This window comes from Aquarana catesbeiana, linkage group LG07 (assembly GCF_042186555.1).
Source record: "Aquarana catesbeiana isolate 2022-GZ linkage group LG07, ASM4218655v1, whole genome shotgun sequence".
In the NCBI taxonomy this organism is placed as follows: Eukaryota; Metazoa; Chordata; class Amphibia; order Anura; family Ranidae; genus Aquarana; species Aquarana catesbeiana.
The window spans coordinates 285,323,690-285,445,585 of record NC_133330.1 but is presented as its reverse complement, the minus strand read 5'-3'; the positions used below and the strand labels follow the sequence as shown (position 1 = coordinate 285,445,585).

General features: G+C 43.9%; 1 long non-coding RNA gene across 1 annotated transcript; it reads left to right on the top strand.

The window, feature by feature from the left end:
* The first annotated feature begins 10,484 nt into the window (after window positions 1-10,484).
* Window positions 10,485-54,584, top strand: LOC141103618 (uncharacterized). The gene is made up of 4 exons (XR_012235346.1): window positions 10,485-10,737; window positions 48,043-48,155; window positions 51,559-51,668; window positions 54,487-54,584. It is a non-coding gene; the product is annotated as an uncharacterized lncRNA (long non-coding RNA).
* Window positions 54,585-121,896: the final 67,312 nt, after the last annotated feature.

Here is a 121,896-nt window from a genome sequence, read left to right as displayed (position 1 = left end):
CCAACATTGACTGTAAATTTTATTAAAGTTGAATTTGCTCTGTAAATATAGTTTGTCTTACCGTATTATTTTTCCCATAGACCACTCCTCCTGAAGAAGCGGTTTACACCGCGAAACCGGTAGAGGAAATTTTTATACGCCACTTCAATAGACACTCTACAGGGGGACCCGTTAGTTGCTGGTTTGTTTTGCGGTGTATTATTTTTAATAATGAATCATTTGTATGTTTCATATGTATTAAAATCTTGACTTTTATCATATTTATGTGTTATTGTATCAGTACCAAGATAGTCCACTAAACTACTTTAGGTGGTTTTATATGTTGGTCAGCATCAGCAGCTGCCCACACACTTCCACCTCCCCAACTTCCACATATTAATTTGGATGATGGTACTTCTATATCTTATTTTATTAACCAGTTCAGATCTGTGCTATAGCCAAATGACGGCTTCAGCGTGGATCTACATTGCCAGGACTACGTCCATTGATGTCGTCCCCCTTTCCTTGCTCCCCGCGCGCGCGCATCGGGGAAAATCTGTGTTGGCGGTGTCCCTTGGACACGGCCAATCACAGATCGCTGTAAAGGGCCAATCACAGCGGCCGTTTACGGCGCAATCGCTGTGGCCAATGAGAGATGATCTCAAATGTAAACATATGAGATCATCTCTCATTACCGGCTCTCTCTCCTCACACAGAAACTGAGTGTGAGGAGAGAGAGCTTCTGTGAATAATTGTGAGTGAATTTTACAGTACAAAAAACAAACAGTGTGCCCAAACAGTGCCCAATCAGTGCCCCCAGTGACAATTAGAATCTATAGCTAGTGCCATCTGTGCCCACCTGTGCGCATCAGTGCCCACTTGTGCCATCAGTGCATCATCTTTGCCATCAGTGCCCATCTGTGCCATCAGTGCCCCTCTGTGCACGTCTGTGCCCATCTGTGCAATCAGTGCGCATCTGTGCCACCTCATCAGTGCCCATCTGTGCCACCTCATCAGTGCACATCTGTGCAATCAATCAGTGCACATCTGTGCCGCCTCATCAGTGCCCATCTGTGCCACCTCATCAGTGCCATTTGTGCCACCTCAACAGTGCCCATTTGTGCCACCTCAACAGTGCACATCTGCAATCAACAAGTGCACATCTGTGCAATCAATCAGTGCATATCTGTGCCGACTCATCAGTGCCCATTTGTGCCACCTCAACAATGCCCATTTGTGCCGATTCAACAGTGCCCATCTGTGCCACCTCATCAGTGCCCATCTGTGCCACCTCATCAGTGCATATCCGTGCCCACCTGTGCCGCCTCATTAGTGCACATCTGTGCCGCTTCATCAGTGCACATTTGTGCGATCAGTGCCCATTTGTGTCGCCTCATCAGTGCACATCTGTGCCATCAATCAGTGCACATCAGTGCACATCTGTGCTCATCAGTGCCACCTCATCAGTGCCCATCAGTGCAGGCTAAGCACACACCTGTGCAGTCTCATTACCACCAGCAACCATGTCCAAAAGATGCTTTTCTGCCGAGAAGGCATACCAAATTCTTTCCACGGCCGACGAGAGCAATGGGGAGCTCTCTTTTTCAGATTCCCTTTCAAATTCGGATTCTGAGTCTGACGTAAATTATGAGCCAGTCCTCAGTAGTGGAACACTGACAGACTCAGAGGAGGAAGATATTCGGCCCGCCAAACAAAGGCATTCTGGTGAGGAGGCAGTGGCATCCACCAGCACCGCAGTGGCATCCACCAGCACCACAGTGCCATCCACCAGCACCGCAGTACGTCGGCAAGAAAGGCCAAGTATCAGTGGGGTGTCACCTCAGCCCCAAAGGGTTAGGACCCATGCCAGCCTTCCCTATGCCCTTCAGAACCCCTTGTGGCTTCCTCCTAATTCAGGAGAAGCTAACATTCCCCCTTTGACTGCCCAGCCAGGAGTCCAGGTGGACACGGAGAATTTTACCCCAATTAATTTTTTAATTTAATTTTTACGAAGAACATATTGGCGTCAATTGTGGCCCAGTGCAACCTGTATGCACAGTAATTTATTTTGCAAAATCCAACATCATATTATGCCCATCCCTACGAGTGAAGAGACCTAATGCCGTATACACACGAGCGGACTTTTCGACCGGACTGTTCCGATGGACCGAGTCCGGCAGCCAATTCGACCGTGTGTGGGCTTCATCGGATCTGCAGCAGACTTTTTCGGTCGAAAATCTGATGGACTTTAGATTTGGAAAATGTTTCAAATCTTTACGTTGGAACTCTGCCGGACCCAGTTCTTATCGAAAAGTCAGCTCGTCTGTATGCTAGTCTGACGGATGAAAAACGACGCTAGGGCAGTTCCTTATTTTAGTCTGGTCGTACGTCATCACATACGAATCCGTCAGACTTTGGTGTGATCGTGTGTAGGCAAGTCCGTTTCGTCGGACCAGTCCGGTCGAAAAGTGTACGAGGCATAACAGTGGAGGCGTTCAAGGTTTTTTTGGGCCTCACATTTAATATGGGACTCACCAAAAAAAATCAATTGCATTCCTATTGGTCAACCCACCCCATCCACCACATGCCGCTCTTCTCTGCAGTAATGCCCAGAACCAGGTATCTGATGATCATGAGGTTCCTACAATTTAGTGACAATACTCAGTGCCCTCCCTGAAATGACCCAAATTATGACAGGCTTTACAAAATTCGGCCAATACTAAATTATTTTTCAGAAATATTCCCCCAGTTGTTTACCCCGGACCAACACATATGTGTGAATGAGTCCCTTGTTAAATTTAGTGGCAGGCTTAAAATTAAGCAATTTATCCCCAGCAAAAGGGCCCGCTATGGGGTGAATGTGTACAAATTATGTGACCGAGCCACAGATTACACATATTCCTTCATAGTCTTCGAAGGGAAGAACACCCAGCTGCAGCCACTAATTGCTCGGACGACTTGGGATCCAGCGGGAAAGTTGTTTGGGACCTCATATACCCCCTACTGGAGAAAGGCTACAATTTATACGTAGACAACTTCTACACATCTCTGCCCCTGTTCCACAACCTTCACCGGAGGAAGATGCCAGCCTGTAAAAAAGAACCGGAAGGGCTTTCCTCAAAGTTTTGCCAATAAAAAGTTGAGAAAAGGAGAAACGGAAAGTCTGCGAAACAAGGAGATTCTGGTAGTGAAGTGGAGGGACAGAAGGGATGTCTACATGTTGTCTTCGATCCACAAATAACACCTACGTGGAAATCCCCAGAAGGAATGGCCCCATCCAAAAACCAACATGCATCCATGAATACAATTTGTTTATGGGGGGAGTCCACTTCAACGACCAAATGCTCGAACCATACCTTGCCACAAGACGGACCTACCATTGGTATAAAAAAGTAGCAATTTATTTTTTTCAATTGGCCATATTCAATTCCTATATCATTTACCGCAACTCCACCCAAAACCCCCAACCCTTCCTTGGCTACCAGGAGGAAATTTACACTGCCCTTATATTCCCGAACGGCCCACCAGAAAACATCCGATCAGATGTTCTTAGTCGACTCTCCGAACGCCACTTTCCCGATAAAACCCCTCCCAAACCAACAGGCCAAAGACGTCAAAAAAGATGTAGGGTGTGTACCAGTAGAGGAGTCAGAAGAGACACATCTTATTATTGTTCACAATGTCCTTCCCAACCAGGCCTCTGCATAGGTGAATGTTTTCGCCATTACCATACTTCAATAAATTATTAGTGAAGTATGGTAAACGTAATCCTCAGTTCCTGCCTTCACACACCTTCACACCCCTTATGCCACTGCCTGCTCTGTAACTGACCCTGGCTTGTTATTTGACCACGCTTCTGCCTGCCAATTCTGTACATACCGCTGCCTGATTTGGAACTGACCCTGGACTGTTATTCGACCATGTTTCTGCCTACCGATTCTGTACATACCTCTGCCTGATCTGCAACTGACCCTGGACTGTTATTCGACTATGCTTCTGCCTAACGATTCTGTACATACCTCTGCCTGATCTGGAACTGACCTTGAACTGTTTGACCATGTTATTTGCCTGCCTCTTGGACTGATCTTGTACCCTGCAACTGGACTAGTGGGATTCAACACAGGGGTCTCAAATATGTGAGGGGCTCCAGAATAGTTTTTCTGGATGAAGAAAACAATTTTCTTTGTTTCCTCATTCCTAGATTAGGGTCTGGAGTCTCAGAGGCTTCAAAGAGATTTGGGTGGGAGAAGCCTCTACCCCTGTCCCCATTCTGTCCTGAAAGAGGCCCTACTTCTGCCTGCTGCCTGTAGGACTTACTGCCGTCATGCCTCTGTCAGTCGCACTGACCACAGCACATGGACCATGTTCCTACCAGAACCAATATTTTTGGCACAGCTGACAATATCTCCACCTGCACTGACCCTGGACTGTATATGGACAATATCCCTGCCTGCTGCCTAAAAAATTGTGTTCACTGTTGCTGACCAAGTCCCTGCCTGCTGCCTGGACCAGTGCTATCCTCCTGTGAACAACTGTGCTACTAAAACCACAGGTAATCTTTTGTTTACCCTTTGGTCAGCATAATGTATTTTGGGGTGTAATTCTTGGTATGTGCATGCTATGTGTCCCTGGAACACCTGACGGTGTTCCTTGCATGTTGGGTCTCTGTATGTGGCCAGGCTGTGTAAAGGTCTCACACATGTGGTATTGCCATACTCAGAAGGAGTTGCAGAATGTATTTTGGGGTGTCATTTTTGCTATGTAAATGCTATGTGTTGGAAATATCTTATAAATGGACAACTTTGTGTAAAAAAAAATTTGTTTTCATTTTTTTTCCACATTTTCCAAAAACATCTGGAAGAAAATGAACTGTTCAAAAGACTCATTATGCCTCATATATTATATGTTGGGGTGTTAGCTTTCCAAAATGGGGTCATTTTCTGGGCGTTTTCATTGTCCTGGTGCTCCAGGGCCTTCAAAAGTGTAATAGATGGTTGAGAAATGAAATGTGTAATTTATGCTCGTAGAACACCTGAAGGTGCTACTTCAATGTTAGGCCTCTGTATGTGGTCAGGATGTGTAAAAGTCTCACACATGTGGTATCGTTATTCTCAGGGGGAGTATCAGAATGTATTTTGGGCTGTTATTTTTGCTATGTAAATGCTATGTGTTGGAAATATCTTATAAACGGACAACTCTGTGTAAAAAAAAATGCGAAAATGCGTTTTCATTTTTTTCCACATTTTCCAAAAACTGGAAAAAAATGAACCATTCAAAAGACTAATTATGCCTCATAGATTTTATGTTGGGGTGTTAGCTTTCCAAAATGGGGTCATTTTTATGGGTGTTACCATTGTCCTGATGCTCCAGGCCCTTCAAAAATGTAATAGGTGGGTGAGAAATTAGATGGGTAATTTATGCTTGTAGAACGCCTGAAGGTGCTACTTCAATGTTAGGCCTCTGTATGTGGTCAGGCTGTGTAAAAGTCTCACACATGTGGTATCGTTATACTCAGGAGGAGTAGCAGAATGTATTTTGGGGTGTTATTTTTGCTATGTAAATGCTATGTGTTGGAAATATCTTATAAACGGACAATTCTGTGTAAAAAAAAAATGCGTTTTCATTTTTTTCCATATTGTCCAAAAACTTCTGGAAAAAAATGAACTGTTCAAAAGACTCATTATGCATCAAAGATTATACGTTGGGGTGTTAGCTTTCCAAAATGGGGTTATTTTGTGGGCGTTTCCATTGTCTTGGTGCTCTAGGGCCTTCAAAAGTGTAATAGGTAGTCAACAAGTTAGACAAGGTAATTTATGCTCCTTGAACACCTGATGATGCTCCCTGCATGTTGGGCCTCTTTATGTGGCCAGGTAGTGAAAAAGTCCCACACTTGTGGTATCGTAATACTCAGGAGGAGTAGTAGAATGTATTTTGGGGTGTAATTTGTGGTATGCACATTCCATGTGAGAGAAATAAGCTATTACAATGACAATTTTGTGAAAAAAAATAAAAAATAAAATAAAATCTTAATTTTGCAAAGAAATGTGGGAAAAAATTACAACTTCAAATAACTCACACTGCCTCTTACTAAATGCCCTGGAATTTCTACTTTCCAAAAGGGGTCATTTGGAGGGTATTTGTACTTTCCTGGCTAGTTAGGGTCTCGAGAAATGAGATGAGGTCTCAGTACATCAGATGCAATCATTTTTTATGATTTGCACCATAGCTTGTAGACTCTATAAATTTCACACAGACCACATAATATCCACTAATTTGGGTTATTTTTTACCAAAGATATGTTGCAGTATAAATTGTGGCCAACATTTATGAAGAACAATTGCTAATTTGCAAAATTTTATTACAGAAACTAAGAAAAATGCAGTTTTTTCAAAATTTTTGGTCTTTTTTCATTTATAGCGCAAAAAATAAAAAACCCAGAGGTGATCAAATACCACCAAAAGAAAGCTCTATTTGTATGAAAAACGGACAAAAAAAACATTTGGGTACAGTGTTGCATGACTGAATAATTGTCATTCAAACTGAAAGCTAGGTACTCTTCAACTGTGAGAGACGGAATCTAAAACAAAAATCCAGAAACTCACATTGTATGATTTTAAAAAAAATAATTTGTATTTTATTGCATGACATAAGTATTTGATCACCTACCAACCAGTAAGAATTCCGGCTCTCACAGACCTGTTATTGTTTTCTTTAAGAAGCCCTCCTGTTCTCCACTCATTACCTGTATTAACTGCACCTGTTTGAACTTGTTACCGGTATAAAAGACACCTGTCCACACACTCAATCAAACAGGCTCCAACCTCTCCACAATGGCCAAGACCAGAGAGCTGTGTAAGGACATCAGGGATAAAATTGTAGACCTGCACAAGGCTGGGATGGGCTACAGGACAAAAGGGAAGCAGCTTGGTGAGAAGGCAACAACTGTTGGCGCAATTATTAGAAAATGGAAGAAGTTCAAGATGACAGTCAATCTCCCTCGGTCTGGGGCTATATGCAAGATCTCACCTTGTGGGGCATCAATGATCACGAGGAAGGTGAGGGATCAGCCCAGAACTACATGGCAGGACCTGGTCAATGACCTGAAGCAGGGGCGGACTGGGCCAGGGGACAGGGATGCATTTGCCCCCCAGGCCGCCCGCACCACTTCCGTTGCAGCAGTCATGGAACTATTTTTTTATTTTTTGCTGGGGCGGAGGTGATCGCTGGCACTTTTCCTGTCAGTGTTAATACAGTAGATGCAGTGAAAGCCAGCTTTCCCGGGAGTTGGGCTGTATCTGCTTGTCGCCCGTCCCATCACCACTGTCTTCCTATAGCTCACTCGGCCGCCTGTCCAATCCGACACACCTCCCATTTGTTTCTGCCCAAACCCTCCCTACACTCCAGCCCCCTGCATGCAATGCCTGCACTGTACTCAGCCTACCTGTGGAGACCAGCCTAAGGGGGAAGCTTAATTAATGAGTGAGCTATCTGCACCCTGCACAACCCCCTCTCTACCACCCAACCTCCTTATGCTTTTCCTCTTCTTTTCATTCTCATTACTTACCCTCCCCCCTGCAAACTGGGGGGGGGGGGGGTGTTGTGCAAGCTAGGGGGGAGTTTGCCGACCATGGTTGGGGGGATGTGTAAACTGAGGGGGGATTGTGCAGACTGGGGGGGGGGGATTGTGCAGACTAGGGGGGGGGGGTTGTGTAAACTGAGGGGTCATTGTGCAGACTGGGGGGAGGGGCATTGTGCAAAGTGGGGGGGATTGTGCAGACTAGGGGAGGGGGGGATTGTGCAAACTGGGGGGTGATTGTGGAGACTAAGGGGAGGGGGGAATGTGCAGACTGGGGGGGTGCAGACTGGGGGTAGGAAGGATTGTGCAGACTGGGGGGGAATTGTGCAGACTGGGGGGATGTGCAGACCGGGGGTAGGAGGGATTGGGCAGACTAGGGGGGGGTGCAGACTGGGGTAAGGAGGGATTGGGCAGACTGGAGGCAATTGTGCAGAATGAGAGGGGTGGAGAACTGAGAGCAACGCAGAGAAAACTACAACTCCCAGAGTCTTGGAGGCAGACAGAGGCAGGGTGCACCAGGGAGTTGGGACGCATGTGACTGGCTCAGGCTATGGGGCTGGACGCTGGCTGCAAGAACTTGACCCCAGGAGCATCACCCCCCCAGGAGGTCGTGGAAGGACCTGCTGAGCTGCCATCGCAGAGGTAAGAGAGCCTGACACAGCTGACCCCCACATCAGGCTGCATTGATGGGCACTGGTGAGGTTGCATTGATGGGCACTGGTGAAGCTGCATTCATGGGCACTGGTGAGTGCTACAGAAGCTAATACTCTTGCGCACAGGTGTGTAAGCTAGATGATCCCAAGGGTTCAGAAAGGACAGTGAATTTCGGCCTTGCTGCTCTCCAGGATGGGATTATCCTAGTAGTAAACGATAAGAAAGAAAAAGAGAGTGCACGGCCTAGTGCATTATCCTTGAGAAAAATTTATTAAAAACAAGATTAAAATCTACTCACAAAGGTAGGGAGAAAATGTCGCACTGTATACAGTCACAAGGCGATTAATCCTCTGGTAGCAGTTTCCAAGTGCTAGGAAGAGGACGTACGAACCGCTGCTGGCTAACGCATTTCGAAGGTGTCCCTTCTTCATCAGAGCCTTAGCTGTGTTAGTCTCTTACTACTATTTATACATGTGTCTGTCTGAAATTCTCATCTTAGATTGGTACTGGAACTCCTCCCTTAATTGGTGGGAGGTTCCGAGAGGGGGCTGGGCCTCTGCCACATTGTTATAAAGTGTTCATTTAGTAGGCGGGGGACCCTGCAGGCATGAAAGTCTTTGGCATCGAGTCCATTGGAGGCGAGCTGGATACAGGAAGAAGATACCAGAGGCTATGTAAGCGAGAGGCCTTCTGGATCTTCACCCTTGGCAGTCTCGCCCCTGGTGGCCTAAACGAAGACCCCGAAATACATAAAATAGTTTAACAACACCTTAGAGTCTATCTAGCGGGCCAGTCCCATGTCCATTTACCATTTTTAGTCAGACCATCATTTATTGTGTATTACTACTACCACCTCCCTCTTAACTTTTTTCCTATTAACATCTAGGCCATTAAAAAAGACTTTAGGCTAATTATGAGTATTAGGTCCCAAAGATTGAACCAATTTTAATGACCTATATACAAGTTAGCCCCTAAAAAATATGTAACTATGCACTTTGTATACGACTAGATCAAAGCATACATGGGTTTATGCATATGCTTAATTTTAGTGGCCACATAATTTATCCTATATACCTTTCCCACAAGAAAGCATATAATGCCGCGTACACACGGTCGGACTTTTCGTCTACAAAAGTCCGACAGCCTGTCCGACAGACTTCCTGTGGACTTTCGGCGGACTTGCAGCAGACTTTCTAACGAACGGACTTGCCTACACACGACCACACAAAAGTCCGACGGATTCGTACGTGATGACGTACACCGGACTAAAATAAGGAAGTTCATAGCCAGTAGCCAATAGCTGCCCTAGCATGGGTTTTTGTCCGTCGGACTAGCACACAGACGAGCGGATTTCGGGGTCCGTCGTAGTTACGACGTAAAGATTTGAAGCATGTTTCAAATCTAAAGTCCGTCGGATTTGAGGCTGAAAAAGTCTGCTGAAAGTCCGGAGAAGCCCACACACGATCGGATTACCAGCCAGCTTTAGTCCGTCGGCGTCCGTTGGACTTTTGTAGACGAAAAGTCCGACCGTGTGTACGCGGCATTAGAACCAGCATCTGTAGTTTTATTTCTATGTTTTATCTTTTTCCTTGGAGTGCATATATGTGCATGTATATGTATTGGCCTCCGTATGTTCACATAGATGTACTCCAGCTATAGCAACATCCAAAATAATGTGCATAATTATATATGTGTTCTTCAATAATTGATTTACACACTTTTGCACATGTATACGACCATCTGTATTTATAAGCTTTTACCATCAATTATATTATATTTTACTAATGTGTTGCCTATCTTCTTATACATGTGCATACTAGTCTTTTTAAACTCTCTATTTGTAGTCATTATCAATTACATTCATTCAAACATTGATGTTTGTTCATTGGATTAGTTGTATGTCCATATCCATCAACATGCGCGTGCACACTATGTGTGCTTATATACCTAGTGCCTAAAAAAAAACACAGGTTACAGCTCCTGTGATATAGTGTTAGTTATAAACAACCGCTATAAACCACATTAACTAATGGCACATGATTGTACATACCTATGTTACATGCTCCAGCTATGTATACATATCATTTATATACCAATTTATATACCAGTTTGCCTATACTCTCTCCCTCTCTCCTCCCCCCCTCTTTCAACATTAAGTACGTTTTTAATATTATGTACGGTTATTATCTTGTTTTTGCCCCCTCAGAGGCTCTACTGCGAGCTAAGTGCTCCTCATACTATCCCCCTAATGTATCGCCCTGACGGTTTTGTCTAACTTTGCCCTCTATCTTTTTCCTCGACAACATGGCGGCTATTGTTTACTAATAGAGGTCAATCCCATGCGTCAATGGGCGCACGGAAAGTGACGTCATCACCACACTTCCGCCTTGTGGATCGCAACTAGGTAGTGATGGCCCGGCGTGCGTTCCACTCGCCGAGACAGCGCATCGGGACAAGTGATGAGATGCTAGCTGTCGGCGACGGAAACCGGAGCAGGTACAGCCAACACAGAGGGGTTCCTAGAGAGGGTGAGAGCTATGGCTTTCCCTTTTTTTAACTCATATCACACAATATTTAACTCATATCACTCAATGGATATGCTTCTTAAGATATTTTTTAATCCCCTATTGATATACCCAGGACCACCAAATGTATGATATTTAGCAACAGACCCAGGTTAGCTTACTGCTGGATACATGCACTCCCAGTGTGCATGCACATGCAAAAAGAGACAGAGTCGAATGAACCAAATCAAATAAACAAAATAAAATAAAATATAATGAATTGAAACCTATACCTACTAAATTAACACTTTATAACAATGTGGCAGCCACACCCCTCTCGGAACCTCCCACCAATTAAGGGAGGAGTTCCAGTACCAATCTAAGATGAGAATTTCTGACAGACACATGTATAAATAGTAGTAAGAGACTAACACAGCTAAGGCTCTGATGAAGAAGGGACACCTTCGAAACGCGTTAGTCAGCAGCGGTTCTTACGTCCTCTTCCTTGGACCTGGAAACTGCTACCAGCGGATTAATCGCCTTGTGACTGTATACAGTGCGACATTTTCTCCTTACCTTTGTGAGTAGATTTTAATCTTGTTTTTAATAAATTTTTCTCAAGGATAATGCACTAGGCCGGTGCACTCTCTTTTTCTTTCTTATGGGCACTGATGAAGCTGCATTGATGGGCACTGATGAAGCTGCATTGATGGGCACTGGTGAGGCTGCACTGATGGGCACTGGTGAGGCTGCATTAATGGGCACTCATGAGGCTGCGTTGATGGACACTGATGAGGGTGCATTGATGGGCACTGATGAGGCGGAGCTGATGGGCATTGGTGAGATTGCATTGCTGGGCACTGATGAGGCACTAGTGAGGCTGCATGGATGGGCAGGGGTAAGGCTGCATGGATGGGCACTGGTGAGACTGCACTGATGGGCACTGGTGAGGCTGCATTGATGGGCACTGGTAAGGCTGAATTGATTGGCACTGATCAGGCTGAATTGATGGGCACTGGTGAAGCTGTATTGATGGGCACTGATGAGGCTGCACCTATGCTCTGGTGATGCTGTATTGATGGGCACTGATCAGGTGGAATTGATGGGCACTGATCAGGCTGCACTGGTGAGGCTGCATTGATGGGCACTGGTGAAGCTGCATTGATGGGCACTAGTGAGGCTGCATGGATGGGCAGGGGTAAGGTTGCATGGATGGGCACTGGTGAGGCTGCACTGATGAGCACTGGTGAGGCTGCACTGATGGGCACTGGTAAGGCTGCATTGATGGGCACTGGCAAGGCTGAATTGATGGGCACTGATCAGGCTAAATTGATGGGCACTGGTGACGCTGCATTGATGGGCACTGATGAAGCTGAGCTGATGGGCACTGGTGAGGGTGCCATGATAGGCACTGATTTGGCAGCATTGATGGGCACTAATCAGGCTGCATTGATGGGCACTGATGAGGTTGGGCTGATGGGCACTGGTGAGGCTGCATTGATGGGCACTGATTAGGCTACATTGATGGGTACTGGTGACGCTGAATTGATGGGCACTGGTGACGATGCATTGATGGTCACTAATCGGGCTGCATTGATGGACGCTGGTGAGTCTGCATTGGTGGGCATTGATGGGCACTGGTGAGGCTGAGCTGATGGGCACTGATGCGACTGCATTGATGGGCACTGGTGAGGTTGCACTGATGGGCACTTATGAGGTTGCATTGATGGGCACTGATGAGGCTGCACTGATGAGCACTGATGAGGCTGCACTGATGCATTATTTTTGTTAAACCTCCTTTGTTGCTATTATCATTAAATTATGTTACCACATTGTATCATATTTGCCTTGCCTATATATATATATATATATATATATATATATATATATATATATATATATATATATATATATATATATATATATATATTTAGCAGAGACCCTAGAGAGTAAAATGGCCATTGTTGCAATATTTTATGTCACACTGTATTTGCACAGCGGTCTTTCAAACACATTTTTTTTGGGAAAAAATACACTTTAATGAATTATTAAAATACGAAACAGTAAAGTTAGCCCAATTTTTTTTTTTTTGTTTAATGTGAAAAATGGTGTTACCCCATGAGAATGATGAGAGAATTGAGATCTTTATTCTAAGCAAAAAAAATTGTGATTCTCATTTTGGCCAGAATCGCGCAACTGTACTCTGCAGTAAAACAAACTTACTTATCTGCTCGCAGTCTCCTGCAGGATTGTACACTGAGCTGCACAGCTTAGTGTACATTCTTGGCACAATGAAACAATGAAAGGGAGTTATGTAATTCAAGGCCAGCCAATGAAAAACTGATTGGCCCAAACAGTGCCCAAGATAATCCAGTGCCCAGGCCAAAGATGCCAAATTGCCCCCCCCCCTTTTTATGTGTGAGCTTATGAGGGGTAGGGGGAGAGAGAGCACAGCCCGCACCTCCTCCCGGCTCTCTCCTTGCCGCTTCCATCTCTAGGCTGACAGAAGTAGTGATCCCGCTGTCATTACTGCTGTCAGCCTTATAGTAGAAAGAACTTGCAGTGCCCAAATCCCTACAATATACACTGTGCCCAGGGCAGCCGCCCCTTCTGCCCACCCCTTGTCCTAGCCCTTGGCCCAAACCCGGATGAGGACTGGGTGATCATGATGACACGGAAGAGGGAGCGAGGGGACATGAGTTTAAGCTGGCCATACCTGCAGCAGAGAGCTCTGTGCAGTGGTTTTGCAGAGAGCAGCCCTGATCCTCTTCTTTTTGGGTCCCCTGCCAGTGGTCCTGGCTTCTCCCCCGGCGAGTGCCCCCCATAGCAAGCCATTTCCCAGATAGCAAGTAATTGTGCTGCAAGTTTGAAAATGACTTGCTAAGCTATTGCTAGACTTGCCAGGCTACACATGTTTGTTGCACAATTGCAGCAAGTCCGCATTGGATGACTCCAAATTTCAACTTTCTTTGCAAACATTCTGCAAGTCTGCTGCAAGTTATCCTTGTTATCTGGTTTGCTATGGGTGCACTCGAGCAGGCTTGCTCCTGAGCCGCACTCTATGTGTCCATTCACACACACAGAGTGGTGCAGCCCCACCCCCGCTATCACCTCATTGGCTCACTGGCTGTGATTGACAGCAGCAGGAGGTGTGAGCCAATGAGGAGAAGCTCCCGCTGCTGCCAAAAGTCAATCAGTAGTGCAAGTTGCATGATAGAATCATAGAATGCATGAAGATAAAAAAACCTTGTGCCTTTACAACCACTTTAAGACCTCTCATATTGTGTCTTGTGCCAGATAGCTTGGCCCCCCATCACATGGGCCTCAGGCTTATGGACTAAACTCAGAGCCTTAGCCTGAACCACAGAATATGCAGGACCCTGCAAGAGAATGGGCTCCCAGCATGAAGAGTGGTCAGAGTGGAAGTGGCCCGGAGGAATGTAATGAGGGGGGTTTCAGACCCGCTAGCAGTGGGGTCTGCTCCATTAGGGGTGTAGGGGCGCTGCCCCCCTAACCCATGCACCCGGCCCCTAATCTACATGCCGGGTGCCAGACGCATGGAATTCAAGGAGGTTTTTTTTTAGAACCTGATGCTCTAATTGGCTTAAAAAAGGGTGGGCTTGGGGCGCAAAGCACTGCACCCCAAGCCCACCCAGTTCTGTGACAATAGTGAATTAATATTCGCTATTGTCTTACAGCTTCCCCACCTGGCCAATCAGGAAGCGGGTCTTAAGACATGATTGGCCAATAGAAGAAGCGACTGCATTAGCCAGGAGCAGAAGCAGGAGGGAAGCCACCGAAGCTGCGACCTGGATGGGGTAAGTGCGTGCTAGTGGGCGGTTGAGCGACGGGGGGGTTTGTTCATCAATCGACCGAGCGACAGGGGGGGTTTGTTCGCCGATTGACCGAGCAACGGGGGGGCTTGTCATCGGTCGACCGGATGAATGGGGGGGTCGGGTGGTTTGTTTGCCGCCCCCCCCCTCCCAAAATGGAGCAACAGCCGCTACAGCCCCCTATTTAGCACTGGGAAACACTTTTTGAAACTATATACATCAGACCAAAATGAGGGAAGATGAGGAGGAAAGAGGGACAGAGGGACATTGGTCCAAATCAGGGACAGTCCCTCGAAATCAGGGACATTTGGGAGCTATGCTGTAGACCACTAGTTGGAGGTTCGGCCACCTTGAACCTTTGCTGTAGACCACTAGTTGGAGGTTTGGAAACCTTGAGCAGCTACGAGGTGCCTACAAAATTTAATTCAAGGAGTCCAGACATGTTAGAAATTGAAAGATCTTTCACAGCTCATGTTTGAAGGTTTTAGCACCCTTTGGGTGGATTTAGGTGGACAAAGATCCCGTGTACATAAAGTAATCTCACTGAATGGCGTATAGAATACACAGTATTTAGTCCAGGGGCTGCAGTGAGACACACAACCCTCTGTTCCTCCAGCTGTGGGCAGGGTTTATTCATCTGCTGGCTTCACTAACACACTGACTCATGGAAAGTCTGCCCTGCTTAGACTGACTTTTACATACCCTACTTCTGAGAGCCAGGAGGTTCTTTTTTTATTTCCAAGGCTGAGTGTAATCTAAAAATAGAACCCGTCTCTTTTCTTTTTTTTTCTCTGTAAGGATAACATTGAAGTGGTTGAAGGAGACATGAATGAAAAGCAGGTCTTTGGGGCTGGATTAAGATGCAGCGGAACAACTACAAAAGAGGGTTTTCATTACCGAAATATTACGGAGATATTACAAGGCATTTCATGGCTGCAAAGGTGTAATGAGGGGTCAGGAGAGGAATATTAGCGGCTTTCACGGGTTGCTACAGGTGGAGCTGGGGGTCATAGATATTAAAACAGCTCTGCAAGGTGTAACATAGGCTGTGTGCACTCTATAATACGTTAATATCTTTCCATAGACCGTCTAGTGCTTTTGTGTTTCATCAATGTGCTGAAAACTTTTATATATATATATATATATATATATATATATATATATATATGATTTTTTTTTTCTTTGCTGCATTGTATTCCGATTTTAAAGCTGAAAATAAAGCCTTTGCAAGCACACAGGGAGCACATCCCACTTGCTGAGTCCTTTGGTATTTCATCCAGGTACTGCTGTAGACCTCAAATCCACCCTACTTCTCTTTGTTGTTAAAGCGGAGCTCCAGCCCCCCCCCCAAAAAAAAAATTAAAGTCAGCAGCTGCAAATACTGTAGCTGCTGACTTTTAATATTAGCATATTTACCTGTCCAGGGCTCCCATTATATTGGCACCCCAGCCAATTTTTCAATCGACTCTCGGTTGCTGCCGCTGCCACCGTCGCCATTCCTTGTAGATTCTGATAAGCCTCCTGCCTGCAGACCCACAAAAGCATCACCCAGGGTTGTCGAGAAGAGGCCCTTGTCCCCATCAACATGGGGACAAGGTGCTTTGCCCCCCAAAGCATCCCCCCCATGTTGAGGGCATGTGTCCTGCTAGGCTGCATGCTCGGATAAGGGTTGGCCGGCTTCCTGGCCTGCACCTTAACACCCAGCTATTCATTGTGCCCTGATTGGGCAAAGCTTTGCCCAATCAGGGCTTAGAATGCACTGTGCAGCGCGCAGTGCATCGTGGGGCGCTCGCCGGGCGAACATCTCGCTGAGCGCACAGCAAATTCAGGTGTTTGCCGAATGGGCAAACAGACAATGTTCGGGCTGAACTTTTTTTTCAACTCAAACTGTTTGCCCAACTCTAGTCATAAGCCACCAATCACCTGTAACTCTGCCTTGGAAGTATGAATGTTAGTAGTGATTCCATAAGCAGGAGGAATTTAAGGCTTACATTTAGTTAAAAATTAAAAAAATATCAGAACAAGGGATTGTACTTTCATTTAAAGTGTCCCTTATGCTGCTGGCTGCTCTTAGTTGAAATCCAAAGTCCTCTGACTCCCTCCCTTTCCCAATACCCATATTGTTAATACGATAGTCTGGACCTATCATAGGAATTCGTCAAAAATGTTGACTGTGCACAACCTTTCTGCCCCCCCCCCCCCTCCATTCAAAGAGGCCACACTAAAGCTTCCATCAATGATAAAAACACTCTATAAGTGGGCAGGTGAATGAATGGTCTGCCCCCTCCATTCATAGATCACTTTTTATAATTGAAAGCTTCTATGAATAGAGGAGGGGGTGGAAAGAGCAGACAGAGTAGGTGCTCTTGACTAGTGCATGTGAACAGACCCAGCCGATCATATTGATCCCCACAGCACTGGAAGATTACAGCTTTGAGGGAGAGCAGCACGAAGCACAAAGTCAGCTGAAGTCACTCAGCCAGTCCAGGCTCTGGATCAATCCCAACTTTAATGTTGGGATCCATCCAAATGTTTGATGAGCAGCTGGCTCAGCCTCTCAGCCTGAGCCAGCCACTCCTGCCCCCTCCACAGCCTGCAGCTCAAGTGAACGTTGGAGGGGCAGAGTACAGAGCGATGACTGACAGTCCCTTTCTGCTCATTGAAGACTGAGAACTGAGCCATCATTGGTCTTTGATCGCTCAGTTCTCTGTACAGAGGTGGTGGTGGATAGCTGCAGCTGGTTTCCGTGCTGCAGCCATCTAGGTGAGTATAACTATTTTTCATTTTCAATTCCCTAACTTCTCTTTAAAAAAAAAAATTATCTAAACTTATGCCGCGTACAGACAAGCAGAATGTCCGACAGAAAAAGTCAGACGGAAGCTTTTCATCATATATTCCGATCGTGTTTATGCCTCATCTGACTTTTTTTTTTTTTAAATTCTGACGGACCTAGAAATGGAACATGTTCTAAATATTTCCAACAGAACCAATTCCTATCGCTCGTCTGTATGCTGTTCCGACGGACCAAAAAGGATGCATGCTCTGAAGCAAGTACGAGATGGCAGCGCTCGGTGTGATAAAACTAGCGTTCGTATTCCTCATTCTGTGATCTTTTAATGCAGCGCATTCTTTTCTTCTTTATAATGCTAGAAGAATGAAGTTGTTTTGCTGCTCATATTCACACAGAGTTCTCACAAACTGATTTCTGGATTATTTCTCCTGATCTCATGAATAATATATTTTTTAAAAGCCCGATCTCCATAATAATGTTTCCAATTTTTTTTTTTTATAGTCATCTTCTATTATTTTTTATTTCATCAAGATTTTTTTTAGGATTATTTAAAAATTAATTTCTAGTGATCTCCATATTTTTTTTTTGTGTGCCAAGTTACCACAATAACATTATTATCTTATTTTTGTTTGAACCTCAAGGAGGATGGTTGGTGTCCCTTGTTAATTTGACATTGTCTTTTTGAAATGCACCTGCCTACTCACAAACAAACTGTCCTTTTTGAAGAAAAACACATAGGCAAGTATTTTCTGAAAATAAAATATCCATTTATTCTGGGTAACAAAATAAAGAGGAAGGCAACGCTGGAGAAACTTTTGGAATTTGCAAAGCCTTTTGGCCCCAGGGCACACATCAAGTCTGTGGAAAAAAAATGGGATCTTGAGGAGTCCATATAATAGGGAGCACAATCTGGTCCAGGAATCCCAGAGATCAGGACCAGCAGCAGATGACATATACTGCACCAGCCTGCGTCTTCTGTCAGACCAAACTGAACCCAGGCCATCACTTTCTTCTCTTTGCTGCAGCCTTCCCTCCACGCTGCCCTGCACCCTTCCCTGCGGCCTTCCCTGCAGCCTTCCTTGGAGGCTGTGGCTCTGGTGGTGGACTTTTAGCAGGAGGAGGAGGAGGAGGAAGAGGATGGGTGAGATCATATATGTGGCTGTTCTCAGTCAGCTGGCCCCTCAGCCCCTTCTGAAGGGCCTCACCAAAAATTCCCTCAAAGAGGAGGCATTGGCCCTCCTCCGATTTCATTAATCTTGTGGCTAGATAGCAGCCATAGGCCTCTTCAGCGTCGGGGGGCTTCTGAGGACATCAGTTGCTTCCCTAATGAGGCCCAGTGCTGCCTCCTCTGTCACCGTCCCCTTCCTGGGCCTTTTTGTTGTAAGGCAGAGGGGAGGCACCTGGGATTGGGTGAGGCTCCTACTGGGCCCAGCCACCTCCTGGCTGACACTGGGCCCGCCCACCTCCTAGCTGACACTGGGCCCGGCTCCTCCTGCCTGCCACTTTTCAGACCCTCCTCCTGGCTGAGCTCATCCTGTGTATAAAAAAGGGACATAGTTTTAGTTTTTGGTTCATCAATCACACACAATTTTTATCTTATGACTTGCAAATTGAATGTTAATAAATAGAAAAGACTATCATTCTAACCCCAGCATTTTTCAAGCTGGTCACAAAAATTTTTGCCCACTACTGTCAATTGATATGTATACATAATTTTTTGGATAAAATCATTAATTTGTAATCAATTATCACATATAGTTAACATCATTAATATTAGGACAATAAATATGTAGAAAAATAATATACCTGACTCCAGCTGGGCGCATCCACTTCTTCCAGGGTGGAAGGCCCAGGTTGTTCCTCGTTAGCCTCTGCTGGGGTGGAGGGAAGGGTGGAGGGAAGACTGCAGGGAAGGGTCAAAAGTGATTCCCTGGCTTCGGTCTGGTCGTCCAGAAACCGCAGTTTGTTCCACAAGTACCACAGCCTGGGTACATACACTTCATCTGCTGATGCTCCTGATCTCGGGGAAGCCTGGTTCTTATTATGCTTCTTATACATGTTCCTCAAGATCCCAATTTTCTTTTCCAAGACCTGGATGGTTGCATCTGGGATCCGAGTCTTCACAAATCCCAGAAGTTTCTCCAGCGTTGCCTTCCTTACTTGTTTAATGTAATATAAACTGTGTTTGACCTCCCACAGATTCTTCATCTCCCTGTACTTGTCAATGAAACTGGCTATGAATTCAGGTTCCTTAAAATTCATTTTTTCTGTAAGACAATACACAAAACAAAAACCCTAATGTCAGCCTAAACTCTCATAATCTTATCCCAATACAGGCCTCAATCTTTAAGCAGTATAGGCCACTGATGTTCCAAAGTAAAAAATGTTTACCTTCATTATAGCATGTTCATCCTCAGCACACCCAACATACGTACGACACACGCGTGTACTTTATATACACTGTGCATGCGTCGCCCGCCCCTGACATTCTTTCTAGTGTATTTCCCGCCCCTTCTCTTCGGCGTGCAGTAGGAGCGACATGGCGGGGATAGAGCAGGTGTATGTTATTAGTAATTCCAGTAACGAGGTGGAGAAAAGCCCGGAACCAGAAACATCCCGATCCCGGAGGAGATTTAAGGCCTCAAATATGTCCTTTGGTGAGATGGTGGAGATGGTGGATATCTTGAGGATGACTGACTATGATGGGAAGCATGGACCATACCTAAACCCTAATGTGAGAAAGGCCAAGATCATGACGAAAGTTGTGAAGAGTCTGCACAGAAATTTTGGGGTACGACGATCCAAGGAGCAATTGAGGAAACGCTGGTCAGACCTGAAACTGAGGGAGCAGGATCAGTATAGAAGGATCAAGAAAGTGCTTCGAAAAAGTAAGTACTTGTCGTGTGTTCTTCTTATTATTACTTGCATGCTGCACCATGTGATTTTCTTTACTGTAGGACATTTTAAAATGGCAAGTTTCAGGTTATTGGGCACATTAATCATTCGTAGTAAACATCGTTCGCTCATTAAATACGATGTTTGGGCAGATATAGGTTAAATACATTTGGTCATGCCTAAATATCTTTGTGCTAAAGTATACCTTTTGTTTCCTTCTCATAGGGGAACAAAGACTTGGAGGACAACACTCAACAGAGGACACCAGGAACCCCCCACCTGACAAAGAAGGGGAACGCCAAAAAACAACACACCCTGAGAATCTGGAGGAACTTGGCGAACTTGTCACCACAACAGGTGAGTATCTGACACCCCAGCTTCGGGTAATATATATGTATGCCTGCATATTTATAATACCTGTTTTTGCAAAATCTTGGTGATTTGCTGGTTGTGGAAGAGCAAGCTGAACATTTCACAAGTGACAGTGCACAAAGGCTCATCCACGACATCATGACATGGAATCGTGAAATCGACATCATAAGAAATAAACTACATTTTATGGAGCAACAAATGAAGAACATGATTGATGTGTTGGCGAGAATTTAAAAAATCTTCAAAATGCAACCATTTTAAGAATTGTTTTAAAAAAAATATTTTTTGATAATTATTAAAAGCCAAATTTTGAAGATGCACACAATGTGTCAACATGTGCTATCTGCCATCAGGGGATATCAAGGTACGCGTTTTGTGGGTGCATCCCCTTCCTCATAAATGAAGTAGGTGAGAGGAAGGGGTTGCACCCCCAAAACACGCCCATTGATCCCCCGTGATGGGAGATAGCACATGTTGACATTAGTCATGGGATCAAGAGGGAAATACCCATTTTGAATCCCAATTTGTGTGCATCTTCAAAATTTGGCTTTTACAGGGGTGACATCACCCCATCTGATGAAAGCAATATCAGGACACTTTGGACACTAGAATGTCTGATATTGCCTTCTGTTTTTCTACGTTGAACTTTGTAAGTTCCAGAGTTTTGTATGTTATGTTATTAAACATGCCTATTTAGAACAAAAATAAAAATAAAAAAAATTAGAACAAAAAAACAAACAAAAAAAAATGTCAACCAAAATTTTATAACGCACATGTGTGAATGTGCACACAGTAAAAAATTTGATAATCAACAATGTGTGGCTTCTTATTTCAATGCTCAACACCATTTTTTAAGTAATTTTGTGTTTACAGTGGCAATGGGGCTTATTTACTAATGGAAAAACTTGACACTAGGAGAATCTAGGATACAGATATTACAATAAAGTGCTCCATCAATGCTAAAATCAATGCAAACTAATTAAAGAGGAGTCGCGCCCCCACCCTGTGAAAACATTAAAACTCAGCAGCTACAAATACTGTAGCTGCTGACTTTTAATATCAGGACACTTACCTGTCCAGGGATCCCGCGATGACGACACCTCAGCCGATTTTCGGATTGGCTCTCGGGTTTTGCCAACATCATTCATGGTAAGGGAAACCAGCCGGTTCACTACTGCTCGTGTGCGAAGCGCGTTGCACTTTCTGAATGCCCCAGTGGAGGAAGGAGGAGGGGGGCCGAACTTCAGAGGGGGCAGCGCAGTCTCCAGGGAGTGGGGAAGGGTACCTGTCAAAAACAGGTACCTGTTCCCCCCTCCCCCCTGAAAGGTGCCAAATGAGCCTAAAGAGGAAGGGGATGGTTTACAGATGATAGGGTGGGTCTTAAACAGGGTGTGGCTTTGGCAGCAAGGGGTGGGTCATATTTAAATTAGGGGGGTGCATGAGTTTAGTCAGGCCTAGGGCAGCACAAAACCTAAATACACCACTGGTGCCGACACCACAGACATTAACACTATTAAACCCCTTATAGTTATAATAATAAGACCCCAAATGGGGTGGTGGCACGATGGGGACATGCTTCCCATCTATAGCCCCTCCACAGTTGGGAAAGTCCCAACAGTTGGCAAAATGGGAGGCCACAGTCTGCTATTCCTGTGGCATTGAAGGAAACTGTAGAGTCAAACAAGAAAAAAAAATATAAGTACTTTTGCACATAACGTTGCAAGCAGATTACACAAAAAACATTCTTGCCCAACATCAGTATAACATTTATTTTAAGGAGTCTTTAAAGACAAAACTATAAGGCCCACTTATCAGATTCCTCCCCCCCTGTGATGGCCCATTGATAAAATTATAGGGGGGCTTGTAAATTAATTTAAGGACACACATAACATTTGGACACATTTTAGGGGGTGTTTAGGGTAAAGCACTACAATGGAGCTGACAATATACATTGTTAAGTGACTAGGCGATGTGTATATGGGCCCAGGATAGCATGTTGGGAAGGTTAGTGAAGGAAAATATGTATGAAGGACAAAAAAGGAGCATTAAAAGCTTACAGATGCATGAGGACAGAGGGGACATTCACAGCATTTTACAATCATGATAATAAGGGAATGATGAAAGAAATACAATACATTAGCATACATTAAATACATAGAATGTGATGTTAAAGGAGAAAACTTACCCTAATATAGTCCTTCTGCAGGACCTGTATGATGGCAGAACGGGTCTCTGGGATACTGATCCCCAGAGCCTGAGGGGAGATGACTGTAGAGAACTTGAGGTCCTGCAGGCTTCTCCCAGTCGCCAAGTACCGCAACGTGGTGACTAGCCTCTGCTCCGGAGTGATGGCTTGCCTCATGCAGGTATCCTGCCTGCTGATAAAAGGGGTCAGCAAAGCCAACAAATGGTGAAAAATGGGGTCCGTCATCCTGAGAATGTTCCTGAAATCATCAGGATTATTCTCACGGATCTCACGAAGCAAAGGCATGTGAGAGAATTGGTCACGCTGGAGCAACCAATTCTTGGTCCATGAACTCCTCCCCGCCCTGTTCATGGACTGGGCTTGGGTCAAAGAATGAACCCCAACACCAAGCCCCCACATAGCACGAACTCTACGACAAGTACGTACCCGCAACATGGCTTCAAAACAGTCGGCTGGTCAGAACAAACTTAACAGAACGCACTGAAGAACAGCAAGGCCTGTGAAGAGCGAGCTGAAAATCAGCAACGAGCGGAAAAGAACACACTGAAAAAACAAATACGAACTGACTACACGCACTGAAAAGCAGATACAAACCCACAAGCACAAACTGAACAGCAGTTAAACGATCTGAAAAAGCTGGAGTCTGAAAAGCGCGAATCGTCTCTAACCAAACTTCTACTAATAGCCCTTGCACACTGGGGCGGGGGGGCGGCGTCGGCAGTAAAACGCCGCTATAATTAGCGGCGTTTTACTGTCGGTATTCGGCCGCTAGCGGGGCGGTTTTACCCCCCGCTAGCGGCCGAGAAAGGGTTAAATACCACCGCAAAGCGCCTCTGCAGAGGCACTTTGCTGGCGGTATAGCCGCGCCGTCCCATTGATTTCAATGGGCAGGAGCGGTAAAGGAGCGGTATACACACTGCTCCTTCACCGCTCCGAAGATGCTGCTGGCAGGACTTTTTTTACCTGTCCTGCCAGCGCATCGCTCCAGTGTGCAAGCCCCCTGGGCTTGCACACTGGAATGAAAGCAGCGGCACTTTCGGGGCGGTTTGCAGGCGCTATTATTAGCGCAATAGCGCCTGCAAACCGCCCCAGTGTGCAAGGGCTCTAATACGAGATAAACACGAGATTAGCAGAAGGAGCCCAAAGGGTGGCACACTGGGTATTGAACTTCCGTTTCATTGTCCCGTCGTATGTGGTGTACGTCACCATGTTCTTGACGGTCGGACTTTGGTGTGATCGCGTGTACGCAAGACAGTTTCAGCGGAATTCGGTCTGAACTTTGTCGGAAAATCCTTCAGAGTTTATTCCAATGGTAAAACCGGTCGTGTGTACAGGGCATTTAGGCTTTAAAAGCACATGCTGCTAGCAGTCTAATCCTTCTGTGCCTCCTACTGGCCCGTTAGATATTTTGTAAAATCTGGTTGCAGTGGAGCACAAACTAGGGCAAATCAAGTGCATTTTTATAATATTAGCACTGAACGCATCTTTATTTGACTGTCAGTTGTCACTAATAGCTTTGCTTGCTGCTAACTGCTCTTTTAACACTCTTCATCTTTTAGTAAAGCAGGTGTAATAATTTTGTTTTAGCCCTGGTTCACACTGAATGTGGCTGTTAAATTGTGCAACTTAATTTTAAATTGCTTGATTTTAAAGCTGCATGTCAGTACGACTTAGGTGGGCTTGGCTGACATCTGTACAACTTCATACACAGATGTTTATGAAAGTCGCACCTAAAATTGCCAAAATTAGTGCAGGAACTACTTGTTCATATCAGTGCAGCACCGCACAGTCGGCGTTGCACCGATTTGAATAGTTCCATTGCCGACAGTAGGGTGCGACTTGTCATGTGATTTGGACCTGTCAAATCGCATGACAAGTCGCACTGATGTGAACGGGCTTAAACAGCTAGGTGATATAAAATTATATGTAAAACATAAGTGTAGTCAAAAATAAAAAACACGAAAATCAGAACTAGGGACATGAGCAGCTGAGCAGCTGTCCTGCTGCTTACTGATCACAGAAGGTCAGTTGCTCTGTACAGGCTCCATTCAGAAATTGCTTTGCATTCTATCAATGAATACCAAGTGTTCTCTGATTGGACAAGGTGGGGAGGAGGGGCAGTGACGTCATGCTCTCCACTTTTTCCAAGGTACAGGGGGTTAAGCAAAAATATGGAAACACCAGGTAAAGTAACAAAATCGTTACTGAATATGGTGTTGGACGACCTTTGGCATCCAAAATGGCCTGAATTCTCCTGGGAATTGACAAATATAAATATTGAGTGGTGGATAATGGAGTCTAATGCCCCGTACGCACGATCAGAAATGCCGCCAGCAAAACTCCGATGAGAGCTTTTGGTCGGAAAATGCGACCATGTGTATGCTCCATCGGACTTTTGCTGGCGGAATTCCAGCCAGCAAAAGATTGAGAGCAGGTTCTCAATTTTTCGGTCGGAAAAAGTTCCTAGCTGAAAATACAATCGTCTGTATGCAATTCCGACGTGCCAAAAATCACGCATGCTCAGAATCAAGTACGATACAGAAGCGCTCGGTCTGGTAAAACTAGCGTTCATAATGGAGGTAGCACATTCTTCACGCTGTAAATTTTGGGATTTTTTAATGCAGTGCAATCTTTTGTTTTTTATAATGCTAGAAGAATGAAGTTGTTTTGCTGCTGATATCCACACAGAGTTCTCACAAACGTATTTCTTTATTATTTCTCGTGATCTCCTGAATAATATTTTTTGTTTTTAAAGCCAGATCTCCATAATAATGTTTAGAATTAGTTTTTATAGTCATCTTTTTTTGTTTATTTTTTTAATCAAGAACTCCTTTTTTTTTTTCTTTTTAAATTATTTTCTAGTGATCCCCATAATTTTTTTTTTTTTGTGTGTGTCAAGTTTCCACAACAACATTATTATCTTGTTTTTAAACCTCAAGGAGGTTGGTTGGTGTCCCTTTGTTAATTTAACATTGTATTTTTGAAATGTACATGCCTACTCACAAACAAACTGTCTTATTTGAAGAAAAACACATAGGCAAGTATTTTCATATAAAAAAAATCTCCATTTATTCTGGCTCATAACAAAATAAAGAGGAAGGCAATGCTGGAGAAACTGCTTGAATTTGCAAAGCCTTTGTACCCCAGGGCAGACATCAACTCTTTGTAAATTAAAATTGGTAGCTTGAGAAGTCCATATAGTAGGGAGAACAATCTGGACCAGGACTCCCAGAGATCGCGAACAGCAGCAGATGACATATATGTCCCCAGGCTCTTGTACTACAACAGCCTGCGTCTTCTGTCAGACCAGACTGAACCCAGGCCATCACTTTCTTGTTTTCCTTGCAGCCTTCCCTCCACCCTTCCCTGCAGCCTTCCCTGCAGCCTTCCTTGGAGGCTGTGGCTCTGGAGGTGGAGTTGTGGCAGGAGGAGAAGGATGGGCGAGCGCACATAAGTGTACGTCATCGGTCATTTGGCACCTCAACCCCTTGTAAATGGCCTCAACAAAAAGCGTTTCAAAGCGTTGGCTCTCCTCCATTTGCAGCAGTTTGGAAGCTATATAGTAGCCTCAGGCCTCTTCAGCATTGGGGGGGGGGGGGGGGGGGTTTTCAGGGCCGCATTAGCCTCCTTAATGAGACCCAGTGCTGTCTCCTCCATGTTACTCCCCTTCCTAGCCCTTTTTGTTGGAAGGCAGAGGGGAGGCACCTGGGATTGGGTGAGGCTACAGGGCCCCGCCACCTCCTGGCTGACCCTTACCCCCGCCTCCTCCTGTGTGCCACATTCTAGAGCCTCGTCCTGGCTGAGGTCTTCCTGTGTATGAAAAAGGGACATAGTTTTAGTTTTTGGTTCATCAATCACACACAATTTTCAGCTCATGACTGTTGCAAATTGAATGTTAATAAATAGAAAAGACTATCATTCTGAGCCCAGCATTTTTCATTCTTGTCAAAATCATTTTTGGCCCCTACAGTTGATACGTAAAACACTTTTTGTTCAATCATTCATTTGTTAGCAATAATAACATCTAGTTAACAACAATAATTTTCTTACAATATATATGTTAAAAAATACTATACCTGGCTCCAGCTGGGCTCCTCAACTTCTTCCAGGATGGAAGGCCCAGGTTGGTCCTCGGAAGCCTCAGCTGGGGTTGAGGGAAGGGTGGAAGGAAGACTGGATGGAAGTGTGGAAAGGGATTCCCTGGCTTCCATCTGGTCTTCCAGAAACCGCATCCTGCTGTAGTACCACAGACTGGGTACATACACATCCTCTGCTGCTGCTCCTGACCTCATGGAAGCCTGGATCTTATTAAGCTCCTTCCTATACGTGCTTCTCAAGCTACCAATTTTCCTCTCCACAAACTCGATGTCTGCATTGGGGACCTGCGTCTTCACAAATTGCAGCAGTTTCTCCAGCGATGCCTTCCTTGCTGGTTTGTTGTGATATAGGGGGTTTTTAACCTCCCACAATTTATGCATATCCCTGTATTTTTCAATGAACTGGCACATGAAATCCGGGTCTTTGAATTGTTTCATCTTTGCTGAAAGACCAAAAACAAGACAAAAACACTAAATATCAGGCTAAACTCTCCTATCTTATCCCAATATAGGCCTCAATCTATAATCAGTATAGGCCACTGATGTCCCAAGTTAAAATGTTACCTTCGTTATAACGTTCATAACTTCTGGTTCTCCTTCCTCCGCACACAGAACGTACGTACGACACACGTGTCTTAACCTTATATACACTGCACATGCGTGAAACTCCACCCGTGTCGCCCGCCCCTGATGTTCTTTCTAGAATATTCCCTGCCCCTTCTCTTTCGGCGCAGTGGGAGATGAACATGGTGGAAACACAGCAGGTGCATAATAGCAGTTTCGAGGAGGAGGAAAGCCCGGAGCCCGAAACGTCCCGATCCCGGGGGAGAAGATTTAAGGCCTCAAATATGGCCTTTGTAGAGATGGTGGAGATGGTGGACATCTTGAAGAGAGCCGACTATGATGGGAAGTATGGACAGTACCTAAACCCAAATGTGAGAAAGGCCAAGATCATGACTAAAGTTGTGAAGAGTCTGCACAGGAATTTTGGGGTATGACGATCCAAGGAGCAATTGAGGAAACGCTGGTCAGACCTGAAATTGAGGGAGCAGGATCAGTACTGAAAGTTCTTCTAAAAAGTAAGTAGTTGTTGTGTGTTCCAGGGGCGGATTAATGCACAGGCTGGTCTAGGCTGCAGCCTAGGGCCCCACGTGTGCAAGGGCCCCCGACTGGCCATTATATTTTTATTAATTTATATATATATATGTATATGTAGAATAAAAACCATGACTGCGTGTTATACGAATACGCCGATAAAAAGTTTTTTTACCAACAGGGGGCGGGGATCGTGCGGTCTGCCCCGGGTGCCACCCATTGGGGGGGTGTCAGGCCAGCTGTACCGCCTCTCCTGGCCCTGGGACAGCGCTGCCAGCAGACTTTAAAGTTGAGAAAACATTACTGCCAGCCCTTTCTCATGCACAGCTCCTCGTGTGTCACTCTCAATGTAAATGGAAGTCTCTTAATACCTCAATTAAAGCCGCTCTGTCTGGCCGCTCTCCTCCTCTCGCTCCACCTCCTTGTAGCCTTTGATTGCACGAGGAGAACGGTCATGTGACCATCAATAAAACAGCAGAGGAGAGCAGTCACATGACCTGGTCATGAAGAACGGCGTTAATTGAGGTATTTAGAAGCTTTGATTTACAATGAGTGACACAGGAGGAGCGGTGTATTAGAAAGGGCTGGCAGTGATGTTTTCTCAACTTTAGAGTATTCTTTCCCAGGAGACTGGGGGTCTCCTGGAAGTGCAGGGGGGCTTTAAAATGAAAGAGGCCTGTGATATGCAGGCAAAGGGGTCTGTGTACTATGCAGACGTGAGATGTCTGTGTACTGTGCAGGGAAAGGGGTCTGTGTACTGTGCAGGGAAAGGAGGCTGTGTTATGTGCAGGGGGTCTGTGTACTGTGCAGGGAAAGGGGGCTGTGTTATGTGCAGGGGGTCTGTGTACTGTGCAGAGGGTTGTGTACTGTGCAGGGAAAGGGGTCTGTGTACTGTGCAGGGTGGCTGTGTACTGTGCAGGAGGGCTGTGTACTGTGCAGGGGGGCATTGGGAAGTTTTTTTTCCTGAAACTTCCCTCTTAATGTTAGAGTGTGTGTTATATGCACTCTGAAAATGAAACAAAGGCTCCACTCTAAGTGCAGTAAAAAACATGTAGTTTAATAAAACTGTAAAAAGGTACTCACAAAGGTACATAGTGAACAAGCATGTTGGCAAAAGCTGCCGGATATCCTGGGAGTGAGTCTGGTCCATTTCCTGGATTGCAGTGGTGTCCGATGGACAGGCTGCGGCGATGGATGCTGGCACTTCCTGCCGTTGGAATGCACGGTGGGAACCAGGAGGATGACGTCACTTCCGGAAGCAGGCATGAATAGGCGACACTTTTTTGGAGCTACGCTCCTTCCTTAGGTCTAACGTGGGCTCTGATTGGCAGGGTTTATACAGTCAGTGAGTGACACTGATAGGTTGACAAAACGCTCCGTGCATTGGATAATGCTGCGATCGTTCAGAACTATTCGGGAAACCATGAAACCATCCATCATCATTATTTCTTCAAACCTCTTTTTTCATCTCGCACATTCTTTATCCCCTCCTTTTTTCAGCATTACACGCCATTCCTTGTTTCATGGGCCCACACAGCACTATCAAAAAGGTCTCCCCATTCATTTTTACATTTTTTTATGTTTTTATTCTACATATACATAAATATATATAAATTAATAAAAATATCACTTAGAGTGGCGCCTTTGTTTCATTTTCAGAGTGCTCAGAGGATTGCTTCTTTTTCTTCAACGAGGCTGCCTTCCACAAGTGCTATTATTCCATTAACTTTATGGACATTATTATAGCCCTCATGGACATTATTACATTATCTTATTGGAATATTACACAGCGTTTCGATTGGTCTCTGTCAGGATGTTGTGATTTTGCCTCAGTTAGAAAGGTAAAATTTGTTACCAGCTTGCAGGTGTATTTTGAATGCTTTTTTTCTGTGGCATTGCTGTTTATAGTAGGCTCATGTCTGAATGTGTTTGGGCTGTAGACCTGAGAGTTGCACTTGAGGCGTGTAATATAGGTCTACTCTTTTACACATGGCACTAAATAATTTATTTTCTGGTAAAGCATGCTTAGGAGGGGGCCACTCAAAAAGTAGCCTAGGGGCCCATGACCACCTTAATCCTCCACTGGTGTGTTCCTATTATTATTATTACTTGTGGGCGGCACAGTGGTGTAGTGGGTAGCACTCTCGCCTAGCAGTAAGAAGGGTCGCTGGTTCGAATCCCAACCACGACACTACCTGCCTGGAGTTTGCATGTTCTCCCTGTGCCTGCGTGGGTTTCCTCCGGGTACTCCGGTTTCCTCCCACACTCCAAAGACATGCTTGTAGGTTAATTGAACCCTGTCTATATTGTCCCCAGTATGTATGAATGTGAGTTAGGAACCTTAGATTGTAAGCTCCTTGAGGGTAGGGACTGATGTGAATGTACAATGTATATGTAAAGCGCTGTGTAAATTGACGGCGCTATATAAGTACCTGAAATAAATAAATAAATAAATTACTTGCATGTTACTCCATGTGCTTTTCTTTACTATTGTACAGTTTAAAATGGAGACTTTCAGGCTCGTGGGCACAGTTTTTGGCAGATACAGTTAATTACATTTGGTCATGCTAATTTGTATTAAAAGTAGTTTAGGACATTGTTATATGTGTTTGTAACTAGAATGAATTGCAATCTTGATTCAGTGTAATGTAAGGAGAGGACACTCAGCAGCTGTTTACACATCTGGACTCAGGAGAACTAGTGTGGGACACAAGAACAAACTTTTTAAGGTGTCCCACACAGGTACTCCAGTGGATACTTGGGGTGTCTACATGTGTGAAACTTGTCCAAAAAAGGTAAGTATTGCAGCCTTCTTAAGGGAATAAATAATGTCTTCAACTTGGAACTCTGCCAAAACAGACAATTGTACCCCACTTCCAAGCAATGTTTCACATTCATATTTCTGGCCACAAATATCTGTGTGCTAAGTATACCTTTTGTTTCCTTCTCATGGGGGAGAAAAGACTGGGGACGTCTGAGGACACCAGGAACCCCCCACCTCCTGAAGGAAGGGAACGGAGGACACCACAATCAGAGGACTTGAAGGAAGGAGAGGTGGTGGAAATTGTCACAACAGGTGAGTGTCTGACACCACAGATTCAGGTAATAGATGCATGCCTGCATATTTATAATACATGGTGTGTATTTTTTCTTTTAGATGATGTGCATGTTGTGGAAGAACAATCTACTTATTTCACGACTGACACTGCACAAAGACTAATCCAGGACATCATGTTTTGTAGTCAGGATTTAGACCTAATCAAGCAAAAAACAAATGAAATAGAACAAAAACTGAAGAATATCATTGATGTACTAGGAAGAATCTAAATAACTACCAAATGACACCAGATTATATTTTTGGGGACCAAGTTTTTAAATTTTTTGACGCATTTTAAAAGGCAAATTTGGAGGATGCACACAGTGTGTCAACATGTGCTATCTGCCATCAGGGGATATCAAGGTATGCGTTTTGTGGGTGCAACCCCTTCCTCGCAACTCTAGTAGGTGAGAGGAAGGGGTTGCACCCCCAAAACACGTCCATTGATCCCCCATGATGGGAGATAGCACATGTTGACATTAGGTATGGGATCAGAAAGAAAATCCCCAGTTTTAATCCCAATTTGTGTGCATCTTCTAAATTTGGCTTTTACAAGGGGGACATCACCCCATCTGATGAAGGCAAGATCAACACATTTTTGAAACTATAACGTCTGATATTGCCTTCAGTTTTTCAATGTTGAACTTTGTAAGTTCCAGAGTTGTGTATGTTATGTTTGCAAACATGCCTGTTTATGTACTTTTATAAATATTTCAAGGTAAAACTTTTAAAAACAAGATGTGTTTTTTTGAACACAAAATGTTTTATAACGCACATGTGAATGTGCACGGAGTAAAAGGTTTTATACTCAACAATGTGTGGCTTTGTCTTTCAATGCTCAATACCAGTTTTTGTATTAAGTTGGTGTTTACAGTGACAATGGGTGTTATTTAATAATGGAAAAACCACTTGGCACTACAAGTGCACTAGGAGAACCTAGGGGACAGCTTAAAACAAACACAAGCAGTAAATCAAAATCAAGATTTTAGCATACATTTATAGCTGTTAGAAATAGGCGGAACCGGCTGGCGATTATCTCAAAGGTATTCTCCACGACTCTTCGGGCTCTGGCCAGCCGGTAATTAAAAAACCTCTTCTCCGGGGTGAGGGTCCTCTGTGGGAATGGCCTCATCAGGTGATCGCCCAGACCAAATGCTTCATCAGCAATAAAAAAAAACGGGAGTCCTTCGACATTCTCTTCCGCAGGTGGTAATCCCAAGCCACCACTCTGGAGACGTCCATAAAACTCCACCATCCGACATCCGGCCATTCTTCCTCACGTCCACATAGAGGAGCTCATATGTCACCGACACCACCGCAGCATCACAGCATATTACAATCATGGCAATTATGGAATGATGAAATAAATACAAAACATTAGCAATCATTAAATACACAGAATGTGATGTTAAAGGAGAAATCTTACCTTAATATAGTCCTTCTGCAGGACCTGAATTATAGCAGAACAGGTCTCTGGGATAATGATCCCCAGAGCCTGGGGGGAGATGCCTGTAGAGAACTTGAGGTCCTGTAGACTTCTCCCCGTTGCCATGTACCGCAACGTGGTGACTAGCCTCTGCTTGGGAGTGATGGCTTGCCACATGCAGGTGTCCTGCCTGCTAATATAAGGGGTCAGCAAAGCCAACAGACGGTGAAAAATGGGGTCCATCATCCGGAGATAATTCCTGAAATCATCAGGATTATTCTCCTGGATCTCACGCAGCAAAGGCATGTGAGAGAATTGGTCACGCTGGAGCAACCAATTCTTGGTCCATGAACTCCTCCCCACCCTGTTCATGGACTGGGCTTGGGTCAAGGTAAGAACTCCAACACCAAGCCCTCGCACAGCACAAACTCTACGACGAGTACGTAACTGCAACATGGCTTCAAAACAGTCGGCTGGTCAGAACAAACTTAACAGAACGCACTGAAGAACAGCAAGGCCTGTGAAGAGCGAGCTGAAAATCAGAAACGAGCGGACAAGAACGTACTGAAAAACAGATACGAACCGACTACACGCACTGAAAAACAGATACAAACCCACAAGCACAAACTGAAGAGCAGTAACAGACTGAAAAGCACGAAAGCTGAAAAGCGTTAATCGTCTCTCACCAAACCTCTACTAACACAAGATAAACACGAGTTTAGCAGAAGGAGCCCAAAGGGTAGCGCACTGGCTATTGAACTTCCTTTTTCTAGTGCTGTCGTACGTGTTGTACGTCATCGCGTTCCTGACGGTCAGAATTTGGTGTGACCGTGTGCATGCAAGACAAGCTTGAGTGGAATCCCGTCGGAAAAGCCATCATACCTTTTTCCGACCAAAATCCCGATCGTGTGTACGCGGCATTATACCACTTTTCATGCAAAAATCATTCCAGCCACTGATACCATCCATCCCACTATCCCTCTGCCAGTGATCCCATCCATCCTACCATCCCTCTGCCACTGATCCCATCCATCCCACTATTCCTCTGCCACTGATCCCATCCATCCCACTATCCCTCTGCCACTGATCCCATCCATCCCACCTTCCCTCTGCCACTGATCCCATCCCTCCCAACATCCCTCTGCCCCTGATCCCATCCCCACCACCATCCCTCTGCCCCGATCACATCCATCCCACCATCCCTCTGCCCCTGATTATTATTATTATTTTATTATTTAAGGTACTTATATAGCGTTGTCAATTTACGCAGCGCTTTACATATACATTGTACATTCACACCCATCTCTACACTCAAGGAGCTTACACTCTAAGGTCCCTAACTCATATTCATATACTAGGGCCAATTTAGACAGAAGCCAATTAACCTACCAGCATGTCTTTGGAGTGTGGGAGGAAACCGGAGTACCCAGAGGAAACTCACGCAGGCACAGGGAGAACATGCAAACTCCAGGCAGGTAGTGTCGCGGTTGGGATTCGAACCAGCGATTTTACTGCTAGGCGAGAGTGCTACAAACTACACCACTGTGCCGCCCACTGTGATCCCATCCATCCCACCATCCCTCTGCCTCTGATCCCATCCACTCCTCTGCCACTGATCCCATCCCACCCTCACTACTATCCCTCTGCCCCTGATCCCATCCATTCCACCATCCCTCTGCCACTGATTCCATCCATTCCACCATCCCTCTGCCACTAATCCTATCCATCCCACCATACCTCTGCCGCGATCCCATCCCATCCCCACCAACATCCCTCTGCCACTGATCCCATCCATCCCACCATACCTCTGCCCCTGATCCCATCCCCACCACCATCCCTCTGCCACTGATCCCATCCATTCCACCATCCATCCTTTTGCCTGATCCAATTACCCCACCACCATCCCTCTGTCATTATCACTTATAGTTTATGCATTTGAGACAGGAATGCATTTCAGGTCTTTGTTAAAACAATCTACTGACCAGCCCAGAACTAGTTTGTGAGAGTCAGTCTATTCCACATTTGCACAGCTCTTACAGCAGAAAAGCCTTTCTGTTTTTCCTCTAGATGTGAAGAATGCCCCTGTGTTCTTTGTAAGGAACTGAAAGTGGATATCCTGTACCCATCTTTTGGGATGATTGTGAGAATTACCCTCACCAAATAGGATATTGTACTAAGAGCAAATTAAAATAAAAAAATGGCATTCTGACTGCTTAAGTTTTTTGTAAAAACCATGCGCAGAATCGAATCAAATCGTTGACAAGATAATTGTAATTGAATTGATTTGTGAGACCAGTGAAGATGCGCACCCCTAATGGCTGCCAAAGCATGATTGTGCCGCCACCACTCTTCACCGTTGGCACAAGACAGTCCTGGTCATAGCCTTCGGACAGTGTTCGCCACACATAAACACGTCCGGTGGATGAAAACAGTGTGAAGCTTGATTCACCGGATCCTATTACAGTCTTCCATTAAAAGATAGTCCAAAATTTATGTGTGTTGCACCACTCTCTCCTCTTTTGAGCATTAATTTCAGTCACTAGTGGTTTGGCATTTGCAGCTCGACTGTGAATGTTTTGCTTTTGGAGTTCCCTCCACACAATTTTTGTGGACACAGGCTCACAGCAGAAGCAAAAGAATGTGAGGAAAGAGGGGATAGCCTGCTTTGAGGCCCCCCTTTCCCTCATAGGATGATGGCGGTAGGAGTCTCAAGCCCCCCATCGATTAATTTTAATGGTGTTTTTTTTTGTGAAGGTCAAAAAAGGTCAGCTGATTGAAAATATTCTGGACATCACTTTATAATCAATTATATGGAGTAGCAAATCTTAATAGACCCTCTTACGTTCAGAGGTGGGAGGAGGACCTGGGACGAACTTTAGAAGACACGGACTGGTCTAACATATGGCTCACATCTAAGTCATCTTCACCCAACATCTTAGCACTGGAGACAAATTATAATGTCCTAACTCGCTGGTACCTTGTACCCACTAGAGTGGCAAAATATTCACCTAATACCTCAGCTCTTTGTTTTCGAGGATGCCCAGAAATAGGCACATATTTACACATATGGTGGACGTGCCCAGTAATCCAAACCTTCTGGAAGGAAGTCTTCGTGATTGCATCTAAAATATTTAAAAAAATAATACAACCAGATCCATATTTAACTTTACTTAATCTAAAACCGGAATGGTTAACACTCTCTCAATTCAAACTTATGATCCAACTAATAACGGCTGCAAAACAAACAGTGGCCAAGGCATGGAAATCTCCTACATTGGTACTAGCAGAAACAATTCACAGAATGAATAATACAATGTCCCATGCTAAGATGGTAGCCATCGATCAAAATCAAATTCCAAAATTTGAAAAACTTTGGCATCCTTGGATAAAACAACAGTTCCTGTCAAACTTCAATGACTCTGTCCTGTTGCCATGGTAACAGATTAAATGACTTACAGAGACACCCATTCTAAGGCTTCAAAGAGAACTAAAAAGAATAATAAACTGACGAGCGGGACAACCTTGTGGACCATACCTCTACCTTTCTACCCTTTTTCTTCTTTTTCTTTCCTTTTCTCCACCTTACGATTAAAGCTCATTATCAGAATTTATTTGACCTATATACACTCTACTTGTAAACAATATGTATAGTAGGTATAATCATTTAAATACCTACAAAAGTAACTAAGGAAATGATATATATCTTTAATTTAGGTTTACGTAAACCCAATGTTTAATATTTGAAATTTCATTATATTTACCTATAGAAACCCTACTGTAAAACAATGAGCTTACTTTATAGATCCTTGTAAACTTACTTTATGTATCTTTATAACATTGTATACTCAATAAACTTCTTTTGACAAGGAAAATATTCTGGACGTTCTGGGGGGGGTCCTCTAGCTTAGGTAATTTAAGGTCAGCATGATGCTCCAGAAAACTCCAGAAATTCCCAGGACCTCTATTTAAGTAGAAGGCTGAGAGGGGTCTTTGTCATTCGTCAGAGGGTTTATTTGAAGCACGCCCCAATAAAGTGTTATTGATTAAAAGGGTTATGGTGAATTGTTTATATATGTGAAAACCAATAAACTGCGGCTGTTATTAATCCAGTTTGGTGTGTCTAGTGTTCTTTGTATGTTTAGAGTTTATTTCACCCACTCTCCCATACTAGATCATTTCTGATTTCAACGAGAAACATGTGGTCACTTTCACGCCTGCAAATCATGTATTGTTTCCATATTTTTGTCCAACCCCTGTAGTAGGGGTAACTACTACAGTAATTTTCAGCTTCTAAAGAAATCTCACAGCTATGGTATATGCATAGTTACATTGCTCTAAGCTGAACCAGTGTAATTATATCTATACCTGGAAATCTTCTTTAAATTCTTTTATTTTATCTGCCTGAAGTTCATATGTATAAATTGCTTGCTTCAGTACAGTACTACAGTCCTATCTGGCATTAGCAAATTGCAATTTTTCTAGTTACGTAGGGTGCCATAGGGAACCCACAGCTGGTTTTCAAGTCATAAAAATTTACACAGGAAGGACTAGTAACTCTGATAACTATCTACGGCATGTTCTAACTTCTTTCTTTTTGTAAAAATGTGTCACCACAGTGGAATTTTACTAAACAAGAGGGGATGGAACTCTGCTCATCCTCTCTAGCACTTACAGTGCCTTGAAAAAGTATTCATACCCCTTGACATTTTCCTAAATTTGTCATGTTACAACCAAAAACGTAAATGTATTTTATTGGCATTTTATGTGATGGACCAACACAAAGTGGCACATGATTGTGAAGTGGAAGGAAAATGATAAATGGTTTTCAAAAGTTTTTAACAAATGAATATGTGAAAAGTGTGGCGTGCATTTGTATTCAGCCCCCGAGTCAATACTTCGTAGAACCACCTTTCACTGCAATTACAGCTGCAAGTCTTTTTGGGTATGTCTCTACCAGATTTGCACATCTAGAGAGTGAAATTTTTGCCCAGAACTGCTGTATTTATACTGAGATTAAATTACACACAGCTGGACTCTAATTAGGTGACTTCTGAATGGAATTGGTTCCACTAGATTTTAGGGGTATCAGAGTAAAGGGCGCTGAATACAAATTCACGCCACACTTTTCAGATATTTATTTGTAATAAAAATTTGAAAACCATTTATCATTTTCCTTCCACTTCACAATTATGTGCCACTTTGTGTTGGTCTATCACATAAAATCCCAATAAAATACATTTACCTTTTTGGTTGTAACATGACAAAATGTGGCAAATTTCAAGGGGTACTTTTTCAAGGCACTGTATCTTACTTCAGTAATGGTGAGACTGTTTTATAATTTAACTTTTATAATACCCTTAGCATTACTGAAAACAGGAATGCCGCGTACACACGAGCGGACTTTACGGCAGACTTTGCTCGGCGGACTCTTCGACAAGACTTTACGACGGACTTCCTGAATGAACGGACTTGCCTACACACAATCCACCAAAGTCCGTCGAATTCGTACGTGATGACGTACGACCGGATTAAAACAAGGAAGTTCATAGCCAGTAGCCAATAGCTGCCCTAGCGTGGCTTTTTGTCTGTCGAACTAGCATACAGACGAGCGGACTTTTCAACCGGACTCGATTTCGACGGATTGATTTAAAACATGTTTCAAATCTAAGTCCGTCCAACTTTTGAGAAAACAAAGTCCGCTGGAGCCCACACACGATCGAATTGTCTGACGAAATCCAGTCCACCGGGCAAAGTCTGCCGTAAACTCCGCTCGTGTGTACACGGCAGAAGAATCATTTTTTCTTGGGTGATGATCTTATGGGTGAAATGCTCACATTCTCCATGCTTGTTCCAGGACAATAATTCACTAAATAATAAAGGCAGGTTTAGTATTGCGGTGCTAGAGCCAGCATGATCAAAAACAAGTCACCAGTGGCAGCCAATATGTTCCTAGCCTTATGCCCTGTACACATGACCGGTTTTGCCGTCAGAATAAACTCTGAAGGTTTTTCTGATGGAATTCCGCTCAAGCTGTCTTGCATACACACGGTCACACCAAAATCCGACCATCCGGGGACGTACAACACTTATGACGGGACTAGAAAATGGAAGTTCAATAGCTAGTAGCCAATAGCTTCCGTCTCGTACTTGTTTCAGAGCATGCATCGTTTTTGGTGCGTCGGAACAGCATACAGACTGTCATTGCCCTGAACGGAGGCGACCCGTTTGGTCATAGATGCTGCAAGATCTGACGCCCACTAACTAAAGAGCCTTATACCGACTCTGCTGGTGTGAAGATCAATATGTTCATGCGAGCTAATCAATGACCATTCAATTGGTACCCCACACTCCCTTCATATAGCCCTTTTTTCTACTCGCCCTAGATTCACCACTGTATATTCTCTAGCACTCAGACATCCACTTGGGTCTGTGCCTTCCTGACACTCTACCCTCTTGGATGAGCTCCGTGATTCGGTGTCTCTTTTTTGGGGGTGGATCAGTGTGGGCAGAGTGGGGCCAGCCACACACACCCAGGCTCCGGTTTTTGCATCCGTGGGTGGTTTTGACATATCCGCCACCGTGATTTGGGCAATGGGTGCTCCAACACTGTCATGTTTGGTAAGAGCTTGTCCCATGAGTCGCCCTTGACGAAGGGACGGTCAGTTTCAGTCTCGAAATGCGTAGGCCTTTGTGGAAGACATTACAAGCATCTTTATCCAATGCACATCAGTACAGCTGTGTTTCAGCTTTTTATTGTGTTCACTGTGTTATGTTTATTAACTATGCTAATGTTTTGTATACATATATAAATTTTTCTATGGAATAAAATCGTTTTTACATTACACTGTTGCCTTTAAAGTCCCACAACCTTATTTGGGGGTATTTTTTTCACCGAACAGCATACAGACGAGTGTTTTTTCCGATAGTAATTTGTTCCGTCGGAAAAATATAGAACATGTTCTCTATCTAAGTCCGTCTGAATTTTCAACAGAAAAAGTCTGATGGGGCATACACACGGTCGGAATATACGATGAAAAGCTCCCATCGGACTCTTTCTGTCGGAAATTCCGCTCGTGTGTACGCGGCATAAGAGTTTCCCTTTGTCGCCCCATATCTGCTATATCCCAAATAAGACAATTATGATCCACCTGTAGCACCCCCCGACCCTTGGAAGCATGCTGGTACCCCCAGAAACAGGGTGGGCTGACATTTCCATCAGGGGTAGATTGCTTAGGCATAGTGGGACATGTAGACAAATTGGCGCCATAGTGGGACATGTAGGCAGATTGGTGCCAGTCACTTATAGGTGAAACAACAAAAACATTTAATTTCTCACAGTCCATGGGAGAGAGGGTTAGGGTTGTAAACACTCAGGACTTCAGCAAAACTCTGTCACTTCACTTGGCACAACACAGGAAAAGAGCCTTTAAGTTAAGACCAACACTCCTGTGTTAGAACACTTTAGCAATCATCATCAGTAGCAGCATCCTTTTTCTACAGGAGAGTAAACCAACCTCCATGGAACTCCATTTTGTCTTTAATCTTCCGCAGGGGAGTCAATGAGCCTCCATGGGACTCCACTCTGCTTCCAGTGAAGATCAGCAGCAAAGGCCTCAGCTGAAGGCCTAATTACCACCAGGCCCCTTCAGGTTAGCGGGTACCCTCTCTGAGCCATAACCTAGGGGGAAGAGAATTTGTATCAACCATCCCCCAATATTTATACTCTTTCTCATAATGTTCCATTGGCACAGGAATCTCCTAGTGGTTGGCAGGAAAAAGTTATGACTAGTCATAATCCACACCTACTGTTTGAGCTTAGACTAATCCCAGAGGTGACAATGCCACCTACTGACAGAAGACGCTGCAAAGCTGACCACACTAGGCAGGAGAGCACAGGGTGGTGAGTTCTCAGCCTGCTCTCCTCCAATGATCAGACTTGCCCTGACACGCCCCACCTGCACAGCCTTTCACTGTGAAGCTTGGTGTACTGCTGTTTCTCCTCCCCCAGCTCTTATGCAGCTGAGAACAGAGGGAATGTGATCACTTATAAGAAAGGGGAAACAATGTATTTATAATGTTTTTTTTATATCTATTCACAGATGTTTTGCCTTTCATTTCTATTTTAAATGGTTGTTTTACAAGGTGATCGTTTACAATCACTAGGCAGGTTGGCTACACACCATTTAGGTTTCTGCTAGAAATGGCATTATATAAGATAGAAAAAGAGACTACAAAACCAGTCAAAACATCCCAATATGGGCATTTGACTCTATCATGCATTGGTATCACATTTAAATGTCTAATCATTTCACATTCTACCAAAAACTATAACAATATACAGTAAATATTTTGGCTCTACATACACTTTAACCTAGAAACTCATCAAGGCACCGAATTTTTACATCTTTCATATATGATCAACTCTAAAAGTGTTCAGACACATTACCACTTTACCTAAATTGGCCAGCTGCCCCATATACTTCTGTTTATGATCTGTTTTGGGGAGTTTGTGCAACATTATGCTCTGGTTTCAGAGTAGTCCTAAATTGGCCAGAAAGAGAATGAAATCATGTATAAATGCAATTGTGAAATACGAGGCGGAAACCATGAAAACAAAGTGAAACAAAACAAGCTCATAAACAACTTTTCTGATGAGAACTTTTAAATCGTATTTGCCCACATTAACCACATCTGACCATTTTGATGCATTTTCTTTCTCAAAATTACCTTCTTTCCTTTTGTATGTGAATGTTATTAAAAAGTCTTGATGCTTGCTGGGTACCAGATATTATCTCTAAGGTCAGAATAGCTTGACATCATTGTGGTTATTTAATATCCCCCTGTAATATCCCCTTAAATATTATTATTGAAAACATTCTCTTAGTGGGAAGTTTTTGCTGGTTTGCCCTTTTTTTAATTAATTAATTTATTTTTTTTTTAGGATTCCAGACTTTTAAACGGAACCTGTTTTGCAAAAAAAATGAAGGCTGCAATTGCAGACATCTTTTTTCTCAAAGTGGTTCTAAAGAATGCATTTTGTTTACCTAAAATAATTTTTTTTTTAATACTTACCAGCTCTGTGCAGTGATATTGCACAGTGCTGACCCTTACCGCCTCTTCTGGGGTCCCCCACTAGCACTCTCTGCTCCTCCTCCAGTGCGTGTGTCCCCATAGCAAGCTGTGTGCTCTGGGGGTACACATGCAGACATGCTCCCGAGCCAGGCTGAGTGCATCCATAGGCACACACAGCGAGGCTTGGCCCTGCCCCTCACTCTCTGCCCACAGGATTTGATGGACAGCCGTTGGCTCCTGCTGATGCCTCTGTGTCCTGTGAGAGCATACAGCTACTGGGATATTTTGTACCTTAATGCAGGGAACGCATTAAGGTAGAAAAATGTTTTGAATTTAGAACCACTTTAAATTCCTTATCTTCTTCCTGCTTCACTGGCTTCAAACCTTAAAACAAGTAGGCAGATCAGGAACGCTGACTTTTGATTGCATACTTGTTTTGGGTCAGTGGCTAAAAAATCAATGAAGTCAGAGGCAGACAAGTAGCTAGTTTTGAGAAAAGGCCAGCAATGGCAGCCTGAAGGTAGGCCATCTGGTGTCTGGGTTGCTTAGCCAGTTCCATATGGGCCGCAGCCCACAAGCAAGGTTCCAACTCAGTCCAGCTGGCTCCACACACACTAAGGTTTTACACTTCTTCAACCCTAGGCCTCGTCAGGAGTCACAACTTACATTTTGTTTACAAGGCCTTAACTTTCCAGTGGTTCTTGGTTTAGTTCATAGGTGATCAAATCTAAGACCTGAGTCTCATGGGTGTAGAGCTACCCCCAAGAGGGATGCTGGTTGATGATAAATAAAGTACTATACAGTCACTACACTCCTCCTAGTAGCACTAGCGCAGATAATGATGATGGCCAGAGTTTTTCCTCACTAGTGCCAGGGTTTCTAGCACACACAGAGCACAGTCCAGGCAAACTGACACAAAGAGCAGTCTAGGGAATGTCATTTTTGTGGTTTTAGTGTTGAATAACTTGGATGGGGTATAGGGTAGTATGGGATACTCCTGGACCACTAATGGAAACAAGAGGACACACTTCTCTATGTTGTAAACTTTAGGAACGGTTCTTCTACTCAGGTCAGAATACAACCTTCCCTTAAGACTAGTAGAGGCCAGAGGTATGTACTTCCCAGGAGGGGAACTACTTGACCCAGCTCTAAATGACAGTCCTCCCATGAGTAACTGGAGGAGAGGAGTATGTACTAGGGGAGGAACTACTTAGCTCAAAGTCTTTCCACAAAACTAAAAGGGACTAGTCGATGTTTACCTCTCTTGAGAGGAACTACAAGGCCCAGCAATCCCAATAGTACACAGTCACCAGGATCTTGTAGCAAAGCAGTACTCACAAGGTCAGCTGTGCCCATTTAGCTTCCTCCAGATGCCTTCCAGTGAAACTGTGCGGATTGGATCCGTAGGTGAATCCTCTGGGGACCTTGAGGAACAGCAGCTTAAAACAGTAGGACGGCTGGAGGTGCGGGTAACCCCCCCCCACCTGTACAGGTGGAAACCCTTGAACACAAAGACTGCTGTTCTACAGCTCAGACTATTGATGTGCTCATCAACCACCTTCTGGGCACACCTCCCTAAGGATTGGCTGTGGCACCATAAATATTCGTGCTGCCCATTTGCCTTGCTCCATTCCTATGTTTCAGAACCTTCTGGAAGGCAGGAAAGAGCAATCAAACCTGCAGCCTGTGAAACCCAGAATAGCCAAAATAAATCAACAACTGCTCCAATGATTACAGAGGAGCCAAAAAGACTAAATTTACCTAACATCATTATAACCTAACCAGGAGGGTGCTACATCGGAATGGGGGCCAGATGGCGTGTGTGTCCAAGGGAACTTTCACTAAACCAGTTTTCACTACTGACTATAACCAGCTGCTGAATTTCACTCTCACCAGGTATTTTTAATCTATCAATTACCCCCCATGGGACTTTAAAGTTAAACACAACATAATATCCTATGTTAAAAAGATTTTTGACAAGTTTTATTAGTAACAACCATAAAAGAAGAAAAAAACAGATTACGGCTTTTTGTTTTGTTTAAAAATAACACTGTACACCATATTCATGCATTTATCTCATTGTACATAGATACTTCACATCTCTTGTTCACATATGTATGACCTCTTGAGGGCCCTGTGAGCAGAGAAACACCCAATACGTTTCAGACTTTCTTTTTCTTCAGGGGTGTAGCATGTAGAAACATATACGGTAATATATCTGTAACAAAGTACATCCAATAAATACTGTATATGTAAAAAAAGTCAAGTAGCAAAGCATGATACTGTGTACATATATGATTTGTTCACTCACAATGTGGCAAAAAAATTTCATAAAACCATGTATAGCCATAATGGTTCAAAACCTTTTAGATGCCGTCACTTGTTGAACCACCAGGAGGCCACTTTTCATACCGGAAGGTCAAAGCAGCCAGGATGCACTAAGGCCACCAAAAAGCACTAGGAAGATCTTAAAGTGATTGTAAAGGAACATTTTTGATAAAAACAAAATAAAAACAAACATGTCATACCTACCTGCTTTGTGCAGTGGTTTTGCACAGAGCAGCCCAGATCCTCCTTTTCTCCCCCACTGGTGCTCAGGTCCCCTCCCCCTTGCCGAATGTCCCCATAGCAAGCTGCTTACTGTGGGGGCACTTGTGCATTCCTGCTTCCCAGCCGGCTCTCTGCGTCCATAAGACACAGAGAGCACGGCTCAGCCCCGCCCTCCGCTCCCGCCAAACTGGCTGTGATTGACAGCAGCAGGAGCAAATGGTGCTGCTGCATCTCAGCCATTTAGGAGGGAGAGACCCGGGAGAGCCTCGGGTCTCATGCACATCGCTGGATCAAGATTGGGCTCAGGTAATATTAGGGGGGCTGAGGGGGAGCTGTACACAGAAGGTTTTTTACCTTAATGCATAGAATACATGAAGGTTAAAAACCTTCAGCCTTTACAACCACTTTAAAATAGAACTGTATATATGTATAATGTAGGTCATATACATCAATCATTCAAATGGCCATACAAATACTTATTACTTAGTAAATTAAATTATTTTTATTTTGGATCCCATTGGAAAAAGGAAGAAACCCTGTGCACTAGGTAACAAAAATACTCAAATAGCATGGGCTGCAATCGAAACTACACCAAAAAGGGAAAGAAAGGGCACCACCAACAAGCTGTCTCACCTGGATTCCAGAGCATCCCACAAACCAGCCAAGGAACAGAGAGGGCTCTTGGCAAGCCCAAGTAGTAGCAACCACTATGCAATCCTGGCATATAGGGGGCCTCAAATTGCTGGCCACCAACACTGGACTGCCCACCACGACGGAGCCTGTTCCCACACCGGATCCATCTTATCCCCATGTGCTTAATGGTATTGGCCCACTGGAGTTCTGGCACTGGAGTCTCCTGGGTTGGAGCACAAATACAATAATGGATAGATTGGGGGCAGGTACGCCTGGAGGAAGCCCACCCCTCCTTAAATGCATAGGGATGCACTGGACACACAGCAATAGCACAATGGCAGAGAAAGTATCCAGTGCATCCCCTCACCAATTCACCAAACAATTGGCAACCACCCCAATCTATAATTGGCCTTTGCAGCAAGGAGCAAATGGAAGGGTGATGCATCTCAAAAGAACAACAAACAAACGTGACCTGGCCTCTGCAGCTTATGCATATATTTGCAAATGTGTGCAAACAAAACCCCTTGTTTTTAACGAAAAGAGAGAGAGATGAGGGCGCTCTGGTGAGGCTGGGTATCCGGTCCTTTGTAGCAGTGGAGAGATGGCACTGGAGGCAGCACTTTGTAGAGATGAAGCAGCTCTGGAGGGTCATAAAGAAAAGAGAAAGGCACCTCTAAGTGCAGTAGTTAAACAATTTATTACAGGAACAATGGCATTAAAAACACTTACAAGAGACTAAGAGGTCATAGGCATACAATGATTAGTCCTCATGCAGATCGCTGTAATCCTCGTCTATCTGGGGGAGAGAGATGTTCTGCAGCTGAGTCCCTGGTGATGTGGATTAGCGAGAAGGCGCCTTTCTCTTCCCTTTTTGTTTTTAATGTGAACTGTTATGCTGCGTTCAGAGACAATCGAAATTTCCAACAACAAATGTTCGATGTGAGCTTGTTGTCGGAAATTCCGACTGTGTATGCTCCATAGAACATTTGTTTCGGAATTTCCGACAACAAATGTTTGAGAGCTGGTTCTCAAATTTTCCAACAACAAAATTTTTGTCGAAAAGTCCAAGCGTGTGTACACAATTCCGATGCACAAAAGTCCACGCATGCTCGGAATCAAGCAGAAGAGCCGCACTGGCTATTGAGCTTCATTTTTCTCGGCTCGTCGTACGTGTTGTACGTCACCGCATTCTTGACATTCAGAATTTCCAACAACGTTTGTGTGACCATGTGTATGCAAGTTTGAGCCAACATCCATCGGAAAAAAATCCACGGTTTTGTTGTCGGAAGGTCTGATCGTCTGTACGCGGCATTAGACAGGTCAATTTGGTTTGTTGCAGGCTGGTCGGTAAGTAAGCTGGAAATTTTTGTTTGTTGATTTTTGACATGCGTCGCACTTCTATGTGCTCCTTGCTGCAAAGGCCAGTTATAGATTGGGGTGGCTGCCATTTGTTTGTACTGTTGGTGAATCAGTGAGGGGACGCACAGGATACCATCGCTGCCGTTGTGCTATTGCTGGGTGTCCAGTGCGTGCCTATACCTTAAAGGAGGGGTGGGGTCCTTCCAGGCATACCTGCCCTTAATCTATTCATTATTATATATGTGCTCTAACTCAGGAGACTCAAAATTATAACATTAGGACTGCAGTACACTGGGGTGCCATGATGTGGCCACTGCAGCTTATGCATATATTTGCAAATGTGTGCAAACTAAACCCCCAAAGTGAACTGTTAGATATGGTCAGTTCGGTTTGTTGCAGGCTGGCTGGTAAGTGAGCTGGGAATTTTTGTTTGTTATTTTTTAAGATGACAGCTTCCTTGGCTGTGAAGGATAGGAGATTTTAGTTCCCCTTTAAATCAAACAAAATTAACCTGAGCCTCACTTGCTGCTGGGGAAGCACCAGTGGAATGAAGCTGCAGAGGAAGGTCTCTTATGCCGCGTACACACGGTCGGACTTTTCGTCTACAAAAGTCCGACAGCCTGTCCGACAGACTTCCTGCGGACTTTCGGCGGACTTGCAGCAGACTTTCTAACGAACGGACTTGCCTACACACGACCACACAAAAGTCCGACGGATTCGTACGTGATGACGTACACCGGACTAAAATAAGGAAGTTCATAGCCAGTAGCCAATAGCTGCCCTAGCATGGGTTTTTGTCCGTCGGACTAGCACACAGACGAGCGGATTTCGGGGTCCGTCGTAGTTACGACGTAAAGATTTGAAGCATGTTTCAAATCTAAAGTCCGTCGGATTTGAGGCTGAAAAAGTCTGCTGAAAGTCCGGAGAAGCCCACACACGATCGGATTACCAGCCAGCTTTAGTCCGTCGGCGTCCGTTGGACTTTTGTAGACGAAAAGTCCGACCGTGTGTACGCGGCATTAATGATCCTGTTCCTATTGTTGAGTGGACAACAGTAAGTATTGCTAGTGTTAATTTGCCCTACATATAAGGTCCTAAAATTCAACTTCAGGCAACACATGTACAGTTAAGTTAACCAGTTTACAAGTGTACAAGCTAAATAATGTTCTAACTGGCCCATCTCAGTTCTCTTATCCCATTTTTTGGCAGTGAAACAAATTCATCTGTGCTTCTGCATTAGTAACTGACATAGCATTAAAGCAAAGGATCAGCATGACAGACAGGCATTTTTTAAAGGAAAGCTGGCAATGATTATATTTTTCATACCAAAAGTTTCCTTTAAAATTCAAACAAAACATTTTTTCTTGGCTTTTAACCTCTGCCAGTTTTTTTTATTGCCGATTAAGTAAAAAGCATCCAAAAGACACTGGGGCTTTGATGTGAGTTCATACAAAGTAATCAGAAAACAAAAAACATTCAGAGAGCTAACTGGCTCAGGTTAGGATGCTCAAAACAGACAAGGCTACACCACTGTGGATACCCAGCAGCTAACCAGAAAAACTTGCACCAAAGGAAGGAGCACCAGACCAAATTATGAAAGAGTCCAACAGTCCAATAAATTAATTTGTATCATTTGGTCTGCTGCTCCTTCCATTGGTGCATGTTTTTTTCTATTTTTTTTCATTGCCATTTGTGTAGCAGTAGGTGACATTCCAGTTCTGACAGGAGTTGTTAAGCCAGTTCTCCCTCCCTAGATCCACATACAGCTTTGCAGGCCCATTGACCTTAAATTCCATCCGCCCCATCAGTTACACACATCAATCACAGATTCTGGCTTTCTGGCCTTTGGCCTTAGCAGGAGTGACACATTAATCTTTTTTTTTTTTTTTTTTCTTTTTTTTAGGCCTGTATCACACCTAAGGCCACTGAAACACAGGTGTCTAGGTGACAGAGCAGGTAAACCGGAGGAATCTATCTAGTCACCAACACTGACGGACACTCTGCCACCAAGATACCGTAAGTGAATTTTGGTGTGTTTAATATAAGTGGCCCCAATATAGGGTGCTGCAGAAGGATATCCCAGTGTCTGATGAGGATCTTTTCCATGGATTTATATTTAAAATGAAACTGAGTAATGAATCTGGATAGGTATTAGGTCTGAGCTAGGTATGGGGACTTTTTGCAAGAGGATCTAAATATGTGATAAGAGCGTCATCGATCACTTTCTGAGGGTAGCCTTTTTCTATACATTTTTGCGCTATAAAGTTTTTTGGTTTTTTTTACTTTAAAAAGTAATACACCGAAAGCATATAAGGGTGCAATTTCGATGAAGTTGATGAAATTTACTTTCAGGGATGTTTTGTTTCCACCTGGGATGGTGGAAACTACTGGAATGGACCTATGAGTTTCCAACTGTGATTTTAAAATGATTTTTAGAGATGATTTGAAAACCTGAAAAATCCAATTCTAAGTTCAGGAAAGACTAAAAAGACATACTTTTTACTTGCCACTGTATGACACCAACTGTCAACTGTGTTTACATTAGAGGGCCAAGTCAATCCTGGAAGAGGAAGCAAGGTGAGCTAAAGCTGCTGAGAAGCTGACTAGAACTCTAATACAGGATGGTGCACCTGAAACAGTTTTAAGTGTGCCCACTGAACATTGGAGAGGTGCCTCCCTGGGATTCCCTAAGACAGCACTGGCTATATTTGGTGCTTAGCCTCGTACGCACAATCGGATTTTCGGCAGGGAATTTTGTGATGACAGACTGTTTGCCTAAAATCCGACCGTTAGTGCTATCTGCCAATAGAACTTAACCAAAAAGTGCATTCTATGCATCCAAAAATATAGAAAATATAACAAATCAAATCATTATTCAACCAAAAAATAAAATAATAATTAATAAGTGTGGAAGGGGTGAAAATCCCCAGACCAGTGGCCTTGTTGGGAGTCTTGGGGCTGGTATTGCCATTGACCACCATGCTGCTGTGGTGGGTGAGTGGGGTTGCTGTGGTGGGTGGGTTGGCTGTGGAGGTTGTGTATGCGGGCCCACAAAATCACATAGGTGGGTGGTGGCGTATATCTCGCCCGTCACCCCCCTGTTGAGGAGCTGCAGGATGAGCTCCTTGCATCTTCTTTTCTGGGCACTGGTCATCCCCCTTAACCTATTGGCTGTAACCACGCCAAATCCCTCGCACTCATCTGGGTTAGTACGGATGGCAGTAGTGGCCTGGCTGAGGAAGAAAGCTGTGACCTCGTCCAGATTTCTGCTCTTTCTGGCCCTTTTAGCAGGAGGGCGTAGGGGAGGGATCTGGGACTCAGTCTGGCTACTGGCCTTGGGCTCCTCCTGACTGACACTTTCCTGTGTATGAAAATGAGACATAATTTGATTTTTTTTAGGGTTTGGTCATCAATCACATACAATTTTGATCTCCTCACTGTTGCAAATTGAATGTGGACAAATAGCAAAGACTATCATTCTGACACCATCATTTTTCATTCTTGTTCAAATCATTTTTGGGCACTACTGTCTATTGATATGTAAACCACTTTGTTAAGGCAGAAATATTTGAACAATAAAGTCTAGTTATCATCATTGTATTTTTGGATACAAATATGTTCAACAATGCTATACCTGAGTCAAGCTGGGCTCCTCCACATCTTCATCCTGTGCAACAGGACCTGTGTGGACCTCTGGAGCTGTGGCCTCAGCAGTGCTCCTCAGGTTGGAAATTTTGTTCTTGACATAGTTGATGTCTTCCCTGGGGTACAAAGGCTTCACCAACTGGAGCAGTTTCTCTAACGCTGCCTTCCTCAAGATTTTATTGGAGTAATCTCGACTCTTGACCTTCCAGAGACAGGGCAGATCCCGGTACAGGTCGATGAATTGTGGTAAAAAATCAGGCGCTGTATTTTATCCACCATGATAAATGATATTATGCCTACAAGACAGAACACAAGGCAAACCATAATGTCTGGCTTAACTCACTTAATGTCAGGCCACCTGAGGCCAGGTGACAGATACACACCATTGGGATCAGGAGTGCACCGCAAGGTAGTGAACCCTAAGGCTGACTGTTGCGGATGGGAGTCAGGGTGGTAAAGGAAGGCAGGGCTGCTGGAACACCAACATGGATCCCACCGGGGTTAGAGCGTAAGATTCCCTAGGGCGCGGAGTCTAAAAGCCAGCAGGTGTTCACCAGAGCCTCTAGTGGTGAGGATGGACTGGGCTGCAACTGGCTCCATGTCACGACCCCCAGGGTCCCCTAGCTCACGCCCACAGTAGGCAACAGGAGGATAGGGATAGTAAGGCAATAAGCCAAGGTCGGGGCAACTAGCAGACAAGGACAACAAAGTACACGCCAAAGGTTTGGGGTCACAGGCAAACAGGGATAGTCGGGGACACGCCAAAAGGTCAGGGTCACGAGCAGACAGCAATAATCGAGAACACGCCAAGGTCGGTAACAGAGACAAACGCAGAGCACATGGCAAGCAGGAAACAGGAAGCCAAACACACAATGTTGATCAGCAGGGCTGGCCTGCAGTGCACAGGTTAATATAGAGTTCTCTGATAGGAGCTGGGGTGGAGCCATGCTTAGAGGAGAGATTATAACAGCAGTCAGGTGAGAGTGGTTGGTCTCTAGAGATGAACACATGGTGAGAGGTAAGCTGACAGACAAACTCTATTGCATAACCATGACACTTAACTCATAAGCTGGTCCCAAAATAGGCCTCAATCTAAGCAGTATAGGCCACTAACCACCTATGCCCCAAGTTCAAATTGTCCCTTCATTTTATGGCTCCTTTCTTGCGTTTGCGAGCGAACGTCCTTCCCTCCAAGATCGCTCCTATGGCCGTTCCAGCGTTCCGGCTTTATATACACTGCGTATGCGTCAAACTCCACTCTCCGTGCGTCATGACGCTGGGACATGACCATCTCTCTTCTGCATGTGACACACAGGGCGGAACATTCGGGGGGAACAACATGGCGGTGGTGGAGCTCAGAGGAGACACAAAGCAACCCCCTACGACTGCAAGCTACGCAATTACGAAAGACCCAACAGCCGAAAGGACAGCATTTTGGATAAGGTCATCGTCATTTTGCAGGGGAATTTTCGGTAAAACGAACAAAGGACCAAATCAGAAAACGATGATCTGATCTCAAACACCATGAGCAAGACCAGATGGAGTCCAACATATTTGTATCTAACCAACATGTATATGTGTAAATTAGCTGTCTGTATATGTGTTTTCTCCAAGTAACTTGAGAGAATTATATATAATGTTTTCTATAATCTTTGTCTGAATTGTTATTTTAAAGATGAAGTAAAATAGAAAGCAGATATGAACATTCTTATTTGGTTCTGTTTTTTGACATTTCTTTATTTTTGTACCTAATTTTTTTCTCTCCTTTCAACAGGGAAAAAAAATTAGGCAACAGCCAAGCCACCAGAAGGGATGAAGGGATGAAGTGACCTCGCTCTGGCCCCAACAGGAGAGGCAACAAGGCCATCTTCCTACCAAAAAAATGTAAGTGACAACTTCAAACATACTCATTTAGCCACTGACAGGGGTGATTCTAGGTGGGCCAAAGGCCATGGGTTTAGGGCAGAACTTAAGGGGTAAAGAACACTTTCTGGTTGCTGCCTGGCTCATCAGTGCCCATTAATGCAGCCTTGCCAGTGTAGAGGAGAGGCCCCGGGAATCACAGTCACACAGAATCACGCCTGTTAGAATGATCATCATATATCCCCTATTTCATAGGAGACAAGAGGGGTGGGGGGCAACTGCAGGACTTTTTCAATGTTGGCACTTGTCCAGTGTTTGCCCTCTGTAAAATGACATCACCTTCCCTTTTCTATGCATTTTTCACTGTAAAGTGCAGCATGGTAGAGTCCACTAGTCAGGAGTAGGGATGAGCCGAACACCCCCCTGTTCGGTTCGCACCAGAACATGTGAACAGGAAAAAAGTTTGTTCGAACACGCGAACACCGTTAAAGTCTATGGGACACGAACATGAATAATCAAAAGTGCTAATTTTAAAGGCTTATATGCAAGTTATTGTCATAAAAAGTGTTTGGGGACCTGGGTCCTGCCCCAGGGGACATGGATCAATGCAAAAAAAAGTTTTAAAAACGTCCGTTTTTTCAGGAGCAGTGATTTTAATAATGCTTAAAGTCAAACAATAAAAGTGTAATATCCCTTTAAATTTCGTAGCTGGGGAGTGTCTATAGTATGCCTGTAAAGGGGCGCATGTTTCCCGTGTTTAGAACAGTCTGACAGCAAAATGACATTTCGAAGGAAAAAACCTATTTAAAACTACTCGCGGCTATTGCATTGCCGACAATACACATAGAAGTTCATTGATAAAAACGGCATGGGAATTCCCCACAGGGGAACCCCGAACCAAAATTTCAAAAAAATGACGTGGGAGTCCCCCTAAATTCCATACCAGGCCCTTCAGGTCTGGTATGGATATTAAGGGGAACCCCGGCCAAAATTTTAAAAAAAATGACGTGGGGTTCCCCCTAAATTCCATACCAGACCCTTTAGGTCTGGTATGGATTTTAAGGGGAACCCTGCGCCAAAAAAAAAAAAAAACGGCGTGGGGTCCCCCCAAAAATCCATACCAGACCCTTATCCGAGCATGCAACCTGGCAGGCCGCAGGAAAAGAGGGGGGGACGAGAGTGCGGCCCCCCCCTCCTGAACCGTACCAGGCCACATGCCCTTAACATTGGGAGGGTGCTTTGGGGTAGCCCCCCAAAACACCTTGCCCCTATGTTGATGAGGACAAGGGCCTCATCCCCACAACCCTGGCCGGTGGTTGTGGGGGTCTGCAGGCGGGGGGCTTATCGGAATCTGGAAGCCCCCTTTAACAAGGGGACCCCCAGATCCCGGCCCCCCCCTGTGTGAAATGGTAAGGGGGTACTTACCCCTACCATTTCACTAAAAATGTCAGCATGGGTGCGGAGCAGCCCGGAGAAGAAAATGAAGAAGAGAAGAAGAGAAGAAGAGAAGAAAAGAAGAAGAGAAGAAGATGAAGAAGATGAAGAGAAGAGCGGGAGCCTCCCTCCATGCCATGGGTGCGGAGCGGCCCGAGGAGAAGAAGATAGAAGATGCCGCGGAGGAGATGCTGGACGAGAACGCCGGAGGAAGAACCAGAAGAACCAGAAGAAGATGAAGGAAGATAGAAGAAAGAAGAAGCATTTAAATAAAGGAATTGTCAAAAACTGTCTCTTGTCATTTTTAACATTTTTGACAGTTTTTTAGTGAAATGGTAGGGGTAAGTACCCCCTTACCACTTCACACAGGGGGGGCCGGGATCTGGGGGTCCCCTTGTTAAAGGGGGCTTCCAGATTTCGATAAGCCCCCCGCCCGCAGACCTCCACAACCACCGGCCAGGGTTGTGGGGATGAGGCCTTTGTCCTCATCAACATGGGGACAAGGTGTTTTGGGGGGCTACCCCAAAGCACCCTCCCAATGTTGAGGGCATGTGGCCTGGTATGGTTCAGGGGGGGGGCCGCACTCTCGTCCCCCCCTCTTTTCCTGCGGCCTGCCAGGTTGCGTGCTCGGATAAGGGTCTGGTATGGATTTTTGGGAGGACCCCATGCCGTTTTTTTAATTTTTTTTGGCGCGGGGTTCCCCTTAAAATCCATACCACACCTGAAGGGGCTGGTATGGAATTTAGGGGGAACCCCACGTTATTTTTTTTTAAATTTTGGCCGGGGTTCCCCTTAATATCCATACCAGACCTAAAGGGCCTAGTATGGAATTTAGGGGGACTCCCGCATCATTTTTTTTTTTTTTAATGCAATAGCCGCGAGTAGTTTTAAATGGGTTTTTTCCTTCGAAATGTTAGCAAAGTATGTAGTGCAGTGGTTCTCAACTCCGGTCCTCAGGACCCACTAACAGGCCAGGTTTGCAAGATAACTAAAATACATCACAGGTGATTTCTTTTACTGCTCAGTGATTGCAGTATTCTTGTCTGCATCTCCCCAAGGTAATACTTAAAATCTGGCCTGTTGGTGGGTCCTGAGGACTGGAGTTGAGAACCACTGATGTAGTGCCTTAACATTAGCATGGAGAAGGAAGAGGTTGAAGGAGCTGTCAGTTTTGCTAGGTACCCGAGTTTTGGAGACCCAGGCACCAGGGCCAAGATTACTGAGTAGTTGTAGTGTGTACATTCCTAGTAGTGTAGGTGACTGAAGGGCAAGCAGGTTGCAAGCAACAATAGACTGGGTAGGTAAGTATTTCCTAAATTTGACTAGCAACTTGACCATAACTCACCATGTAGGGCCTCAGCCACTTGACTTTCATTCCCTTAATACTTTTTTGTCTTCTTACTAGGTCATGATCTTCCAAGATGCACAATTGGCGGAATGAGTGCAGAAATGTTGCATTGTTTGAAGGATCTGGAGAAAATAAAGGAGGCTGCCACGGCTTTACAGCGAAGAATCTGTGATTTTGTAGACATGCTAGCCAAATTCTAATTCCCTCTTGCCTGGTCGGACGTTTCTTGTTCCACTTGTTGGCTCCTGTTTGCACTTTTAATATTTACCATGTTTTTCGGACTTTTAAATGAGAAAGTTTAGTGTTCGAACTGTTTCTCCACTCCACTAGGTGCACCACCAGGTCCTGTTCTCTGTATTTTCCTCAGTCTAAAAATGGCTGTGTGAATTACTAACATTGAAAATCACAACATCACCTGTGCCAAATTTAAACAAATATAGAAAACCTGACCTGGGTTTGCATCTTAAGAAGGAGAGTTGGGAAACACTGCCCTAAATAATGTGCATTGTAATCTTTCTGTGTTTTTTAAGAATAGCAAAGCCAACATTTGAAGCTGCCCACAAATTGTGCCTTAACATTCTTATTTCCCTCATGATCCTATGCCTAAAATGTGTGTCTTTCCCTACATCTAGTTTGCTAAAGCCCCAAAGCACACCATGTGTCAACATGTGCTATCTCCCATCATGGGGTATCAATGGACATGTTTCGGGGGTGCAACCCCTTCCTCTGACCTACTTTAGTTATAAAAAAGGGGTTGCATCCCCAAAACGCATCCATTGATACCCCGTGATGGGAGATAGCACATGTTGACACTGTGTGGTTTGGGGGTTTCTAAAATAACATGTTTGGAACTATACACATTTTTGGCAGGGGATCATAAGGGATATTTAATAGTTCAGCCTCTACGTGTACATGGCTTCAAATTTTGGCTTTGAGAGGGGTGAGATCACCCCATTTGAGGAAGGCAACATCCACACAGTCTTGGGATACTAATGTCTCATTTGGCCTTCACTTTACCAAAATCAATCTTTGTAAGTTCCTGAGTTGGGGATGTGTATCTTATGTTTTTGAACATGCCTGTTTAGCCACAAAAAAGGCAAAATAATGGCAAACATACATGTTATAACCAAGATATTGGTTTGTTTTAAAACCTTAAAACACACATGTGGATGTGCTTTGAGTAAAATGTTTCTTACTAAACAATGTGTGGCTTCAATGCTCAATACCAGTGTATTTGTTAAGTTGTTGTAGTTACAGTGACAATGTGCTCTTAAATGTGGCCAACTCCGGCAATTTTTTGGCCTCCAAAAAATTTAAGGAGTTGAAAAGCCATAATGTTTTTGAAAGTCATGCATTAAGAACAAAAACATTGTGTGTGTGTGTAGCAGACCCACAGCATGCCATAATAGTTAGCCGATGAAGAGATTGTCACCCCATGTAGCAAATAAGGCACGTTTGCACTATTGTAGCAAGTGGCCAAAATAAAGGTCATTTGAGAACATATTGAACAGATAAGAAACACAGACAACAGTAGTTCAAATGAAATATGAGTTTATGATCAAATAAAATTATTATTCAGGATCATCTCCAATTTGCTGCCAAGACACTGCCCCTCTACCCACAAAATAATCAAGGTATTTTTGACATATACCTCTGGCATTTTGGGAGGGCAATCCAGCATGGCCAGTTTCTAGAGCCGTCATCACGCCCACAGACAGCCGAGCTGCAGCCTCTTCAGCAGGGTCCACATCAGTTGGCACTGAGGCAAGGTAGCTGCTAGCATTCCTCCATAAAAAAAATTATGGAATATACAGCAGCATAATACCACATAGTTGATTTTGTATAGTGCCAGGTTAATTGGTGTTAAAAACAGCCTGAACTGACTGGAGAGGATGCCAAAGGCGTTTTCAACCACCCTTCTGGCACGAGAGAGCCTGTAATTAAATATTCTCTGCTCTGGGGTGAGGTTCCTCATAGAAAACAGCTTCATAAGATGTTCCCCCAGAGCAAAGGCCTCATCTGCAACAAAAACTAAATTGAGGCCCTCAACATTCTCCTCAGCAAGTGGAGCTGCTTGTAGAACTCTGTCTGCATAATGACTCCTCCATAAGAGTTACGGCCGTTCTTCCCAACATCAAGAAGCAATAACTCATATGTGGCAGACACTACAGCTAGCAGGACTATGCTGCAAAAGCCCTTATAATTGAAATAATATGAGCCAGAGTTGAGTGGTGGGACAATCTGGACATGTTTTCCATCAATAGCATGACCACAGTTGGGAAAATCACTCTGATGATGGAACTGGGCTGCAACGTCCTGCCATTGCTGTGGGTTGGAAGGTAACTGTGGATTAAAAAAAGGAAAAAGAAATGACTACTTCTGCACATAACACTGCCAGCAGATTTGACACAAACATGATTGGCCAACATAAGTATAAAACTTAAATGAGTATTTAAAGACAAAAGTGTAAGGTCAACTTATCTGATTCCTCACCCCCTCTGGTGGCCCATTCTAAAAATGTTATGGTGGGGGGAGGTAATGGGTAGATGTTTTGGACAGGTAACCCTTTCCACTTCCATAAGAGTTGTTTGCATAAATAATGTGTGATACTTTGGCCGGCCCTCCTTACTTACACTATTGGCAGCCCAGTGGACAGGTAAGAAGTGTCATAATCAAAAAATATGGATACACACTGTCCAAATTGCAGCACATTTTGACATTCAGAAATAACCTATCAAGATAATAGGAGACAAAAACTTTCTACGCTACAATTTGAAGGTAATCAGGCAGGCCCTTGTACTACAGAACTCCTCCACCAGATCCTGCGATTCTTTGCAGCGGCAGAGAGGCTCAACCCTGACCCCCCTCTGTCTCAGCAGCCGGCAGGAGAGAGGAGAACAAAACAGTCTTACAGATGCCACCGGCCCTTTGAGGGCAACAAAATTGCTGATGTGTTTGACACCCCTGGCCTAGATTGACATTGCAATCATCCTGATTGTGTATGGAAAAAATGGCCCCTTACACTCTTCCTGAATTGGAGGACAACAATAACATTTGGACACATTTTAGGGGATGTTTAGGGTAAGCACAAAAATGTAGCTGACAAAAAAACATTGTTAAGTTACTAGGCTAGGTGTGTATGGGCCCAGGATAGCATGCTGGGGAGGTTAGCGAAGTAAAATATGCATGTAGGCCAAAAAAGGAGCAGGAAATGCTTACAGCATGCATGAGGACAAAGAGGATATTCACAGCATATTACAATAATGTTAATTATGGAATCAAGAAATTAATACAATACATTAGCAAACATTGAATACATAGAATGTGATGTTAAAGGAAAAAACTTTTCCGAATATAGTCCTTCTGCAGGACTTGAGTAGTGGCTGAGCAGGTCTTTGGAATAATGAGTCCCAGAGCCTGGGGGGGAGATAAACTTGAGGTCCTGGAGACTTCTCCCCTTCGCTAAGTACCGCAAGGTGGCTATGAGCCTTTGCTCAGGAGTATTGGCAAGCCTCATGCATGTGTCCTGCTTCTTAATATAGGGGATCAACAATACCAAGAGTTGGTGAAAGCAGGGGTTTGTCATCCAGAGATAATGCTGAAAATCATCCGGATTATTCTCCTGGAGCTCCCGCAGCAAAGGCATATGACATAATTGGTCACGATTAAGCAACCAATTTTTGGTCCAAGAAATCCTCCTCTACCTTTTCCTGGACTGGACTTGGGTCAAAACAATAACTCCAAGGCCAATAATAGCAAGTTCTCTCCTCCAATTCCGCAACATGGCTGGTTGACGAACGGCCGCTGAGAAATGAACTGAAAAGCACGAACTGAAAAGCGCAAATCAACACTCACCAAACTTCTACTAACACGAAATTAGCCAAAGGAGCCCAAAGGGTGGATTGAACTTCCTCTTTATCGGCTCATAGTAGGTCTAGTACGTCACTACGTTTGTGTTTGTTGGCCGACAATTGTGTACCGTTTGTATGCAAGACAAGTTCCTGGCACACGTCCTTCGGACAAAAGTCTGACGCTCTGTTGGCCAACAATCCGATTGTGTGTACGAGGTTTTAGTCCAAACATGGGCCGATATCTGGACTACTATCCTATACAGCATAAAAAACAATCAGTGCAGCGCTATAAATAAACATTACTCTAATACTTAAAACAACTGTCATAACATATAAAAGTGCCTAACCACATAAATAGGTGAACTTAATATCAACAGCCGTGCAGCCCCCAATGGATAACCTTATGTACTTCAACTTGTCAAGGAGACACCCGCTGATAACAGAATCACAGACATGTACCGGACATCATACGGCTGTTGGTGAAAGTGGAGGAACGCGGAGGGGTTGTATAAGCCCATTACCATCTAAAGCGTGTTTTGACCATGATATATTAGGGGTCATATAATTGTGGTAAGCCCCTGGCTGCTGCACTCGGGTGGCGTGGTGCTATTATTTCCTCTTGGGATTTGGAAGTCTTCTGAGTTTCGCTATTGTTGCACATCTTTACTGAATTTTTGGAGGACTCTTTCTGCTGTTTGGACTATTCTAATGTTTTTTGACACGTGTCAAAAATATCATATGATTTTCTAATATCATATATAGTCAGTGCTGTCATAAATCATTCTGGAGATACCTCCATATAATCCATATTTGGTTTTTCACTCTCACCCCTGCAGGAGAGTGCTGTGTGGCAGAACTGTGTAAATATCAGGATTGTTGGACAGAAATAAAAATCCTTTGCTAGTTAAAACAGCTTCCTTATATGTATTTTAATCCTGTATTTAGCTGTTTGCTTGGAGTTCAGCCTCAAGTATCACTGAGTGAAGAGCAATACAAAAAGTAGCCATGATACTTTGCATCCATACACTTTCTTTTTGTAGCTCTTCTCATCCACTGACACCCAAACTCTCTACTGTCTGTCATCTTTGTGTAACTTACTAATTTTTTTCATAAACAGTAAAAGAATAGGGTAAAATGTTTTGTGCATACAACTTTATCTGTAAGAATTCTCTTAGTGGCCTTAGCAGAATGCAGTGGTAATTTGCATCAATATGAGTAATGACATAAACCTGTGCTAAGCCAACCATTCCTAAATAAAACGTATAGGCCTTCATTAAATATTAAATATCTTCCCTACTTTCATTTTGCAAAAATGTCTTGAAGCTGTTAATAAACAACTGTGAAGGTAAAGATGTTCTAGAAAGCAGAAGTGGAAAGGTGTGGGAGATATAAGGTATGATGGTTGGGTGAAGACAGAAGTTTAGAGGGTGGATGCAAGTGTAAAACAGTGGTCTGAAACAGGTGCTGGGTATGGTGTGTGTGATCTACATTGTGGTTTTGTGATTTCCTCTGTATGTATGCAAATATCTCTAATGCATGACTGAATGTGCACTCATTTCCTCTAATCTGGCTGTGCAACAAAATATTCTTGAAATGTCTATACAAATGAATTGCTTAAAATTTTATTTATGTCTTCTGCACAGGGATGGGCCGAACACCCCCCGGTTCGGTTCGCACCAGAACATGCGAACAGACAAAAAATTTGTGTGAACATGTGAACCCTAATAATGTCTATGGGACATGAACGTGAAAAAAAGTGCTAATTTTAAAGGCTTATATACAGGTTATTGCCATAAAAAGTGTATGGGGACTCGGGTACTGCCCCAGGGGACATGTGTCAATGCAAAAAAAAGTATTTAAAATTACCCCCCATTCCATACCAGGCCCTTTGGGTCTGGTATGGGTATTAAGGTAAACTCCATGCCATTTTTAAAAAAAAAAACAGTGTGGGATCCCCCCAAAATCTATACCAGGCTCTTTGGGCCTGACCGATCCGAAAAATAGAGAAAAATCCCCGAAAAAACGCTGCCTCCAAGGGAGTCCTCCCAGCAACTGCTGTCTCTTGGCTGGGACAGCTGTTATAAAGGAAAGAGTGGGGCAACCCACTGACGTAACCGGATGACCCTGCCCCCTCTGACGGCATATGATGTCAGAAGGAGCAGGGTCACTTGGTTACGTCACTGGGTGGCCCCGCCCTTGCCTATATAACAGATGTCACAGCGAAAAGACAGCAATCGGCGGGACGCCTCCCGTCAGGCGGCGTGATTGAAGATGGATGTACATCGCGGGACACTTTTTTTAAAATTCCTTTTTAAATAAAGGAATTGTCAAAAACTGTCTTTTGTGGTTTTTACTTTTTGACACTTTTTTTGGGTGAATGGGTAGGGGATACAATTTACCCACAGGGGAACCCCAAACCAAAATTTCAAAAAAAAATGACGTGGGGGGTCCCCCTTAATTCCATACCAGGCCCTTCAGGTCTGGTATGGATATTAAGGGGAACCCCGGCCAAAATAAAAAAAAAAATGGTGTGGGGTCCCCCTCAAAATCTATACCAGACCCTTCAGGTCTGGTTTGGATTTTAAGGGGAACCCTGTGCCAAATTTTTTTTAAAAATGGCGTGGGGTCCCCCCAAAAATCCATACTAGACCCTTATCTGAGCACGCAACCTGGCAGGCCGCAGGAAAAGAGGGGGAGACGAGAGAGTGGACCCCCCCTCCTGAACCGTACCAGGCCACATGCCCTCAACATTGGGAGGGGGCTTTGGGGTAGCCCCCCACAACACCTTGTCCCCATGTTGATGGGGACAAGGGCCTCATCCCCACAACCCTTGCCCGGTGGTTCTGGGGGTTTGCGGGCGGGGGGCTTATCGGAATCTGGAAGCCCCCTTTAACAAGGGGACCCCCAGATCCCGGCCCTCCCCCTGTGTGAAATGGTAAGGGGGTACAAAAGTACCCCTACCATTTCACAAGAAACTGTCACAAATGTTAAAAATGACAAGAGACAGTTTTTGACAATTCCTTTATTTAAAGTGGAGTTCCACCCAAAAGTGGAACTTCCACTCATCAGATTCCTCCCCCCCTCCGGTGACACAGTTGGCACCTTTCAGGGGGGAGGGGGGTACAGATACCTGTATATTACAGGTATCTGTACCCACTTCCGGCATAGATAGCCGCAGAATCTGCGGTTATTTACGCCACTTCTTGCTCCCTCCCCGCTGCCTGCTGGGAAACACACGGGTCCCAGAGGCAGCAGGGACCATCCGTATTGCGCTGCGCGACTCGCGCATGCGCAGTAGGGAACCGGGAAGTGAAGCCGCACGGCTTCACTTCCTGATTTCCTTACCGAAGATGGAGGCGGCAGCACCCGAGGACGGAGAGACGCTTCGGCCTCGGGTGCCGACATCACGGGCGCCCTGGACAGGTAAGTGTCCATGTTTTAAAAGTCAGCAGCTGCAGTATTTGTAGCTGCTGACTTTTAAAAAAAAAAATTTCGGCGGCGCTCCGCTTTAAATTCTACTTCTTTCTTCTATCTTCTTTCTTCTATCTTCCTTCGGTTTCTTCCTCCACCTTCTTCTTCTTCTTCTGGTTCTTCTGGTTGTTCCTCCAGTGTTCTCGTCCGGCATCTTCCTCCGTGGCGTCTTCTTCCCTTCTTCTCCTCGGGCCGCTCCGCATACATGATGGCATGATGGGAGGCTCCCGCTGTGTGACGCTTCTCCTCTTCTGATGGTTCTTAAATAACGGGGGGGCACCCAGTGACCCCGCCCCCCTCTGACGCACGGGGACTTGACGGGGACTTCCCTGTGGCATTCCCTGTGACCTCAGAGGGGGCGGGGTCACCGGATGGCCACGCCCTCTGTTATTTAAGAACCGTCAGAAGAGGAGAAGCGTCACATAGCGGGAGCCTCCCATCATGCCATCATGTATGCGGAGCGGCCCAAGGAGAAGAAGGGAAGAAGACGCTGCAGGGGAAGATGCCGGACGAGAACACCGGAGGAAGAACCAGAAGAACCAGAAGAAGAAGAAGATGGAGGAAGAAACCGAAGGAAGATAGAAGATAGAAGAAAGAAGAAGTATTTAAATAAAGGGATTGTCAAAAAATGTCTCTTGTCATTTTTAACATTTTTGACAGTTTTTTTGTGAAATGGTAGGGGTACTTTTGTACCCCCTTACCATTTCACACAGGGGGGAGGGCCGGGATCTGGGGGTCCCCTTGTTAAAGGGGGCTTCCAGATTCCGATAAGCCCCCTGCCTGCAGACCCCCACAACCACCAGGCAAGGGTTGTGGGGATGAGGCCCTTGTCCCCATCAACATGGGGACAAGGTGTTTTGGGGGGCTACCCCAAAGCACCCTCCCAATTTTGAGGGCATGTGGCCTGGTACGGTTCAGGAGGGGGGGCGCTCTCTTGTCCCCCCTCTTTTCCTGCGGCCTGCCAGGTTGCGTGCTCGGATAAGGGTCTGGTATGGATTTTTGGGGGGACCCCAAGCCATTTTTTAAAATTTTGCCATGGGGTTCCCCTTAAAATCCATACCAGACCTGAAGGGTCTGGTATAGATTTTGAGGGGGACCCCACGCCATTTTTTTTTAAATTTTGGCCGGGGTTCCCCTTAATATCCATACCAGACCTGAAGGGCCTGGTATGGAATTTAGGGGGACCCCCCCACGTCGTTTTTTTTTTAATTTTGGTTCGGGGTTCCCCTGTAGGGAATTCCCATGCTGTTTTTATCAATGAACTTTTATGTGTATTGTCGGACCAGCAATTCATTAATAGCCGCGAGTAGTTTTAAATGACCTTTTTTTCTTTGAAATGTCATTTTGCCGTCAGACTGTTCTAAACACGGGAAACATGCGCCCCTTTACAGGCATACTATAGACACCCCCCAGGTACGAAATTTAAAGGAATATTACACTTTTATTGTTTCACTTTAAGCATTATTAAAATCACTGCTCCGAAAAAACGGCCGTTTTTAAAACTTTTTTTTGCATTGATCCATGTCCCCTGGGGCAGTACCCAGGTCCCCAAACACTTTTTATGACAATAAATTGCATATAAGCCTTTAAAATTAGCACTTTTGATTATTCATGTTCGTGTCCCATAGACTTTAACGGTGTTCGCGTGTGAACAGGGGGGTGTTTGGCTCATCCCTAGTCTACACTAAAGTAGGGGGGTCATTTATTATAGCCCCGGGAAGTACTGGGCGTAATTACATGTAATATTATTTATTTATTTATTTATTTCAGGTACTTATATAGCTCCGTCAATTTTTACGCAGCACTTTCCATATACATTGTACATTCACATCAGTCATAGCACCCACTTCAGGCAATTAAGAGTGCAATTAGGCGAACATGCATTATTAAATTCGGAACCAGCGCTAATCGGTGATTACGCGGATATGCAAGTGCCAATTTCTTCCAAGTTATTATATAGCACTTCACTGCAACCATGATCCATGTATGTGAAGAAAACATTTTTATGTGCTCTACCTCGTGTGCATCCATTGATGTATATTGCAATTAGTATTCCTAGTCTTTTTTCTTCTTTTTCTAATGAATGCAGTTCTGAATGAGTATTACAGAGTAATGTCTGCTATTCTGTAAAGTTACATGTATTGAACATTTACACATACATATCTGTTGTATGTAATTTTTTTTATGTTTTTTTATTTGGATGACTATAAAGCAGTAATTATTTATGTTCATTCTTTAACCATACTACACTATTATGCACAATGGCTTGGTGGTCTGGTCAGATGTCTCCTTAGCACTCAAGTTATGAGTTCAAATCCCAGCCAACCTACCACCCAGTGGTTTTCCAGTGCACAAGCGAATTGAAATAAACAAACAAAAAAATGTAAACTGCCCGTTAATTAGTGTGTGATGTTTGGAATTCCACATCATAATATTATTGAATACTTACATCCCATTGCATGCATTTGAAGAGTTAATATAATAGAATAAAATTAAAGTGCATTGGCTAATTGGCCTTGGCCTATTTTCAGCATATGCTGCTGTGGCTAATTGGCATTCGCCTTTTTTTCAGCAATGCAATCTTTTAGTATCCCTCTGTGGGATTTGAACCTATGAGTCTTTCCACTGACCACTAGCCTATTGGGCTGAGCACAACCATACATAAAAAAAAAAAAATAGTATTTGATGTTTGTAATTCTATACAATATAATATTTAGCAAATGAGCCATTAATGTTATGTAAACAACCATGCTCATGCTGATGTGGCATTGGCTGTTATGAAAAAAAAATTGAAAAAATGGCATGGGGTCCCCCCCCCATCCATACCAGGCCCTTCGGGTCTTGTATGGATTTTAATGCGAACTCAACACCAAAATTAATTTAAAAAATTGGCGTAGGGCCCCCCCCCCCAATCAATACCAGGCCCTTTGGATCTGGCACTGATTTTAAGGGGAACCCGACGCCAAAATTAAATAATGGACATGTGGTCTCCCCCAAAATCCCTACTAGAGCATTATCGGAGCATGCAGCCTGGAGATCAGGATGGGGGGGAGGGGGGACAAGCGCCCCCCCTCCTGAACCATACCAGGCCACATGCCCTCAACATGGGGAGGGTGCTTTGGGGTGCCCCCCAAAGCAACTTGTCCCCATGTTGATGGGGGCATTACACTTTATACTCAAGGACTTGCTTGTTTGCACAACCAAATACTATTTTATGCAACTAGGTTTACTAAAGATTTGAAGGGGTATGAATAGTTTGCACTTAGAAAATCTTTATAGTCTGTAAAAGCCAAACAAAGCAAAAAAGGAATCAGCTTTTTATTTCAGCTATTACATAAACTAGATTAACATTAACAGTTGTAAATCTAACATGTGAGACTGAGAATTAGAAGTAACTAGAACAAGATAAAAGTCTGCTGAAGCTCACAAACAAACACGTAGTTAGAAAGGACAACGACACAATTTGGAAACCATGCCCACAAAAACACACTTTTGAGGGCCTTAATCTAAAAACGATACCAGAAATCACCAAACCACAGCCTTAGTGTCGTGTGGGTCAGGCCTTATGCACCACCCCCCCCCCCCAAAAAAATAATATATAGATCTATTCGTAAACCAGTATAAGCACTGCAAACAAACCACCACAACTGCAGACCTTTATATAACCTAGATAGGGATGCTAGCAGACCCACACAGTAAGAACCCTTTCACACTGAAAGCGCCCGGACGTCGGCAGTAAAGCGGTGCTATTTTTAGGAAGTTTACCAAGCTCAATGTCTGTATGATAGCATGGCTACGCTTCCTGTTCAATATATTCATTTTGGGATTTTTTAATATAGTCCATATCAGGAAACCCAGCAATTAAATTTCAACCATGATGAAAGGGGATTTCAAAGTCTGACACAATTCTTACTCACTATCCCACAGTTTTGTGACTGAAAATGCTGAGTAGATGGAAGCCCACTTAGGGGAACACGTGAATTTACGTGAATTCACTTCCACTACATTCTGAATCTTGCCTTGGTGCTTACTACTCCCACCACCACCACTAGCAGCTTCCCCACCTTATTTATACAGACTATGTAAGGTAAGGAAAGGCCAGCCCCAGATTGCTCAAGGAAGGGGTGGGAACCAAAACTAAAAGAAATGACCCCCCGCTTCCTTTCATTGTGCCTAAAAAACAGTGGTAGGATATCCCTCTATATGTATTTTAGGTCTGTCTTAGGTAGGAGCCAATTTTCTCCCCAGTATGGGTGTGGATTATGAAAAGAAACCAGAGCAGAAAGAATAAAACTATAGAACACCGTTGACATGAAAACCCCATGTAGCCTGGGCTCAGGTATTAAGACCTCAGTGTTGCAAAATTTAAAGATATCAGTGATGTGTTGGTTTTAGATATGGTTGACCTCTTAAAATTAAAAGTCCTGCACAAAAATTGCATGCTGTTAGCTTTGTTAGCTACTTTTTGTTAGCACACCTATTAAAGCCAAACTATATTTCCTTTCACTTTAAATAGTTTGTTCGGGCAAGCTTGGCCCAAATGAACAATTCAAAGTGAAAGGAAATATGGAGTTCAGCTTTAACCACTTGCCGACTGCCTAATGCCCCGTACACACGGTCGGATTTTCCGATGGACAATGTCCGATCGGAGCGTGTTGTCGGAAAATTCCGACCGTGTGTGGGCGCCATCGGACATTTTCCATCGGATTTTCCGACACACAAAGTTGGAGAGCAGGAGATAAAATTTTCCGACAACAAAATCCGATCGCGTCAATTCCGACCGTGTGTGGCCTGTTCCGACGCACAAAGTGCCTCGCATGCTCAGAAGAAATTCCGACACGGGACAGCTCGTTCTGGTAAACTTAGCGTTCGCAATGGATACAGCACTTTCGTCACGCTGCAATGTTAAAAATGGTTTAATATAGCGCACTCTCTTCTTCTTTATAATGTGACAAGAATTAAGTAGTTTTGATGCTCATATTCACACACACTTCTCACAAACTTTTATTTGTGTTTTTTTATTGGGATTCCCTGAATATATTGTTATTAGTTGTCACATCTGACAGTTTTATATTTTTTTTATTTTTTATTTTTTGGATTTTCAGCCTTTTTTTTTCTTTAATGTTTGGATTTTTGCCAAGGCTGATCTTTGTTCAATGTTATTTTTATTTTTACTCCCGAATATTTTTGTCTGTGTTTTGTGTGTCAAGTTACCCCAACACCATTGATATCTTGTATTATTTAATCTCCAGGAGATTGTTTGTTGTTGGTGTCCCTTGTTCATTTCACATTGTATATTTGAAATGTACCTGAATCCTCACAAAAAAAATGTCCTTTTTGAAGTAAAACACATAGGAGAGTATAATTCAAAACAAAAATCCTTTATTAAGGGATCAGAACCAAACAAAGAGGAAGGCAACACTGGATCAACATGAGAAATTAGCGAAACCTGGGACCCCCACGGCAGACATCAATTCTTCAACATCAAAATTGGTGGCCTGAGGAGTCCATATGTAAGGGAGGGCAGTCTGGTCCGGGATTCGCAGAGATCCGGATAGCAGCAGATGACATCTGTGTCCCCAGGCTGTGGTACCACAAGAGGCTGCATCTTTTGGCTGACCAGACTGAACCCAGGGCAATCACTGTCTGGTCTTCCTTCCACGCTTCCTTCCGGGCTGTGGCTGTGCAGTTGGAGATGTGGCAGGAGGAGGAGTAGGACCTGGAGGAGGAGGAGGACTGGGGGGACCTGGAGGAGGACAGGGAGGACCTGGAGGAGAGGGAGGAGGAGGAGGAGGACCATCCCCAAGATGTGTGTGAGGTGTAATTTGGCCCCTCATACCTTTCTCCAGAGCCTCCGATATGAGGGCCTCACACAAGACTTTTTGGCCCTCCTTCATCCTCTGCATTTTATAGGCTATGAAGGCAGCAATGTTCTCCTCCATGGTGTGGGGTGCTCCCAGGACCTCTGTAGCCCTCCAAAAGAATGCTATAGCAGCCTCCTCTAGGGTACTCCTCCTACTGCCACTTTCTATTTTCAGGAGGGGTGGAGGGACCTTGATATCAGCCAGCCGGCTCGGCCCGGCCACCTCCTGGCTGAGACATCCCTGTGTATGAAAAAGGGACATAGTTGTAATGTTTTGCATCATCAATCACAATCCTAAATTAGTACTCCCAACTAACATCTAGTTAACATCATTGATTGGACAAACAGAAATATTTAGAGGAATGCTATACCTGGCTCAATCTGGGCTCCTCCACATGTGGCCTGGAAGGCCCAGGTTGGGCGTCAGAAGCCTCAGCCGGGGGGGGAAGGAAGCGTGGAAGGAAGACTGGAGAGGGATGGCCTGGGTTCAGTCTGGCCTGCCAGAAAGTGCAGCCTGTCGTAGTACAACATCCTGGGGACATAGATGTCATCTGCTGCTCCGTATCTCTGCGAATCCAGGACTTTCTTGCGCTCCCTCAGATATGTGCTCCTCAGGCCACCAATGAAAATCTTTAAATAAGTGATGTCTGCCGTGGGGATCACCTGCTTCACAATTTCACACAATTGCTCCAGTGCTGCCTTCCTCTTTGCTTGGTTCTTGAAATGGGGGTGGGTAATCTCCCATAGACAGGGCAGCTCACTTAGCATCTCTACGAATACTGACATGAAGTCATTGTCTTTCATTAAGATATCCATGTTCACTGCAAGACACAACACAAGACAAAGCCTAATGTCAGACAAAACTCTCCTAATCTTGTTACAATATAGGCCTCAATCTAGAAGCAGTATAGGCACAAGTTTGTCTCTTACCTTCGTTCTTACGATCGGCGCGTGCAATGCTCCTTCCTCCGCTCACAGATCGTACGTAATATGCACGCGTGTTACGCTTTATACACACTGCGCATGCGTGTAACTCCGCCCGCCCCTGACGTTCTTTCTAGTCTATTCCCCGCCCCTTTTCGTTCAGCGCAGTGGGTGAAGAGCATGATGGCGGAGTTACAGCAGGTGCATGCTAATTCTAGCAACGAGGAGGAGGAGGAGGAGAGACCGGATCCAGGCACGTCCCGATCCAGAAGGAGACGTTTTAAGGCCACAAATATGTCTTTTGGGGAGATGTTGGAGATGGTCGACATCATGAGGAAGTCCGACTATGACGGAAAATATGGGCCTTACCCCAACCCGAACATCCGAAAGGCCAAGATCATGGCGAAAGTGGTCAGGAGTCTTGAGAGGAATTTCGGGGTACGAAGATCTAAAGATCAGCTCAGGAAGCGGTGGTCGGACCTGAAGTTGAGAGAGCCAGAGCAGTACCGAAAGATCCGGAGAGTGCTGCAAAAAAGTAAGTAGTTGTGCTGTGTTCCTATTCTTTCTGTCTTTATTCCGTTTGTTCTGCTCCATATGCTTTTATTAATTGTAACGTTTAAAAGGGCAACTTTAATGTTCATGGGCCCATTATTCGTTCGTATCAAACATTTTTCTTTCGGCCTCTAGAACACCATTGTTTAGGCCATATGCATTTTCACACATTTTTTGGGGCCTGCTTGGATGCCAAATATTTGTTTGTGTAGATGGGTTTGTTACTAGAATGAAATGCCAACTAGATTGTGTGTAAGGAGAGGACACTGAGCAGCTGTTTTCACATCTGGACACTGGAGCACTAGTGTGGGACACAAGAACACCATTTTTATTAGGGGGGGCACACAGGTGCTCCAGTGTATACTATAGGGGGGGGCTACATCTGTGAAGCTTGTACCAAACAGGTAAAGTATTGCAGCTTGACAAAGGACACTAAAAAATATACATCTTGGAACTCTGCCAAAATTGACAATTGTACCCCACTTCCAAGCAATGTTTCCTATTTCTAGTTCTGCTATCAAATATCTGTGTGCTAAGTATACCATTTTTGTTTTACATAGGGGAGAAAAGACTCGGAGGACAGCCCTCATCCGAGGAGACCAGAGCCCCCCCCCCCCTCTGGAAGAAGGGGAAATACCCCCAACCCAAGAAGCTGAGCAGGAGGAAGAAGAAGACGTGGTGGAGATTGGCACCACAACAGGTGAGTGTCTGCGACCACACGCTCAGGTAAAAGAGATGGATGGTGGCAGATTTTTGAGACCTTTTTTTTTGTTCTTTATCTCTTTTTAGGTGATCGTGATGTGAGGGATAGAGAACGCTTTACTTCTGAAAGTGCCCAGATCCTGATCGGGGAGATCATGGGGTGTAATGCCGAACTGCAAAACATCCAGCAAAAAATCAATGATGTTATTAAAAAAAATAATAACATCATTGATGTTTTGGGGCGAATTTAAACCCCACAAAATCACCTGTTTTATTGTGGTCCAATCTTCCAAAAATTTTTTCAATGTTTAGAAAAGTCAAATTTGGAGGATGCACACAGTGTGCCAACATGTGCTATCTGCCATCACGGGAGATCAATGGACGCGTTTTGGGGGTGCAACCCCTTCCTCAATTATAAAGTCGCGTTGAGGAAGGGCTTGCTCCCCCAAAACACGTCCCTTGATCCCTCCTGATGGCAGATAGCACATGTTGACATTCGTAAATTGGTGTGCATCTTCCAAATTTGGCTTTTCCAGGGGTGATTTCCCCCCATCTGAACGCTATATCAAACCCAGTTCCTAAATACTGATGTCTGATATAGCCTTCAGGTTTTACCTAATGTGAACTTTGTAAGTTCAAGTTTTTTGGCTTTCTTGTTGGTTTTACACAGGCCTGTTTTATCTGAAATGGATATTTTGATTTTTGATAATGCTACTGCAAAAATTGTTATACAACAAACATGTTGGTTTGTTTTAAAAACCTTTCGTAAATGCACATGTGATTGTGCAGGTATAAAAAAGTGCCTTACTCAAGAATGTGTGGATTATTGTCTCAACACTACAACACTTTTGGGGTGATGTAATTGCTGTTTTATGCAAAAATGTGGGTTATTTCCTAAGGGCAAATACACTTTGCACTACAAGTGCAGGTTCAGTGCAGTTGCAAGTGCACTTGTAGAGAAATGTGTTTTTGCATTTAGGAAGTACCAGCCAACACTGTTTTTTATAAGGTTACCCAATCACGACATTTTCTGCACTCAACACATTTCTGTCAGGGTCAGCTAAAACAAACACAAGCAGTAAATGTCCACAAAGAATTTCTTTTGGTTGTTTTTTTATTTGAAAAAGGTTTCACAGATTGTCTGGCATATTGATAGCCCCCCTACCCGCAAAGAACTCCAGGTAGCGTAACCGGACATCACGGGCACTCAGGGAGGGCAAGCCAGGACGGCCACTTTCAAGCGCCGTCAGTGTTGATGGATTTGGGATTCCGGCCTCAGGCCCACCTGAGCCAGCATAGTTGGCTGAATGTTTTCTTAAAAAATTATGGAGAACACAGCAGGCAAGTATTATATGGTTCAGTTTATACTCCGCCATATGGATGGGTGTCAGAAATAATCGGAACCGGCTGGCCAGGATTCCAAATGTGTTCTCCACCACTCTTCGGGCTCTGGCCAGCCGGTAATTAAAAACCCTCTGTTCCGGGGTGAGGGTCCTCATCGGGAATGGCCGCATCAGGTGGTCCCCCAGCGCAAATGCTTCATCAGCAACGAACACAAATGGGAGACCTTCAACATTGTCCTCTGGAGGTGGCAAGTCCAAGCTGCCATTCTGGAGATGCCTGTAGAACTCCGTCTGGGCGATCACTCCACCATCGGACATCCGGCCATTCTTCCCCACATCCAGATACAAGAACTCGTAATTAGCCGACACCACCGCCAACATCACTATACTATTAAACCCCTTGTAATTATAATAGTACGACCCCGAGTTGGGTGGTGGGACAATGTGGACGTGTTTCCCATCAATTGCCCCTCCGCAGTTAGGAAAGTCCCACCGCTGGGCAAAGTGGGAGGCCACAGTCTGCCATTCCTGTGGCGTTGAAGGAAACTGTTGAGGAAAAAACAATAAACATTACTATTTTTTCACAGAAACATGGCAAGCAGATTAGACACAAACATTATGGGGCAACCTCCAGATAGCATTTATTAAGGGGAATTTAACAACAACAAAGTATAAGGTACACCTATCATATTCCCCCTCCCCCTCTCATGGGCCATTTCTAACATTATAGGGGGGGGAACTCTTGGACAGGTAACCCTCTTCACTTCATTGAGAGATGAATGCCTAAATACAGGGTATTACTTGGAACAGACCCTCCTTAGTTACACTATTGGCAGACCACTGGACAGGTAAGAAGTGCCATAATACAAAGATATAAATACACACTGTACACATTTGAGCACATTTTGACATTCTGCTATTACCTATCAAGATAATAATAGGATACAAAAACTTGAAACAGTACCATTGGAAAGTATACAGGCAGGCCCTTGCACTACATGCTTTGGGGAATTCATCCATACATCTGACCACAAAAGAGGTGGGTATAGTGTGTATGGGTTTGGCAAAGTCAGCAGATAGATGATTGAGGATAGAGAATTGGGATCAGCTGACTTAGCAGTTGGGGGAGGGAGGGTTACAAAAAATTTGGGGACACCACAAAAAAAACCCTCTGGCACTCTGCCTGAATTTAAATAAAAAATAACATTTCAAAACATTTTAGGGGGTGTTTGGGGTAAAGCACTACTATAGAGCTGATAAAATACATTGTTAAGTGACAACATGAGGTGAATATAGGGCAGGAGACACCATGCTGGAGAGGTTATTGAAGGGCAAATATGTATGAAGGACCTAAAATAATAATTACATAACAATCCAGCATGCATGAGGACAAAGGGGACATTCACAGCCTATTACAATCATGGTAATTAGGGAATGAGGAAAGAAATACAATATATTATCAAACATTAAATACAATAAAATGTGATATTAAAGGATAAAAATCTTACCTTCATATACTCCTTCTGCAGGACCTGGATGATGGCAGAACAGGTCTCTGGGATAATGATCCCCAGAGCCTGGGGGGAGATGCCTGTCGAGAACTTGAGGTCCTGCAGGCTTCTCCCTGTGGCCAAATACCGCAAGGTAGCGACCAACCTCTGCTCCGGAGTGATGGCTTGCCTCATGCAGGTATCCTGCCTGCTGATATAGGGGGTCAGCGAAGCCAACAGACGGTGAAACACGGGGTCCGTCATCCTGAGAAAGTTCCTGAAATCATCAGGATTATTCTCACGGATCTCACGGAGCAAAGGCATATGACAGAACTGGTCACGCTGAAGCAACCAATTCTTGGTCCATGAACTCCTCCCCACCCTGTTCATGGACTGGACTTGTGTCAAGGTCAGGACCCCAACACCAAGCCCCCGCAAAGCACGAACTCTACGAGGAGTACGCATACGAAACATGGCTAGAAAACGGTCGGCTGCTCAGAACGAAGTAACAGAACGCACTGAAGAACAGCAAGGCCTGTGAAGAGCGACCTGAAAACCAGTAACGAACGAACAAGAATACAATGACTACCTAAAGTCACGCGGAACTTGCTTGCACGCACTGAAGAGCAGATACAAACCCACAAGCACAAACTGAACGGCAGAAAACGATCTGAAAGCCACGAGTCTGAAAAAGCGCGAATCGTCTCCCACCAAACTTTTACTAACACGAGATTAGCAAAAGGAGCCCAAAGGATGCCGCGCTTGGTTCTGAACCGGCCTTTTCTAGTCTCGTCGTACATGGTGTACGTGACCGCGTGGTTGTCGATCGGAAATTCCGACAACTTTGTGCGACCGTGTGTAGGCAAAACAAGTTTGAGCCAACATCCGTCGGAAAAAATCCTAGGATTTTGTTGTCGGAATGTCCGAACAAAATCCGACCGTGTGTACGCCCTATAACGCAGATATACTGCGGCAGAATGGCACGGGCAGGCAAAATCACGTACCCGGTGCCCGAGGCAGTCGGCATCGTTAGGGGAGCAATCCGTGCTGAGGGGGAGGCCACTCATTCGTGGCCACCCCCTCGCGATCGCTCCCAACGAATGACAATCTTCCTCTGCCTCTGTAATGTAAACAGCGGCAGAGGAAGTGATGCCATCTCACCTCACGTCGGTCTTTTCGTTCCGGCCTCAAGGAGAGAAGACATCCAAGTAAATGCACCAACACTACACTAACAGTAGAACACTCTAGGCACACATTTCACCCCCCAGTCACCCCCCAATCACCCCCTTTCACAGTGACACCAATAGCAGTTTTTTTTTTCTGATTATTGCATTGGTGTCATTTGTGACAGTTATAAGTGGTAGGGCAGTTAGTGGTAGGCCCCTTTAGGTCTAGGGTAGCCCCTAACCCCCCTAATAAAGTTTTAACCCCTTGATCACCCCCCCGTCGCCAGTGTCACTAAGCAATCCTTTTTCTGATCGCTGTATTAGTGTCACAGGTGACGCTAGTTAGGGAGGTAAGTATTTAGGTTCGCCGTCAGCGTTTTATAGCGTCAGGGACCCCCATATACTACCTAATAAAATATTTTAACCCCCTGATTGCCCCCTAGTTAACCCTTTCACCAGTGATGACCGTATAACTGTTACGGGTGACGCTGGTTAGTTAGTTTGTTTTTTATAGTTTCAGGGCACCCGCCGTTTAATACCTAATAAAGGTTTAACCCCCTGATCGCGGTGATATAAGTTAAGTTTTAGGGTCAAATAGGGTCTGCGTTGCCCCAGGCAGCGTCAGGTTAGTGCCAGTACCACTAACACCCACGCACGCAGCATACACCTCCCTTAATGGTATAGTATCTGAACGGATCAATATCTGATCCGATCAGATCTATACTAGCGAGCGTCCCCAGCAGCTTAGGGTCCCCAAAAACGCAGTGTTAGCGGGATCAGTCCAGATACCTGCTAGCACCTGCGTTTTGCCCCTCCGCCCAGCCCAGCCCACCCAAGTGCAGTATTGATCGACCACTGTCACTTACAAAACACTAAACACACATAACTGCAGCGTCCACAGAGTCAGGCCTGATCCCTGCGATCGCTAACAGTTTTTTTGGTAGCGCTTTGATACAGCTGCTAATAGTCAGGAGCTTTTTTACCTGTGAATCTCACTAGTGTACCACTAAATTTAGAGCCCAAAATGGCAAATCGAAGGTATACTAGTGAAGGGGCCTACACGTTTCTGAGCATGACAGATAGTGAAGAGGAAGTCACTCATCTGTCAGATTCAGGCTCAGAATACGATCCTGTAGAGGACAGCGGCTCCATGACAGATAGCTCTGATGGAGTTGTGGTCCCTGCCAAGGTCAGGCGTATCAGACCCCAATCTTCTTCTTCTCTCGTTGATGTGCAAGAACCGCAGGTCCCTCGTATGGAGCAGAGCAGTACTAGCGCCGCTATTCCTTCTGGTGAACTGGCAAGCACCAGCGGCCTAGTACACCCTGGTCGTAGTCAGTCTAGCACTGCAGTATCATGTGGTGACCTGGCGAGTCCCATAAGTGCAGTTCAAGCTGGTGAGGTGGCAAGTAGTGTCCTGCTGCCACCAAGAAGACGAACACAGGCCCGTCTTGCCCATAGTGCCCTTCCTGCTGCATTCCTAATTGTGAACCCACCACTTCTGCAGCACCCGTACTTCCCCATTCACTGGCCAATCCGGCATTCAGGTGGAAACAGTTGATTTTACATCACTTGATTTTTATTCGCTGTTTTTCACCGAAGATCTCTATAGATCTATTGTGGACCAAAGCAATTTGTACGCTGGTCAACACATCGCCACTATTCCCCAGTCCTCCCTTGCCAGAGATTGGAGACCAATTACGGTTTCCGAATTTAAGCTCTTTCTGGGCCTTTCCCTCAACATGGGCATAACTAAAAAGAGTGAGTTGCGGTCATATTGGTCCACTGACCCAATTCACCATATGCCCTTGTTTTCTGCCTCCAGGACATGATACGAGCAGATCTTGCACTCATGCACTTCAATGACAATGAACTCTGTCGTCCTCGTGGAGACCCTGTATACGATTGGCTCTACAAAATTCGGCCCCTCGTAAACCACTTCAACCAACGTTTTGCAGCCTTGTTTACTCCCCATTAAGTTGTCTGAGTTGATGAGTCCCTGATTAAGTTTTCAGTCCGCTTGTCATTCAAACAGTACCTTCCCAGCAAGCGTGCCAGATATGGGGTCAAGATGTATAAGCTCTGTGACAGGGCCACAGGCTATACATGTAGTTTTATGGTTTACGAGGGAAAAGATAGCCACGTAGAGCCGACAAACTGCCCTGACTACATAGGAAGCGCTGGCAAGATTGTGTGGGACTTGGTGTCACCCTTATTCGGAAAGGGGTACCACTTATATGTGGACAATTATTACACAAGCGTGCCACTTTTTAGTCACTTGTTTGATCAGCAGATTGGAGCATGTGGCACCGTGCTACCTAATCGCCGGGGCTTTCCCCAGCGGCTTGTAGATTCCCGTCTTAGGCTGGGGGGAGAGAGCCTGCTTCAAGTGTAATAACTTGCTCGCTATGAAGTGGAGGGATAATAAAAATGTTTTCGTTCTTACCTCCCTTCATGCAGACACGACGGTCCAAATTACTATGGCGACTGATGTTGTGGAGAAACCCCTCTGTGTCCACGAATATAACCAAAATATGGGAGGGGTGGACCTCAACGACCAGTTGTTGGCAGCGTACCTAATTGCCCGTAAGGCCAGACGCTGGTACAAGAAAGTGGAAGAGCCCTTCTGTTTCCAGACGGTGCTCCACGTCACCTTCCCAACCAAATGCAGTAAGCCGGCTGCATGAGAGGCATTTTCTTTATGTCCTCCCGAGTACCCCTACCCAACGAGTCCCCCAGAAAAGATGTCGTGTCTGCAGCAAGCGCGGATATAGGCGTGACACACATTATTATTGTCCCTCCTGTCCTGACAATTTTGGTCTTTGCATTGGTGAATGTTTTGAACGCTACCATACACTAGTTGAGTATTAGCGTAGGGTACAGCACTGCACAGACTAGGCACACTTTCACAGGGTCTCCCAAGATGCCATCGCATTTTGAGAGACCTGAACCTGGAAGCGGTTACAGTTACAAAAGTTACAGTTACAAAAAAAGTGTAAAAAAAAAACACACAAAAAAATATATAAAATAAAAAAAACAAAAATAGTTGTTTTATTGTTCTCTCTCTAGTCTCTCTCTATTGTTCTGCTCTTTTTTTACTGTATTCTATTCTGCAATGTTTTATTGTTATTATGTTTTATCATGTTTGCTTTATAGGTATACAATTTTCCTATACTTTACTGTTTACTGTGTTTTAGTGTTAACCATTTTTTTGTTTTCAGGTACGCCATTCAGCTGCAGAGCAGATTTATTTATCTTGACAGCAACAGCGTTTGCTCCCACGATACATAAAGCCGTGACTCCAGCGCTGTCGGAGGTGATTTCACCACCACAGTTAAGAAAAAGAGCATATATGCCGAAGCATGGGGGCAGCAGGGGCGGAGGAGCGATTTGCTCCTACCTTTTGCGGGTGGATGCCCCCATGCTTCGGCATATATATATTTTAGGCACAGGTTGCGTTAAAAAAGGTTTTATTTTTTATTATTTTTTTTTGTATTTGCTTTGCAGGTTTGGTAAGTCTTATGCCCCATACACACGGTCGGACATTGATCGGACATTCCGACAACAAAATCCATGGATTTTTTACGACGGATGTTGGCTCAAACTTGTTTTGCATAAACACAGTTGCACAAAGGTGTCGGAATTTTCGAACGCCATGAACGCGGTCACGTACCCCACGTACGACGAGACTATAAAAGGGAGGTTCAGTACCAAGCGCGGCACCCTTTGGGCTCTTTTGCTAATCTCGTGTTAGTAAAAGTTTGGTGAGAGATGATTTGCGCTTTTTCAGACTCGTGGTTTTCAGTTCGTTTTTCTTGTGTTCAGTTTGTGCTTGTGGGTTTGTATCTGTTCTTCAGTGCCTGCAGCGAGTTACCATTGACTTGTTATTGTGTTCTTGTTAGTTTGTTACTGATTTTCAGGTCGCTCTTCACAGGCCTTGCTGTTCTTCAGTGTGTTCTGTTACTTCTTTCTGAGCAGCCGACTGTTTTCTAGCCATGTTGCGTGTACGTACTCATCGTAGAGTTCGTGCTGTGCGGGGGCTTGGTGTTGGGGTTCTTACTTTGACACAAGCCCAGTCCATGAACAGGGCGAGGAGGAGTTCATGGACCAAGAATTGGTTGCTCCAGTGTGACCAGTTCTGTCACATGCCTTTGCTCTGTGAGATCCGTGAGAATAATCCTGACGATTTCAGGAACTTTCTCCAGATGACGGACCCCCGATTTCACCGTTTGTTGGCTTTGCTGACCCCTTATATTAGCAGGCAGGATCAGGGCCGGATTTCCCACAAGGCCACCGAGGCCAGGCCTCGGGGCGGCAGTGGTACAGGGGCGGCACCGCGGCCGCCCACAGACTACTTTTTGTTATTTTCTCGGAGGATGAGGCACGGCCACAGCGGGGTGTGTTATCAGAAAGCCACTACGCTGTGGCATTCTGGGAGCTGTAGTCCAGGCGAGCGCCCTGTGATTGGCCGAACAGGGTCATGTGCGGGCGGCCGTCATGGGCACCAGGGGAGCTGGTCACTGTGGAGGTGGGGCTGGTCTGTGGGTGATCGCGACCACTTGCTGAATCCCGCCTCTCTGCCTGGCGTGCTGTATGTCTTCTTAAGTCTCTCTCTCTCATCTACCCCCTCACAGTCAGTGTACCCTCTCTCTATCAGCCCGTCCCTCTCTCTATGCCCCGCCCCTCTTGGTCAGCCCATCCCTCTCTGTCAGTGCCCCCCTCTGTCAACCCCCCTCTATCAGCCCACCCTTCTGTCAGCCCCTCCTCTCTGTCAGTGCCCCCCTCTCAGTGCCCACCCCCTCTCTGTCAGTGCCCACCCCCTCTCTGTCAGTGCCCCCCTCTCAGTGCCCACCCCCTCTCTGTCAGTGCCCACCCCCTCTCTGTCAGTGCCCCCCCTCTCTGTCAGTGCCCCCTCTCTGTCAGTGCCCCCCCTCTCTGTCAGTGCCCCCCTCTGTCAGTGACCTCCCCTCTCTGTCAGTGCCCTCCTCTCTCTGTCAGTGCCCACCCCCTCTCTGTCAGTGCCCACCCCCTCTCTGTCAGTGCCCTCCCCTCTCTGTCAGTGCCCTCCCCTCTCTGTCAGTGCCCACCCCCTCTCTGTCAGTGCCCCCCTTTGTCAGTGCCCTCCCCTCTCTGTCAGTGCCCTCCCTCTCTGTCAGTGCCCCCCCTCTCAGTGCTTACCCCCTCTCTGTCAGTGCCCCCCTCTCAGTGCCCACTCCCTCTCTGTCAGTGCCCCCCCTCTCTGTCAGTGCCCCCCCTCTGTCAGTGCCCCCCTCGGTCAGTGCCCTCCCCTCTCTGTCAGTGCCCCCCTCTCTGTCAGTGCCCTCCCCTCTCTGTCAGTGCCCACCCCCTCTCTATCAGTGCCCTCCCCTCTCTATCAGTGCCCTCCCCTCTCTGTCAGTGCCCTCCCCTCTCTGTCAGTGCCCCCTCTCTGTCAGTGCCCTCCCCTCTCTGTCAGTGCCCTCCCCTCTCTGTCAGTGCCCACCCCCTCTCTGTCAGTGCCCCCCCTCTCTGTCAGTGCCCCCCCTCTGTCAGTGCCCTCCCCTCTCTATCAGTGCCCACCCCCTCTCTGTCAGTGCCCTCCCCTCTCTGTCAGTGCCCCCCCTCTCTGTCAGTGCCCCCCTCTCTGTCAATGCCCTCCCCTCTCTGTCAGTGCCCCCCCTCTTTGTCAGTGCCCCCCTCTCTGTCAGTGCCCCACCTCTCTGTCAGTGCCCTACCCTCTCTGTCAGTGCCCCCCCTCTCTCTGTCAGTGCCCTCCCCTCTCTGTCAGTGCCCTCCCCTCCCCTCCCTGTCAGTGCCCCCCTCTCTGTCAGTGCCCCCTCTCTCTGTCAGTGCCCTCCCCTCTCTCTCAGTGCCCTCCCCTCTCTCTCAGTGCCCCCCCTCTCTGTCAGTGCCCCCCTCTCTCTGTCAGTACCCAGCCCTCTCTGTCAGTGCCCTCCCCTCTCTGTCAGTGCCCCCCCTCTCTGTCAGAGCTCACCCCTCTGTCAGTGCCCCCCCTCTGTCAGTGCCCCCCCTCTCTGTCAGTGCCCTCCCCCTGTCAGTGCCCCCCTCTGTCAGTGCCCCCCCCTCTGTCAGTGCCCCCCCTCTGTCAGTGCCCCCGCTCTCTGTCCCCCTCTCTGTCAGCCGCAGCAGAGTGCACCATGCCAGCCAGCCACCCACAGCAGTGTGCACCGTGCCAGCCACCCACCCACCCACTGACCCACAGCAGAAAACCAGCCAGCCACAACAGGAGTCACCCACGGTGACCCACCCACACCAGGGAGCCAGCCAGCCACAGCAGGGTGCTGACCAGCCACCCACTGGAACCAGCCACAGAGGACGTGGGAGTCAGCCACCAACAGCAGCCAGCCACAGAGGACGCGAGAGCCAGTCAGCCACAAAGGACACAGGAGCCAGCCAGCCACCAACAGGAGCCAGCCACAGAGGACGCGGGAGCCAGCCAGCCACAGAGGACGCGGGAGCCAGCCAGCCACAGTGGACGCGGGAGCCAGCCAGCCACCAACAGGAGCCAGCCACAGAGGACGCGGGAGTCAGCAACATCTGCAGTACCCATAGTTAAGGTAAGAGGAGCGCTACACAGTGCCAATTTTATTTTTACTTTGTGAGAGGTTGGGGCAGGGGTTAGAGTCATGGCACAAGGAGGGTGTCCCATGAGGAACAGAGTGAATGAAGGTGTTCACTGTACACTCTGTTAGATAGAGGCCCCCTCCAGGTCCCATTATACTCCTTTTCAGTCTCTAATGGGACCTGGTGGGGACTCTTTCTAACAGATTCTATAATAGACACTGAATGGGCCTCTGTTAGAGAGACCCCCCTCCAGGTCCCATTAGACTCCTTTTGAAGTCTCCAATGGGTCCTGGAGGGGGTCTCTCTCTAACAGAGACTTTCTAATGGACACTGTTAGAGAGAGACCCCCCCTCCAGGTCCCATTAGACTCTGTTGTAGTCTCTAATGGGGCCTGGAAGGGACACTATCTAACAGCAGGGAGCCAGGCCAGCCACCTGCAGCAGGGTGCACTGTGCCTGCCAGCCACCCACCCACTGACCCACAGCAGGGAGCCTAATGGCCGCTAGCCATGGCCTGTGCATTCCGCTGGCCTGTGGGTCTTGCTGGCCATGGCCAGCTCCCAGCAGGATCAAGAGGCCATGACCAGCTCACAGCAGGACCCACAGTGTTGAGGGCTATTTTTAGACTACTAGGTGGGCACTGGCCTGGGGCAGGGTAAATAGGGTGTATAGGTGGATAGATGGTATGTGGGGTTCAGCTGTGGGTGTCAGGGTCTCTCACCTCAGCGATGGCAGCTGCCTGTGCCAGCTCAGCAGGTCCCTGCGCTGATGGGCACTGTTGATGGTGAGCTGATTCGGTGGTTCAGTGGGCCACTTGACTGGACTTGCCCCCCAGGCATAAGGCTGCCAGCCCTTCCCTGTCGGCCGCCCCCCCCCCCCTCCGCACTAACATAGCAGCATGGCAGGTCCATGCCTTCTCTAATATCACTGCACTGCCCTCTCCCCACACTGCCTTTCTTATTCACACAAAACATGAAGCGCGGCCGCTCTAGACAAAGGGCAGGACTTTTTAAGTTAAGAAGTGGGTGATTGGTTGCTAGGCAGCGGGGCGGTCCCAGCAATAAATCACTCACTTTTAACGTGAAAAGTCCCACCCGTTGTCCAGAGCGGCCAGGCTCCATGTCTTGTGTGAATAAGGTAGGGTTCTTTGGGGAGGGGGGAGTGCTGTGCTGTAAAGAAGTTTGATATTGAAAGAGGACTGTGATGGGGGTCAGTCTGTGATTGAAGGGCTCAGTCTGTGATTTGGGGGGTCAGTCTTTGATAGGGAGTCTGTGATGGGTCAGGACCAGTTTGTGATGGGGGTCAGTCTGTGATGGGGGGTCAGTCTATGATGGGGGCTCTGCTATGGGTCAGGTCAGTCTGTGATGGGGGGTCAGTCTGTAATGAGGGGTCTGTGATTTGGGGGGTCAGTCTGTGATGGGAGAGGTCAGTCTGTGATGGGTCAGTCTGTAATGGGGGTCTGTGATGGGGGTCAGTCTGTAATGAGGGGTCTGTGATTTGGGGGGGGTCAGTCTGTGATGGGGGGGTCAGCCTGTGATGGGTCGGTCTGTAAAGAGGGTCTGTGATGGGGGTTTGTGATGAGGCAGGGGGGATGTGACGTAAGAGGGGGGGCTAAGGACACTGATGTAAAAGGGGGTATGTGATGTAAAGGGGGGACTGAGGACACTGATGCAAAAGGGGGTCTGTGATGTGAAGGGGGGGACTGAAGGCACTGATGTAAAAGGGGTCTGTGATTTCTGCACTAGCAAAACACAGGTCACTGCAAGGGCAATAGAAAACAATTGTTTTCTATGTGTCCTGTTCACACTGCAACAGCGCCACTGCGTGCTGAGCAGTGTGGTGCAAAATGCATACTGTTTCTATGCACTGCAACTGAGCTGTGGTGCATAAAAATGAATGAAATGTATTTGCATAAAGAACTATTTACAATCATCTTTGGGTCAAGAAAGACTGAACAGTTTAGCTTTACTTGCCATTGAGTCAGAACTTTTAAATACTTTGTCCTACGAAGATATTATCGATGAGTTTGCCAAAAGAAAAGTTAGAACTAAAAAATTGTAGGAAGTTTCTTACTGCTATAATCTTTAAAAGGCATTTTCTGCATTACAGAGTATTTTCAGTCTGTACAATTAAAGCCAGTTATTTTCAGTGTTCTCGTGTGTGGAGATATGTTTTTAATTGATCTATTGTAGCAGACATCGATAAAGGACGAGAATGGTGGTGTGGGTGTGTGTGTGTGTGTGGGGGGGGGGGGGGCGGCATTGAAGGACCCGGCCTTGGGGCGGCAAAGGGAGGATACCTGCATGAGGCAAGCCATCACTCCGGAGCAGAGGCTAGTCGCCACCCTGCAGTACTTGGCGATGGGGAGAAGCCTGCAGGACCTTAATTTCTAGACAGGCATCTCCCCCCAGGCTCTGGGGATCATTATCCCGGAGACCTGTTCTGCCATCATCCAGGTCCTGCTGAAGGAGTATATTAAGGTAAGATTTTTATCCTTTAACATCACATTTTATTGTATAGAATGTTTGCTAATGTATTGTATTTCTTTCCTCATTCCCTAATTACCATGATTGTAATATGCTGTGAATGTTGCCTTTGTCCTCATGCATGCTGGATTTTTATTTTTTTTTTTGTCCTTCATACATATTTGCCTTCACTTACCTCCCCAGCATGCTCTCCTGGGCCTATATTCACCTCGTGTAGTCACTTAACAATGTATTTTATCAGCTCCATGGTAATGCTTTACCCTAAATACCCCCTAAAATGTGTAAAATTGTGATTTGTGCTTTAAATTCAGGCAGAGTGCCAGAGGTTTTTTTTTTTTGGGTCCCAAAATCATTTGGAACCCTCCCTCCCTCCCCCCAACTGCTAACTCAGCTGATACCAATCCTCTATCTGCTGGCTTTGCCAAACCCATACACACTATACTAACCTCTTTTGTGGTCAGATTTATGGATGAATTCCCCAAAGCATGTAGTGCAAGGGCCTGCCTAAATACTTTCAAATGGTAATGTTCAAAGTTTTTGTATCCTATTATTATCTTGATAGGTAATAGCAGAATGTAAAAATGTGCTAAAATGTGTACAGTGTGTATTTATATCTTTGTATTATGACACTTCTTACCTGTCCAGTGGGCTGCCAATAGTGTAAGTAAGGAGGGGCTGGCCAAAGTAACATACATTATTTATGCATTCATCTCTCAATGAAGTGGAGAGGGTTACCTGTCCAAAACATCTAACCCCCCCCATAAAATTTCTAAAATGGCCCATGAGAGGGGGGAGGAATCAGATAGGTGGACCTTTTACCCTTGTCTTAAAATACTCCCTAAAATAAATGTTATACTGATGTTGGCCAAGAATATTTGTGTCTATTCTGCTTTCCATGTTTATGTGCAAAATTATTCATTTTTTATTCTTGTTTGACTTCACAGTTTCCTTCCAACCCACAGGAATGGCAGACCGTGGCCTCCCACTTTGCCCAGCAGTGGGACTTTCCTAACTGCGGAGGGGCAATTGATGGGAAACACGTCCACATCGTCCCACCACCCAACTTGGGGTCATACTATTACAACTACAAGGGGTTCAATAGTATTGTGATGTTGGCGGTGGTGTGGGCTACTTACGAGTTCCTGTATGTGGACGTGGGGAAGAATGGCCGGATGTCAGATGGTGGAGTCATCGCCCACACGGAGTTCTTCAGGCATCTCCAGAATGGCAGCTTGGACTTGCCACCTCCAGAAGACAATGCAGAAGGACTCCCATTCGTCTTTGTTGCGGATGAAGCGTTTGCGCTGGTGGACCATCTTATGCGGCCATTCCCTATGGGGACCCTCACCCCAGACCTGAGGTTTTTTAATTACCAGCTGGCCAGAGCCAGAAGAGTGGTAGAGAACACGTTTGGAATAATGGCCAGCCAGTTCCGCCTATTTCTTACACCGATACACATGGCGGAGTATAAACTCAATCACATCATCCTAGCTTGCTGTGTTCTCCACAACTTTTTAAGGAGAAATTCTGTGAACTATGCTGGCTCAGTTGGGCCTGAAGCCGGAATTAACTCAATGAACCAAAGCTTGAAGCTGGCCGTCCTGGCTTGCCCCCCCCAGAGTGCCCGCGAGGTCCGTATAAGATACATGGAATACTTTGTGGGTAGGGGGCCATCAATATGCCAGACAATATCTGAGACATTTTTTTAATAAAAAAATATTTTAAACAGAATATTTGGTTTGATTTACTGCTTGGCTTTCTTTTAGCTGACCCTGACTGAAATTTGGGGAGTCCTGAAAATGGCCTGATTGTGTCAAATTAGAAAGCACTGTTGAGTGTTATTTACTAAAGGCAAAGATACTTTGCACTACAAGTGCACTTGAGACTGCACTAAAACTGCACTTGTAGTGCGAAGTGGATTTGCCTTTAGTAAATAACACCCATTGTCAATGAAAATACCAATTTTACAACACAAAAATGCTTTTGAGCATTGAAAGAATAAGCCACACATTGTTTAATCTCAATCTTTTTAATCGAAGGACAATCACATGTGCATTTATAAAAGGTTTTTAAAACAAACCAACATGTTTGTTGTATAACAATTTTTTCGGTGACATTAAAAGTAGAACTATCCTTTTAACGTAAAACAGGCATGTTTAAAACCAACAAGAATTACACAAATCTGGAACTTACAAAGTTCAACTTTTGTAGAACTTGAAGGCAATTTTAGACGTGAGTATTTATAAACTTTGTTTGATATTGCGTTCAGATGGGGTGAAGTCAACCCTGGAAAAGCCAAATTTTGAAGATGCACACAACTTGCCCAATGTCAACATGTGCTAGCTGCCATCATGGGGGATCAATGGCCATGTTTTGTGGGTGCAACCCCTTCCTCTCAGCTACTTTATTATTGAGGAAGGGGTTGCACCCCCAAAACGCGTACATTGATCTCCCATGATGGCAGATAGCACATGTTGACACACTGTGTGTATCTTCAAAATTTGGCTTTTTGAGAATATGTCAAAAAATGTGAAAAAAAATTTCGGGAAAAAAGCAGAAAAAATTAGGGATTTCGAGGGGTTTTAAACTCTCCCTAAAACATCAATGATGATCTTCATTTTGTTTTGAACATCATTGATGTTTTGCTTGATGTTTTCCAAGTCCTTATTACACCCCATGATCTCTCAGGATCTGGGCACTTTCACTGGTGAAATGACTTTCATCCACAACATCACGATCACCTAAAATATAGAAACAAAAACACCCCATGTATTATAAATATGCAGGCATCCATCTCTTACCTGAGCCTGTGGTCGCAGACACTCACCTGTTGTGGTGACAATTTCCACCACGTCTCCATCCTCCTCCTCCTGTTGGCTTTGTGGCATTTCCACTTCTTCCTGAGATGGGGGGTCTGTTGTCTCCTCTGATGAGTGTCCTCCGAGTCTGACAATTTCCACAACGTCTCTGTCCTCCTCCTCCTGTTGGCTTTGTGGCATTTCCACTTCTTCCTGAGGTGGGGGGTCTGTTGTCTCCTCTGATGAGTGTCCTCCGAGTCTTTTCTCCCCTATGTAAAAAAAAATAGGTATACTTAGCACACAGATATTTGATGGCAGAAATAGGAATATGAAACATTGCTTGGAAGTGGGGTACAATTGTCTGTTTTGGCAGAGTTCCAAGATGAAGAAATATTTTGTCACTTTGTCAAGCTTGAATACTTACCTGCTTTGTACAAGCTTCACAGATGGAGTTACCCCTATAGTATACACTGGAGCATCTATGTGGGCCCCCTAATAAAAAGGGTGTTCTTGTGTCCCACACTAGTGCTCCAGCGTCCAGTTGTGTAAACAGCTGCTGAGTGTCCTCTCCTTACACAGAATCTAGTTTGCATTTCATTCTAGTTACAAACCCATCTAGACAACAAAATTATTTTAAGAGAAGTAGGCCAGAAAAAATGTATTGAAATGCATCTGGACAAAACATTGTGTTTTATTGGCCGAACGAACAATGTTTCCTATGAACAAATAATGTGTCCATGAACATGAAAGTTGCCATTTTAAACTGTACAACAATAAAGAAAAGCACATGGAGCAGCACGAACGTTATAAAAATAAGGAATAGGAACACAGGACAACTACTTACTTTTTTGCAGCACTCTCCTGATCCTTCTATACTGATCGTGCTCCCTTAATTTGAGGTCCGACCACTGCTTCCTGAGTTGATCCTTGGATCGATATACCCCAAAATTCCTGTGCAGACTCTTCACAACTTTAGTCATGATCTTGGCCTTTCTGACATTGGGGTTGGGGTAAGGTCCATACTTCCCATCATAGTCAGGCCTCTTCAAGATGTCGACCATCTCCACCATCTCCACAAAGGACATATTTGATGCCTTAAATCGTCTCCTCCGGGATCGTGACATTTCTGGCTCCGGGCTTTCCTCTTCCTCGTTGCTGTAATTAGCAAGCACCTGTTGTGTCTCTGCCATGTGCTCTTCCCAACTGCGCTGAATGAGAAGGGGCGGGGAATAGACTAGAAAGAACGTCAGGGGCAGGCAGAGTTTCACGCATGCGCAGTGTATATAAAGCGTAATGCGCGTGCGTAGTACGTACGATCTGTGAGCGGAGGAAGGAGTATCGGAAGCGCCGATCGTGATAACAAAGGTAACATTTAAACTTGGCCCTATACTGCTTATAGATTGAGGCCTATATTGGAACAAGATTAGGAGAGTTTAGCCTGACATTAGGGTTTGTCTTGTGTTGTGTCTTGCAGAGAAAATGGACGGCCTCAATGACCACCACTTCCTCCCCCTGTTCATATACAAGTACAGGGAGCTGCCCTGTCTGTGGCAGGTGAAACATCCACATTATAATCATAAACAAAAGAGGCAGGCAGCGCTGGAGAAACTGCTGGAGTTGGTGAAGCCGGTGGTCCCCACGGCAACCATCCCCTATTTAAAACCCAAAATTGGTGGCCTGAGGAGCACTTATCTTATGGAGCACAAGAAGGTCCAGGATTCCCAGAGATCCGGAGCTGCAGCAGATGACGTTTATGTCCCCAGGCTGTGGTACTATGAGAGACTGCGATTTCTGTCAGAACAGACTGAAGTCAGGGAATCCCTCTCAACCCTTCCTTCCACTCTTCCTTCCACTCCTAACTTCCACCCCAGCTGAGGCTTCCGATGTCCAACCTGGGACTTCCAGCCAGGAAGAAGTGGAGGAGCCCAGCTTGAGTCAGGTATAGCATTGTTCTACAGATTTCTAGTCAATAAATAAATGATGTTTATTAGATGTTATTATTGATCACTAATTGCTGATTTAATAAAGTGTTTTACATATCAATAGACAGTAGCGGGCAAAAATAATTGGGACAAAAATAAAAAATGCTGGTCTCAGAATGACAATCTGTTATATTTGTTAACATTCAATCTGTAGCAGTCATGAGATGAAAATTGTGTGTGGTTGCTGAAGACAAAACTAAAACTATGTCCCTTTTTCATACACAGGAAGACCTCAGCCAGGAGTAGGCTGTGGAATGTGGTACACAGGAGGAGGCTTTGGAATGTGGCAGCCAGGAGGAGGCGGGGGTTAGTGGCAGCCAGGAGGAGGCGGGGGTAAGTGGCAGCCAGGAGAAGGCCGAGTCTAGTAGGAGCCTCACAGAATCCCAGGTTCCTCCCCTCCACCTTCTAAACAAAAGACCCAGGAAGGGGAGTAACGTGGAGGATTCAGCACTCAGGCTGATTCAGGAGGCTTCTGCATCCCTCAGAGCCACCCCCACCGTGAAGAGGCCTTTGCCTCCATGGCTGCTACCAAACTGCAGGACATGCAGGAGGGCCAACGCCTCATGTGTGAGGAACTCATTTATCAAACATTAGATAAGGGGTTGAGGGGTGAAATCACACCCAATACCCACCTGAGTGAGTTGCATCATCCTCCTCCTCCTCCTCCTGCCACAACTCCACCACCACAGACACAGCGTGGAAGGAAGTGTGGAAGGAAGACAAGAGAGTGATGGCCTGGGTTCAGTCTGGTCTGAAAAAAGATGCAGGCTCTTGTATGCCTAGGGACATAGATGTCATCTGCTGCTGTTCATGATCTCTTGGACTTCTGGACCAAATTGTACTCCCTTATATATGGACTCCTCAGGCCGCCAATTTTGCAGTAAAATAACTGATGTGTGCCCTGGGGGCCAAAGGCTTCGCCAATTTCTGCTGTTTTTCCAGCGTTGCCTCCCTCTTTATTTGGTTAGGACCCCTTAATAAATTTTAGTTTTGATTTATTATACCTGCCTATGTGTGTTTTCCTTCAAAAAGGACAGTTTGTTTGTGAGGAGGTAGGTACATTTCAAAAATACAATGTGAAATTAACAAGAGACACCAACACCAAGCAATCTCCTTGAGATTAAATAATACAAGATAAAAATGGTGTTGTGGTAACTTGACACGCAAAACACAACCAAAACTATTCTGGAGTAAAAAAAAAAATAAGAATAAAACATAAGATCAGGCTTTAAAAAAATCCCCAAAAAACATATTTAATATAAAAACATCCAAAAAATATTTTTTGTTTTCGGTAGATGTGACAAATAAAAATATTATATTGATGAAATCACGATAAATAATAAAGAAAGAAGTTTGTGAGAAGTCTGTGTGAATATGAGCAGCAAAACAACTTCATTCTTCTAGCATTATAAAGAAGAAGAGAGTGCGTTGCATTAAACAATTTAAAATATTGCAGCGTGACGAAAATGCTATATCCATTCCGAACGCTAATTTTACCAGACCGAGCAGTTCCGTCTCGGAATTTCTTCTGAGCATACATGGCACTTTGTGCGTCGGATTGTCCACACATGGTCGGAATTGACGCGATCAGATTTTGTTGTCGGAAAATTTTATAGCCTGCTCTCAAACTTTGTGTGTCGGAAAATACGATAGAAAAAGTTTGATGGAGCCCACACACAGTCGGAATTTCCGACAACAAGCTCCGATCGCACATTTTCCGTCGGAAAATCCAACCGTGTGTACAGGGCATAACTGTTATACTGTAATGTTACTTTGTTTTATTGTTAACCATCATTTGCTTAGCAGGTACGCCATTCAGTTGCAGCGCGGATTTATTTATCTTGACAGCAACAGCGTTTGCTTCCATGATACATAAAGCCATGACTCCAGCGCTGTAGGAGGTGATTTCACCACCACAGTTAAAAAAAAGAGCATATATGCCGAAGTATGGGGGCAGCAGGGGTGAGGAACGATTTGCTCCTACCTTTTGGGGCGGATGCCCCCATGCTTCGGCATATATAAACGGTGCATGTATGCCCATCATTAGAAGTGGGTGGATGAAGGGAGGTATTCTAATGGTGGGCATACCCACCGATCAATCTCTTTTTTTCGTTCAGCCCACAGGCTGCATGAAAAAAAAGTTTACAATTTATGCCCAACAAGGACCAGCAGCGTACTGGTATGTTGCTGGACTAGACATGTGCAGGATGAAAAAATTTGTTTAGTTTAGTTTCGTTTCGATTCGTTATTTAACTTAATTCGTTTAGTTAAATTCGTTGCATTCATTACATTCGTTTTCGGAATTCGTTTCGTTTCGTATTCGAATTCGAAAAAATTCAACCGCATTCGAAAAAATTCGACCGCATTCGAAAAAATTTGACCGTATTTGAAAAAAACTATCAAATTCGAAAAAATTCTAACACATTCGAAAAAAACTGTCAAATTCGAAAAAATTCTACCACATTCGAAAAAAACTATCTAATTCGAAAAAATTCTACCACATTCGAAAAAAACTATCAAATTCGAAAAAATTCTACCACATTCGAAAAAAACTGTCAAATTCGAAAAAATTCTACCACATTCGAAAAAATTTGACCGCATTCGAAAAAATTCGACCGTATTCGAAAAAAACTATCAAATTCGAAAAAATTCTAACACATTCGAAAAAAACTGTCAAATTCGAAAAAAAATTCTACCACATTCAAAAAAACTATCAAATTCAAAAAAATTCTACCACATTCGAAAAAAACTGTCAAATTCGAAAAAATTCTACCACATTCGAAAAAAACTGTCAAATTCGAAAAAATTCTACCACATTCGAAAAAAACTATCAAATTAAAAAAAAATGTTACTACATTTGAAAAAAATATTAAATTCGAAAAAATTCTACCACATTCGAAAAAAACTGTCAAATTCGAAAAATTTCTACCACATTCGAAAAAAACTATAAAATTCGAAAAAAACAATAACTGAATTTGAAAAAGTAAACTATATATAACCATTTTGCGAAATTTGAAATTCGTATAGAGTGAAATCGAATTCCAATAGAAAAAATTAGGATAGAATAGAAAGTATAAAAGAATAGCATAGAAAAACAATAGATCAGAATAGAAAAAAATATAATATATTGTATTCTAAGCTTTTCTATTTGAATTCGAATTCATTCTGTACCAAATTCCAATTTTGGAAGATGGTTAAATATATATATTATATTTTTTTTCTATTCTGTTCCATTGTTTTTCTATGCTATTCTTTTCTATTCTATTCTAAACTTTTCTATTCGAATTTGAATTATTTCTATGCGAAATTCGAATTTCGGAAGATGGCTTCTAAAATTAGAATTTAGTATAGAATGAATTCGAATTTGAATAGAAAAGATTAGAATAGAAATAGAATAGACTAGAAAAACAATAGAACAGAAGAGAATAAAATATAATATATATATTTTTTTCTATTCTGTTTCATTGTTTTTCTATGCTATTCTTTTTTATTCTATTCTAAACATTTCTATTCGAATTTGAATTCATTCTATACGAAATTCGAATTTTGGAAGATGGCTTCTGAAATTCGAATTTCGTATAGAATGAATTTGAATTTGAATAGAAAAGAATAGACTAAAAAAACAATAGAACAGAACAGAATAAAACATAATATATATATTATATCTTATTCTATTCTGTTCTATTGTTTTTCTAGTCTATTCTTTCTACTCTATTTTAATCTTTTCTATTCAAATTAATTTTAAACGAAATTCGAATTTTGGATGGTTTTATATATATATATAAAATATTTTTTCTATTCTGTTCTATTGTTTTTCTATTATTTTCTATTATATTCTGATCTTTTCTATTTGAATTCAAATTCATTCTATACAAAATTCGAATTTCAGAAAATAGTTATATAGAAATAGAATGAAATCAAATTCTAATAGAAAAGAATAGAATAGAAAAACAATAGAACAGAATAGAAAGAAATATTTTATATATATATAAAAATAAATAAAACCATCTTCCGAAATTGGAATTTGGTACGGAATGAATTTGAATAGAAAAGATTTGAATAGAATATTTTATATTTTTTTCTATTCTGTTCTATTGTTTTTCTATGCTATTCTTTTATATTATTTTCTGTTCTATTCTAATCTTTTCTATTTGAATTCATTCTGTACCAAATTCCAATTTCGGAAGATGTGTGTGTATATATATATATATATATATATATATATATATATATATATATATTTTTTTTTTTTTTTCTTCTATTCTGTTCTATTGTTTTTCTGTTCTAGTCTTTTCTATTAGAATTCGATTTCATTCTATTTCATTCTGTTTCTGTATAACCATTTTCAGAAATTCAAATTTCGTATAGAATGATTTCGCATTCAAATAGAAAAGATTAGAATAAAATAGAAAAGAATAGAAAAGAATAGAAAAACAATAGACCAGCATAGAAAAAAAATAAAAATAAAAAAAAATATATAAATATATATACCGTATTTATCGGCATATAACACGCACTTTTTTCCCCTAAAATCAGGGGAAAATCATGGGTGCGTGTTATACGCCGATCCCTTGCGATCCTGAGCTGACAGATCTTCAAAATCGCCGACCGCGATTTGAAAATGGCGCCGAAATACACAGAGCCGGTCCTCGGCTCTTCTCGGCCACTTTCGGCTTCACTCGAGTGCCGCCCGAACCTAGCCGAGTGTACTCGGCTAGGTTCGGATAGCTCCGCTCACAGTCACGCCCATCCTGGGCGGGACTACGAGTGGAGCCGAAAGTGAACGGGAGCCGCCGAGAAGAGCCGAGGACTGGCTCTGTGTATTTTGGCGCCGGCGGCACCATTTTCAAATCGCGGTCGGCGATTTTGAAGCTCAGGATCGCAGGGGATCACAGGATTTTCAAACTGCGAGCTGCAAGGCTGCACTGGGGCAAGGCTGCACTGGGGCAAGGCTGCACTGGACACTGGGAAGGCTGCACTGACAAGGCTGCACTGACATGGCTGCACTGGGGCAAGGCTGCACTGAGAAGGCTGCAATGATGGGCATTTAAATGTAAGTTTTTTTCCCTTAAACTTCCCTCCTAAAAGTTTTTTTTTCCTTAAAATTCCCTCCTAAACTTGGGGTGCGTGTTATACGCCAGTGCGTGTTATACGCCGATAAATACGGTAATTTTTTTGTATTATTCTCTTCTATTGTTTTTTTATGCTTTTCTTTTCTATTATTTTATATTCTATAATAGTCTTTTCAATTCAAATTCATTCTATACGAAATTCGAATTTCGGAACATGGCTTCTGAAGTTTGAATTTCTTATAGAATGAATTTGAATTTGAATAGAAAAGAACAGAATAGAAGAAAATATAATATATATATATATTATATATTATATTTTCTTCTATTCTGTTCTATTGTTTTTCTAGTCTATTCTTTTCTATTATTTTCTATTCTAATCATTTATATTCAAATTTGATTTCGGTCTATATGAAATTCGAATTTTGGAAGATGTTTTATATATATATATATATATATATATATATAAAATTTTCTATTCTGTTTCATTGTTTTTCTATGCTATTCTTTTCTATTCTATTCTAAACTTTTCTATTCGAATTTGAATTCATTCTATACGAAATTCGAATTTCGGAAGATGGCTTCTGAAAGTGGAATTTCGTATAGAATGAACTCGAATTTGAATAGAAAAGATTAGAATAGAAAATAATAGACTAGACAAACAATAGAACAGAATAAAATATAACATATATAATTTTTTGTATTCTGTTCTATTGTTTTTCTAGTCTTTTCTCTTCTACTCTGTTCTAATCTTCTCTATTCAAATTCGAATTCATTTTATAAGAAATTCAAATTTCGGAAGATGGTTTTATATATATATATATATATATATATATATATATATATTATACATATATATATATATTATACATATACACACACACACACACACATATATATATATATATATATATTATACATATACACACACACACATATATATATATATATATATATATATATATATATATATATATATATATATATATATATATATAAATAAAACCATCTTCCGAAATTTGAATTTCTTATAGTATGAATTCGAATTTGAATAGAAAAGATTAGAATAGAGTAGAAGAGAAAAGACTAGAAAAACAATAGAACAGAATAGAATAAATGATATATTATATTTTATTCTGTTCTGTTCTATTGTTTGCCTAGTCTATTATTTTCTATTCTAATCTTTTCTATTCAAATTCGAATTCATTCTATACGAAATTCCACTTTCAGAAGCCATCTTCCGAAGTTTGAATTTCGTATAGAATGAATTCAAATTCGAATAGAAAAGTTTAGAATAGAATAGAAAAGAATAGCATAGAAAAACAATGAAACAGAATAGAAAATTATATATATATATATATATATATTATATATATATATATAAAACATCTTCCAAAATTCGAATTTCATATAGACCGAAATCAAATTTGAATGTAAAAGATTAGAATAGAATAGAATAGAAAATAATAAAAAAGAATAGACTAGAAAAACAATAGAACAGAATAGAAGAAAATATAATATATATATTATATTTTCTTCTATTCTGTTCTATTGTTTTTATAGTCTATACTTTTCTATTATTTTCTGTTCTAATCTTTTCTATTCAAATTCGAATTCATTCTATACGAAATTCAAACTTTGAATTTTGTATAGAATGAATTTGAATTGAAAATACTATTATAGAATATAAAATAATAGAAAAGAAAAGCATAAAAAAACATATATATATATATATATATATATATATATATATATATATATATATATATATATAATATACATATTCTATTGCTTTATTATTTTATATTCTACCTTATTGTTTTTTTTAGAAAAACGTTTTCTATTTTTTTTTTATTTGATTATGTTTTCGAATTCGATTCGAATATGTTTTCGAATATGTTTTCGAATTCGATTCTAATATGTTTTCGAATTCGATTCGAATTCGTTCGTTTTTTTTCGGATTCGTTTAAATTCTTTACTTTTGTTATTCGGAAATTCGGATGCATCCGAATTTCCGAATAATGAAAAATTCGTCCGAATTTCGATTCGGAACGAAACGAAATGCACATGCCTATGCTGGACTTTGAATGGTTATACCAGAATGATGCCTGCAGGTTTAGGTATCATCTTGGTATCATTCTTTCTAGCCAGTGGTCGGCTTTCATGTAAAAGCAATCCTAGTGGCTAATTAGCCTCTAGACTGCTTTTACAAGCAGTGGGAGGGAATGCCCCCCCCCCACTGTCTTCCATGTTTTTCTCTGGCTCTCCTGTCCCAACAGGGAACCTGAGAATGCAGCCGGTGATTCGGCCAGCTGACCATAGAGCTGATCAGAGTCCAGAATGGCTCCAAACATCTCTATGGCCTAAGAAACCGGAAGCTACGAGCATTTTATGACTTAGATTTTGCCGGATGTAAACGGCGCCATTGGGAAATTGGGAAACCATTTTATCACACCGATCTTGGTGTGGCCAGATGCTTTGAGGGCAGAGGAGAGCTCTAGGGTTTAATAGACCCCATTTTTTTCCAAAAAGGGTGTACATTTTTTATTTCACACTTTACTGCCTATCACAGTTTCGGAGGCCATGGAATGCCCAGGTGGCACAAACCCCCCCCCAAATGACTCCATTTTGGAAAGTAGACACCCCAAGCTATTTGCTGAGAGGTATAGTGAGTATTTTGCAGATCTCACTTTTTGTCACAAAGTTTTGAAAATTGAAAAAAGAAAAAAAAATACATTTTTTTTGTCTTTCTTCATTTTCAAAAACAAATGAGAGCTGCAAAATACTCACCATGCCTCTCAGCAAATAGCTTGGGGTGTCTACTTTACAAAATGGGGTCATTTGGGGGGGGGGGGTTGTGCCATCTGGGCATTTTATGGCCTTCAAAACTGTGATAGGTAGTGAGGAGTGAAATCAAAAATTTACACCTTAGAAATTCTGAAGGTGGTGCTTGGTTTTCGGGGCCCCGTACGCGGCTAGGCTCCCAAAAAGTCCCACACATGTAGTATCCCCGTACTCAGTAGAATCAGCAGAATGTATTTTGGGGTGCAATTCCACATATGCCCATGGCATGTTTGAGCAATATATCATTTAGTGACAACTTTGTGCAAAAAAAAAAATTTTAAAAATTGTAATTTTCCCGCAACTTGTGTCAAAATATAAAATATTCCATGGACTCAACATGCCTCTCAGCAAATAGTTTGGGGTGTCTACTTTCCAAAATGGGGCCATTTGGGGGGTTATGTGCCATCTTGGCATTTTATGGCCTTCAAAACTGTGATAGGTAGTGAGAAGTGAAATAAAAAATTTATGCCCTTAGAAATCCTGAAGGCGGTGCTTGGTTTCGGGGGCCCCGTACGCAGCTAGGCTCCCAAAAAGTCCCACACATGTGGTATCCCTGTACTCAGAAGAAGCAGCAGAATGTATTTTGGGGTGTAATTCCACATATGCCCATGGCATGTTTGAGCAATATATCATTTAGTGACAACTTTGTGCAAAAAAAATTTTTTTTTAAATTGTAATTTTCCCGCAACTTGTGTCAAAATATAAAATATTCCATGGACTCAACATGCCTCTCAGCAAATAGTTTGGGGTGTCTACTTTCCAAAATGGGGCCATTTGGGGGGTTATGTGCCATCTTGGCATTTTATGGCCTTCAAAACTGTGATAGGTAGTGAGGAGTGAAATCAAAAATTTACGCCCTTAGAAATCCTGAAGGCGGTGCTTGGTTTTCGGGGCCCCATATGCGGCTAGGCTCCCAAAAAGTCCCACACATGTGGTATAGCGCAAAAAATAAAAACCGCAGAGGTGATCAAATACCATCAAAAGAAAGTTCTATTTGTGGGGAAAAAAAGGACGCAAATTTCCTTTGGGTACAGCATTACATGACAGCGCAATTAGCAGTTAAAGCGACGCAGTGCCAAATTGTAAAAAGTGCTCTGGTCAGGAAGGGGGTAAATCCTTCCGGGGCTGAAGTGGTTAAGCTTCCCATCAAGAGTGCCTCAGTGAATAATAATGGTGATTTTATTGTAGGATGGTGGGTGGGCAGGCCTTAGTCCTAAAGTCAGGGAAGTCAGTCCTTTAGTAACAAAGTTAGTAACAACGTTAAACCAAAGATGGGTTTCTGGCTAAAAAAGGTAATAACGGGCACATTGTGATACCTGCTTTTAGAATGAACTTCATAAAAAGTAATTTGAATAAAATCACTCGAGGAAAGAAGAGTCACATAATGTTTATAAATCTTTCTAATTTTCTTATCATCTTTATAAAGCTTCAATACTGTCACTTGTCATTCCCATCAACAGAAATTGTTCTCATTTTGACAGTTTTCTGCTAACTTTAACTCATGTTGTCTTACACATACAATTAAATATGAATTGATGATAATCCATGTGATATATCCATGCTTTTCTAGTTGAAACTGTGTTGTTTGTCACATTTTGAGTCTGGCTGTGCAGTGATGATTAGATGATGTTCATATCTTATAATGGAATCACGTTTGATTGATTGAATCGCTGGCTGTCAAATATTTTATCTAACCTAGAATCTTAACTACCCTGAAATGTTTTTTTATCATAATATGCACCATTATAGCTGTACTCCACACAAATATAAGATGCCCTCTAGTTATGTATGCATGAACATATTCTAAAGAACCAATACAAGTACTCATATCTTGAATCCTAAAAGCATGGTGGTGTAATCTACTGCACGACAGTATAGGAGGGGAAGGGGGAACACAATGCTTTGTGCAGTGCTGTTAGTAAAACATGTGTGTATGCTTAAATGAAGGAAGAGAGGAGAGATGATCTCATCATTGTGCTGCTCCTGCATTGCCCAATCAGAGCCTGGGATGGGTAATAAGGGAATCTGTAGCAGTAAGGGATGTCCAGACCTGGCTCTGCTGCCTGGAAGACATGTCTTGATCACCAGTCTAGCTGCATAGACCTTCATACCCTTTAACAAGTACAATAGCTCCCATATATGTATTTCAACTGTGTATTTGGAAGTTTACCTTTAACTTCTGTATGTCCTAATAAATCTTCTTAATTAGCTGGACAGGAGTGGTTGTTTTCTACCTGGCCAATCACAAATCCCTTGGAGCTGGAGGGAGCTCCCGTGTGCTGTTAAGATCCAAAGATTTCTAAATTCTAAAGAATGTTGAAAGGTAGCTAAAATCAGTTTTTTTTGTAAAGGTTAGCGATATCTGTCAGTAGAGATGGGCTGAACACCCCCCTGTTTGGTTCGCAGCAGAGAACCCAAACAGGAGAAAAGTTGTAACCCCAACGGTGAACCCCATTGAAGTCTATGGGAGCCGAACAGGAAAAATCAAAAGTGCCCATTTTGAAGGCTTATATGCAAGCAATTGACCATAAAAGGGAAATGGGGGTCCAGGTACTGCCCTGGGGGACATGTATCACATTAAAAAAAAACACATTGTTTTTTCAGGTAAAGTGATTTTAATAAGAGGACATATTTACAGAAGAGGCCATAGAGGAAGAAGAAGAGGAGGGGGTGGAGGAGAGAGCTGTGGCAGAATCACCACTAGCATTTTGGAGGCGTGGTGGCAGAACAAGCTCCATGAACACTGAACCCTGTCCTGCATCCTTTCCAGCTGCCAGAAGAGTTACCCAGTGCGCCGTGAAGGAAAGGTAACGTCCCTGCCCATGCCTTCTGGACCATGAGTCAACAGTAATATGAACCTTACTGCTGACTGTCCTGTCCAACGAGGCCAAAACATTAAAACATATAACATAGATTGATGCGCTCTGATACAAATTTCAAACAATGTGAGAAAAGAATTTTTTGTGCTTAAAAACCAATGTGAAAAAAATTGCTACCAAATCGCTAAAAAAATCGCATATATATAAAATCGCAAATATATGAAAAAATCGCAAATATTTAAAAACTGTGTTCCTCCAGTTATACAAATCCACTGGAAGTGGTGCGATATCTCCAAAGTAAACTAAGCAACAATTGTGTATAGATATACTAAAAATGCGTTTGCAAATAGTAATCAATCCAAATTAGTGCCAATAAATAAATAAATTAGATATATTCCCTGTGATAAGTGTTGAATCCTCCATAATAAAAAATAAATAAATGATATGCTTATAAAGGTGCAATATATATACAATTGATGAGTATAAATAGATAAATAGTGCCAATAGAATCTGATTAAATATAGATGATTAAATTCATGAGATAGGATAAGTAACAGGCGACAGTTCAGTCCTCAGTAATCTGGGATATCTGGATTCCTGCAGTACTTATTTGTTCACCCTCTGAGCTATTTCTTCCACAGCCACAATGAATGGTAATTTTCTCAGTATCAAGTGGTTTTATGTAAAATAAACAAAGAGAGAAAACATTGCGCAATATTGTTACAATAAAAGTTCACAGGCAAAACAGCACAGTGATACACTCACGTGTGCCTGACTTGTTTTAGGCATGCAGATAAGCAGATAGGCAGATCTCAGCTGGCTTGTAAGGACAAGGCTTGCTACGCAAGCTGCTGCTGCTTGATACAATGTACTCAGCAGACTGTGTCCTAGGCTCCTCCCACGCGTTGCATCACTGACATGTGACTTTCTCAAGGCCAAAACATTGCCTTCCACATGCCGGTAGAGAGCCGGAATGGCCTTCCATGAAAAGAAATGGTGTTTTGGAACCTGCCACTGAGGTACAGCACATTCCACAAATTCATGAAAGAGGGCAGAGTCTACCAGCTGAAAAGGCAACAGTTGCAGTGCCAGCAATTTCGCCAAGCGAGCATTTAGACACTGGGCATGTGGATGGCTGGGACCGTATTTCTTTTTACGGTTCAGCAACTGGGGTAGGGAAATTAGCCTGCTAAGATCAGATGGTGGTGTACTGCTAGCAGATTGGCTGCAAGTACTTGGGAAACCTATTGCTATACCTTCATTCCTCTCAGTGCAGGTTTTTGAGAGGACTGGAGGTATAGTGGGGTTGGAGATACCAGATGAGGAGCACCTTTTTCTTTGATGTGGGTCTTTCAAGTGCTGTTGCCAACGGACTGCATGGCAGGTCGTCATATGTCTGGTCAAGCATGTGGTGCCAAAGCGGCTGCTGTTCTGACCATGCTTGATCCACTTCAGACATAGGCTACAAAAAGCAATGGTGCGCTCTGCTGCACACGTGTCAAAAAAGCCCACACCAAGGAACTTTTCAAAGTCAGTGGGGAGTCAGCAGCGCCCTGCACCCGCAGAGCTCTGCAGTGTGATGCAATAGGGTGGCTGCCTTTAAGCTGCCCCCTAGAGGACATCCTGCCTCATTGGAGTTGTGCCTCCTCCTCTCTTCTCTCAGGCACCCAAGCACAGTTAGTGACCTCATCATACCCTCCCTCCTCGTCACTGGAGCAAACTTGGCAGTATGCTGCAGCTGGGGTAACATGACTGCCAGTTTCTTGTCCTTCTGTGGCACCCCCTCTCTCTAGGCTCACATTACTCCCTCCTTAACCAGGGAACAAACATCGGAGCTTTCAAACATAGTGAGGAAACATTGGCCGATCTTGAGGCGATCATAACCACAGATAGATGAGTTCAAACAAGTCCCCATGAAGGCTTATCGGCGGAATAAAACTTTGCGCAATTCTCTTGTGCGATCTGAATTCAGATCCAACACCCATGAAACTAAAGTTACATTTCTGGGGAGAAAAAGAAATGGATGTTTTCCTTGTCTTAATTGCATCCAATGCAACCTTATGCTCAAAGGTAACCATTTTACCCATCCCATAACTAAAACTAAAATAATGCTTAATGGCTTTTACATGTGTCAGACATCTTACGTGGTATACATCCTTATGTGTCCTTGCAATCTCATCTATGTAGGGGAAACAACCCAAAAAATCAAGGATCGTATAGCGCAACATCGTAGTACAATCAGACATCTACAGCCAGGTCTCCCTGTGTCACGTCATTTCTCGGAAATGGGACACAGAGACACCGACCTACGGTTCATGGTTTTGGAGGAAGTATTTCGTGACAAAAGAGGGGGTGACAGGATATTAAAATTGAGGAAGCGCGCAGTTTGGTGGATTAATAGATTACAGTCCCTGCACCCTGGTGGTATGAACAGGGACTATGATCTATATCTATTTTTATAGAATGTAGATACAGGGAATTTCAATGATGTGATATGTGATATATACATATTCTATATTTCCTTTAGATCCAGTGGAATGAATCCCCGTTTGAGAAATTGGCCAATCAATTATCTATTTAATGGGTTAAGAGATCTGAGACTACATTGTTACGAATTGGATTGATCAATAACTGACAAATGAAATATTCTGATGGCATTATACGTCATTGTTTTTGAATACTTTTTGAAATGCATATGATACTCTTTGTAACAAGATATATGGGTCTGTTTCTTGTAAATATTTTTGACTTATAGATTTATAATGTCACTTTTATTCTTTCTCACATGGAGAGGGTTAAACCCTTGGGTTTTGCTAGTCACCAATGGTAATGATTGGATTGTATACATGTGTGGTAATTTGTTGGGTGTGGATAAAAGAAAGGGATTATGTCAGGTTCCTTACACACAGCTAGAGAAGCCTGATGAAGAGCGATTTATGCTCGATACTGTACAGTTGCTTGCATGTCTGCACTTTCATGTTTTTTATGCTTTTTGGAAAATTCAAGTAAAAGAAAAATTTGCATCAAGCATCTGTCCTATTGTTTTTTCATTATATATATATATATATATATATATATATATATATATATATATATATATATATATATATATATATATATATTATATATATATATTACACCGTCTGAAGTGTATTGGAAACAGTACACCGCAGAATGCACAGTACAGTACACCACAGCTTGCCCTCTTTTCCTCTTTTAGTGGCCTGTGAGCATCTGCCTCTCCTTGGTGGCCTTCCGGACATAATGTATTTTTTGTTTTGCAACACCACACTACACTGTATTCGATACTGTGTACACCGCCTGAAGTGTATTAGAAACTATACACACTGTATTAGATACTGTGTACACCGCCTGCACTGTATTAGAAACTGTACAACGGCTGCACTGCATTTTATACTTTGTACACCACCAGAAGTGTAGTAGAAACTGTACACACTGTATTAGATACTGTGTACACCGCCTGCACTTTTATTAGAAACTGTAGTACAGCTGCATTGCATTGTGTACTGTGTACACCGTCAGATGTGTAGTAGAAACTGTACACACTGTATTAGATACTGTGTACACCATCAGAAAAGTAGTAGAAACTGTACTACGGCTGCACTGTATTGTGTACTGTGTACACCACCAGAAGTGTAGTAGAAATGGTACACACTGTATTAGATACTGTGTACACCACCAGACAAGTAGTAGAAACTGTACTAAGGCTGCATTGTATTGTGTATTGTGTACCAGAAGTGTATTAGAAACTGTACACACTGTATTAGATACTGTATACACCCCCAGAAAAGTAGTAGAAACTGTACACACTGTATTAGATACTGTGTACACCACCTGCATTGTATTAGAAACTGTACAATGGCTGCACTGTATTTTATACTGTCTACACCACCAGAAGTGTAGTAGAGACTGTACACACTGTATTAGATACGGTGTACACCACCTGAAATGTATTATAAACAGTACACCACCAAATGCACTGTGGATATAGGCTACACTGGATGCAGAGTATATATATATATATATATATATATATATATATATATATATATATATATATACAGGACTGTATAAATATATATTAATACACCGCCTGAATTGTATTAGAAAGTACACCACAGAATACACTGTAGATATAGGCTACACTGTGTTGTGGAAAATGTTATTAATGTATGTTGTCAGATGCCCCCCAGTGTCAGTTTTGCTGTAATATGCTCATGTGAGGGTATTCGCACATACAGACGCTGGTGGAAGACCATTGGAATGCGGAAACATTCCCGTGGATACGGCGGATCTGTTGCTCTTTTACAGATGTTAGATTATGCATTCATCAAGAGATTGGCCACCTCATGGTGACTGCATTAATGACTCTGAGCATACATGTCTGCGTACATGGGAACTATAGCATAACTATATGAAAATTATGGCCCACTGAGCCATGGTTTTGTATGGTTCGCATCACTGGTAACAGTGGGAGTGTGCACACGGTTTTGTTCAAAGCCATGCGCTTGCTGCATGGTTTTGCACACCACCATCTGCACACGTCACTACTGTATTTCTATCTGAATGTATACATGTTTGTATTTAACCCTGTTGGAAGGGTTTCTGTATTCTCACATCCTGTTACATCCTTATATGGTCATTCACATCCTGTGTTCATTTCCTGTGATGTCACTTGCAATGTAAACAGTGATTGGCTGTTGGAACCATCACTTCCTGTTTGTGAAAGCTTTTGAGGTAATAAAAGAGCATGCGAGCTGAAGAAAGGCAGTCATGCTGAGCTGAGAATGTATGAAGGAGCTGATGTCTGTTTACTTGGAATGTGTGGGTTTTTAGGTAAGATGCATTTGTTTAATTAGACAAAATTGGTATTATATCATAAGATGGAAATGGGTGCTTATTAGCACAGGAAATATGGCTGTGTGCAAAGCTTACAGCCAAATTTCCATGTCAAGATGGCGAGCCAGGTAGGAGTGAACAGAACCTCTTTCAGAATCGGATCATTAAGATATGTTGGGGAGGTTCTGCTTCACGAAAAGAACAAATTTTTCGTCTTTTGAAATAATGCTGGAAGTTTGATCGTATGTCTGGTGTGTGCCTGTGTCTGTGCGTGTGTGTGTGTCTATGTGTGTGTGTGTGTGACTGATGCTGTGTAACAAGTTTGTAATGCATGTGAGAAATGGATGAATTGTAATTATTACTTATGTATGGGACAAGTAGATTGCATGAGTTTTGTAGAGTGTTTAATTGTCTCAAGACACAGAGGATTAGTGGACTTTGAAAGCTTTTGGTTTGAAGATGGCTGCTGCATTTTCAAGTGAGCATGCAGCCTGGGGGAGGGGCGGCCAAGCATTTTACAATGGTGAAAAGTTGGATACTCCCTGTGGTGAGAAAAGAGGGTATGTTTTTGAGATGAAAAGAACATGCAAGCATTGTATTTCTCAATGTCTTGTTCCTGTGAAAGCTGACGTGAACTTTGTTTGTTTGAGAAAAGAGGGTATGTTTCAGCCGTGTGATTGTGGGTTATGTGGCTTGGTTGTTTCATTGGATAGCATGTGTTCCTAAGTTGTGCTTTTTCGTAACTTCTAATGCCCCGTACACACGGTCGGATTTTCCGATGGAAAATGTGCGATCGGAGCGTGTTGTCGGAAATTTCGACCGTGTGTGGGCTCCATCGGACATTTTCCATCGGATTTTCCGACACACAAAGTTTGAGAGCAGGCTATAAAATTTTCCGACAACAAATTCCGACCGTTTGTGGACAATTCCGACGCACAAAGTGCCACGCATGCTCAGAAGAAATTCCGAGACGGAACAGCTCGGTCTGGTAAAATTAGCGTTCGGAATGGATACAGCACTTTCGTCACGCTGCAATGTTTTAAATTGTTTAATACAGCGCACTCACTTCTTCTTTATAATGCTAGAAGAATGAAGTTGTTTTGCTGCTCATATTCACACAGACTTCTCACAAACTTCTTTCTTTATTATTTATCGTGATTTCATCAATATATTTTGATTTTTCACATCTGACCAAATTTCTTTTTTGTTGTTTTATTTTAGTTTTTTAGTTTTTTCAAGGCTGTTTTTTTTTTTTTTTGGGTTTGTATTTTTTTCAAGGCTGATGTTTTTTTTGTGGGTTTTACTCCATAATATTTTTGTGTGTGTTTTGTGTGTCAAGTTACCACAACACCATTGATATCTTGTATGATTTAATCTCAAGGAGATTGTTTGGTGTTGGTGTCCCTTGTTAATTTCACAATGTAGTTTTGAAATGTACCTGCCTCCTCACAAACAAACTGTCCTTTTTGAAGGAAAACACACATAGGCGAGTATAATTGAACCAAAAATTCCTTTATTAAGGGCTCATAACCAAACAAAGAGGGAGGCAACGCTGGAGAAACAGCAGAAATTGGCGAAGCCTTTGGCCCCCAGGGCACACATCAATTATTCTACTGCAAAATTGGTGGCCTGAGGAGTCCATATCTAAGGGAGTGCAGTCTGGTCCAGAAGTCCAAGAGATCATGAAAGCAACAGATGACATGTATGTGCCCAAGCTGTGGTCATACAAGAGACTGCATCTTTTGTCAGACCAGACTGAACCCAGGGCCATCACTCTCTGGTCTTCCTTCCATGCTTCCTTCCACGCTGTGGCTGTGGTGGTGTAGTTGTGGCAGGAGGAGGAGGAGGATGGTCCAACTCAGTCACTTGGTATTGGGTGTGATTTCGCCACTCACCCCCTTAGTTAGGACTTTATAAAGAAGCTTCTCACACAGATGGCGTTGACCCTCCTGCATGCCCTTCAGTTTGGTGGCAGCCATGCAGGCAAAGGCCTCTTTAGGAGTGGGTAAGGCTCTGAGGGATGCAGAAGCCTCCTGAATGAGCCTGAGTGCTGAATCCTGCACATGAGTCCCCTTCCTGGGTCTTTTGGTTGGAAGGCGGAGGGGAGGAACCTGCGATTCTGTCAGGCTCCTACTGGGCCCAGGCTTCTCCTGGCTGCCACTTAGCCCCACCTCATCCTGGCTGCCACTAACCCCCGCCTCCTCCTGTGTGCCACATTCTACAACCTCCTCCTGTGTGCCACATTCCAGAGCCTCGTCCTGGCTGAGGTCTTCCTGTGTATAAAAAAGGGACATAGTTTTAGTTTTTTATTCATAAATCACACACAATTTTCATCTCATGACTGTTGCAAATTGAATGTTAACAAATATAACAGACTATCCTTCTGAGCCCAGCATTTTTCATTCTTGTCCCAAATATTTTTTGCCCACTACTGTCTATTGATATGTAAAAAACTGTATTAAATCAGCAATTTGTGATCAATAATAACATCTAGTAAACATCATTTATTTATTTACCATAAATCTGTAGAACAATGCAATACCTGACTCCATCTGGGCTCCTCCACTTCTTCCTGGCTGGAAGTCCCAGGTTGGACATTGGAAGCCTCAGCTGGGGTGGAAGATAGGGTGGAAGGAAGAGTGGAAGGAAGGGTTGAGAGAGATTCCCTGACTTCAGTCTGGTCTGACAGAAATCGCAGTCTCTCATAGTATCACAGCCTGGGGACATAAACGTCATCTACTGCAGCTCTGGATCTCTGGGAATCCGTGACCTTCTTGCGCTCCCTTAGATAAGTGCTCCTCAGGCCACCAATTTTGGCTTTTAAATAGGGGATGTTTGCCACCGGCTTCACCAACTCCAGCAGTTTCTCCAGCGCTGTCTGCCTCTTTTGTTTATTATTGTAATGTGGATGTTTCACCTGCCACAGACAGGGCAGCTCCCTGTACTAGTCTATGAACAGGGGGAGGAAGTTGTGGTCATTGAAGCCATCCATTTTATCTGTAAGACACAACACAAGACAAACCCTAATGTCAGGCAAAACTCCTAATCTTGTTACAATATAAGCCTCAATCTAGAAGCAGTATAGGCCCAAGTTTTGCTCTTACCTTCATTATCACGATCGGCGCCTCCGATACTCCTTCCTCCACTCACAGATCGTACGTACTACGCACCCGTGTTATAGACACTGCGCATGCGTGTAACTCCGCCCGCCCCTGACGTTCTTTCTAGTCAATTCCCTGCCCCTTCTCATTCGGCACAGTGGGGGAAGAGCACATGGCGGAGACACAACAGGTGCGTGCTAATTACACCAACGAGGAGGAGGGGGAGGAAAGCCCGGAGCCTGAAACGTCACGATCCAGAAAGAGAAGATTTAAGGCATCAAATATGTCCTTTGGGGAGATGTTGGAGATGGTGGACATCCTGAAGAGGGCCGACTATAACGGGAAGTATGGACCTTACCCCAATCCCAATGTCAGAAAGGCCAAGATCATGGCCAAAGTGGTCAAGAGTCTGCACCGGAATTTCGGGGTACGATGATCGAAAGATCAGCTCAGGAAGCGGTGGTCGGACCTGAAATTAAGAGAGCACAAGCAGTACCAAAAGAGCTAGAGAGTGCTGCAAAAAAGTAAGTAGTTGTCCTGTGTTCCTATTCTTTATGTTTATTACGTTCGTGCTGCTCTATGTGCTTTTCTTAACTGTTATCCAGTTTCAAAAGGCAACTTTCATGTTCATGGGCACATTATTCATTCGTATAAAACATTGTTCGTTCGGCCTATAAAACACCATTGTTTTGGCCATATGCATTTTCCCACATTTTTTAGGGCCTACTTGTCTGAAACTAATTTGGTTGTGTAGATGGGTTTGTTACTAGAATGAAATGCAAACTAGATTCTGTGTAAGGAGAGGACACTCAGCAGCTGTTTACACATCTGGACGCTGGAGCACTAGTGTGGGACACAAGAACACCCTTTTTATTAGGGGGCCCACACAGGTGCTCCAGTGTATACTATAGGGGTGTCTCCATCTGTGAAGCTTGTACAAAACAGGTAAGTATTGAAGCTTGACAAAGGACAAGAAAAATGCAACATCTTGGAACTCTGCCAAAACAGACAATTGTACCCCACTTCCAAGCAATGTTTCATATTTATAGTTCTGCCATCAAATATCTGTGTACTAAGTATACCTATTTTTTTTTTACATAGGGGATAAAAGACTCGGAGGACACCCCTCTACCGAGGAGACCAGAGACCCCTCACCTCTGGAAGAAGAGGAAATCCACCCAAGCCAAGCAGAGCAGGAGGAGGAAGATGTGGTGGAAATTGGCACCACAACAGGTGAGTGTCTGCAACCACAGGCTCAGGTAAGAGATGGATGCCGGCATATTTATAATACATGGTGTTTTTTGGTTTCTATCTTTTTAGGTGATCGTGATGTTGTGGATCCTTTCACCTCGGAAAGTGCACAGATCCTGATCACATCCAGAAAAACATCAATGATGTTCAACAAAAAATGAAGAACATCATTGATGTTTTAGGGAGAGTTTAAAACCCCTCCAAATTCCTTTGGTTTTTCCTTTGGTTTTTTGTGTGCTAAAAATTTTTGACATTTTTTGACAAATTTGAGAAAAGCCAAATTTTGAAGATGCACACAGTGTGTCAACATATGCTATCTGCCATCACGGGAGATCAATGTAGGCGTTTTGGGGGTGCAACCCCTTCCTCAATAATAAATTAGCTGTGAGGAAGGGGTTGCACCCCCAAAACACGTCCCTTGATCCCCCCTGATGGCAGGTAGCACATGTTGACATTCATAAATTTGTGTGCATTTTCAAAATTTGGCTTTTCCTGAGGTGACTTCACCCCATCTGAACGCAATATCAAACACAGTTTGTAAATACTCATGTCTGATATTGCCTTCAAGTTCTACCAAATGTGAACTTTGTAAGTTCAAGATTTGTGTCTTTCTTGTTGGTTTTAAACATGCCTGTTTTATCTTAAATGGACATTTCTACTTTTTCTAATGTGACCCCAAAAATTGTTATACAACAAACATGTTGGTTTGTTTTAAAAACCTTTTCTAAATGCACATGTGATTGTGCTGGTATTAAAAAGATTGTTAATCAAGAATGTGTGGATTATTGTTTCAACGCTCCAACACTTTTGTGGTGCTCTAATTGGTGTTTTCTGTTACAATGGGTGATATTTCCTAAGGGCAAATCCACTTTGCACTACAAGTGCAGTTTCAAGTGCACTTGTAGTGCAAAGTGTCTTTGCCTTTAGTAAATAACACCCAACAGTGCTTTGTAAGGTTACACAATCACGCCATTTTCAGGACTCATCACATTTCTGTCAGGGTCAGCTAAAACAAACACAAGCAATAAATGTCACCAAAGATTTGAGTAGTTATTAGTTTTTTTTATTTGAAAAAGGTTTCAGACATTGTCTGGCATATTGATAGCCCCCCTACCCGCAAAGAATTCAAGGTATCTTAGCCAGACATCATGGGCACTCGGGGGGGCAAGCCAGGACGGCCACTTTCAAGCGCCGTCAGGGTTGTTTCATTTTGAATTCCAGCCTCAGGCCCAACTGAGCCAGCATAGTTGGTAGAATGTTGCCGTAAAAAGTTGTGTAGAACACAGCATGCCAGGATTATATGATTCAGTTTATACTCCACCATATGTATGGGTATAAGAAATAGGCGGAACCGGCTGGCCATGATTCCAAACGTGTTCTCCACCACTCTTCTGGCTCTGGCCAGCCGGTAATTAAAACCCCTCTGGTCCGGGGTGAGGGTCCTCATCGGGAATGGCTGCATAAGATGGTCACCCAGCACAAGCGCTTCATCTGCGATGAAGACGAATGGGAGTCCTTCCACATTGTCTTCTGGAGGTGGCAAGTCCAAGCTGCCATTCTGGAGACGCCTGTGGAACTCCGTCTGGGAGATGACTCCACTATCGGACATCCGGACATTCTTCCCCACGTCCACATACAGGAACTCATAAGTAGCCGACACCACCGCCAACATCACAATACTATTGAACCCCTTATAATTATAATAGTACGACCCCGAGTTGGGTGGTGGGATGATGTGGACGTGTTTCCTATCAATTGCCCCTCCGCAGTTAGGAAAGTCCTACCGCTGGGCAAAGTGGGAGGCCACAGTCTGCCATTCCTGTGGCGTGGAAGGAAACTGTGGAGTCAAACAAAAAAAAAGTTGTCATTTTGCACATAAACAGGGAAAGCTGATTAGACACAAACATTCTTGGCCAACATCAAGATAACATTATTTGAGGGAGTTTTTAAAGACCAAAGTATAAGGTATACCTATCAGATCCCCCCCCCCCCCTCTCATGGGCCAATTCTAACATTATAGGGGGGGGGGGGACTCTTGGACAGGTAACCCTCTCCACTTCATTGAGAGATGAATGGCTAAATAATGGGTATTACTTTGAACAGCTCCTCCTTAGTTACACTATTGGCAGCCCACTGGACAGGTAGGAAGTGGCATAATACAAAGATATAAATACACACTGTACATGTTTGAGCACATTTGGACATTCTGCTATTACCTATCAAGATAATAATAGTATACAGAAACTTGAAACAGTACCATTTGAAAGTATTCAGGCAGGCCCTTGCACTATATGCTTTGGGGAATTCATCCATAAATCTGACCACAAAAGAGGTGTGTATAGTGTGTATGGGTTTGGCAAAGTCAGCAGATAGATGATTGAGGATAGATAGAGAATTGTTATCAGCTGACTTAGCAGTTGGGGGAGGGAGGGTTAAAAATGATTTGGGGACCCCCCAAAAAAGCCTCTGGCACTCTGCCTGAATTTAAAACACAAATCACATTTAAAAACATTTTAGGGGGTGTTTGGGGTAAAGCACTACTATGGAGCTGATAAAATACATTGTTAAGTGACTACACGAGGTGAATATAGGGCCAGGAGACCATGCTGGGGAGGTAAGTGAAGGCAAATATGTATGAAGGACAACAAAAATAATTACAATCATGGTAATTAGGGAATGAGGAAAGAAATACAATACATTAGCAAACATTCCATACAATAACATGTGATATTAAAGGATAAAAATCTTACCTTAATATACTCCTTCTGCAGGACCTGGATGATGGCAGAACAGGTCTCTGGGATAATGATCCCCAGAGCCTGGGGGGAGATGCCTGTCGAGAACTTCAAGTCCTGCAGGCTTCTCCCCATCGCCAAGTACCGCAGGGTGGCTATGAGCCTCTGCTCCGGAGTGATGGCTTGCCTCATGCAGGTATCCTGCCTGCTAATATAAGGGGTCAGCAAAGCCAACAAACGGTGAAACACGGGGTCCGTCATCCGGAGAAAGTTCCTGAAATCATCAGGATTATTCTCACGGATCTCACGGAGCAAAGGCATATGACAGAACTGGTCAGGCTAAAGCAACCAATTCTTGGTCCATGAACTCCTCCCCACCCTGTTCATGGACTGGGCTTGTGTCAAGGTAAGGACCCCAACACCAAGCCCCCGCACAGCACGAACTCTACGAGGAGTACGTATACGCAACATGGCTAGAAAATGGTCAGCTGCTCAGAACGAAGTAACAGAACGCACAGAAGAACAGCAAGGCCTGTGAAGAGCGACCTGAAAAACAGTAACGAGCGGACAAGAACGCACTGAATAGTACAATACAAACTGACTGCACGCACTGAAGAGCAGATACAAATCCACAAGCACAAACTGAACAGCAGAAAACGATCTGAAAACCACGAGTCTGAAAAAGCGCGAATCGTCTCTCACCAAACTTTTTCTAACACGAGATTAGCAAAAGGAGCCCAAAGGGTGCCGCGCTTGGTTCTGAACTGGCCTTTTCTAGTCTCGTCGTACGTGGTGTACGTCACCACGTTCTTGGCGATCGGAAATTCTGACAACTTTGTGCGACCGTGTGTACGCAAAACAACTTTGTGCCAACATCCATCGGAAAAAATCCATGGATTTTGTTGTCGGAATGTCCGATCAATGTCTGATCGCGTGTACGGGGCATAACACTTTTAAATGTTTGTCTAAGTGTTCATTTAGTATCTCAAATGTGTAATTTTGTGGGGAGAAATTTTTGGTTTTGGCAGGAAAATGCGCCATTTTGTTGTGGTCTGGCTTTTGTTGTAGTCACCATGTGGATCGGCGGCCATTTTGAAGACCTGTGGGCTATTGCGTTTTCTGTATTGAATATTGGTTTTGAGTGAAACCTCTACTTTGCACTGAATTTCAATGGATAACAAGACTAGCTTTAAGTGTGAGTTTTTTTTTACTTTTAGCGGTGTGTGTTTAGTTTTTATTTGTTTTGTGTTTTTGTGTCTTTAGCTGAGGGTTGTATTGTATAGCCTGCAATATATGAAACTAGGCTTACCCTCCCCTCCCTTTTCCTCTACATTGATATGCAAATAAACCAGTTTGAGGGGTTTTATAGCTGGGCATGCAACAGGAAGCTCTTTTCAGCATTTTATGTATCCACAGGAAGTTGGGGGGGGGGGGGCTTGGGGTATCAGACAAGCAAATAAGATTTGTGCTTGGAAGGACAATGGGAAAATACTGGCATTTGAAAGTCTTTTAAATATCTCCCAGCTGTCTTTTTTGTTTTATACTGTAATACAGTTTTGGGTAGAGAGCAAACAGGAGGCATCCAAGTTATTGTTGTAATATCAAGGTACAGAGAGAAGCCGCACTGTTTTGTAAAAGAAGTGGGCAAAAGTGCTCTGTGTAGATTCGTCTGGCGACACTGTGTAAGGTCGTACATCGCAATGCGCTTGTGTATGCATACACTGCGAGGGGTAGAGACATAATTAGGGGGGGGTGATCTGTGGTTGTTGACAAATCCTTTGGCATAGTTAATAGTTGGTTGTTAAAGGAGTGGTACTTTGTAGTTCTGTGCCAAAAGTGTTGGGGCAACAAGCCATAGAGTTGATGACTCGTTTTAGTGTTTTTAGTTGAGTGACTAATAGTGGTTGTAGTCCGTCAATCCACCGTGTAAGAAGATACCGGGTGGTGGTCTCTGAAACTGGTGCAAGGGTTTTCCCTGGATGCAGGGCTAAGACGATAAGCCGATTCGAATCGCCATGGGCAATGGCAGTCCGTGCAAGGGAAGGAATGCAAGGCTTCCCACAGTGAAACGAATGCACAAGAGCATGGAGTCTAGTTCTGAGGAAAAGGCCATTAAACCCCAGAAATATTGAGATAGGTGGTCTAAGGATACTATTTTGGGTATCCTTCTGGAGTTGATGTAGCGCAACTGCGGCTTCAGAAATCTGTAAAGTTGAATGAGTTGATGGATGCGTAGTACACGTTTGTGTGATTAAAAGTACACAGGCCTGTTTTTGAACTTTGTGTGGCTGGTCCATGCAAAGATTTCGAAATGCTCTCGTGCCTTTCAAATCGTATACTTTTTCTATCGCTAAAAGAGTAAGGCAGCATTCCATCTGGTCGTTTTTTTTTTTTTTTTTCATTTTCGTTTTTGGGAACTATGAAATATCTCCCCCACATTTGTATCTAAATGTTTGTCTCATTGTTTGTATGTGGTAACAAGATGTTTGAACCTACCGTGACAGCCCTCTTGCGTGTCGCGGCTGTTGTATTTTAGTAAAAATGTGAAAGTAAGATTTACAGAGGGTTTAGTTATTATCGGTTTTGTGGAATGTCAGTGACAATTTACCAATGTACACGAATGTTGTATTGTTTACCATTCTTTGAAGGATAGAGTTAATAACCTTTGTTTATAAGTATCTTTTCAGGTCCAAAGAGTTTCTGAAAGTGTGTGTACAGGTGTATAAGAAGGTAAAAGTATCATAGGCTATTTCACTGTTTTGTTCTGCACCATTCTAAACCCTCCATGTCTTCCTCCAGTTTGTAATGAGGAGGGAAGAAAAGGGGGGATGATAGTGGTGAGAATGACAATTTTTCAAACCAATAATACTAACCTTTGTAATTCTAACCAAATTTGTGCCAGTCTGGTGAAAGAGGCTCACATCCCAGATGCTAAGAACCTTTTCGTCACTGGTTCCAGGTATTACACCCCAGATGGTAAGCCACGCACAGGTTATGCAGTGACCACAGTCCCGATGTCTGGGTTATTGTCATATGAGGTTTGTTTGGAGGTCAACCAAAAACAGAGTTGTACTTTCCTCATTAGCTGTCACCTACATTCTCAGCTGATGTGGTAGGTGCAATCACTGTAACATGAATTGCAAAAGGTCCACCACAGGGTTCACAAGTCCATCCTGGACCCTGGCACAGTAACCAGTTTACATTCTTTCCAACCAGGTGACTGGGTCATTGTAAAGAAGCTTGAGGGATGAGACCACGCCAGCCACTGCAAGAAGCGGATCAACTACACCAAAAAGATGAGGAGTATCTATGTTTATTTATATTTTTAAAGTGTATTATCCCAACTAGGGATGAGCCGAACACCCCCCTGTTCGGTTCGCACCAGAACATGCGAACAGGAAAAAAGTTCATTCGAACATGCGAACACCGTTAAAGTCTATGGGACACGAACATGAATAATCAAAAGTGCTAATTTTAAAGGCTTATATGAAAGTTATTGTCATAAAAAGTGTTTGGGGACCTGGGTCCTGCCCCAGGGGACATGGATCAATGCAAAAAAAAGTTTTAAAAACGGCCGTTTTTTCAGGAGCAGTGATTTTAATAATGCTTAAAGTCAAACAATAAAAGTGTAATATCCCTTTAAATTTCGTACCTGGGGGGTGTCTATAGTATGCCTGTAAAGGGGCGCATGTTTCCTGTGTTTAGAACAGTCTGACAGCAAAATGACATTTTGAAGGAAAAAACTCATTTAAAACTACTCGCGGCTATTGCATTGCCGACAATACACATAGAAGTTCATTGATAAAAACGGCATGGGAATTCCCCAAAGGGGAACCCCGAACCAAAATTAAAAAAAAAAAATGACGTGGGAGTCCTCCTAAATTCCATACCAGGCCCTTCAGGTCTGGTATGGATATTAAGGGGAACCCCGGCCAAAATTAAAAAAAAAAAATGACGTGGGGTTCCCCCTAAATTCCATACCAGACCCTTCAGGTCTGGTATGGATTTTAAGGGGAACCCCGCGCCAAAAAAAAAAAAAAAACGGCGTGGGGTCCCCCCAAAAATCCATACCAGACCCTTATCCGAGCACGCAACCTGGCAGGCCGCAGGAAAAGAGGGGGGGCGAGAGTGCGGCCCCCCCTCCCTCCTGAACCATACCAGGCCACATGCCCTCAACATTGGGAGGGTGCTTTGGGGTAGCCCCCCCAAAACACCTTGTCCCCATGTTGATGAGGACAAGGGCCTCATCCCCACAACCCTGGCCGGTGGTTGTGGGGGTCTGCGGGCGGGGGGCTTATCGGAATCTGGAAGCCCCCTTTAACAAGGTGACCCCCAGATCCCGGCCCCCCCCTGTGTGAAATGGTAAGGGGGTACATAAGTACCCCTACCATTTCACGAAGAAAGTGTCAAAAATGTTAAAAATGACAAGAGACAGTTTTTGACAATTCCTTTATTTAAATGCTTCTTCTTTCTTCTATCTTCCTTCATCTTCTGGTTCTTCTGGTTCTTCTGGCTCTTCTGGTTCTTCCTCCGGCGTTCTCGTCCAGCATCTCCTCCGCCGCGTCTTCTGTCTTCTTCTCCTCGGGCCGCTCCGCACCCATGGCATGGGGGGGAGGCTCCCGCTCTTCTCTTCTTCTTTTCTTCTCTTCTTCTCTTCTTCATTTTCTTCTCCGGACCGCTCCGCAATCCATGCTGGCATGGAGGGAGGCTCCCGCTGTGTGACGGCGCTCCTCGTCTGACAGTTCTTAAATAACGGGGGGGGGGGGCGGGGCCACCCGGTGACCCCGCCCCCCTCTGACGCACGGTGACTTGACGGGACTTCCCTGTGGCATTCCCCGTGACGTCACAGGGAAGTCCCGTCAAGTCACCGTGCGTCAGAGGGGGGCGGGGTCACCGGGTGGCCCCGCCCCCCGTTATTTAAGAACTGTCAGACGAGGAGCGCCATCATACAGCGGGAGCCTCCCTCCATGCCAGCATGGATTGCGGAGCGGCCCGGAGAAGAAAATGAAGAAGAGAAGAAGAGAAGAAAAGAAGAAGAGAAGAGCGGGAGCCTCCCCCCATGCCATGGGTGCGGAGCGGCCCGAGGAGAAGAAGATAGAAGACGCCGCGGAGGAGATGCTGGACGAGAACGCCGGAGGAAGAACCAGAAGAGCCAGAAGAACCAGAAGAACCAGAAGATGAAGGAAGATAGAAGAAAGAAGAAGCATTTAAATAAAGGAATTGTCAAAAACTGTCTCTTGTCATTTTTAACATTTTTGACACTTTTTTCGTGAAATGGTAGGGGTACTTATGTACCCCCTTACCATTTCACACAGGGGGGGGCGGGATCTGGGGGACACCTTGTTAAAGGGGGCTTCCAGATTCCGATAAGCCCTCTGCCCGCAGACCCCCACAACCACCGGCCAGGGTTGTGGGGATGAGGCCCTTGTCCTCATCAACATGGGGACAAGGTGTTTTGGGGGGCTACCCCAAAGCACCCTCCCAATGTTGAGGGCATGTGGCCTGGTACGGTTCAGGAGGGAGGGGGGGCCGCACTCTCGTCCCCCCCTCTTTTCCTGCGGCCTGCCAGGTTGCGTGCTCGGATAAGGGTCTGGTATGGATTTTTGGGGGGACCCCACGCCGTTTTTTTTTTTTTTTTGGCGCGGGGTTCCCCTTAAAATCCATACCAGACCTGAAGGGTCTGGTATGGAATTTAGGGGGAACCCCACGTCATTTTTTTTTTTAAATTTTGGCCGGGGTTCCCCTTAATATCCATACCAGACCTAAAGGGCCTGGTATGGAATTTAGGGGGACTCCCACGTCATTTTTTTTTTTTAATTTTGGTTCGGGGTTCCCCTTTGGGGAATTCCCATGCCGTTTTTATCAATGAACTTCTATGTGTATTGTCGGCAATGCAATAGCCGCGGGTAGTTTTAAATGAGTTTTTTCCTTCAAAATGTCATTTTGCTGTCAGACTGTTCTAAACACAGGAAACATGCGCCCCTTTACAGGCACACTATAGACACCCCCCAGGTACGAAATTTAAAGGGATATTACACTTTTATTGATTGACTTTAAGCATTATTAAAATCACTGCTCCTGAAAAAACGGCCGTTTTTAAAACTTTTTTTTGCATTGATCCATGTCCCCTGGGGCAGGACCCAGGTCCCCAAACACTTTTTATGACAATAACTTGCATATTAGCCTTTAAAATTAGCACTTTTGATTTCTCCCATAGACTTTTAAAGGGTGTTCCGCGGCATTCGAATTTGCCGCGAACACCCCAAATTGTTCGCTGTTCGGTGAACTTGCGAACAGCCAATGTTCGAGTCGAACATGAGTTCGACTCGAACTCGAAGCTCATCCCTAATCCCAACTAGCTAAGAAAGCGAACAGGACACATGGTCGGGTCTACTAGTGCCCCAGCGATGACGGCGGTACATGCTATATGTGACGTTCATATTGGTGTGAGGAGTTTTGACAGACTAGTAAAATACAAACAGACACCTGTCAATGGAACTTAACAAAACATTTCTAGAGGGTAAAATAATTATAATTTTAACAGCTCTGCTTCTTGCCAGCTTTGGTATCAAGATAACTAGGTAGCCCACAAGTGTGCTTCCACTGTAGTTTGGTATTAATGCAGATCTGCAGCTTATAAGGTAATTCCCCTAAGGCAAGAGGTTCATGTGTGCTGGTGAAACTTGTCCCAGCATCTTATGTCGCGGCCGATCATGAGGATCTGATGGCGCGAGAGAAGGTAAGAATGGCAGGGACAGCTGGAAGGGAATTGCTTGTACACGGTGGGGGCTTGAGCTTATGAAACGCTTGAACAATTTCTCATCCATTGAGGATGGGATGTTTCATGTAACTGTTGAAGCTACAAGGAAGTTCCCACAGTCCAAGGGGGTTTCTGGGAATTCATAAGTAAAGTTTGTTATATCTGGATCGGGGATACTAGTGAAAAAGTTCAGGCCCATATGGATAAGGTTTAGATCCCTACAAGGCAAAGCCAGAGCTATAGCTAGTGAAGGTTGGAATCCTTTTAAGGGTTTGGGAATCTTTGGGGATTTAATTATTTTATTTTGCAGCGGATCATAGTGAAGGAATTAGGGGTATATATATACTCATGTTGTTTTTGTTTCTATTCCTTCTATATGCCATGATGAGGTGCTCCTGTTGCCTGATTGGACGTGTGACCAGAGCCCGAGCAGATGACCACATCTTCCTCACCAAGATGAGACGCCCCGAAGCCCAGCCCACATACAAGACACAGAGGATCCCAAACCAACCGGCGATTACTACAGCTCACCATGTCGTGTCCTCCCTAGAAGTCATTCCTCCTGAAGAGTCGACATGTCAAGCCGTGTTTTCCTTTTTATGGACTCATGTGGACTGTAAGGACTGATACATTTCCAGGTGTAAGAAGAAGATCAAGATTCATTGAGGGACACATGGGAGGATATGACAAAGAGGAGGAGCTGTTGTGGAAAATTTTATTAATGTATGTTGTCAGATGCACCCCAGTGTCAGTTTTGCTGTAATACGCTCATGTGAGGGTATTCACACATACAGACGCTGGTGGAAGACCATTGGATGCGGAAACCTTCCCGTGGACACGGCGGATCTGTTGCTCTTTTAGGGATGTTAGATTATGCATTCATCAAGAGATTGGCCACCTCATGGCGACTACATTATTGACCCTGAGCATACATGTCTGCGTACATGGGAACTATAGCATAACTATATGAAAATTACAGCGAACGCCCCATAATGGTCGCTGTTCTGCGAATGGGCGAACACCCGATGTTCGAGTCGAACTTATGTTCGACCTGAACATCGAGCTCATCCCTACTGAGGAGTTCTCTACAGATGGAGAACAGGAGCTGAAACCATCTTTTACCCATTCCATTCACAGCTAAGCTCATGTGAAAGAGGCCAAACAGTGCTGTTTTGGCTTTTTGGGGTACACAAAGAAAGACTGCATTTGAAATAGCTGAGTACCACATTATAAAAGTAGGGGAATAGAAAGGTTTAGTTTAATACTTGTTCAGAAAATTTCTTTGCCTTAAGAATTTTTTTAGACAAGGTGAGTCAAGTACTAGTTAAAGTGGTTGTAAAGTCACTAATCACATATCCTGGAATCGCCTCTATTACAGAAAGTTATACTGTGCAGTATCTGTGTTTTTAAAAATTTTGCAGAGAAATACCTTATTTCGGAGCACCGCTGTGCGCTCACATGACCTCCCGGCACTCTCCTTCCCGATCTGAGGACTGCAGTGGGAGGGACTGAGATTACTCATTGACGTCAGCAGGGAGGAGCATGGCGGGAGGTCATGTGAGCACACAGCAACGCTGTGAAATTAATTAAAATATTTTGCTGCATAATTTTTAAAACACAGATACTGCACAGTATATCTTTCTGCAACAGAGGGGATTCCAGGATTTGTGATTCGTGACTTTACAGCCATAGCAGTGGGAGGAGAGGGGTGGGGAGGAGATGGCTCACACACAGAATTCCGAGCTGACAGGCAGGGAGGGAGGGGGAGAGACTGGGGGCTGACAGAGGCAAGTAAACTGACCACGGTATCATGGATCAGCAGCCATGATTACTGTGGTCAGCATACTAAGGGGGACACAGGAACAGGCAAGATCAACCATGTATTTTATAGCATAGAGAGGGACAAATGACCCCGCACAAGCACTATGCTGTATATCCTGCTTTAAACGAGCAGAATAATTTTTTTGGATCAGCAGCCATGATTACCGTGGTCAGCATACTAAGGGGGACACAGGAACAGGCAGGATCAACCATGTATTTTATAGCATAGAGAGGGACAAATGACCCCGCACAAGCACTATGCTGTATATCCTGCTTTAAACGAACAGAATAATTTTTTTGAGGGGGTTACAACCACTAAATGCAGAGCAGATCCTTTTTTATCAACCTACCCATGTACTACATATGTTTCCACAAGACTGGTTTGCAAATTATGTATTTATTATTATTATATTCCCTAAAAACAAAAGGAACAGCAGACTTCAGTTATATGAATGGCTACATATAAAATATTCTGGAATATTTCCATCAAGTAAGAGAGCAGGATTTTGCCCCTACATGGAGATATATTTCATTTATGTGTTCTTGATGAGGAAGTGTGTTTGATTTAATACCTAGTTACAATTGTAATTGTGAAAAATAACATTGACGGTACCCAGCACAGTGTGAACAAAGGAATGTTGGCATGCATTGTGTAGCTGCATTCCTTTGTAAATGGAAACAAATCTAAAAAAAAACATATTGAGAACTGGTTGATTATGCTGGAGAATTCATTTCAAGCCATACAAATAGTTAATAGTGCACCTGGCTTTCAATTAAAATAAATACTTTTCTGTGGCAGTTCATTTAACAGAAGGTACAAATAAAGAATTGCTACCAAATTGCAACATGAAATGTTAGAATTTTTTTTTAGCATGCCGAGTAAGGAAGGGCCCTTTTACACGGACAGTCAGCAGGGAATACATAAACAGATTACCTGCTAAATCAGAGCTGAATGGAATGGATGTCACTTTTGTGACATGCGTGTCTATTCATGTTCTTCCACAGGAGCTTAACAGGCCCATGTTAGTCTATGGACAGGTGGGTGTAAATATACATGTGCCCCTTTACATCCTTTTACCTCTGATCCATCATGCTTATGTCTGAGAAACCAGAAAAGAATGCAAATCTTTTTAATTTTTTTCTTCTTTTGGAGCTAGATGGACTCGGAGGTATGCATGTTTATTTACATCCACCTGCTTTTAGATTAAAGTACACACGGGCCAAATGTTGGCCGGCATTAGCCGGGTCAATAGAAACTGGCAAACATTCAGCTCGTGTGTACTTTAATTTAAAAGCAGGTGGATGTAAATAAACATGCATACCTCCGAGTCCATCTAGCGCCAAAAGAAAAAACTGGAAATCATTTGCGTTCTTTTCTGGTTTCTCATACCTAAGCATGATCAATCAGAGGCAAAAGGATGTAAATAGGCACGTTTGTTTACACCCACCTAAGCAAACTGGCTTCTGTCGAAGGAGCATGACTGAAATGGGTGAGAGTGCCAACTGGAGTGTTCTGGCGGGGAAGCCACCCCCCTATCAGAGCACAATAGAACAGCAGGGGAGATTACTGCACTAACATTGGATTGTTAGTACAGTGGCTATGACCTGAGGCTGAGCTCTCAGTTTTTTTCATTCAGCCTGCTGAGTTGAATGAAAAATAAACTATCAGTGTGTACTAGGCTTAACGTTGAACTTCTGTTCAGATCTGCCTGAGAAGCTGACAGTCAGATATAATGGCCTTATGAAAGGGCCAGGGGCCTTGGTTGTTAAAGTTTGCAGAGGAATTTGCATGCATATAACGTCTTACTTGTAGTAATAATAGCTTTATTTCACAGAGGTCTGTCCCCTCACATAAGTCCAGGATGGGTGAAAGTTTCTCTCATGGAGTTAAAACACTCACACATGCAAAACACACACAAACTCTTAAAGTGTTACTAAACCCACAACAGTAAAACCTGTCTGTGTATACAGCAAAGCTTGCTTGTTATACTCACTGTGGAACGTAAGGGGTTAATCCTCTGCATTGTGTAAAGTGCAGTTTTATCCTGTATGCACAGATCCTCCTCCTGCACTGTCTATCTTGGGAAGGCCAGCTAACACACAGGCAGTAGCCAACCTGCACATGCTCAGTTGTGTCTTTTATGCTGAAGAGAACATTTACTTGTTCTCTGAGCTAGCCAGGTCACACAATATTGGCATCACACATGTGAGTGTGTATACAGGCTGTAGTGGAAATCTACTCCTACCTGAACTCTCAGCACTGGTGAAACTGAGCAGTTTATCACTGACCATGGTGTACAGATCAGCCAAAAAGGTATATAGTGGCAATATTTTAATGTAATGTGATTTATAAGCTATGGGCACTGTGGGGGGAGGGGGGCAGATGAACTATTTTTATATTACTGGGTTTAGTAACACTTTAAGCCCACACAGATCAAAATTCGGCCAGTGCAGCAGGGATCAGCCAAATTCAATCTGTGTATGGCCCTCCCTGATGGAGAGAAGCTGATAGTTAGATCAACTTTTGTCAAACAGTCCTGATAAAAACCTTCATCGATCAGCGGCTTTGGCTGCAGTGCTGATCACTGTATTCTGACAGCGAAGGGGTCCCTGCTGTCAGAATACCATAGCACAGCGAGGGGGGGTGGGGGGGGTCGCTTGAATGGTTGCAGGAATCTTTTAGTTTTTTTTTTTCATTTATCCCAGTGGCTGAATAAAGAAACAAAAAAACAAATAGTATGTATCCGGCTTTACAGTGGATCAGCCCTGACAAATGTCAGTCTTATTACAGGCTAATTGACACATGTCACACACAATGGAGGGCCTGGCTGTTGTCATTCTCCTTGGTGGATCTTAGAAGCTGTCACACTTCTCCTTGTTGGCTAGGTTTTGTGCCTCCTCTCTTGGCAGTCTTCACTGTATCTTTATAAATCCTTGCAGCAGCACTGAACTTCACAATGATTCTATACGAGACATTATGAAACATGTTGTAATAAACATTGCCAACCAGTGGATC